Raw genomic sequence first — 144,179 nt, 5'->3', positions numbered from 1 at the left:
GGCCGCTGTGTTGCCGCGGATATTCAGGCGGATTCATGGCTCGGGCTCAGTATGACACGGAGCAAAGGGGGCGCCTGCATTCGGCCGAGTTTCGCCTCTATTTTAGTAAGTAGCTCCCTGAGGTAAACAGAAGAACCCGCTGCGGAGGCCCTGGGATTCCTTTGGAACGCGCCCGGAGGGTATTTCCCCTGGCTGATGACGCTTCTTGATGACGTTTAGGGACCCGCTCCAATGGAAGGGGCTTGAAGGCGGGCCTTTCCTTTGGTTGGCCGAGGCATAATATAAGCAGGTGCCTTGGAGGGGGGAAAAAAGTGCAAGTTTAGGTGGTTTCGGTCGTGTTTTTGGAGCGGTCTGACTCTGGACCGTCCTCCAGCTTTAGTGATCTGAATAATAAAGTTCCTTCTATGCGTGTCTTTGTTCTTCTGGTTGTGTGTGGGTGTAAAATAAGATGTCCGGGTTAACCTCTGTCTTTGCCTGGAGTTACATCAGGGGTCTCCAACCTTGGCAACTTTAAGCCTGGAGGACTTCAACTCCCAGAATTCCCCAGCCAGCTAGCTGGGGAATTCTGGGAGTTGAAGTCCGCCAGAAGTTGCCAAGGTTGGACACGCCTATGATCAAATTTCACATGTTCTCTTAGTCCGTGAAAGCTGTCACATGTCAGATTTCCCACGCAGCAGCTATATAACAATTTAGAGTGGGGTTTTATTTTTTTTTGAAATAAAAGTGAAGGCTAATAATATTTATGCATGCATAAATGTAGGCCTAGCTAAGGTTGAAAGGTGTCTGCACCAAGTGGTTACTCTTCCACAGATTCCATTAGCTGAATATGGGAGTGAATTCAGTTGCACCGTCCTGAACTTGATTGCATTTTCCTCTGTCCTGAAATGAAAGATAGAGCTGGGATATCCTTGGGAACAGTGTTGAGATACAGAGCAGATGGAAAGACAAGACTTTGGTGGAAATGTGTATTATCTCTGATAATAAGGGTGGTGCAGCCCTTTAGAATCTGCCTTGATCCACCAATTACGTTATCACTATCCATTCCTTGCTTACAATTTTGTAAGGATGACAGAAGACCAGTTTCAATGTATTCATGGTTTCATCTGAATATCTAGCACCAGTCCTGTCCCTAAGGCTGGAGTCTAGTTTGCTATTCTAGACAAGACAAGAAATCATGGTAAATTAAAGATATCCTTTCACGAGAAAAGTCTTGCATTCTTCTGTACACAATAGAATTCCTTATGCTACTAGACTCAAAATTCTCAGTTTGGATAACTTAGAACTGCGTCGCTTGTGGTCAGACCTAGGTATTGCATACAAAATTATACGTAGTAATTTTACCTGTAAATCATTTTTTTGTTTTAATTGCAATAATACGCGTGCTAACAACCGCTTTAAATCAATGTCAATTGTTCTAAACTTGACAGTAAAAAATACGATTTCTGTAATAAAGTTGTCAAAGTCTGGAATGCTCTACCTGGTTCAGTTGTTTCAGCTACAAATTTTCACAGTTTCAGTCACAAACCGACTTCCATCAATTGATTTTACATCATACTTAAGTGGTCAGTAGAGGGGGTGTGCATAAGTGCACTAACGTGCCTATCGGAGCTGTCACTGTATTTTTATTCTTTCTTTGTGTTCTCGTTTTTGTTTGACAAATTCAAACAAACAAACAAATAAATAATTATCCTGATTTGTTTCTGCCCAGAAGGAGTATGGGTAGAAGCTTGTTTTGTGTAATTCAGTAAAGCAGTGAGTGTTTGAACATGGTCAACGTGTATATTTTAGCTAAACAAATAGTTTCTGTAGTTAAGCACTACAAGTTCTTTTAAGATGAAAGCAGCTGAAATGCTCCAGTGTTTTTTTCTGTTTGCATATAATTTTATTTCCTCTTGCAGAGAACTCGAAGGGAAAATACATTTCCCCATTCCATGACATCCCTCTGTTTGCTGACCCACATGAGGTAATTAAATATGAAAGATTTCCTTTTGGTTGAAGTACTGACTCTGTTCAGCACCAAAAAACTCCAGGTGTGAATTAATCTCTGGACTTCTAGTTTTTTGTTACTACAATCATATAATTTTTAATTATAATTAAAGTTTGATTTCATCCACTTCTTAGGCTATTATTATATGGCAAAAATTGGGTTCTAAAATATATTCCCACATATATTTTATGAATATGAAAATGAAAATGTTAGAAATCAAATGTGCAAGTCTTCATTGCATGTCAGACTTTTATTTGCATTACAGCAAATTGATTTTCTTTCCTTTTGCTTATATCACTAAGTGAAATATTTGTTTTGAAAAACTAAATTTTGCTATGCTGTAGTCAAAACAGTGGAGGAAAGGCAATTTATATAACAAAATCAGTAGTCCTCAACTTTACTAACATGTGTGCTTCTCCAATCTTTCCAGAACTACTGATTAAGACAATGTGCCTTGCCAGAATTTATCATCTGCAGAAAAACATCTGTCAATCACAATTTCTCAAGACTCATTCCAAATTTAGTTCCCCATTTTGCCTGCATAAGTCTGATATTGAGGCAAAGAGGGAACAAGTTCTGACACTGCTTTGGTTTTGCCAATCAGCTTTCAATAAATTTTGCAGCCCCATCTAAATTGCTAGTGATCACAGTTTGAGAAATCTTGGTTTTATCATTAGGTGATTCTGAAAAGTTACTGTTTACAACAAATTTAATGTAAGCAAACCTTCCTTCGTTTTAGGTAAGAGTGTTGTAGAAATGCAGCCGCTGGGAATTATAGACCATAGTTCATAGCCTGATGTCATGTGTAAATCTAGTCATTGTTGAATATATTACTTACTAATATATACTAGATAAATTATGATTTGTGTGACTTGTAAAAAGGGTAGCAGACTTAATATTGTAGAGTTTGAATTTGGTAATTTATTTCATTTAGTATCATATTTAGATCTGCATATTTATGAATGAGCACTGCTTTTTTATTGCTTTCTTGCACAGGATGAGGAGGTTCCTGCAAAACGATCAAAGAACAATGGAAATGAGGTGCGATTGCAGACCATTTTTTAGATTATTTACAATGTGATTTGTGAGTAAGAAATTTAGATGATGATGATTTTTTATCAAAGCTGAGCTTCTATATTCTATAGCTTATTCCATTTCATGCATTAAAATATGTAAATCAGAGTCTTCTATGTTGAATTTGATGGAGTTATGATGATTATAGAAAGTTATATAGATTACAGGTTTAGATTTTTATGATTTTAGTTTCTGATTATTAAGTATTGTGCATCATCTTGGATCAATGGAAGTAAGTGGTAAACAAGACATTATAATCATTTCTTAATTCTGTAACTTGTTACAGGTTCTGTAGCGGTACCTATTGTTTGGAAGAATAATGGTGACTTCTCTAGTTTTATAGAAGAGATCTCTTGAGCATTTTGTGTGTTGTAGAAATGAAAAGAAACCTTTTCTGCCCATTCTTTGGTTCTTTTTTGAGAGGGATAGAATTCTAAGAGTATTCATCCTGTCATTGATCTATTGGAACACAAAGATCCAATTTTGCTGCCAGGGTAATCTGTGGTGAGATTGTGCTTAGTCCATATCAAGTACTTATGGTATGCATTTATCATACCCAATATGATCTAATGGCCCTCTTTTGTTCTCAGTATTTGTTTCCATAAAAAGATAAGTAGCTGAATTATTCAGAAAAATAAAGTCCATGAAACTAGGCATTGTTGTCTCTTACTGAACCCTGGACATTATATAATGCAATAGAATATTTAATATATAAACTACATGGAAGGACGATCCATTTTGGGACAGCTAAGTTTTTCTCTTTGGCTGTTGTATCCTTCTACCTTGCAAACTTAAGATGTGACTCAGAAAGAGAGAGAATCATTTGTCTTCTCTAGATCTGAAGCAGAAAACAGCTTTTGCTGGGTATTACATTTTATATGTTAACCTTTTTCCCCCCTACTAGGTTGTATTTAATATGATTGTAGAAGTGCCTCGTTGGACAAATGCTAAAATGGAGGTAATTTGAAAATTTTACTCTAGAAGACTGTAAAACAGTTTCCAAATAAAGGAAGTAAAAGTTGCAACAAAGCATTGTATGAGCAGCGATACAATTGTAGTGCCTTTCAAATATCAGATGTTTGCCTTTTTTAAAACTGGTGCTCTCTAAATGTCTTAATAGATGTTCTTATAAACTATGGTGTTTGGACTTGGAAAGTACCTAAAGTTGAATGAATAATATTCTTTACATTTGTATCCAGTGCTTGAATGGCATGTTCTACAGATTTGATTATTGTATATTTGAAAGATAAATCTTTCAAATATAAAGAACATAAATATATGTTCTTTATATAAATATAAAGAACAATCTGCGATTGTTTCTTCCTAGACATAGGAAGGCATCGCAGTTGGGGAATCTCTTTGATGTTTGATGTTGAGCACACAAATGGCAGATAGCTTTTGGATTCCCCTCTTGTCTGTTATGTGTAATGACTTCGCATGTACTGTTCAGTGGGACTTGAGAAACTTTATGGTATTGTTATTCCTATGCACAATTTTTTTTAAAAAAAGTGTTCTGGAACATGGAACCAATCTCACACAAAAAACTTTGTCAGGTTATTTTGAGTAGGTCATGTTCCAGTGGAACAAAACTTAAAATATTTCTACTGTCTCCTCAAAGAGAACAATGGAAATTCAAAATAAACTATGCACTTTCTAATCAAATGGCTGCAAATATAATGGAGTGGTAATCTGTGCTGAGTGCTATTTACCTGCAACCTATGGAAAATTATTTTTTAAAAACCCTTTAATATCAATGATAATTTCCCGTTTATAGATCCCATCCAGTTTCACACTGTCTGAATATTCCTCTGAATTCAGAAATTAACAATCTATTATTACTTCAAGTTTATCATGCTCAGTAAATCTTCTTCCAAATCTCACCGCAAAGTTCTCTTTAGCATTCTACTTTAATATTCTAGAATTCTAGAAACTAGAATAATGAGAAATTCCCATCTGCAGATCCATGTTTTTTTTCCTTATGTTACAAACATCATTTAAGTATTCCATTTTTATCTTCTGCTTTTAGAAATTAACTAAATTATAAATTGAAATATAAAGTCTGAACTGTGTTGAGTTTTTTCAATCTGGGAGTAAATAATTGAGCCATTTATTCACAATTTCTTCAGAATTTTTCTCCATTCTGTTTTATACTATCTTCAGATTGCCACTAAGGAGCCACTGAATCCTATTAAGCAAGATGTAAAGAAAGGCAAGCTGCGATATGTAGCAAACATTTTTCCCTATAAAGGCTACATTTGGAACTATGGGGCCCTCCCACAGGTAATCTTTTGGGATTTGTTCATTTAGGAAATTCATAAATTGGGAATGAGGGCATGTTCTGCAACACCACATTCAAAATAGAATTGAGTTCAAAGTGGAACATATACCTCAGTGTGCTGCTCTCTCATTATCAGAATGAGAAAGGAAAACTTCACGTATAAACTGGATTTAGTCCAAAGTATTTTTGCATTTGTAGTATAGGCCAATTTTTTGGCAGATAAAAAAATAATGTAAAAAAGAAAATGATATATTCTTTAGCCTCCTTGAGCTTCACTCCTAATTTTATTATTAGAATGACATAATAATTTGAGATTTAATTGGTATTTATATCTCAAAGTTGATAGGTCCCCTGTGTTGGCCCATTTTCAGATATATGCCCAGGGGTCTGCAGTTCTTGGAATTCCCAAATAGTGCAGAATTCTGGCAAATCTGATGTCCTTATGTATTCAGAGGATGCCAAGATTTGAGAAGACTATTCGAACTTCCAACTATACCTGGAACATAAAATCATTGGCCCTCTGGATATTTTGAAATACAATTTATAATAGCATAGAATTATGGAGATCCATAGAGGACATCAAGTCCAATCTTCTGGTCAGTGCAGGAAACCAGTTTAAAACATTTCTGATAGATGTCTGTCTTGTCTCTGCTTGATAGATTCAAGAGAAGAGAGCTCAGCATTTCACTTGATAACCTTTTTACTGTTTGGAATTTTTGTTAATATTTAACTGGAATCTGCCTTCCTATAACTTAAATCCGTTATCCATTTTGGTACACTTTGGCCTCAATTCTCTGGGTGACAACTTTTCAGATATTCATTCAAGTATTTGAAGAGCACGATTCCTCTCCTTGTCTTTTCTCAAATAAAGACATACCTAGTTCTATTAGATGCTTTTCACAAGACTTGATTATAGCTTCCCTAATCATTCTTAAGGGAACACGGTGGCTCAGTGGCTAAGACACTGAGCTTGTCTGTCAAAAAGTTGGCAGTTCAGCAGTTCGAATCCCTAGTGCCGCGTAACCGGGTGAGCTCCCGTTACTTGTCCCAGCTTCTGCCAACCTAGCAATTCGAAAGCACATAAAAATTGCAAGTAGAAAAATAGCGACCAGCTTTGGTAGGAAGGTAACAGCATTCTGTGCACCTTTGGCGTTTAGTCATGCCAGCCACATGACCATGGAGATGTCTTCGGACAGCGCTGGTTCTTCGGCTTTGAAACAGAGATGAACACTGCCCCCTAGAGTCGGGAACAACTAGCACATATGTGCGAGGGGAACCTTTACCTTTTAATCATTCTTGTTGCTATTTTCTGGATTTGTTTCAGTTTTTCTGATTTTTTAAAAAATGTTATGCCCAGTACTAACATATTACTTGAAGTACTGTTGGACCAATTTGAAATAAAGTGGAACTAGTCCTTTCTGAAAAGTGGAATCTGTACAGTATTGCATTCTAGTTTTTGCAGCTGTGTATTACATTGCTGCATCATGTTAGGTTCAATTACTATTCCATTTTTTTTTCTTACTAACACTCTATTTCTGTCATGTTCAAGCTGAAATTCTCTTCCTTAAACCAGCTTTAAACAAATGCCTGCTGGAACACCTTTATTTTTAAAAAAATATGACTGAGGTAAAATAACAAATGAATAGTTCTGAGTTGTTTTAGTTTTATAGCTCTTTAAAACAATAATTTGGCCATTGTTCAGTTATGCCAGGAATGGTAATTTAGAAACATCTGGAGAGCCACAGGGTTTTCACTATTGCATAAACTTATTATAATAGTGTATCATTTTCAAAGTACTTATGTGTGCTACATGAGTAACTTACATAAGTTACTCATGTAGCATACATAAAAAAACCGTGACCCTCCCTTTTCAGAATGTCAATAATGTGTACAAATGAATAAAGCAATAATAATCAACTATAAATGGTACACTTTGTTTCCTTTTTTCCTCCCCTACAGACTTGGGAAGATCCAAGGCATACAGATGATAATACAGGATGCTGTGGTGACAATGATCCCATTGATGTCTGTGAAATTGGTGCCCAGGTTTGTCTGAATTACCACAGAAGCGTACTTTAGTTGTTTCAACCCTTTGTTTCCTAACATAGCGATGAAGCTTATCTAGGAAAGTTGCTGGTTGTCTGGTTCCACAACTGGACACAAGGCTCCGGACAGTTAATTCTTTTGTTTCTCAACGAAACCTGACAGGAGAAGACTTGAAACAAGATGGCTAGATTAGAATATTACAGCTAGAATAAAGCCTCAAACTGATTGATTGCTCACCTGATCGCCCATTAAGGTGCAAAAAGTAAACAGCTTCTATGTATTTCTTAGGTTTGAAATGCCTGGCTATTTAGTGGGTCATTTGGTAGCTTGAAGCAGTTGAGATATCTTTATATAATGACCTTCTCTAGTCTCAGAGTGACAGCTTCAGCCTATGATTCAGCTGAAATATAAAATCTTGGTACAGCGTTACTGTAGAAAAATGCCGCCTGTAATGAAAACACACTGTATAGCCTTGATTCTAGAATGCTCTCTCCTTCAAGGTGTTAACCAACTATGTTTTCCTTCAGAATTTTCTTCCTCTCTCTTTTTGTTCCCCATCCTACCTCAACCTGTTTTCAGTTCTGTTGCAGCTGATTTTCCACCTTAAATAGCATCTTGGAAACAAACAAATTGTGCAGCATCTTCTATGTTTTAAGGTTCGGACACTTGGTGAAGTTGTTAAGGTGAAGGCCCTTGGAATTATCGGTCTTATTGATGAAGGAGAAACTGACTGGAAGGTCATAGCTATCAGTGTGGATGACCCACATGCTCAGAAAATCCATGGTATTTAATAATAATGAATACTAATAATCCATTTTGTTTGGTCTACAAACCCAACCTCTCTGGTTTCTTCTTTTAGGGGCTTTGGGATATGGCTTTCTGCAGGGTGCTAAAGATTGCTAACTAAGTGACCTCAGCTTCCCACCACCACTTTTAACTGCTTAATCCTTTTGGGCTATTTTTTCTGTTTCTTTCTCTGACTTTTAAACCACTGGGGGCTCCCAGGTTCTCTCTTGTCTGATTGTTTCTTAGGCAGCATCCCCTCCCTCTTATCCCAAAGTCATTCCCATTATAGTGAGGCCCATGGGCATCCCTTCCACATGGTGTCTACCATACCTGCAGCTCTATTTTATATTTTACTTCTTAAAAAATACATTTCAGTTTGAAAAATCAACTTTTAGTGACCATATTCTATAGGGAAGATACGCCCTTTGGAAGGGTTGACAGCTGCACATGGCCTTTAGGTTTAATTAAATGATTGTATGCCAAAAAGTAGGATAAGGAAATGGTTATGATGATGATCTGTAATTTTAACTTGAAATAATGATTACCTGTGACACAATGATTTAATCTCCATCACATATGCACTTAGTTTAGGAGTGGTGCAGTGGCCTAGAGGTGGAGCTCTCGCCTCACAATCAGGAGGCTATGAGTTCAATCCTACCCGTGTTTCCCCGAAAATACAACCTACTCAGAAAGTAAGTCCTAGCTTGATTTTTACATGTGCGCCCAATATAAGCCCTACCCCCAAAATAAGCCCTAATTAAGACCTCGCCCACTCCAGGGTGCACAGGTAAAAATTAAGCTAGGGTGAGGATGGGGATGGGGTGGAGCTGCCCTACTACTCACCTTTGGATAGTTGCAGCCAGGCCTTGCACACTTTGGCCCATTTTTTTCTGCAGCCGGCAAAACTTTCCCGAAGGCCTCTCTAGCCGATAACAGAGCTCTGGATCAATCTGGAGCTCTGTTATCGGCTGCAGAAGCCTTCAGGAAAGCCTTGCTGGCCTTGCCGGATGAAGAAGTTCCTAAAGGCCTCTGAGAGCAAAAAAGAGGCCGAGGGCGACGCGCACAAGTGAGGTGAGTCAGTGGACGAACCCCCTCCCCCCCGAAAATAAGACCTGGTGCCTTTTTTTGTGGCAAAGAAAATATAAGACAGAGTCTTATTTTCAGGGAAACAACATGGTAGGTAGAGGCAGATATTTCTCTCTCTGGGCACACTGAGAATATATCAGCTGAACAAAACTCTGCATTGGTGACAGGAAGGGCATCCAGCCATTAAAACACTCTGCTAGCTCCATTCAGTTGCCCAGACTCCACCCCGCAAGGGATTATGGGGTCATTAAAAGAAGATGATATATGCACTTGGTTTGAAGGCAAGTTTTGCAGAGGTTCTTGGGAGCTTGAAAACAACCAAAGAATTCAGTCTCTGTATATTGATCTGGGTTTTCTGAGTGATTTCTTGAATTATATAGAATGCATAGGGTAGATTAGTATACATTCCTTTGGTTGGAGAGATGCTTTACTGTTCTAAATCAGTATCATTAATTGGATTAACATACTAGAGTATACTTAAGCTCAGGGTGTTTTATGAACTATTGTGATTTTATTGCTTAATACACTTTGTTTATGTATCAGACCATGGTTAGCTCAGACCATTCCACAGACTATGGCTGAACAAAAGGTTGTTGCATTCTGTGTTTCAGAATAGATGATTTTTAGATGTTTTAGCTGCTCTGGAGCTTCTTAAATCCCTCGCCATGGAGACAAAAATAAATGGCTGTCTCTCCAATCACAATTTTAGAACACTGAGCTTTTTAAGAAAAAATTTGCATTACAAGGTGCTTAATCGGTAGCCAGGTTATCGAATTTTCCAGTCTGCTTCATCCAATCTATCTTCAATTTGTATAAGAGTCTGTGTGATTGTTTTTATAATCCAGTGAAGGCTAAATGCATTCAACAATTACCGAATTATATTCAAAGTTTTTGTATGGTATGTCTATAGGTAACGCTCTGTGTAAGCAAAGGATTAAATCTGCAACCCATGCACTTTGGTTTTCATGAGCTCACCCATTGAAATATTTATGACAGATTTATTGCCGTATTAGAATCTTGTACATGTATATTTAGAACGATGGATTTGGAAGAAGCTGTTATTTAACTTTTTTTAAAATGCATTTTTAACCTATTGCAGATATTGATGATGTCAGGAAGTTTTTCCCAGGTTACCTTGAAGCTACTGTTGACTGGTTCAGACTATATAAAGTCCCAGATGGGAAGCCAGAAAATAAGTTTGCTTTTAATGGCACATTTAAAGACAAGGTGAAAATTGCTTACTTTAAGATGATAAACTTACTTTATGAAATGTCTATTCTCTGGATTAATGCTCTGTAAAATCCTACAGAATCCCAATCAAGAATTTGTAAGGAAGCCAATACTGTAAAACATTTCATAGTAACTCAAAATATTTTCCTTCAATTCAAAATGTCATGAAGGCACAAACCATGCTGTTCTTTTGTCAAAATATCTCAACATGTTTTCTTCGTCTAGATTTTTTTGAAGCTCTGATAGCCCTATCAAATATGAACTTACTGTATTCTTCGGAGTATAAGACGGACCCTTTCCCCCCCCAAAAGAGGGTGAAAATCTGGTGCATCTTATACTCCGAATGTAGCCCTGTCCAGCTTCTCAAACGGAGGTTTCAGAGGCTGAAAAAAGCATCAGAAACAAAGCCGCAGAAAAGAAGCCCCCAAACAGAGCTTCAGAAAAAAAGCTCCCAAACAGCGCTTCAGAGGCTTTTTTTCTGAAGCTGTTTCGGAGGCTTTCAGAGGCAGGAAAAAGTTTTTTCTGAAACAGAGTTTCAGAAGTTTCAGAGGCAGAAAAAAAAGCAAAAAGAAAAGCCAGGCACAGAGCTCACAACCAATGAACCTGTTGCTAAAATTCACCTCTGGGAACAGCTGATTGGGGGTATTCGGGAGGCCGATCCACTCCCAATCAGCTTTTTTCTTATTTTCCTCCCCAAAAACTAAGGTGTGTCTTATACTCCAAAAAATATGGTAGTCTTCTCTAAAGGATCTTCAACTTTATTACAACAGGGATGGGCAATTTATAATCTGAATGCAGTTCTTGTAGCATCTGAAGTCTCACTGAAGGATATTCAGTGACAAAATGATCCAATTTCAGCAATGCTTTTTTTTTTTACTTAACCCCCACCCCACCCCCATAATATTGGAATACAAGACCTTCAGGAGTTAAAATCTTCCATTTTCTTAAAAGACTCTGAAAATACTTTTTAAAGGCCAAAATCAACCCATATAGAAACATCTTCAGATATTGGCTGGTTGGGAGATAAAGAGTTTTAGCTTCTGCATTAAAAAGAATATTCTGGAAATAATGAGGAATAACATAGCTCCCCCAGTTGCAGTAATTTTCTAAGACTGCCCAAGGAAGATCTGGTGATGTCCAATTTACAGTGCAACTTCAATACAAGTGAGTTTGAGGGTAAGGAGAACTCTGGTCTTCAGGTAGTTCCTCTACCCTCAAACCCACTTGGTAAGATATTTTCTGTGACTTTCCTTGAAAGTTTGTCCTTTATGATTATCTGTGTTCTTGACTGTGGTGGCACAGTGGTTAGAATGCTATGTTGCTAACTCTGCTCACAATCAGGAGTTCAAGCCTGACCAATTCAAGGTTGACTCAGCCTTCCATCCTTCCAAGGCTGGTAAAATGAGACCCAGATTATTGGGGACAATATGCTGACATTTATAAACCACTCAGAGAGGGCTTTTAAAGCACTGTAGTGCAATGTATACGTCTAAATGCTATTGCTATTTCCAACTATCCCTTATCCTGAATCCTTTGGGGGAAAAAAACCACTTCTGACTCCAGTCACGATTTGGCTCTTCTGTGACCTTATTTAGATATTTTCCAAGATTTCCAAGATATCAGCCAAAGAGCTGATATTTTTAACTTCAGCATATGCTGAGCATCTTTGCTTTAAACAAAGCCAAAACAAGAACATAATTCATGAGTTTTTGTTTCAGCGGTTTTTTCCAAAAGCAGTTTTTCAAGTCTGAAAAAACAGAGCTATTTTTTCCCAGATAACATGTAGCCCCCACCGATTTACTTAAAGCATCTTAATATGTTCTATTGTTATGGAATGCACATTGTATTTATTGAGATTTTCTTCCCCCTTTTCTATCTCATGATGGTGGGAAATGCCAGTTACTGATATCTGTGTTCTGACCCAGCCTTAGCAGAAACAAGAAACAGACTCCTTGTCACGAAAACCCCTCTTTATTTACTTCTTGTGAATTAATTGCATTCACCCACCAAAAAGTCCAGGCAATAGTCCTTCAAGGAGTTAACTGCAATAACAGATTTATCAGTTCCTTGCGATAATTGCAAGGACATGAGCTCCCAGCCGAAAGGCTGCAAATTAAGTTCTGGCAAGCAGTCTTTGTGGCACGAAACTCAATGAGCACAATCTTCAGAAATACAAACTCTTGTCTCCTACGACAACCACTCCCCTTTCCTTATATTTATTCTCCAGCCAGGGAGAGGCCATTCAGCGCCCACGTGTGCTTTGCTTCCTTAGTCGACTCCTTGTTCTCCGTTGCTTACCTCTTCTAATTGCTATGCATTTACGCACATCTGGAACAGGCCCCAGCTGTTCTTCCTCCTCACTCATATCAGCCTCCAAAGGCAGCTGCCTCTCCGGTGGCCCTGGCTCTATCTCTGCGTCCAACACAGAGCATCCAACAGAGCCTTCCCCAGACTCTAGCACTGGCCCAAGTTCCTCTCCAACCTCCTCATCATCCGAGTCTACCACCAGCTCTGCTGGCAGCTGGCAGGCCACAAAAATCTGAAAGCTTTGAAGTTTGAAGGTCAAGTAGGTATTAACATAAAAAAAACCCAGGAATGCTTAAACAAAATTTCAAGTTTCAGATTTAATCTTTATCTTGAGTATTCCTAAAGTTCTCTTTTTTACATTTTTTGGCAATTATAATATCTAGCCAACATTTTTTCTGTCTCTTCTCCTACTCTCAATGTTGTTTTAAATAGGCATTTGCTTTGGAAATAATCAAGTCCACCCATGAATGCTGGAAAGCTTTGATTAACAAAAAGGCTGATGGAGGAGCCATAAAATGGTATGCATCTATTGTTGTTTGGTCAAAATCCAATTTGAATTACAAGCAGTCCTCACTTAATTAAGGTAACATCATTACTAAGTGATGCAGTCATAAAGCATAATGTCACAAGATCATTCCAATGTACAATGGCAATTGTGGCAGTTACGGTTGCCTTCATTAAGCAAATCCTATGCAGTCAAGCCACAACATTATATGATCAACATTTGTGATCTTCTGCTGATTTCCTCACTGACTTTGCTTCTCTGCAGTGAAGGTTTCAAACAGCAATCACATGTCAATAGGACATTATGGCCATCTGTCAACTGCCCAGATCACAATCATGTGATCACAAGATGCTATGATGGCCACAAATTCAAAGAGAAGTCATGTTTTCTGTAACTTTGCATTGCCACTGAACAAGTGGTTGTTCAATCAGGACTAGCTGAAATACCAAATTGAACTGGGTGGCTTTTATAATGACAGTTGCTTCTTTATCATATATAAATATCACCTTTGGGGAGTTTACTTTTTTTTGTCCTTTCTTCATGAGCCCTGATTACTTGGTAAGTAAGCTATTCCCCAAAGGATTGGATTCTTATTATTTAATTGAAGATAATGTTAAATATTCTAGAAAAAGTCTTGGTATTTCATTTAGCGTTCTTTATTCCAAATCGGGTAATAAGAAATCATGGATGTGACTCAGGTCACTGGTTAAAGGTTAAAGGTTAGAGGAAAGGGAACAGCCTGTCCTGCATATGTCTCCAAAAAGGCCTTTTTTTCTTTCAGCTACCACTTAACCATAGTATTTAGGAATGGCTTGTCCTTATTGTACAATGGTAGTATTTGCCCAAGCTTCAATTAAAACATCAAGAAGAGAGCCTTAGGGATAAACATTTTCAGCTTTGAAAGTACAAGTAATCATAAATGATTACTGAACTTTCTGTGGAGTAACATTGGACTGGAATATATTGCTTTTGGACTTGAGTAAGAGCGGGATTTATTAAATTAAGACAAGATGCTTCATCGGGAAAAGGAGTGAGATTTCAAGAGAAATGGCGTTGATGTTTCAAAGCATTAGGGATACTATGGAAAATAATCACAGAGAGGTAAAGTACCTAATGCAAGGTATACATGGGAAAATAGAAAATATGCTACAACTGATGACTAACGAAGATCAAAGAAAAGAAAGAGACAATTGGAGGCCAGACCTCAGCATTGTATTCATTCAGGACAGCTTAGTCCAAGCATATGATTATTGATCGAAGTAGGTAATGTGTACGACTGCATTTTAAACTACTATTTATATACTTACTTGGCAATGTCTAATTGAAATCAGTTACACATTTGGACCTCCATTTAATGGTCTTTGGGTGTCACAGACCAATGAATCTTAAGATCTGTCCAGAATAATAGACAAAGTTAATCAGGATCAAAGTTTAATGGAAATTTATGGGAAGGTGCTAGTAAGATGGGGAATTGGGAGGGTCAGCAGGAAGACTGATGACAGCAGAAAGATATATTATGCTATAACAGTGCTTCTCAACCTTTTCTTCACCATGGATTCCCTTTAAATCCCTTTTGTGGCCATGGACCATGGCCACAGACCCCCAAGACGTAACTCAAGATTTAAATCATAACATTTCTTCAAGCCTTCGCAGTGATGACATCTGGCCCTCTCAGGTCTGTGGGCCACAGGTTGAGAACCACTGTGCTATGACATTGTGGGAGGATGTAGGCTTGGTGAAGAAAAGAAGGGGGTCAGACTGTCCTCCTTACAGTGGTCAGACTTCTAATGTAGCACTTGGAGGTGACAAAATAATACATAAGTTACCCACAGCTTGTGCTTTATAGCAAGCTGGTTTCTCACACATGTCCAAAGAACCTTTTAGATTTACGATAAATGGACCTCTTTTTCTGTCCGCAGGTCCACTATGTCAAATTTTATTATATTTAGTTTTGAATAGCATGCATAGAATTACTGTTTGGACCTTGACTCCATTCAGAACCATTGCAAGAAAACAAAATCTTCCTAATTATGATTTTTCAGATAGAAGATGAAGATCTGGGGAGGAAAAGGGCAGGACAGATGAGATTTTGAAATGTGCAAGCACAGTATATGTACCTCAGAAAATATTGTGGTTTGTGGCAGTGACCACAGAGTGTTAGTTCAGATGCCATTTCAGATTAGAGTTACCTCTTGCCTGGGACTTGATGCGGTAGGGTACAAAAATTGGCAACCCTGTTCTTGGTTAGATGTTTTGGTTGGAAGTCTCATCGGCTCCAGTCAACTGTTGTCTTGGGCTTTAGCCAAAACATCTGAAATAGCTCAAGCTGCCTACACTTGAGTTTGTGCAATTTCTCACTTGAAAAGCAAGTTCTGGTTTGATCTTCTACTTGGTTTTTAATAAGAGACTATGTAAACCACAAAGTATGTGCAGAGATATCCAGTTTAATCTATAAACTTTCCAAGTTAGATTGGAGAAAACATCTCAAATCCTGGATAGCATTTACTGGCTATTAGAGCACAGCTTATTTTGTCCTTTCCTTATTTGTGCTCTAAATAACAGCTGTTTCCCCCATTCTTCAAGTCTTAATAATTGTATTCTCTTTTCAGCACCAATCTTCTGGTGGGCACTAGCCCATATTGTTGCAACGAAGAAGACATCCAATCTATTGTGCAATCTGTAAGGGAATTTATACTTTTCCCCCCCCTTTCCAGTCCCCTTTTCAATATTGGCCATTGAATGGAAGCACAGGCAATTGAGAGTTAATGCTGTTATAATCTAAAATGCTAGCTTGGAAATTAAATAGCAGATGCAGGTTTCTCATGATCTTGGAGGCTGAGGTCAGTATGGAAAAGAAGGAAGCAGAGAGGAATATGTAATAAGCATTAACAATCTTTTTTTTTTTTTTTTTTTGGTGCAACGTGAAACACGTTTTCCTATTTTTATCAACCAGCGTTCAACAATATTAGATTCATCGTTATCTTTAAAAGTAAAACAAGAACTAAAATTACACAGGCCTGGTTATATCCTGAAACATTCCCACACATACACAACCAAAACTGCAAATGGTGATCTGTTTACAGTATGAATTACTTTGCATCAGTAAAGTTAAGTATTTTTCAAAAACATTCCCAGCTGTCTTGAAAAGCTGCCTTTTAACTGTTAATGAACTAAAACATCCATTTGATACACAGAGACATTTCAGTTGTGCAACTGGAAGAAATGTGACCTGAACTTTTTTATAAAAGAAAAAAATAGTTTTTTCCATTTGCCTTTTTTCACAAGAGCAAATGTTTAAAAATGGTTTCTGAAATGGCCTAAACTCGTTCTGTTTTCAGGGCCAATTTTCTAACTTTTTGAAGAATTATTAGTGTTCAACTTTAGGAGCCCACCCAATACTAGACACTGCAAACTACACATTCAGGATCCAAAATACATACAGCTGGTGTTTGTTTGTTTTACTGCACAGATAGGCTTTTGTCCTAATTATGTTAAACTGTAATTTCAAAAGTGAGATGAAGCTTCAAAGGAAGCAGATTTTAATATCATTCAAAGAAGACTATTTAAAGAAACAAGCCACAACAACAATATGAGTTTAAATTCCAAAAGGACCCGAGTTCTCTCTTACCAGATCATTTTTACGAGGCCATTTTTCAGGTCCATCCTGAAATTATTTCCAAAGCCTTTAACAGAAGGACTTAGTTCCTCTGTGATTAAACCCAACTACATATAAGGAAATTGATTGTGATATTTTCCTGCATTTATCTCCCTAACTTTTTTCTCTTTGCTGTATTGAATTTTGATCTGCAGATTTTAGAGTATATCGAATTTGATATTACTGTCTCTTTTTGTATTTTGTACAGCATTTTACAATATTGCATTTTACAATATAGCATTATACAAAATAATTTATTTTATTTTCTGTAGGCTCCACCACTTGTGGAAGAGCCTTCTGTTTCCAAAGAAGGTGAGAACTATTTTCAGATTATTTAAATGTGTCTTAACAAGTAGTTAAACAATTCATATTGAGTTTTAGATGATCTACAGAACAAATTCATTGCTATATAGAGTACTGTAATGTAGACACTGAAGTATGTGCATATCTGTGCATGTCTGTCCTGGGCTATATGAGCTCTCTGACCACTAGGTCCGTGGCCCCCAACCTTTTGGGCACCAGAGACTGGTTCCGTGGAGAGAGTTTTTTCTGTGGACCAGAAGGGGCGTGGGTTTGCATGCTGCCTGCATCCTGTGGATGGGGCTTTGCTTCTTTGTGCGGCCTGGTTTCTGGCATGCTGTGGCCCGGTGCCAGTCCGTGGATCAGGGTTTGGGGACCGCTGCTCTCAGCCAAAGCTATCCTATAGAGCTATTGAGTTGAAAGCAGAAGGGAGAGCTTAAGGTGCCTTCAGCAACTGGAAGACAGGAACAATATCATTCTATGGTTATTAAGAAGTAAATCACTGGGATTTCAGTGAGATTCTTAGTAGAACACAATCTCTTAAGTGTATCTAGCATGTAAATGTGGAAATCCAAAGGCATTTCTTAAGATTCTTTCTTTACAACTACCCATGGAATAGTTTAGCATTAGGGATGAAGAGAAGAATTCAAATTCTCACCCATCCATAAGGGTTTTTTTTTTTTGGTGTGAGATTGTTATTTATTCCAATTGATTGTGATATTTTCAGCAATTATTAATATAACCCTAGCATTAGAAATATAAAGTTAGCATTTAACAGGATCTGTGTATCTTTTTTTAATTGAATAGAGCTTTGTTGGAGTGAGTTAAAATATTCAGAGACTGTTTTGCTGATGGAATGTAGCCCTTTCAAGAATTAATGAGCGTTTACTAACTGAAGTTTCAAAAGTGATTTTCCTGCAGGCTTTTAAAACAATTATATCCCTTGTGATGTTGTTCTTTTTGTGTTATCAAGCATAGCTATATATAATTCTATGCACATGGTAGAAACTTCAGTGATTTTGATGGGATTTATTTTTTCAGTTGGGTAACTCTGTCAAACATGCTAAATGTCTGGAGTGCAGCACCCAGGAGCTGCAGAGCCTCAAATTTAATGCCTTATCTATATCCAGATGCCACCCAGATGTGTTCACTACCAATACACATCTGGAAAGTATTGACTTGAGAAAAATGGGATGAGCAGCATCTAAGTAGATAGATTATCAAAATGGAGAGTGATACCAGATCTCATTTTTGGAAACGTCACTTTGTATTCAATTTTGTTTTTGATACTGCTACAGTTGGAAATATGTACGTATCATTTTGAGGCATAAGTTTAAAGGCAAGTTATCAGCAACTAGACATATGTTATATAATGTCATAAGCTAGAATGGAGAAGAACAGTTTAGAAGATAAGACTCTAATGCTATCGCAAAAGATATAAAAGAGATATATATGTAACTTGGGAGTTAAATACCATGGTAGAGGAATAATTTTCAAATTTGTTCTTGTTTCCTGTTACTTGACTAAGCAAAGAAAATATAAAAAACAGTTGGTTTTTTTACATACCACATTCAAAATACCTCATGGACTTAATTATGCTACTATGTGTACATTCAGATCTAAAGAGATTTTTAAATACAGATATAGTGACTTCCTCCTTTAATGACCATTCATAGTTATTATGGTGATAAAAGGTAACTTTATGATAAATTCCCACATTTACAACATTTGCAGATCTGTAAAGCAAAGGAAAGCTGAAGTAAGATATTAAGCACAGTTACAGTTTCACTTAGTGACTGCATAATGACCGAGTTGCCACTCTCAATTGTGGTGCTAAACAAGGACTAGCTGTATGTGGTAAAAAATGTTTGAATATTCATTAGAGTGATATACAAAACAACATGAGATGACACTCTTTCTTGTGTTTACTCTATAGAACAGGGGTATCAAACTTATGTCGTCATGACAGCATCACATGACGTTTTAGGACTTTTTTCCCCTTTGCTAAACCAGGAGTGGGTGTGGCCAGCATGTGACACATCTGGCCTGCGGGTCGCGAGTTTGACAGCCCTGCTATAGCATAACAGTGATTTGGATTTTGAATTCTTATAATCCAAACTTCTTATAATTGTTAAGTGTTGATAATTATCATTTTTTATCTTAGTTGATAGATGGCATTTTCTTGGACAGTGAGCACTACTGTTGTCTGAAATCATGCTACAAGATTGTCTCTCAACGCCGTCTCTCTTTCCTGGATCTCCACCCCACTCTACCGTATACAATTTGGCACATGTGTGCACACACCTTGCTGAAGTTATGGAAATGAAGGCATCAATGACTGAAATCTATTGCACTGTAGATTTTCTTTCCTGTAAATAAAATGGATTTTTACAATTTTCCTCTGAATTGTACTCTATTATTAATGGAGACAACTCGGTAAGTGATAAGGACACAGTTTGTGGACCACTGTTTTAGATCTGGAGTATGAATAGCAGGATACTAATATAAATAAAGCTTTCTTAATCATGATTTATGAATAAAACACAATAGATTGTTGTTGCAAAGGGTTAATGAAACACTTCAAAATCCTTATGATTTGTATGAGAGTTAAGCAGCATCTTAAATCTTAATCACTTGAATAAGGGCTTCTTGTGAACTATTATTAGTATGACAGAGGTTGTTTTATAGCTTCAGTAGAAATGCAAACACAGAAAACTAAGTTTTGTAATTTTGTGTGGAGTTTTGTTTACATAGCCTAAAGTTCAAAAATGTATCCTTATATAGATTACAGGTTCAACTGAGACTTGCATGAGATTATATTTTTTTACTGTAAGAAAGGCCATGCCACCAAGAAACTGTTCTTCCCAATTATGAGTGGGTAGTCCTAAATTGAGAGAATATGTTCAACATTCACTCAACAATTAAATTTGGCAATAACTTAGTATTCTACACAGGGTAGTTATTTATAGAATCAAACATTAAACAGAGGAAAAACCTTCAAAGAAATGGTCCAGTGTCTTGTCTTATGAAGATGAATAACTAAGCTGAAGCAAAGAAATATACAGAGAAAAATGTAATACTAAGATATGACTTACTTGGGAGCAAACAAGGAGCTCTGGGTTCCCTCATCCCAGGACAATTCTTCCAGGCAAAGATCCCTAAGGGTTGTCGGATTTGGACAGCCCAAGTCAAACACAGGATTTCTGGAAATTGATTAAGTCTCTGATCAGAAATTAATTCATTTCATGATAGAAATGAGATTCTCAAAGAGACCTACAATTTTGGTTTTCAGATCCTTGAAGTGGTCAGCAACTTTATCAAACTGCATCTGGTGGTATTTTTGAACGTTTGCCATGACACAGAGACCTTAGGAACAAAAATGACCAGGGATGGGGATGTGGGGCAGGGAAAGATGAATGTTTTCAGTGTTTTTACTCAAATTGTCATGAAAATTTATGAAATTGTGAGCCTTTTTTAGCAAAAATAAATATATTTGGAGCAAATAAATATTTGTAGTTCTATTATCTATTGAACTCTCTTTGTCCTACTACATCAACTCATTCCACCTGGTCAAGCAGGAAAGGTACATTGTTGTGATGACTTCCCCAGATGCTTCCTGAGTTATCTCTCTGGATGTCAGCTTGGAGGAAGATGAACCAGTTCCAGGCATGTCTGGAGGGGAGTTGGTTAATGGCGCCAAACAGCCATCTGAGAGGGATTTGGCTCAAACACAACTGCAGCAGGCCAGAGGCTTCAGGTAGAGAAAGCATGCAGGTGGCACCAGTCAGTAATGAAGAGGAACTGCTGCTGCACCTGATCCAAGAACAGGTAGGTAGGCAGAGAAAAGGCAGGAGCAGAGAAGCTCATCCAGATTACTCGTGAGGTAAAAGCCTCACACTTCTTGATTGGCCACACCAGAAACTGGCTATTTAAATAGCACAGCAGAGAGAGGGAAGTGATGCTGGGAACAACAGGTTCATCTCCTAGCTATGTGTTTTCTGATTGTTGTGATTTTTGCCTTCCTTTGGATTGACACTGCCTTGACTTGGATCATGCCTTGTGAACTTTGGACTTTTCTTCCCTTGTGAGACTTCTTGAATTGTGGATTTAATTTTGCCTGGTGGATTTATTTTGACTGGGAAACTTCCAAGTGCCTTATGGATTCATTAGCCATTGCTTTCTGGACTAGCATTGGTCTGTTGTGGCTGGACTTAATTGGGACAGTTCTGGGTTTTTGATGAAGGGAATTGCTGGGGAATATTAATAAACCCACTAAACCAGAATTGTGTTTGTGTGTGAGAGAGAGACACACAGAGAAAGAGTTGTGATCTAGGCTTCCTGAGTCATTACAACACAGAGTAGTCACCAAAACCTTTTATTGCAACAGCTGTGAATTACATTCATTCACAGCTGAGTCCCAATTAGTTGCAAAAAGTCCTTCGGGAGAAGTCCTTAGGGATAATCACCAACCTTTATCTCCCTTGACATGCTGCCAAAGACCTACTTGACAAAGCCACATGGATTCCAGAATCAAACAGAGATGCCGACTGGGAACAGAATTAACAACGTTGCTTTCCTGCAAAGTGCCCACATGCCTTTGCTTCTCTTTTAAGCCTTATGGGGGGTGGCAATCATCTCCAGGCCTTACTCCCGAGTTGTCCCTTTCGTTTTAACTGCTTGTGCCTTCTGGCAGCTCTGCGCATGTGCGCACTAGGAACAGGCTCCTCCTGTTCCTCTGCCTCTCTGCTGTCCGACTCTGGAGGCTCCGGAGTCTGTGTATTACTCCCAGATGGTCCTGGCCCCATCTCTGCCTCTGATGCAGAGCCCTCGTCCGGGCCTTCCCCAGACTGCAGGACTGTTCCTCCCCAGCCTCCTCACTGTCCGACTCTGCTGCCAGCTCCGCAGGCTGCTGGCGGACCACAAGAAGAGTGGGTGGAACAGCACAATTGTGGACCATGTCACTTTCTGAGTCCAGGAAGAGAGCCTTCTCTGCCATTGTCCACACCCTGTAGAATATTCTCTCCTTAGAGGTGATAGGGCCCCCCACTATCTTGGTTAAAATGTGGTTCTATGGACTTACTTGGAGGTCGCAGAAGAGCATGTAGCCATAGGGCTGGTTACTGCCTTGAAAATCCTCCTCCCCACCATTTAATTAACTTAAATATTAATTTTTATCTTTTTAAATTGTAAATTGTATACACAGTTTTTATGTTTTTATATTTTTTTTACTTGTACACCACCCAGAGTCCTCTCAGATAGATGGACTTTTTTTAAAAAAAACCTGATTAAACAAACAATAAGTCTATGAATGGAAATGTCAAAACACCTTGGTTTTGGGTACTTTGTAGTTCTCTATTCAAGGTCAGGTATTGTCAATAGCCAGGCACTGAGGCAAATATTTTGTGCCTCAGGCAGTTCTTAGTTTTCAGCCTCTTCACAATCAAGAACTTCTACTCTTCTACTGAGGGGAGTTAAGTGTACCAATCTGGTGAACTCCACTTCCAAGCAGGCTAGTAAAGAACTCTAGGAGGCATCATTAGAACTTGGGAATGAAGTAATTTGCCACCTAACAGAGTCACTGCCAGGACAGCAAAGGTTTCTTTTGGAGGCAAATTCTCCATGTAGGACTTTTTGGTCCATAATGGCACTTCTGAAAAAACTGTCTTCATTATTACAAAACGAACTTGCCTCGACTGCCAATGATATAAAATGGTCATGGTGATTTCTGAGAGAATGGGATACCTTGGGGAGCCCAATTATAACTGCAGTAGGAAGAATTCGAAAATATAATTTTGGTTTCCTCCCTCGCCTTCATGTTGGCCCTTGAACAAGCAATGAGTCTGCTTCTTTCAGGTTCTCAGTGGAAAGAACATTAATGGCCTTTTTACTGGCTCATATCTGTGCCAGTTGAGATTCTGAGATATTTTTTCCCCCTCTGCTTTTACTAAAACAAATGGGTTGTACTTATTTAAAAGCTAACTTTTTCTATACTTATACTTCAAATGATCGCACTTGTATTCTTTGCTCCTTGAAATAACAAAAAGCAAAAGCAAAGCGATTGATTTATACTTTCTCTTTCACGGAAATTTAGAGCACAATGCAATCAGGAACAAGGGGAAAACATGGGCTCTTTGTTACAGGAGCAGTGATGTTTCAAATCATAAACTTCACAGTGTGATGACAGGATAGCACAAAACTATTGACAAGGATTGCAAAGTTTGCTATTCATTTAGAAGTCACTAGGAATGCCCTTTCTCTCCAGCTGCCAAAATAAAAGAGGATGCAGGATAAAGACTGATCGAATCAAGGAAATGCTAGAACAGGAACTGATATAGGAAGTAGCTTTCCATCGGAAGAAAACTAAAAAAAAAAAAAGAGAGCAAGCCCAACAAGAGTGAAGACCAGAAGTAACAGACGTAAAAATATTGTATAGTTTTGGAATTTCCAAGGCCTAACAGGAGAAAAAAAAACTAACTTATAACCTTATGGAAGAAAACAAGTCACTGCAGAACAGGAGACAGGAAAGTGAAGTATGGAGTATGCCATTAGCCAATAACGAGAATCAATTATGTGCCATACCTGTAAGACTTACACATTTCCATGCTGGAGGTGATAAGTGGACTAGGAGAAAGATCCAACTTCTACCCCATTATATTTTGGTTTTTAACCCATTTAATCTTTATTTTAGTATTTAATGTTATAAAATTGTGTACTTGCTTTTACAATGTTGTAAGTGGCTTGATAGTGAGATGGGTAACACGTAAATTTAATAAATAAAATAGTAAAGGTATCCATTATTAGTAAAACAGGTGGGTACAAATAAGCCTGGAATGGAAATGGAAAGAAGCTACTGTAACATCACTGACTTTGAAGCTCAAAAACCTGGAGCTTTCTTCTATCCTTTCACTATAATAAGGAACATTGGAAAGGCAAGTGAATGAGGATTTTCCTGTCATTCTCAATTATTTTTGACTTTTTTTCCTTGATAGACTTGGAAAGCTACCCACCACTTCACCTCCCACCCAAAAAGGAGATTTAAAATATATTGAAATCCAGAGACATCCTTGGCAGTAAAGCTGATGCTAAAGGGTTAATCTTTGCTTTGTATTTGGCTGAATATCTCTTAAAATATTTAAATGCTATAATTAAGTCAGGAGAACAAGAAACCTTATTTGGAGTGTGTCTGTTGATGACTTCTTTTCAGTGCCAAATTGCGACTATTGCTTCATTGACATGGCCTATGGAGGGTCATCTACATAACTCTCTTCTAGAGTTCTGAGAGCAATAACATCCTGGGAACTGGCATTTACATATTTAATTATGGTTGATTGGCAAGGGAGAAGATGGGAACAAGACACCTGAGAACTAAGCAAGCTGATTCACTGACACTGATTCACAGAATTTTACAACTTCAGAAATGTGCTCACGAATAAGAACACTGTGACCATTGTTACATTTTGTAATCACAAAGGATTTGGCATTTTTATCCTTGTGGTTTTTATGTGGTGGGCACATTTTTAAAAAATTGGCACAAAAGTTGCATCCCAAATCATTCCCTTTACACGCTTTATGTCCCTTTTGTTGAATCATTTTTGCAGAGGCAATGCCCCTCTGAAATTTAGGGGATAGCAATATTTCACTAGCTATCATTCCAGCCCTTTGCTCTTCATTTAAAGCAAGTCACCTCCTCCCTCATTTTGCTTAAGACTTTATGGATGAGTTTACTAAGCCAGAAATACCTATGTATAAAACTAAGCCATTGAAAATAAAGGACATATTTATCTAAAAAAAATTGATATGGTCAAAGTTTTCTTGCATCTCTTATAAGTTCTTTCTGTTCCAAATAATAACAGTGATGCTACTAAGCATCTTTAGTAGCCTTCTCAATGTCAGATTCTTTTAGATAGCATTATCATAATCTCCTTTTAACGACCCCATAATCCCTTTCAGGATGGAGTCTGGGCAACTAAATGGATCTGACTGGCCGGATGCCCTTCTTGTCACCAATGCAGAATTATATTCAGCAGATATATTCTCAACGTACCCAGAGAGAGAAATATCTGCCTCTACCTAGGATCAAACTCATAGCCTCCTGATTGTGAGGCGAGAGCTCCACCTCTAGGCCATCACACCACTCTCAGATTCTTTTAGATATGCGGTCTTCAAATTCCAGAAAGCTCTGCAACGGCCATGAATTTGGGAATTCCAAAACTGATATACCTGGAGGGAGTCCAATTTGACAAAGTCTATTCCATGGCTCCAATTGTTTCTGGTTCCTTGCACTTCCGAACATTGGGAAGCATTTCTTAATGAGACTAGAATGCTGGTAAACCTAGGACTGGGGTGTCTGTTATTGTAGGACACCAATAGCAAGCAACCACATTTGGGGTATCTCATTATGTTGCATGTTGCATTTCACTCACATAGCTCTTTTATTGTATTCAACAACCAACCTGCAACTCTGCAATTTCATGAAACATGTTCACTTTACCATGTGCTTCTCTAAATCAATCAATGTGAGAGGAAAAGCCTTCCTATCAATCATACAACTTCACTACTTTCCCTAGATTTGATTCATTGTTATTTCCTGTATCCTTTTGTTCAGAGTTCTGCCAGATACCTTCCTAGACACACCCCTAAACTCCCAGTAGTTTCTGCATTCCGTTTTGTCACATTTCCCATTGTATAAAGGAAGAACTAAAAGATTATTCTAATCATCTGGTACAGATGCATTCTCAGTACATATATTAAACAAACAATACAACCACTTCATACACCAGCAGCCCCCAACCTCTTGGGCACCAGGGACCGATTCTGTGGAGAGAGGTTTTTTGTGGCCTGGAGAGGGCATGGTTTTGCATGCTGCCTTCATCGCGTGAACGGGGCTTCACTTGTTTGCGTGGCCCGGTTTCTAGCATGCTGTGGCCCAGTGCTGGTCCACGAACTGGGGGTTAGGGACCCCCATCACAGACAAACTCTACTTTTGTATTTCTCTAGGCAGCATTGCTACTTTTACCATTGTCCTAACATTTATAACATTTACAACATTGTCCTAACATTTATAACATAAAAACTTTAATCTAAATTTAGTATCTTGGGTAGCATTTGTTTTGACTCTACTGCTTGATATAGCATTATCATTTCCATAAATCAGACTATGATGGTGTAACTCTTACTTCCTCATAAAAATCTATAATGTATTTCCAATGTTCCTTCAGAGCTGCGGTGGCACAGTGGTTAGTATGCAGTACTGCAGGCTACTTCTGCTGACTACCGGCTGCCTGCAATTTGGCAGTTCAAATCTCACCAGGCTCAAGGTTGACTCAGCCTTCCATCCTTCCAAGGTTGGTAAAACGAGGACCCAGATTGTTGGGGGAAATATGCTGACTCTGTAAACCGCTTAGAGAGGGCTGGAAAACACTGTGAAGAGGTATATAAGTCTAAGTGCTATTGCTATTTCAATTTCACCTCAAATTACTTCATTTTTAACCTCATTTACTTTGCTAGAAGCTTCCTATTTGATCGCCCCCTCCCCCCTCAACTTTGAAAACAGTATTTTATTTCCATCAAAATAGTTCTGAATTTTCCTGTCTCTTTTAACCTAAACAGTTCCTTGCTCCTTGACTATTTTTTTTTGCACATTATTCTGCCTTTACTGATTATACAAAATCTTTCTCATTCTCATTTTTTGCAGCAATCACTGTTGTAATATGCAATTTACTGATTCACAACCTCCACTGAGCTTGATTTTTCATACTTTGCACTAGTGTAACTCCACAAACTTTTGTTGCACTCTATAATTATTTTCATGCTGTTCCAAGAAGCTTCCACAGCCTCTTTTTTTTTTTTGTCTGTTTTCTATTTATCCTGTCTACCTACCTACCTACACTTTTCATACAGGACTTGTGTCTGTTATTACTAAAGTCATTCATGTTGCATCTTTCACACTTCATTTCTATGCTCCTTTTTTTCTTAAGGTCCACTTTGGTCACTATTAAAAAGCAGTCTGTCCCATCGTCTAAATTCTCACCAATCACATAAGTACTCTTCACTAGTTCTCAGAATTTTCCATTAGAAAAAAAAATAATTTTAAATTTACATTCATTGCGGTTTTGTGAATAGATTTACATGTAACCACGTATTTGAAGCAGTGCTGCTTTCCCCAAGCAGATGTCACCAGTGGTGGGATCCTGCCGGTTTAACAATTAGTTCAGTGATCACGTGTTTTGTGTGTACCCACGCCTGAAGTGCGCTGTGCGCGCATGTGCAGTTTTGACAAAACTTAATTTCCGCGTTACTTCTGGAGACTAACACAGCTGAGGCATGGCAATCTGCTCTGCCGCGCGAATCAGCTGAGAGGATAAAGGTAAGTAAAGCATGCAGGGGCAGGCGGGCAGGCCCACCTGATCATTGGAGCGAACCGGTTCACTCCCAGCTGATCATCACAGCTACCGGTGTGCCTGAACCGGCTGAATCCCACCCCTGGATGTCACTAATCAGTTACCATTCTCATTCAGCCTTTGGATCTTTGGAAGGCTCAAGCACTTTTTAAAATCTTCTAATTACTGAATAAGTGAAAGTAGAGAAGGATTCAATCTGCCAAGCATGTTCTCAGAGACAGAGTGCATTAAATAAATATAAATTTTATTAAAAACACCCACATTTCAGCATTATCAGGAATGATATAATAAAACAGCTTTTCAAATAACCTGCATTCATTACAATACTTACAATATTTATAACCATTCTCAGATTTTTAATGGACAAAATAAAATTTAAGTGAGAGTAAACCAAACAAATACCCAAACAGCAGAACATAAACTTAGAAATGCACACATAAAAAAGTCAATAATCTTAGTGTCAAACTGTTGGGAGTTTCTCTATAAAAGATAGCCACTATGTTTAACAGTGAACCTTAATGCTGCTGCACATTAATCAAGTTGAAGAAAACAATCATTCAAGTAGAGTTGACACCACTCAGAAACATTTCAAGTATGGCTATAATCAACCTGATAATCCTATACAAGCTACGCTGTATTTGCTTTGTCTTTCCGTCTCACTCTTATGCAAGTTTTCATTAGTATCACAATTTTCATTCACAGGATACATTTCTCCTCCTCACCCTGACATCTCATCCTCAATGAAGTTGTCTTCTGTTTGTAAGCAATTTGGCAAGGGAAGACACAAAGATGCCCTTGTAGATATCTTTGGGCATGCACAGGTTGCACTATACTTGGAGTTGACCACTGCATCCCGAAAATGATGCTAAATTACACAATGTGTTTCCACTTATGATGAACGTGAAATTATGTAGAATCTACCAGTGACAAGAGTACATAAATTGTTTTGCACAAGGTAGGAAAAATTGCAAAGCTGCCTATCATATAGAGGTGTGTCCTTGCTTACCAATGACAATTGGGTCTGGCAACTCTGTCTCTAAGCATTGCAGTCACTAAGAACCATGCTGCCATGCCAACTTAGAACCAAGTGAATAGTTGTAGTTGTTCAGAGAGACATCTTGTAATTGTGACTTGGCAACTTCACTTCCACATTCTCTGTAAATGCAGTGGTGGAAGTCAGTTGTGAAGCTCGCAAATGACAATCATGAGACTGTGGGATGCTGCAACAGTCAGAAATGCATGCTGGTTTTGAAGCACCTGAACAGCACCTATTGCATGGATGCTTCAATGGCTGTAAATGGGAGGATGTTTACCAATCATTGCAGTTTTGAATGATTGCTAAACAAAGCAGTTGATAACTAAAGGACTGCCTGTATTGTTTGGGTTTGTATTTTAATCAACATTGCTTTAAGTCAGATAGACCCATGTAAAAAATAATTAAAGTTCAATTAACTTGATAGACAAGTCTTCCAATCCATTATACATTTATACAACAGTGAAGAGAGAATTCTGGTTTATTCAAAGGAAGGAAGTTTCCTCATGGACATTATTTCAAAATGTAACAGCCCTTGCCCATACCAAGGCATCTACTGTACATGTACCTCAGAGCTTCAGTTTGGGGTGACTGTGTAAGATATAATTAATATATTTAAAGTGAGAGCAGTGGATTCATGTAGTTGTAGCACTGCATATGCTTGATCATGACATACTTGATTAAGAATTATAATTAGATAAAACTCAAAGAAAAAAACAAAGAGAAGGCATTGGTCCTGCAAAGGTTACTCTTGATGCAATTTGATAATTCCACTGATATCATTGGCAAATTAATTGTGTAAAACAAGGGTGAGGAACATCTCCAGATTTTGCTGCTCTACAACTGCTTTAGGTGGAAGCTCAGCAATATCCAAAGGGCACTGGGTTCCCTTAGGCATGCTGTAGCTGGGTTGCAAAAGTCTGGATGACAAAATAATTTACTGAATGGAAGCAAGGACAGGCAGAAAACCTCTTGCTGACATGTAGCGATTATTCTGATTTGTGCAGCCCAGATATGGTATGCCCATGTACCTTTGATAGTGAGTGAAAAAAATACGAGTAACTTGTTTCAGAATCAGGGCCTTTACATACAATTACATTCTTATGTATGTATATATATTGCACTGCCATACTTTAGAAATGCCTATGCCTAATGTAAGACCAACTGGGCTAGACTAAACGTTAACAAGTCCTGCATGCTTTTCTTACAGTAGCCAACAGGATGCAAAATATTGCATACAGAATACAAATACTATACTTCTTTCTCAAATGTTGTGTCTCAACAACTAATATTGAGAGATATGCTGCCTTCAATTCTAAAGATAGTCTACAATTGTCATGGCTGGTAGTCTTTTCTTGCAGTCTTTTCTCCATGAATCTCTCTGTTCTTTAAACTCTGGCTTGAAAGCCCATAAAATAAAACAGCAATCACAGGTGAAAACATATTTATAGAATTTGGGAAAGGCAAAACCTTCTTGCAAATGGTCAGCTGCCAAATACCTATTTTGTCCTCTTGTCAGCTCAGTGCAATCTATGACTTATTTTATATGTAACATGCAAAGAGCGAGGATGTAAAATAAGAAACCTCAAACAGAGTTTACAATATTAAAAATGCACTTCCATTGTCATAAAAAAGAAGAAATGGATTTACTCCGCAAAATTTGCCATCAATACATTTACAAGTAAAAGTTAGAAGCAGAATTAAAAAACAGTTAAGATTCTCAAAAATAAAGTACAATTTTAAAAAAGGGTTCAACAATAATATTTATCAATCTGTACAATAAAATTTTACATACACATACACAGATGATACATTGGCTTACTAAGGAAATTGTGAGAGGATATATCCCTGAATTTTTAGAACAAAACTATGTGTTAAAATTCAAGTTACACTTGCTATCAAGTAGTGAGAATTTCTTTTTCCCAAATATTAGCGAAGCAGAAAATCAGGGGAACATGATATCTAATATATCTCCATTTAAAATCCTACTGCCAAGTAAAGTTGAGGTATATGGCAAGTAGGAACATCATTCAAACATAATTTGAACATAGTTTTAGCACACTTTTTTTAGAGAACAGGCCAAGTAGCACCATGATGTGAATTCAGTTCCAAATCCATATATAGATATATATATATAGATATATAATATATATTTATATATTTATACATTATTAAAATACTAAAACATTGCTTTAAAATTGTTTACAAGTTACTATACATCTGTTTTGCTTATACTTTTATACAAACTACCAAATTAAAAACCATCACAGCAAGCCAGCTGCCTCTACTGTATTCTCCCCAAGCCCCTAACTTCCTACAGTACAACCCTGTATTTCTTTGTGTTGACTCTTCTCAACATTTCCTAGAAAATATGGGCACATTACACTGAGCAGTGCCATATACCATAACATAAATAATCCATGATTAAATAAAGCAGTAACCATCATCTGTAGAATGCTATGAATCCTTAAAAAATAGCTCAAAATCATGATGAAATGGTCAAGTTTAGCACGTTTTTGTCTGTGACATATATATATATTAAAAACTTAAAATGTGTACTATTTCAGGAAAGAGCTTCTCATTAAAATAGTTAAAATTAATATTTACAATATACCTGTGTGAGACGAGCACCAAAACACGAAGCTTGTATTTTTTAAAAATCCCGTTACCTCTGGTTGAACAGAGTAAATAAAAGATTTATTCTTTCTCTGTTCTTTTAGTGAGTGTTTGAGAAATGGTTTCAGTTTGTGTCTATAATTGGCTTTAAAACTTTCTCCTGCTGTTTGCAGTTACAAATATCTTCTCCCCTTTTCATCTTATATAAATTTGCCCCAAAGATCAAAAGATTTGAATAACAACAATAATAATTTTTTGAACGCTTGTAGAAGTTGAACATTTATGGAACAAGAAATCCGCTGTTATAACAATCTTGATTGGAGCCGTTGCAGCCCTATCTAAAGGATTTACTGAATATTTGGAAACCTTGAATTTATTGAACCTGAATATCTTAATTTTACAGAAAGCCACCTTGCTTGAAACTGGCTCCATCCTTAAGGTATTATCTTAATAATTCTTAAGTTCTTCATTAAGTCTTGAATTAATAAGTTTTCACCAATCTTAGACTATGATTCTAACTGCAGATTACTCTTAATAATCATTGTAACAATAAGTTATTAAATGTATGTGCTACCTGACTCCCAGTGATACTGGGTAATATTGAATTTAATATGTATATACTAAATACATTTATTCAAATAAGTTTCTTTTAATGTTACAGTAAATGTCTGGAAAGTTTTAGCACCCAGATAATAGTTTTCAGTGGCAACACCACACCACCACCTAAAGAGCTTTTCAAGCACCATTCACAAAATATTTTTCTATTGTTTGCTGCTCCTAATCAGATCTTTGCCAAATGAAATGAATTCTGGTGAGATCCAACAAAGCTTATTTAGCATGGAGAAGTAGCAGAATGAGAATTGAGGGCTGCAGCATGAAAGCCTTATTTGCATTTTCCTGATAATCAAGATAAAACGGTTATCTTCAATAGCTTTATCCAAACAAAAGAAGACCAGTTTCTTTTCTGATTTACAATTCTGTGGGGTATTAAGTCACCAGGAAAATATTTCTCAAAATGTTAGCCCAGAATGGGAAAGGATCTCTTTTTAAATAAGTAGCAGTCATTAGCATTATCTTGTTATGGTTACCAAGAGGCTTTGATTCATGTCCCAGCTGAATTAATCTTGAAAAAGAATATTATTTGCTAGTAATACTTGCTATATTAAAAAAAATCTTAATTGAGCTGGGAAAAATAGACCATGTACTCAGACACAAATTCTTACTGTGGTTGATCATTTGAAAGAATAAGGAAAATATGTAGACCTAGACTGGCGAGCTGATTAGTTGACTGACTAGGATAACTTGCCACAGGAAGACTAGAAGTATGTATTCAACATATTTAATCAGGGATAATTGCATTCCATTTTATGAAATTCTAGTGTGCCTAAAATATAGCTTTTCAACCCAGCTCATAAAATGTGGTCCAGTTCTGAGTTATTAGCAAATCATGGTTTAATGTAACTATGGTCTCCTATATTTAGACATGATAAACTAGAACTGATTTAACTAGAAGATAAAAAGACATGAAATTCTTCCAACCTCCTTGTGCTTATTTTCATTAATTCACATAAAACTAAATCAGAAACAGGCAAAATAAAGCTTGATCGTACCCAGACTTACTGTGTCATCTGAAGCTTTTTTGTTAAAGTTAATTAATTATGTTGCATTTTGTAAATAGATAAACATTCTATAGCACCTACAGAACATGGGATGCCAAACACATGATCCTAACATTTCAACTGTTCCTGTAGATAAACCAAAATGGATACATACCCCAGTACTAATCCATGGTTAAGCTTTGTTTGTTTGAAAGATACCCTTGGTTCCACTATTCAACCATTGAAGTGTGAGGATTAATTCTTTTGGGCCTGAATAGGCGAGGTTTTCTTAGTTTAAAAAGGTGCCTTTTTGCTTTCATTATTCTAGCTGGCACATTCTACCTGCAGTGCTTATATGATAGCTTTGTTGGATCTTGCCCTTGTTTCATCCAGATTTCCATGCTTTAAAACAAGGGTGTCCAACCCATAGCTTATTGGTTGGACACCCATGCTTTAAACAATGAGTTGTAGCTGATTTTTTAAAAAACCGGATGTCAACATAAATGTAAAGGTTTTGTTTATGGATTAAGGAGAGCAGGATCTATTTTTATCCTACCTAGTGCTAATAAAAGACATTAAAACTTGTCTAAATGCTGCAGTAGACACCATTTTTGTATATAGCACCATGTTTTAGAATAGCCAAAACAAATTCAGTGCTTTTGTTGTAAGCATAGCTATCCTGATTAATATTAATTTATATTAAAATTGTAGCCAAAACAAAAGCCAAACAAAAAACAAACAAAATGTTCCATGATAAAAACTACATTTCCAGTAAGCATTTCAGTATAGCATCAGTTGAGCACCTAGCAGAATCTTCAATTTTCTGCAGAAGAAATACTACAGAGTTTTTCACCATTAAAAACAAAAACTCTTTCTTGTTTCATCTGCTCTTGAGCAAAATGGTTACAGATGTTCATTTTTTAAAATTATGGTCTTTATTTTTACCAGTAGTAATAGCAGTATTTCAGTCCCAGTTGGTTGTTATGTCTTCTTAATTTTTGCATAGGATACTTTGGTTTTAGTTTCGAATTGTTACTTGTGACAGCTCTCCAAATATATGCAGTGGTAAAATTATTTATTTTGCTGGGATGGAGAAGATTTCCTCAAGGACAAGTGAAAAAAAATACTGTATCTTGCTCTGACTCTATCTAATCTAATCTAAGGGAATAATTATGAGGTAATAAACAAAGGTGACTTTTATATATATCTGTTATAAGGCCCTGTAACCCGTGTAAAGGCATATGGAGATGTAGTTACTGTGGAATTTGTGGTAAGAGACATCGTCCTTTGTGCAAGGGACCTGATAAATCTAAAATAGGTTGGTTCCAGGTTCTCGTTTAATTCAGCAGGCTCCCGTTTTACTTTTTTGCCATGTACTTTCTGAGGCACATAATCTGGACCATACTTCTCACAGTCCTCTTCTTTTTCTCTTGCCTTCTCAGCCATTTTTGCCTCCCACAAAGCCAGACCATGCTTTGGCTCATTCATACTTTTATGTTGGTAGAAGACAAGTGATATCCTTGTAGGGTGATTCCTGTTAGGATTTTTCAATGGGGTTGTAGCGTGGAGTTCACGTTTAGCACACTCTATGAGGATTGATCCATGGGATGGTGCCACTGCAACACCACCTATTTCTGGATCCAGAAAACTCTGCTCATTGTCTGACCAGACATCATCAGGATCCTCTGCATTGAGCACCTCTGTTTTATTTGCACCTACTTCGGAAGCAGTTCTGTTATGGTTAAAATCTGGAAAGAGGTTTGACAGCCCATTAGCTGCCTGACTATTCTTGTTCTGGAGATGGAGTGAATGAGAAGAGCCATTGAACATGCTATGATAGTCATGGGCAAGGTGTGCTGGGGGATACAGATGATCACCATTTTTATTCATGAAGTCCACACCTGGGTTATTTAGATTAGATTTCAGCCTGGAGGTGATGTCCATAAAAGGGTTATCAGTCTCATGCTGGGCGTAAGTTGGGAAAGAACCTGCATGATGAACATTTGGTCTAAAGGTGCATTTGTTGAAAGCATCTACTGGCACATTTTGGTTTCCATAATTCAAGTACCTGTGCCCAAAGTCCTGATTATTTGCAATCCTATGCTGATACAACGTATGTATTGGAGGTAGACTTAGTTTAGACAGAGAATCTTGGCTCTGATACCTAAACAAGTCCATATGCTGAGTCTGAGCAGAATAGGAATTGTAATAAGAACAATTGTCTATTGATAAGCTTCCATTGCATGGATAATGAGGATACTGGTTATTTTGACCTAAATGAATAGAATAGGGATTTATGAGATTGGAAGAATTCAAATAAGTTCCTGTAGGTTGTGATGAAGTTTGGTAGATATTCATTGGATTGGATCCTCCATAAGGATTGGAAGGAAGTGTAGAGTTTGAATATGGATTAGCTGGATTAGACAGACTCATATAGAGATTGGTAGGATCAGAAGCAGAGTATAAATTGCCATGATTTGACTGAGGTTTAGAAGGGAGAGCCTGGCATGGATGTTGGTAAAGTTGCTGTTGAGACACAGCTGATCCTGAAAGATGCAAAAGATCTGTGCACAAGAAAGAGAAGGAAAGAGCTTTAAGGTTGGAAAAAAAATATTTATCATTTGTATAGAATTAATTCAATTATGGAAAGATGTTGCCCAATCTAGTTTTTATGGAAGAGTTTGTACAATTGAATGATGCCACAAATATGAGATATGGGAAATTACTGTAGATCAGATATGAATGTTGCGGGCATCTTTCCTCTCTGGAAAAAAAAATAGCCTTGAAGAATCAGGCCAAGGCTCAAATATTGACACTATTTTGTTTCCCAGATATCTTAGGAGGGCTTGGAAGCAGGTGTGAAAAAATAACACAGGTACTCATCTGAAACATGTATTCAAAGCCCTTCTAGAGATGTGCAATAGTTGAATTCTGATGTAAGCAAAGGTGCTTCAAATCTGGCATTAGTATTGTCCTTGTACCTGTTGGAAATTTTTTAAAGAAGCCCTCTCTTTCCTTGGGTATATAGTCAAACAGGCTCAGAGAAAGGATAGAAGGAAGCAGTAGTAGAGTGCAATCAAACTTTTACACTCCCTTGTTCCCTCAACTCAACCATGTATTTTCTGGAGCCTGCACAATTACTTGGTGCTCTAAGAGCCCAGGTAAAAATTTGACTCCTTTAAGCTTCTGAAGGTACCAAATATCAGATCTGAAGCACCTTTGTACATTTTGTTCCAAGTATTGAACATTTCTACTTTTATCTTTAAAAGGCATCCAATGATCAGTCATCACTATGCCTAATGAATTCTGAATGGTTAACTGTACTAAAAAACATTTCTTTTGTTTATTGTAAACCCCATGCCAATCAGCTATATTAGATGAGCTCTGCCCCAGGAGCTTTGTGAAAGTTAACAAAACAAAATAAAAAAACCCCTCCTTTTCTACTTTCTCGGTGCCATATATATAATTTATACACATTGACATGTCCCCTTTCAATAACAACAAAAGGGTTTCAAATATTCTAGTCTTTTCTCATAAAAAAGTTCTTTGAATACCTTGATGGTTTTGATTGCTCCCTTCTGCATCTCCCCCCAAACATTATATACTTTTTCAGTTATGAGTGAAAAAACTTTCTTAAACTGTCTACTGTTGACGTCACCCCATTCCTAAGAGGTCTGTAAGGGGCGTGCATAAGTGCACCAGCGTGCCTACCATCCCTGTCCTAATATTCTTTTTTACTTACTCTTTTCATGTATTCAAATTATGTTTATACTTTTACTGTTATCTTATATATGCTTGACAAATAAACTTATGATTATGATTATAATCCCCAGCATAGATTCACACCCCCCCCAAAGCAGCTACATATTGTGTCAACATCTTCATTCAGCTATCACTTAACCCAGACAAGACACTCATGCCCTCACGGTTAGATTATTGCAACACGCTCTACATGGGGCTACCCTTGAAAAGTGTTTGGAGACTACAGTTGGTCCAGAACGCAGCCGCATGAGCTGTTGTGGTGCACCTAGATACACCCACATTACACCAATTCTCCATGAGCTGCACTGGCTCCCTATTGGTCTCTGGTCACAATTCAAAGTGTTGGTTATTACCTTTAAAGCCCTACATGGCTCAGGCCCAGGTTATCTTCGAGACCGCCTTTTGCCGCATAGCTCCCAGTGACCGGTAAGATCCCACAGAGTTGGTCTCCTTCGGGTCCCATCAGCTAAACAATGCCAGCTGGCAGGCCCGCGGGGGAGGGCCTTCTCTGGAACCAGTTACCTCCTGAGGTCCAGACCATCCCCACCCTATTGGCCTTCCGAAAAGTGGTGAAGACCTGGCTTTTCCGGCAGGCCTGGGGCCGTTGATCTCTCTCTTGTGATCTGGCGAGATCCAGCCATGAATGGCGTGAATGAGTTTTTAATGTTTTTAATTTTTCAATGTTTTTTTATAATTATTTTTAAAATGTATTGTGAGCCGCCCTGAGTCTTCGGAGAGGGGCGGCATATAAATTAAATTAAATTAAATTAATTAATTAAATCAACAGTGCTCCCAAAATCTTTTTTCTTGGTTAGTTGGGACCCCATCAATATATATGTTAAGTAAGATTTTTGTCAAAATATGCATTATTTGGCACCTCTTTAAATTGCATTTGTCATGTGTTTGTCCACCCAAAAGATATCCTTCTTAAGTTCTTTATAGACACTTTGTTGGAAACCCTAATTCCTCAGCATCTCATGAATATAGAAGGGATTGGCTGCAGAAAGAAAGTTAAGAATTTGCTTTCTGTCCCTTCTTTATCTTTTACATATACTATACTTAAAATGATTGCTGATCTAAGGAGTTATTTCTCTCCTCTCAGCCAGTTTTCCAATCATGGAGGAAATATGGATTCTCCTTTTGGTAGGATGTAGCTAGCTAGGTGATAGACTTTTCCTGTAAATAGATCTCCTTTCTGTTTTAGATATAAATCTTCTCTCGTTAATTATTGTTGAAATCAAATTCCTACTGTAAGGAAGATACATCCAACTCACTTTTGGGTTTTTTTAAAATCTTGAGTAGTTTAATACCATCAGCAAACTTGGCCACCTCACTGCTTATTTAAAAGAATCATTTAAAAGTTAAGAAGTGCCAGTTCCAACATATATCCCTGAGGGATTTCTACTTGTGTAGAAATTTGCTAACATTATTATACATAGAACATTGTTAAACACAATTGAGAAAAATAAGAAAACATTTTGGTTCATTACGAGAAGAACTGATTCCATGGACTCAACTAGATAAGTGCATTGGAACAAAAAATGCCACCAATGCATTCATGTGCATATTTTAAAATTGAAATAGCAACCACCCCATAGTTCAATTTGATCAGAACAGCAATTATTTAACCTTCTTCTTGTATAATGCTCTTGGACTAAAATCAACATTCCTCCTTCTCCAGTGTAAATGTACTGTTGCTTGCTCTGGAATGAAAGGCCCACTGATTCCAATGCAATTGACTTTATATCTAAACATCTGGTTCTAAATAAGCCTCTCATTTTGCCATAGATTCTGACATTTTCACATGCAAACAACAAAGTGAAAGCATTGTGATTCAACTCAAGTCAATGATTCTGTAGCAGGGTTTAAACCTAGACTGGTTGCTTAATCACATATTGGGGAATAAATGACATGCTAAGACATATATGCCATTTTCATACAATTTTATTTCAACGTGATCCTGTCTCATAAGTCTCATGTTCAAAGTACAAATAGCCCATATGGTACATGTGACAGAGCTGACATCATAGCTAATGCCTACTAAAAACATACCTGCTAATTGCTTGCTATGAGCTGATGCTTCTGCATTGACCTGCTTTTGACGTGCTGAGGCTGGTTTTTCTCTCTCATGTTTGTTAGTCCCATTTTCCATGGAGGCCAGCTTCTCTGTTGCTGCTTTCTTGGCTTCCAACTTTTTTTGCCGACAGGTTTTTACAGGTTCAGCCAGCATCCTTACTTTTCGTCGAAAAGAACTAAGAACCTGGATGCTACCATTTCGCTTTTTTTCTTCCTGACCTTCGGCGCTTCCAAACTCATCTACATTGGATATTTTATACAAGGGTAGCACATGCAATTGTTCATCTTCTGGTGTTTGGCCAATTTCACGATTGTCTTCTCTGGTTAGTGTGCAGACCTGTTAAAATAATATGACGGAAGACACATTTGGACCGACAAATGACGCAAGGTTAAATTTGGCCTACAAACAATTGTGATCATTCATGACCTTAAAGTCACAGTGTTAATTTTTCCTGAGAGGCAGCTTGTCAAATTAAATTATACCTGGATTATTTTTAACCATAAATATTCTATTTTTCAATAGTTTCTTCAGGGGTCAATAACCCATTAAAAACAACAACAACAAAACTCTTTAAAAATATAGCAATCTAAAATAATCTAGACCAGGTAAGAATGTTTTGTGGGATTTGTTCTCTAGAAAAGTCCATCATTTTCATTACTTTTCTCCTTTAAAAAAAAAAAAAAAACCCAAACATTTAGAGGTCACCGAGCGCCACCTAGGGGCATTATGGACTCCATTTTGTCATCTTTATATAAACATCTTTATTCACTACTATTTTAGTAGTAGTTTTAGTAGTAGTTTTATTTTACTTTATATAAACATCTGTATTCACTACTATTTGTACATTATGTATGTTTGTATAAAATGAAGGCTTTGGCATCTTTTTCATGTTAGGAGCACCTAATATTCCTGAGAAATAAAAGTTCCAGTGATAAAATTCATGAACTGATGACACAGCTTTGGGAAAATATTGGTGAGTAAATCCACAAGGAATGGATAAAAAGAAGAGAAATGGAGGATGCTGATATGGCCAGCCAAAGCCCAGATCTAAATTCCATTAATATGCTGTGAGGTGATTTGAAATGGGATGTGCATGCAAGAAGTCCCTCATAAATTGCACAATGGAAAAATTCCTGCATGGAGGAACAGAAATCATCTCGGCAGTTGATGTCATAAATTTTCATATATAAAAAACCTTGCAACTCGGGGTTGTTTCTTCCAAATATTAGAGCCAACTTAGTTTTTCTACAGAAGTGAATGGCATTATCTTTTTTATTTAATAAATAATTGCAAATAATTTAATGTAATAAATAATAAAGTCAATTTTTCATGTTTTTGTTCAGCTGTGCCACCTTTACTTTTATATGCTGCTTGAATGGAAGTAAAATATTGATATGTCCACATATGTTAAAATTGAAAAAAAAATTTTTTACATGAGGTGTACTTCTTTACATACACATTCACATCAGCATACAAGTTACTAATCATTGCTGAAGAGGGAATGGTCTTTTCAGTTTAATCCTATTAAACTTCTGTTAATACAAAACAAAAATTAAAATATGTCAATCAGTAAGGGAATGATTGATTGCAGGATTTCAAATTTGTTGATCAATCTAGAAGTAGCACTTTGGGAATATATCTAGCAACCAATGCTCAAGAGATCAGTATTGTATTCCTTTTACATTGCCTTGGGAAATGACTAATTTCACCTTAGCAAATGAATGGATTTCTCAGCTCTCTTCAGCCAGCCCACCTAAGAGAAGGAACTTAAAACAAAGCTGAAAGAAGAAAATGGCAAACCACTTCTATATGGCTTTCGAGAATAATATATGGAGAAATTTGGAAACCATATAATGAAATTGTCACGTCAGAAGAATTCCTTAATGGAAAGAATGAAGTTTCATGAGTAGGTTTAGAAATGACAACATGGCCATACCAAGGAAGTCTGTTTATCTCAAGTGCTAGAATGAGTTCCTCTTTTTAGAATGACACATACAACTGGAACATATAACAAAAGAAGTATTAACTGAGGAAATCTTACAGAATTGCCTAAGTGGAAATTAAGCATATCTAACTGGATATTTTAGAAATGTGAAACTTGTGGATCAGAATGGGTCTTATTAATACTTAAATAAATTTGTGTTTACTACAAACACAATGATAGAAGGCACTAAAAAATTCTGTATCAAATATAAAATATGTTAAATGCTGATACAATGCATATGATAATATGCTGGCTTATAAAGCAGTCCCTACATTAGAGACTGTAGTTTGCATGTAATGGAATGAGCAAGTTTGTGCTACAAATAGCATATTGGCCAAAACTGGTTAATTCTGTCCATTACCATTAGTAGAGAATGTTGTACAAGAAATAGATATGACTAAAATAACCTTGACTACACATTCTTTATTTAACTAAAAATGTTATGTGAAAGTTTTAATTAAGGATCAAATGACAGTGGAGAATCTATTATCCCAACAAATAATAACTATGGCATAGTTATATTGCATGTCTATAAAACTGCGAAAAAGAGGGAGGATGTAATTGAAGAAGAAAATTTGATTTTGTGGATCAAAGTTGATATATGCAGACAATGGAAACCATAGGCTTAACTAGGAATGAAAGGAAAAAAATGTATCAAAATGTAATTCATCTAGATTGTTGTGTCTATGGAAATATGAATCTATAGATTGGTGACAATAAATGATAGTAGTGGAAGAATCAAATATGGGTTTTGGGGAAAAAATGCAACATTTTGGATAAATAGATTCCAGAAGAAATTGGTGAGGAATAAATGGATAGTATAAGATAAGAAAGTATAGAAATAATATGGGTTATTCAGGGACTCAAAAATAAATAATAGTGTCTATTTGGTGACTATGAGCTTTTAAGGACATACATAGAAAAATGAATGTAAATCTAAAATGGTCATTGAGGTGATTGTTTATGATAAAAAGTTGAATGAGAGAAGGATATAAGACTGATAAAAGGTTCTGAATATGGGATGACTCATATGTTGATAATATCAAGAATAGATCATGGGACAAATAGGCATGGAAGAAAAAGAAGACATGAAATTAAAGTGAGAGTAGAATGACTTTAGGAAAAGAAAGTATGACATATAGTTAATATATCAGAAGATGAGTAGAGTAGAAGAGGGAAATATGTATATAAAAGAATGATTGCTGGAAAAATTAGGACAAAAGAAAGATGCTGAATAATATAGAAAAAAGATGAGAAGGTATGTCTGCTGGAATAAAAATTGGTGATAAAAAATGAACTACTTGAGACATGCAGATGATAACACTTTGTCAGCCCAAGTAAGAAAGATGCAGAAGAGTCCATGATAAAAGAAAAAGTAGAAAGTGAAATATCTGAGTTAATGTTAAATATCAGAAAAGCAAAAAATAGCGTCAACCAGAATGCTAAGTGAACTTACAGTTGATGGTGAAGAAGTGAAGATGGTAGATAGTTTTGTTTTCTTGGGTTCAAGAATAGATAAAGATGTACAGTGCAGTGAAGAAGTAAAGAGGATATTAATCCTAGGGAGGAAGGCAATTACAAATTTAGACAAGGTTATGAAGGATAAGGCTGTTTGTATGACAACAAAGATCAGAATAGCTAAAGGAATGGTCTAATATAATGTATGACTCTGAAAGATGAACAGTAAGAAGCAGCAAGAAAAATCCTTTGGATTATGGAGTTGGAGTACTTACTAAAATACAATAGATTGTAAGAACAAATCAGCTCTTGAGAATATATATTTTGATTACTCCTTTGAGGCAATAATCAGCAAACAGAAAGTCACAAATGCTAGGCATGAGATGTAAAGAGATGATGAATTAGCAAAAAAGGATTATGCGTGGCAAAGTTGGGGGGAAAATGGAAAGGAAAGGCAACAGATAAAACAGATTATTATTTTCTTCAGTCCCAGCACGTATCTTGGAGGTTGCCTGGATAAGTTCCTGCAGTTTTCTTAACAGGAATTTTCAGAAGTGGTTTTCCACTGCCTCCTTTCTAGGCTGAAAGTGATTAGCCTAATATCACTGAGCTGGCTTTGAGCCTAAAATGAAACTACAACTCACACTCTCCCAGTTTCTAGTCTGATGCCTTAACTGCCACATCATGCTGGATCTCCAAAGGGATGTATGAGAAATGAGATGAATACATGACTGTAGATAACATATTCTTTATGAGCACGTGGAACTTCTATCAAAGGGCTTCAATCTTGTAAGTCTGAAAAAAAAATGCACTAACTTGACAGCAAAATTTCTGTGGACTCCAATGCATACATTCTGCAATACACAAGCCAATCAAAATTATATATTTTAAAGTTTCCAATTTCACTTTATTTCATTGTACTAAAAAAAAGAACAAGAAGGCAAACAGGAGCAAGGAGTGTAAGAATTAACCTTGAGAATCTCATTTTTTTAAAAAAATTAAAAGCCTAGAGGATTTGCATTCATACTGATGCAATATTTCACAATTTTCCTTGGTAGCCATCATGTGCCAGCTTAATAGAAATAGAGATTATGAAAAATAAGGAACTTAATGCAAGAAGTTGGTTGTGCATGAGTAATGGCTTGGTGAATCGCTGACTTACCAATGTACTACCATTCTGCATATTGTGTAGGTCTCTATGAGCATGAGCGCAAAAATCCAGGCAGGCAGTGACCCCTGAGAATGGACGACCTTCTTTTAAACCCAGGCGACATTCAGGAGCTCTGTGTTCATATTCAATCTAGACACAAATATATTTATATAGATTAACTCCAAGGTTAATTTCAGACAACAATCAAGCAAACAATACCCCAATCAAGGAACTGCAAAAGAACCATCAGTAAACAGCCCAACCAAAGAATCTCTAAGACCACCCACACCCTCAAGCAAGTTACCAGAATATAAACTGACAGCAAACAGCACTCCTTACTGGCAATGATGATGTTATCTAGTTAGGATAATGAAACGTCTGCAAGAAAATAAGCAAACTCAGAGAGCACCAAGGACCTCTTGTATTTATATTATTTAATTCACCAACATTACATTAATTAATTCACCAACTTTAATTCACCACAGTCACTGCTTGTCAAAGTTCTTTCTTCCAGTCCTCTTCCTTTTAGTCGCCGCATTTATTTGGCTATGTTTCTGCCACTGGTTTTGGAGTCTCAATCTCTCTGCTCCCCCGTTCCACAATATAACTGTATCTCACTTTTTTTTGAGCCTCCTCTCGTACCAATGCGATCTGTTGATTCAATTTTCGCTTCCTACTCCTCAGCTGTCAGCGCTTTGGGCCAGCCAAAATGGCTGATTTTTTCCCCCGCCAGAATTAAGAGGTTTCTCCTGAACCTTCAGGACAATTGCTTTTCCCCCCAAGGTCCTTGGAGATTCCTCTTTTTTCTATCAATCTCTCCAGGATTGATAGTGCCTATTTAGGCTTCCTGGCTGGGAATATTTGAGCTACAAGAACGGAGCCCCGTTCTCTCCCTCCATGCATGCTGACGTCACCGCCGGAAATCTCTTCAGTTCAGAACTGTGAAAGGTCTTCACACTTTGTTATGCCCCAAGGAAGACCAATCCAATGTTCCTTTCTCTAGTTCCAATGATAGCAAACCAATCATGCAGTGTCAATTTGATACTAGGTGCTAAATCATAGAATCATAGGGTTGCATGTATGGATATTTCCAATTTGTTCATCCTGGAGGTTTGGGCTTATAGATCAGCTAAAACAATCATATACTTAGTTTTGATATAAACGCAGCCTTTGTGACTTGAAAATAATGGTTTTATTATATGTACAATATGCTACTGTGCTTCTTTAACAAGCCATGTTTCATCAATGTGGATTCCATGATAAAAGCTATAAAGAAACATAATTTTTACCTTTCTGATATAATTGTACACCATAGTAGCCAGAAACAAAACCAGTTAATTTTTGTTTATTTCTAATTGTTTCATCATCTTTATTTAATGACCCCATAATCCCTTGCGGGGTGGAGTCTGGGCAACTGAATAGAGATAGCAGTATTTTTACTGGCCAGATGCCCTTCCTGTCACCAATGCAGAGTTTTGTTCAGCAGATATATTCTCAGTGTGCCCAGGGAGAAAAATAACTGCTTGTACCTAGGATCGAACTCACAGCCACCTCTAGGCCACTGCAGCATTCCATTTCTAATTTTTTCATATTATTGTAAAATAATATTTATTTATTTATTTATTTATTTATTTATTTATTTATTTATTTATTTATTTATTTATTTATTTATTTGTCAACAAGTACAAGGAAACAAGTAACAGTATAGACATAGACATGGACACATAAAAAAAAATTGGCACAAATAAAAGGAAATAAATAAGCAAAACATAGCCATAAACACATATAAATATATATGTTCATAAGTACATATAAATGGGAACAGTAGGACAGGGATGGTAGACACGCTGGTGCGCTTATGCACGCTCCCTTTATGGACCTCTTAAAAAACATGAAAGGTCCACGGTAGACAGTTTAAGGTAAAAGGTATGGGGATTAGAGAGACTAACAACAGGCTCAGGTATAGTGTTCCAGACATTTACTACTCTATTGCAGAAGTTATATTTCCTACAATAAAGATTAGAGCGAATTACATTGAGTTTGAATCTATTGATAGCCCTTGTGTTATTGCGGTTGAAATTAAAGTACTCATTTACAGGTAGGACGTTTTGGTAAATAATCTTATGAATTAAGTTTAGGTTGGAATGTAGACGGCATAGTTCGAGGCTATCAAGGCCTAAAATTTCAAGCCTGGTGGTATAGGGAATTTTATTTTGAGCAGAGGATTTGAGTACTCTTCTAGTAAAAAAAATTCTGGACCCTCTCTAATGTATTGATGTCAGAAATACAGTGAGGGTTCCAGGCAGGTGAGCAGTATTCAAGTATAGGTCTGGCAAAAGTTTCGTAGTTTGAAGTATAGCGTTTTCAGAGAGAAAACTTCGTAAAACAAGATTCACAGCTCTTAATGTCTTTTTTGCAATGATGTTACAGTGAGCTCTGGGGTTTAGATCGTTTGAAACATGTAGCCTCATAAATGAATTCTACATTATAAGTGCTGTAGTTTCTTTCAAAGTCTTGGGAGACTTATACATTGGTAAAATAAAGCAACGAATCTTAGTATTGTTATCAAACATTTTGGTTTTTCTTTACTCACCTGGTTGTTATAGGCATCAGGTGCCAGTTTCTTGTAAGTGGGTGCCATCAGAGTTGACAAAGTTTGCAGATTGGATTCTAGTTTTTCTTCCTATTTTTTTTTTTTTAAAAAGAACTTCATTCATTAGCAGTTAATTACTACTTTTAGCTAATAGCTTTAATTCTGAAAACACTTATGGTTATTTCATTCAGTGTAATGTGATTCAACAGATCATAAAACTATTTCCCAAGAAGAGCATGGGGCAAAATGATAGCTGTTTTCAAATATCTGAAGGACTTTTGTGTAGATAATGAAAGCTGCAGTTGTCCTCTGTTGTTCTAAAAAGCAATAGAATCAGTGAATAAAAACTGCAAGAAACTAGATTCTGGCTTAAAATTAGAAGAAATGTTCAGCAATATGACAGATTATCTTGGGAAATAATGGGATATCCGCTAGGGATATTTAAAAGCAAGGTGTGAATCAACATCTGTCAAGAATGGAAAAACTGAAAATACCTACACTAGAGGTGGATTTGAATATATTTATTTGAATTCTAAATAATGTGATTCCATATTAAACCAAACTGATCCAATTTATGTATTGTTTCCGTTCTTGGAATTCTTTATATAGAAGAGCAATGTTTAAAACTTACAAATAAAAACAACAAAAAATGCAGAGTTGAAGCCGAATACCCAGACTAAAGAAAACAAAAATGGACTGTTGACATTGCCAGTCTTTTGGTACCAAATCTCATCACTATAACTTATCTCTTTCTTTTTCTGTCCCTCTCTGTCTCTCCCTGTTTCTCTCTCTCTCTCTCCTCCTCCCCCTCCCTCTCCTCCCACCCTTCCCCCATTTCTCTGCAGGAAAAATAATTGAAGGACAACCCTACCTCTTTTGGATCGTCACCTAATAGTTTAAACTTTCTTGGGATCTTGCTTCTGGCAAATTTGCAACCATTATAGTACATACTCCATGAACAACCAAAAGAAAAAGAAGCACCACAAGATTCAGGGTCTAATCCTTGGCATGCACAGGTTCGTCTAAGGGAAAAAAATATTAGCAAGAGTTATCAGTATACTGCCAATATACCATAGCTATTTTAAACTTTTTCTTTCTTTCTTTCTTTCTTTCTTTCTTTCTTTCTTTCTTTCTTTCTTTCTTTCTTTCTTTCTTTTTTCTTTCTTTCTTTCTTTCTTTCTTTCTTCTTTCTTTTTTTCTTCCTTCCTTCCTTCCTTCCTTCCTTCCTTCCTTCCTTCCTTCCTTCCTTCTTTCTTTCTTTCTTTCTTTCTTGGTTCGATTTATATGCCACCCTTCTCCAAAGACTCAGGGTGGCTTACAATGCGTTAAGTAATAGCCTTCATACTTTTGTATATACCTGCTTAGTAGGGCTTTCGCCCCCCCCCCAAAGCGGTGTTCTTTTTATACAAAGTCAGCTTATTGCCCCTACAAACTGGATCCTCATTTTACCTACCTCGGAAGGATGGAAGGCTGAGTCAACCTTGAGCCTGGTGAGATTTGAACTTGCAGTAATTGCAGGCAGCTGGCAACTAAGTGCTACTTAACAGCACTTTAGTCCGCTGCGCCACCCAGGCTCCTTGCATATATCATATATTTATCATAAATTACTTCTGATTACTACTGAAATGTAGCTATTTTAAATTAAATTAAGAGCCAGTGTAGTATAGTGATGAACAGGCTGTGCTAGGCATGGTGAGGCACAGATTCACTTCCACCTCAGTCATGGAAACTATCTGGGTAACTCTGCACCAGTCATTCTTTTTGCCCTAATGTATGTACAGTGGTATTGTTGTGGGGAAAATGGAAGGAGAAAGCACTATCAATGCCTGAACTAAAAGCAGGATATACTTCTAAATTAGAGGTGGGAAACTATGGCTCCTTATGACTTGTGGACTTCAACTCCCAGAATTCCTGTGCTGAACATGGCTGGCTCAGGAATTTTTGGATTTGAAATCCACAAGTCATAAAACAGCCATAGTTCCCCACCCCTAATCTAAACGAGCTAATAAATGAATGATTTTATACTTCTTCTAAATCAAATTTGACATTCCTATTAAAAAGTGGAATTGGTTGATGTTCATCCATTCTTTCTTTCCCCTCAAGATTTTCAGCTCTAAGATGTACAAAAAAGGGCCAGAGAACCATCTAGAATAGCATGGAGGGGAATACGCAGTATTGTGTCTCATTACAGGATACATTGAGAGATAATCTGAATAAAAGTGCTATTTAAATATATTAAAATTATGACATTAATCAGGACATACTTCTGAAAATACATGGAGGTGGATTTAGATGCAGCTTTACGTGCAATATATTGAAGGCATTTCCATAAGGGAAAATATAAAGCCTGAAAATAATTAAAGAAAATATGGAGAGAAAAGAAATAGCAGAAATACAGATATTCCACTGTGAAAGAACATTTAACTTTTTTCAACTAAACACTAAGAGCTACGTGTACCATGGACATGTCTGTTGACTGTTGCACAGTCAAAATGGGTATAATCCATTGCACTGCTGTTGAGATAAAACAGAATAGGATTGATCATGAAATGGATGAACAATGAATTATTTAAACAAGATGGCTTTTCTATTCACTGAATGCTTTGTAAAAGAATTGCAGCTTTTGTAAGGTTACAGGGAGGGCTACAGGTAATCCTCAATTTATGACTTTAATGAAAACTGCCTACTATGGTTGTAACTCATGATGGTCATAAAGCATTCATCACATGACTGATCCAATTTTATGATTATTTTTTTTTGCGACAATTGTTAAGTGAATCTATTGTGTGCCATGGACTATTTTTGCTGAAAATTAAATATTTGTTTTTTGCAAAAACATTGTTAATTGTGGTCATGTACTGTGAGACAAAAGCAAAAGAAGAAGCGAATGACAGAGAATGAGGTGGCTGGATGGAGTCACTGAAGCAGTTGGCATGATCTTAAATGGACTCCAGAGGATGGTAGAGGACAGGAAGGCCTGGAGGAACGTTGTCCATGGGGTCGCAATGGGTCAAAAACGACATCGCAACTAACAACAACTGTGAGACACTGCAAATGTCTATAAATGTGGACCAGTTGTCAAATGCCTGTCAGGAAGTCACGTGATTGCAGGGGGAGAAGCTGGCTATTGGAACTTTGGAACCAGGTTGTACATACATATTTTTTGGAGGGTCTGTTGTAAATTTGAACAGTCACTAAGTGACCAGTTGTAAGTTGAGCACTACACATGCCTACGTACCCTCCTTTTACAGCGAAAGGAGGTCCCAGATCTGTCTGCCAATCTGGCCATGCTTTTGGGAACATTAGGAGTTGCAGTTTGAACACATTTATTGTATGCTAGAACAGGGAAACTATGTTTATTACGATCTATGCCATAGATATTTAAACTATAGGAAAATTTTACTTCCTGGAGGTGAAGGAAGTACATACTTAACTTACTCTTCATTGAGTGCACACCGCCGATTTGTGAGTGTCCCGTACTTCATTAAAGTGTCAGACAATTCAGAGTACAGCTTGTCTGCTAGGCTCTGAGGTATTCCTTCCCACACCAAGATAAGTACAACTAACACAGCTGTTTCACAGTGGTGGCCTGCACGTTCTCGCACTAAACAAAGAAGTTTTTCTTCAGTTCCATTTCGACGAATCACCTGAAAGTATACCAAAAATATATTTTTTTCTGTAAAAAAATATTTACGTTCAAGGTTAGCAGGCCACATTATGGTTTTGTCTAGTTTTTGGTAAACCAGATTTCTCCGTATCTTTTGCATACCATAGTTCTTCGGTTCTGCTTGCAGTTTCTTTCCTTGTTTGGAATTTTCAAAGCAGGATTGGATAAGACTCTGCCTACAACTTGAAAGAGCTACTATGAGCTAAGAAAGACAACGGACCAGATGGATTAATTGCCCATCATTATATCTTCTACCCAATTATATATTCAAAGGTAAGAATGATAAAATGGTGGTATCAAAAGTTCATTAACTGTGGGACTTCATTCCAACTTTAGGTCTGTGAGCTGTGAGTTTCAAATTTTAATAACAGATTTGGAAAGGCAAGATAAAATAAACCAATAATTTTAAAAGATATAACATAGTGAGATTGCAGGTCCACAGATTTTTAAAGGATATGTACCTAAGACAATAATTTCATCCTGGTATACATTTTCTATAGAATTTCTAAGATAGAACTGTTATTAATCTGTCATATTTTATTTAAAATATATCCTGAATTAACTCCCATGATTTCTTTAAAAATAGATTTATTTTTAAATCTTAAAAATAAGATTTATTTTTGCCAACATGCACTAATTATATCTATCAAAGTGAACAATATCTTCTATAAGGTTGTAGAGATTATTCTTACCCATTTAGCTATAGGGCAGCCTTGAGCACTTCTGCCTTCTTTTCCTGTGTAGACAATTTTCTCTATTCTGATGGCTTTGCCTTTTTGTCCATATCTTTTTTTTTAAAAAAAATCAAATCATGAAATGAGTAAATATAAGAACATGCATTTCATATAAATATAAATAAAACCATATAGGAACACGGGAAACTTTTCCTTTAAATCCTTAAAATCCTTTCTTGTATTGAGGTTATTTACTATCCATAGCAGTGGTGAAATCCAAATTTTTTTTTTACTACTGGTTCTGTGGGCGTGGCTTGGTGGACATGGCAGGGGAAGGATACTGCAAAATCTCCATTCCCACCCCACTCCAGGAGAAGGATACTGCAAAATCCCCATTCCCTCCCCACTCCTGGGGGAAGGATATTGCAAAATCTCCATTCCCACCCCTCTCTGGGGCCAGTCAGAGGTGGTATTTGCCGGTTCCCCGAACTAGTCAAAATTTCAACTACCGGTTCTCCGAACTGCTCAAAATTTCCACTACTGATTCTCCAGAACCTGTCAGAACCTGCTGGATTTCACCCCGATCCATAGTATTTTAATTGGCTTAGTCCAGATTTTAAAGAAATAGCAAATCCAAACCAAATCAAAATGTTTCAAAAGCAAAAATGTTTTGAGTTTTTACTAAATATAGGAGCCTGGTTTAGCTCAACAGACAGAAGCACTGTAATTTAACACCAGCTGTCTGCAATTAAAATAAGATCGAATCTCACTAGGCTCAAGGTTGACTCAGCCTTCCATCCTTTCTAAGGTAGGTAAATTGAGGACCCAGTTTGTGGGGGCAATAAGCTGACTATGTATAAATATACAAAAGTATGAAGGCTATTGCTTAACGCACTGTAAGCCGCCCTGAGTCTCCGGAGAAGGGCGGCATATAAATCAAATTAAAAAAAAATATGCATTTATATTTTAAAAAGAACATTTACATTTTTGCTTCTTAAAGATCAATTGAGTTTATGTTTCAATGTGGCAAATGAAGCTTCCCCCAAAGCACAGAACATTTTATATTGAAGGAAAACAACAGCAAGGATTCAGAATTCATTTGAGCTTAACACAACATAGTCATTTTTCAGGCATGTAAAATTCAACTCCCAGAAATTTTACCAATGGCCACATTGGCTGGGGAACTGACAACTAAGTCATCATATACAGAGAGTGCACAAGTTGGAAAAGGCTGTGATAGATCAAACAGGTTTTATACAAGCACTCTCATTGTTACTTAATCATAGAATACTACTGGGTAAAGTGTGTGTTATTGATTAATGAGTTTTCAAATTGCACTGGAAATTTATATCCATAAGTCTTTAATTGATTAAGCTCATTTCTTTCTTTCTTACTTACTCTTCTTACTCTTCATTTACTTCTTCAAAGTAAATAGAAAAACCAGAGTTTGTATTTTGTTGTGATTCAAGAGAGAGATTTCTTAAAGTGCCTATGCTATGCATTCAAGACTGGCCACTGATTTCATTATCCAGCTGCTGCCCATCTTATTGGGCAGGCCAATGAGTGCCTGTTCGTGTAGGCATTTGCTGGCATCTATCTGGAGTGGGCAGCTTATGACAGCCAGAAGCAGAGCTGTCTAATATTGTGATTCTCCACTAAACAGACTCTGATCAGGATCAGTAATGCTAGAAGAGACAACCTAGCAATAATTATAATGGCTTGCAATGGTGGTGTTATTTATGCAGAGATTGGAAGAAATGCTGACATGCAAAAGTGGATAAATTTTAATCTCTGCATGCTTTTCTAATTCATTACCTTTCTTCCATTATTTCTCTAATAGCAGCAACATTAGGACCAGCTCCAAGGTGAGTATAGAAAGGGCCCTCGTCTTTTTCAATTATCTGTTCTGTTTAAAACAAAAAAGAAATGAAAAGATTAATCAGTATGTTTTAAAAGTTTTATACCACACAGCTTTGGTATAGTCTATACTGTATACCTAAACATTAAAGATGAATGGTGACAACAAATAAAATATCTGTAAGATTTAATAATAGTTTCTGTTCTACAGCATGATGTATCTTAACAACATAACTAAAAAATTACAAACTGGGGAAGCTTACCCTTTCTTAGGTAAAGGTAAAGGTTCCCCTCGCTCATATGTGCTAGTTGTTCCCGACTCTAGGGGGCGATGCTCATCTCTGTTTCAAAGCTGAAGAGCCAGCGCTGTCCGAAGACATTTCCGTAGTCATGTGGCCAGCATGACTAAATGCCAAAGGCACATGGAATGCTGTTACCTTCCCACCAAAGGTGGTCCCTATTTTTCTACTTGCATTTTTTACGTGCTTTCGAACTGCTAGGTTGGCAGAAGGTGGGACAAGTAATGGGAGCTCACCCTATTATGCAGCACTAGGGATTCAAGCCACTGAACTGCCAACCTTTCGATCGACAAGCTCAGCGTCTTAGCCACTGAGCGACCGTGTACCCTTTCTTAATAAACTATAAAAAATTGGCAGCATTTATATTATTTATTTTGTAAATAATAGTAATCAAAACTTACCCACACAGCTACATGAAGGAAAATCATACTGAGTTTTGACTGGTGTATCCAGCAAGTTTTTTAAAGGTGTATCTAGTAACGAAGAAGGTGATTCCAAGAAATTATTGAGGGCTGTTCCAGCACTTCTTTTGGTTGGTGTTCTTTCGTTAGAATGAATGGGTTGTTGTTCTAAAGAGACCGCATGGCTGTTGAAATCTGCACCATTAAAATTCCTTGTCAGAACTGTAATGGGTCCCGCAGCCTCAATTTTGACATGTTTGGGTGATTTGATAGTAAGAGACTTGTGATCAAAGGGTGTTTTGACCTGAATCTGTTTCAACTGCTGCTCCATGGTTTCAATGATACTCCTTTGTTGCATGTTCTCACATCCAAAGTGCTGAACCTCTTGTTTAATTGCTTTCTTCCATGGTTTGGTTTCCAACTGTCCAACCTGTGTAGGAAGGCAAGCATTCACCTTTGAGCCAGTTTCAGTTTTGATAGATTTGAAGCCCATAGCTTGACATGACTCAGATTTATTTTGGTTAGCTTGTTTATTCAAGATATGCCATCTAATAGCAGCATGCTTTTGAAAATCTTTGTGAGGTTGGGAGGGAGGACAGTGGCCATGACTCTGATCTGCTTGCTGATTGTAGGATGAGTAACTTTGCTGAATCTGATTAGCTTGTGAGCTATTCATGTTGGTAGTCATGTTACAGTATTCTTGTGTTTGCTGGAAGGGCAGCTGTAGAAATGAAGTTGGTGGAGATGGAGGGTTTTGTTCCTGAAAGCCCTGGGGCAGATCTTGTTTAGGAGTTATACTATTTGGATAATATTGCATGTGCTGCAAGTTGCGAGACATATTTTGAGTTAAGAGGTCTGTGTTTATGGGATCTTCCTTTTTCTCAGAAACCAAGTGCATGTTTGAGCAGGAATGCTTCATTACATCATTTGTCTGATTATAATGGGAGTTTTTGTTGACTGTATTTGAAATATGGTCCACTCTGGTCTGGGGAACTTGTACTGGGAACTCAACTGATTTGAAGTAATTACTTGCTTCTTCAAAGCACTCTTCTAATTTTAGGTGATTTAAGGATGTTCTTTCCCCTTGCTGTTCTTGGCTGTTGCTTGACCGGGGAAAGATTTGTGGCAATTTTGTGGTTTTTATTTGTTGTGTGGAGTTCATTGTTACTTGTGAATTCTGTGGTGGTTGTATTGGCTGTGTCTGGAGTATTGGAGGCAAAATTTGTGAATGTATGAATTGGTCATCTTCAAATGGAAGATCTAAGTGCTGAGGCTTTAACTGTGCCTCCAAAGTCTGTTCAAGGTGGAGTTGAGATTGTGGTTGAAGATTAAAGTGCCTTGAATTTTGCTGCTGATCATTCATCTTTTTGGATTGTGGTGAGTGTTTTTGGAATGGGATTTGCAAATCAGGAGTAAAATGATGAGATGGTTGTGCTCCTTCACTTTTGAATAGTGCTGGTACTTGCTCACCCTGTATAATGTTCTGGTAGCAAGATTGCCCTATGACTCCTTTTGATTCATTGGAACCTCTAATATATTGTTTTGGATGTGTCTGCTCAGGTGAATTTGCCTGGAGTTGAAGCATGGTCCTCAAAAGATTTTCATTTGATTTTGGGGAAGAATCACTGGGGTTAAAGGGAGGGGAACTCATTCTCATCCAAGAAGCTTGTGAGCGGATTTGTGACTGCTCTAAGTGATTTTTCACCAGATCTTTGTCATTATCAAGAGTAGTCTGCTGATTAATCTGGCTCAGAAGATGTGGAAAATGTTGCAGTTCTTTACTGGTTCTTAATCTTTGTGGATCCTGAATTTTAGACTCCAGTTTGGACTGAATTTCACTAGGATCTTGCTGCTTTATTCCCAATATCACTGTACTGAGATTGACATCTGTTTCACTCCCAGTTGCTTGTGAAACCTGAATCTTGTATTCATGACCCTGTTGAGAACTGGGAGTTTGTTGGCAAAAGCCAGAATTTTTTTTTGTATGTTCTCCCTGATGATGTGGTTGCCCTCTGTTATTTTTTTCTATTAGATTGTAAATATTTCTAGGATCTTCTGAAGCCTCACTGTTTATTTCCTGCCCAGGAGAAGATGCAATAGGGGGTAGATTAAAAGAATCATTCCTGAACATGGAATCTTGTTGGAAGGAAGCATCGGTTTCTTCTCCTGGTTGTGACAAAATCTCTGAGCTACTATCATGAGTCTTCAGATTGTTGAAAGGATTGAGTGAGAAATCCTGACTGGGGACCTGCCCTGTGTTTTCTGAAACTACACGGCTGTTTGTAGGTGGCTGGTAGGTATTTTCTGACTTTTGCTGCTCTGAGTTCATTACTTCTGGATGATGAAAATTGGAGCTTGCTTGTATGATGGATCCTTTAGTGGAGTTTTCTATACTGTGGACTTCAGTAGCTACAGAAGCTAGCACCTGAGGCAGCTCAGAGTTTGAGGTTTGAGCGGAACTTATCTGCCCTGAGGTATGCAGTAAATGTGATGTGCCACATGTCAACACATTAATAGCCCGAGTGTTTATGGCATTTGTAAAAGACGTAGTTGTCTGCGTTCCACTGAAAACATGTTCTGGATTATACTGAGACGACGTTTTTTCCAGGAATTTACCATGCATGTTTCCCATGGAAGAGGCAGAAACTATAGCACCGTTAGGCATTGGAGCTGCCTTGTTCTTATATGCCATGTCAATGTCCCTGTTGTGGCAGTTGCTATTTTCATCCCCTTGTTCATTCTGAATCTGGGGAGCTGGAGGAGTTTCTGAAGCACCAGAGTTGCATCTTAAAGACTGTATAAGAAATGAAGCTGTACTTTGTTCTGTTCCAAAACCCACAACACTCTTCTCACTGCACAAATTAGAAGCACCTGCTTGGTTGCTGACAGCGAATGAGCTATCTTGCCCTGTTTTTACTTCTTCATCTTGTTTAAGCTTCTTGTTCAGGTGAAGTCCGTACAAAGAAGGCTCACTAAAAGTGCGTTTTATCCCACCATTTGGCAAATACCGGCTGCAATGTTTCTTTTGCTGAAGAAGATCAGGGCTTATTCGATTACTCTCATTCCTTTTTGCAGGATGCTTCATTCCATAGCTGGCCTTCCCATGCAGCCACATAGGGTTACCATTCAGTTCATTGTAGATCTTTCCCGCTGTTGTGTTTCCATTATGCAGCTTCACTGACAAAGGCTCTGCTTGGCAAACACGAGAAGGATGTGGAATTAAAAAAGGATTTAAACTATTGCCTTCATCATGATTAGTTCTATCCTGTTCCATCTGGCTTACTCAAGGGCCATCCACAAGGTTATCCTCTTACTGGATCTGGAAAGAAGTGGGAGAGAAAGCCATGTTTATTTGGCTATCATAATATTACTTTATCACATCTACAGTATATAGCATGCAAACATGCATGCCTCAAATAGCCATCTAGTGTATATATGATTTTAATGGTTCTCTGCTTTGTATATCAAAAATTGCTTCAGAAATTACATTAGAGTGATAGGTAACTCATGAGCCCTGGAGGTACCCATGATTGTTCCTCTGCAATTTGACAACTAAGGTTATATGAATAAGAAACAAGAAAAATTGAGATCCCACTATTTTTTTAAGACAATGGTTTGATTTTATAATCTATCCGCCCATACAGCTGAGGAAATTAGGCCCATATATTTATGGGTGGCTAATGCTACGACACAGAAAGCTTTTGTGTACATGGTAGATTGTTCCTCCATAGGTGAAAAGCCAGATAACTCTTATTTTCCACTATGGCTGTCACAGAAAAATGAATTAAAAGGCTATTATTTGCTTATGAACCATAACATACTAGTGAAATCTTGAAATTATGTTTATAAAGAAGAGTGGATAATAGTTTTTATCAGTAATAAACAAATAGATAAATAAATGTAGCTAGAATTCCCTGTATATTTAACATGCACCTACTTAGGATTTTTTTTTTTTGTAATAGGATTTTATTGAATTTCATTATAATATAAAAATATAGAAGAAGTGAAAGTTAGAATAGAAAAAAGGAATGGGAAAAGAGAGAGGAAAGATAAAGACATCAATTTTTTGGGGGGTGTGATAGATTACATAATAGTACATCATTCTTTTATTTTACATTTCACAAGATTTCAAGCCATTTCTATAATTACAAAATCATTCTAATCATCCAAACTTAAAATGAAAATGCTTCATTTTTTTTAGTTTTTAGCAAAAAAAAAAAGTCTTTTGTTTCCAAAGAGAAACAAAGCTAGATATCTTTTAAAAAAATTAAAAGAGTCAATTTCATCATCTTTGCTAACTCTGTCACCTTTATCATCTACGATTTCACTGTGGAGATTATTGCATCTTTCACTCACCTACGTTTTAAAATATTTATACAATGAATGCATAGAGTACTTACTAGATCTTTTTTAAAAATTCTAGAAAATCTCTGGTTTATGTCTCCATATTCATGGAGATCTGAGATCATGGAAATCCAATCTAAGTATAGGATTTGATGAGGGAGAGAATAATTCTTGAGATAAGAGATTACTTTTGAGAAAGAGATATCTTTCTCAGTATTGAAATTAATACACAATTCTTTAAAGGTACTTAAAGTATGATTACATAAAAATCCTTGCTTTTTCTATTCAAGAAGAATCATCAGACAATGAGTAGTTCCTCTCAAATAGGTTTCCCAACATGATCAATAAATATGACTTGTTTTTCTTCTGAGTTTTCAGAAGAAGAACCTGTATGTGTTACATTTCTGATAGGCAATGTAACAGGAAAAAGGCAGATGCATATTCCACAAGATCAGATCAGACTGAAGATAATCTTCATGAGAAGGTTCCAAATTTGACAAGGTAGGATCAATCAGGACCTTGGACAGAGTATTGTGGCAAAACTGGCAGGAAAGGACAAAGGTCGTCTGCATTTTATAGACTTGCTAGGTTCACTCCCTTATGGTTTTGGTGACAAACAATGGTGGCTGTGCTCTGTATCCTAAAGTTTAGGAGAAATGAACTTTACCAATCCAAGAAATATGATTTGGCAACGTCTTCTGCTCCAAAAAGTTCTTAATATGGAGGATGGGCAAGGCGTAGAGATCTCCGGCCATGCAATTTGAAATAAAGAATATTCCTTTGGTATCTTGTAGCAGCGGAGTAAATAATTTTCTGAGAATATTGACAATATGTTGGAGAAATATCATTTGTAATTGGTGTGTTAATTTTTGACTGAGGATATATATAGAGAAGATACTGAGCAGGAAGCAGGGGTGCTATCTGTTCCATGAAGCATCTCTATGTTAGGAGAGAATATTTATTTATTAAATTTACATACTGCTTATCTCATCATCAATAGTGACTCTGGGCAACTATTCCTATTGGTTGGTCCCCATTATTTTGAAGGATGTGGTGGCAGATCTTTTTCTAGAAATGAAAATCCTAGATCTTCCTTAAAAAGTTGTTTTCCCCTTCCATGTTCCTTATAAGGTAAAGGTAAAGGTTCCCCTCGCACATATGTGCTAGTCGTTCCTGACTCTAGGGGGCAGTGCTAATATCCGTTGCAAAGCCGAAGAGCCAGCGCTGTCCGAAGACGTCTCCGTGGTCATGTGGCCAGCATACTAAACGCCAAAGGCGCACGGAACGCTGTTACCTTCCCACCAAAGGTGGTCCCTATTTTTCTACTTGCATTTTTTACATGCTTTCGAACTGCTAGGTTGGCAGAAGCTGGGACAAGTAACAGGAGCTCACCCCGTTACACAGCACTAGGGATTCGAACCACTGAACTGCCAACAGTTCAATGGTCTTGATCGACAAGCTCACCATCTTAGCCACTGAGCTACCGCGTCCCTAGTATGTTCCTTATCCCCTCAAGCAAAATACATGGGTAGAAAGCAGTGAACCAGTTATATCTTGATTCATTTCAGTTTGATTTTTTTTTCCTGGCTCAGTGTGTTTATGTTTCTCATAGTTGAGGGAAGAAGAATTCCCTTACAGAAGTAGGGAATTCACTGATTGAGTAATTAACTAATGGATGGGGTTTTACTTCTCTGCCAATATCTCTAATCAGCAGTCTTTGGAAAGAAGAAAGACAGTTGTGAGCTTTTAAACGGTCAGGAGGGCAGATACAAACAGGACTGTGCAGTGGCTGAGAACAGCACAAAACAAAAATAAAGGTGAGTTTAGAGATAGTGGGGGAAAAAACAAGGCACCAAAAATAGGATCATTTAAGACAAAAGAATACCAAGTTATGAATAATAAGTACTATTATTTCCAGGAAAGAATGATGTTTCCTAGTTTTTGCATAAGACCAGTAATTCTCAACCTTGACAGCTTTCTTATCTTTGGACTTCAACTCCCAGAACATCTGAACAATGGCTAGTCAGAGAATTCTGGGAGTCAAAGCACACAGATATGGAAAGGTGCAAAGAATGGCCTGCAATATGCAAATTATGACCATTGTATTTAACTGCCTTGATTTTCAACTTTATAACTAAGCATATATTTTTAGATTAATGTCTTTATGAAATACAAATGATCAAGTTAAAAAAAATCATTGGCACAAATAGAAACTTTGACTTCTAATTAGTACGGTATTGGCTTCACTTTTAACAATAGCTTGACTACATTTCCTGTATTAAAAGCTGCAAGATGTATTTTGAAAACATTCACTTGTTTTCATTCATTCAATTTTTCATTCATGTACATTTGATTATTATCTGCATGATAAGATAACATTTTGGAGTAATCCCATTCTGAAAATTTTCTTTGTAGGTGAACAAGGGGACTAATGCATTGGATCAACTTAATGGTAATCAAGTTTTTAAACCATCTGAGTTACTGCAAGAGGCATATGGACTGCAAAATAGCAATACACTTAAAAATAAATGTACTTTAAATAAAAATAAAATTGTATTGTTATGGTATATGGAGATTCTCAATCATCCAGGTCATGGTTGTCCCAAAGGAGCTTTTTCAAGAGGCAACTGGGCTTTCTGGTTTTTCTTTTTTTTGAAAAAGACATTTTGCTTCTCATCCAAGAAGCTTCTTCAGCTCTGAAGCTTCTTGGACGAAAAGTTAAATGTCTTCAAAGAAAAATCAGAAAGTCCAGTTGCCTCTTGAAAAAGCATCTTTGGGACATATTGTTAAGGTAAATATTACTTTCAATAACTTTTTCTTTTTCTGTTTATTAAATCAAGATAGATAGAATGATAATGAGATAGCATCTCTGTGCTAAATTAAGAGGACTTGACTATGAACAAGTTGATAGATATAGGGGGTATAATAGAAACTGAGATAATTAATAGAATACAGTCATTCTTGGATACAAATTATATGAGAATGACAAACATTGGTGGGGGGGGGGTTTATATCAAGGAGGGCATAAATTCTAGCAAACTTTGAAAGAATAGATTATTCCATAGAATTATTATCGGAGGCAATATTGCACACAAATGTAAATTACAACTTGTAAACATAGGACATTTTTAAATTGGGGAAAGAAATCAGAGAGGCATATTGTATTAAAATGCACCTTAGTCTGACCTAGCATGCTTTGATTATTTTAAATTTTAGTTGGCTGATTTAGTTTGCTGAACTTGCTTTAGAATGCTTATCAAAACATTATTTATAGATTTTGACAGATACCCTGAGTCTACTAGTAGAGATGAACTAAAGTTCTGGAAGCTACTGATGACCCATAGATGTTTGATGGAAACCCTGGATCTGGGGAAGGGACGACAGAGTTTGTGAGTTAGTTTGATATGGGAGGGGGAGAGAATGTGAATTGGACAGGCACTAACATTCTGGTAGTGATGGTAGAGGGAGATATTATTTGAAAGGTGTATTTGATATTTTACACAGCTATTACCTTCTAGCTATTACCTACCCCAATGCCTGCTCAATAAATCCACTGTAGGCCCTGGGCTTGGATTCCTGTTGTTTAATCCAGTGGTGGAATTCAATTTTTTTTTTTACTACTGGTTCTGTGGGCGTGGGTTTGTGGGCATGGTGTGGCTTGGTGGACATGGCAGGGGAAGGATACTGCAAAATCTCCATTCCCACCCCACTCTAGGGCCAGCCAGAGGTGGTATTTGCTGGTTTTCCAAACTACTCAAAATTTCCGCTACCAGTTCTCCAGAACCTGTCAGAACCTGCTGAATATCATCCCTGGTTTAATCCTAGGTCAGTTTATAATAAGGCTCTTCTTATCTGGAAATTTATTATGAATGAGAGAATTGAGTACCTCAATCCTTGAGACTTAAAGCAGCAGGGGTCTATCCCTCTTCAAGGAGCTATCACTAGTTGTAATGGTGTTGAAATATTTCTGATCCATTTCTAGCTTTTGCTCTTTGGAGATCATTTCCTGCTTTCCACAATTAATTCCTTTAAACAAATTACATCTTGAGGGTTTATATACTGTATAATGAAGTTACATTATTAAGTTACTTTAATAAAAAAAACCAAATAGTATTACAGTGGTAGTCCTCGATTTATAATCACAATTGAGCCCAAAATTAAACTAAGCAAGACATTTGTTAAGTGAGTAAATGAACTGTTGTAAATCAAGGACAACTGTACTAATCAAATATTTCAGTTGTAATATTTATGTTTTACTGCAAGCTCTATAAAGAATTCCTTTAAAAAACCTTAATAAATAAAGTTTTGAATAAAACTAGAGTTTAATACTTCCTTTTCCTTTAGGAAGATTCTGGAACTACTGAAAATAAAGTGTTAAGGAGGGGAATTCTAGGATGAATTCTAAAAGAAAAACAACAACAACAACAACAAAATCCTTACCTCTTGTCCTTTTCTTTTTGTATTTGATTAGTTTTGAAAAACTGTGGTATACCATACCTATGTAATGACTGCTAAGCAAAAAGAGAATTAGGTGGGAGAATGCCCCATTAACTACACTCAAAAGAAATAATAGCATTGACCGAGGGCCAAAAAGAAAAATGGATAACAATCGGGGGGAGGGGAATCCTATTTAATTCCCCTTCCTCCATAAACATGGTAATATACATTTATCTGTACAAATCTGGAAACAGTAAATGATAGAGTTGAAGGCAGTGCTGCATAATGAGGCCACAAATAATCCATATTGCATTGTGGTTCTTTTTTTTCTTTCATTGCGTAAATTGTATCTTTTCTAAGCTAGCTGTCTACTATTGCGATTCACTTTCCACTCTGTTCAGTAATTGTACTTGAGCTGAGACACTTAGCCACTTTACTATGGGTTTTTTTTTCCCCACCAGCCATTATGTATTAGAAATTCAAGGCACATGAGTAGCATCTGCGAAACAATTATTGCATCCAGGACCAACTCCGCAATCTAATCCATCATAATTATGACTGGCCTCCTTGAAGATGTCATGATGCATGACTTAGAACAGCACATTAGTATGCAAATGACCGAGAATCTTATTTGTCCAATATGCATTTTAAGAAATCTATTCCCCACCAACTGATGCTTTGACACGAGGAAATGCTGGTATAATATTTTTCATATGAGGCACAAACTGTAAATACCAAGAGAGGCACATATTTCTGCAGCTCTGCAAAAGAATCCTTTCATCCATCTTCCCTCACTCTTAAAAAAATGTCCTTTTACACCCTATAACAGGTGGGACATTAGCAAATATGCCAAGACTTCATACAAAAAGGTGAGCCATAAATTGTGGCTATCATTGTTTCATCTGACTTCCAGAAAAGTTTTTCTTTGAGGGGGGTCACCATTTTTTCTGAGAGAGAGAGCTAAAAGGACAAAATATTATGTCAATAAATACTACCTGACAAGATCCTAGCTATTAGCTAGAGGGTTTAAAAATAGGAAAGTTTGCTATCTATTTTCTCTGCTGTAAAACCAAATTACATAATACAGGGGTGTCAAACTCAAGGCCTGTGGGCTGGATCCGGCCCGGAGGGGGGGGGTGCTTAGATTTGGCCTGCGGGGCCGCCCTGGAAACAGTGAAGAAGTGATTTGCGGTGCCTCTGTCAGCGAAAATGGAGCTTGCAAGGGTTGCAGGAGGCTTCGCAGCTGAAAACGGGGGTGCAGTTGCCCCCCCCGACTTCTGTTTTCACTGGCAGAGGGTTGCAGGATGCCATCACAGTCGAAAACAGAGCTTGGGAGCCTGTTTTTGCTGGCAGAACACTTGGGCCTCCACAGGTACCCCTGACACGAGTGATGTTGAGCTGGCCAGGCTGCCCCCACACTCCCCCGAGGTCAAACACAACCCTGATGCAGCCCTCAATGAAATCGAGTTTGACACCCCTGATATGATGTGATCATATCAATTTTTATATTTATATTTATATTTATATTTATTGCTTTTTTGTTTTTTGTTTTTGTATTTTCAAATAGTTATATTGATATTAGGTGATGAGAAAGACCAAATCTTGTCATTGAAGTAGAGTTGCACACAAACAGCACCAAATAAGATCATTCTTAGATCAGACCAAATGTCAGGTTCCAATTAATCTACCCATCACTCCATCCACCTCTGCTCTCCTCCCTTCAGCTCCAAACTGGGTCAACCTGAATTCACGTGAGAATAACCCATGATAGAAACAACCCCACAGCCTAGTCAGCTTCAGATTTTGACACCAAAATCTTCTCTAGTACATACTCTTTGTCACTTAGTAGTTAAACACTTCCTTTGATAGGCACTTCCATCTGTCTCATTTTCAAATTATTTACAGTTTGTAAGAAGAATTTTTAAAGAACTGTGTTTTTTCACTTATGATCCAGATAGAATGAACTTTTATATTTTTCATAATTCTGATGCTCTTCATTTTTTCTTGAATACAGGTGTTATTTCTAAACTCCTTAAAATTATTCACACTATCATCCATGAATCTTAGATGCAGATGCCCTTGAGACCTTTTTGTTCTTCAGTACTTTCAGTATTTGTAAAAAATATATGTCACCAGAAACTACCATTTTCCATTTTAACCTGGAATTGCCTGAAATTTCAACTCCAATATCTGATATCAGTATCATGGTCCATAATCTCATTCATTCATCCCAATTTTTCCATTCTTAGCAGCACAGCCACAAGATTGGTGCATATAATTTTCTTGAAGTATTATATTCAAGTGTTTCTCATTTTCCTTCTAGTTTTTTATATCATCACTCATTTCTAAAAAGTATTAGAGAACATGAAAAATAATATGAATGTTATTAAAATAATGAAGCTTAGTAGTTCAGAAATCTGTTTTATCTGGTCATGCTATGGAAAGGTAAATAAACTGATTTGATTACTGTTTTTTAGTATAACAGTGTAAAAAATGAAAGAATAAGATGGAAATCCCTATGTCCATTCAAATTACATAAAATAATAGTATTATTGTAGGTACAAAATATATTTTGCAATTCTTTTGTTCTAACCATACTGAAAGTGTTCTGACTAGGAAATATTCTACATAGTTCTAAATATGATAGCTTTTCTTATTTTTGTACCATCTTTATTTTAAAATGATCCAGTTTGATGTCTTGCACATAGCAAGATTAAAGTGCAACTCAATGCATATTAAATTTCTTGGGGAATAGAATTGTAATGATGAAAAGAACAATTTAAATCAAGTTCTATCATTTGCTTAGTGAAAAAAATCTAAATCAAATTATCTCTGAGAAACAACCATCTAACCTCTGTTTGAAGACATCCAACAAGGAAGACCTCAATATCACTCTAAGAATTGATTTCACTGTCCAACCATTTTTTCATCAATAGGGAGGTGTATTTATTTTTTATTCTTTTTGAATATTTAATTAGAATCCTGTAACTTAAAGCCATAATTTCCTTCAATGTGTGTTCTTGTAATACTTTGTCATAATATGTAGTTATATTTCTTTATTGCGCCTCTAATTTCTTTGGCTTCCTATTTTTGTTCATTTTGCATAACACTGTTTATCTTGAAAGAAAATAGTGTGATGGGAATGCATGTATATATGCTTTTGAAAATTTCCCAAGAGACTTCATTGGGTATCATCAAAGCACAGAAAATGAATGCTGCCCATCTGACAGAAAAATATGGAAGATGATAGATAGATAGATAGTGTTGTGGTCCACCACCAGCCTGCGGAACTGGAAGCAGAGTTGGACAGTGAAGAGGCTGGGGAGGAATATGGGCCAGTACTGGAGTCTGGGGAAGGCTCGGACGAAGGCTCTGCATTGGAGGCAGAGAAAGGGCCATCTGGGAGGTACGTGCTGCCTCCGAAGCCTCCAGAGTCGGACCTCAGTGAGGCAGAGAGGGGGAGCCTGTTCCCAGTGCGCACATGCGCAGAGCTGCCAGAAGCTCTGAACAAGAACAGTTAAAACAAAAGGGACAACTCTGGAGTAAGGCTTGGAGATGATTGGCCCCTCCTATAAAACTTAAAAGGCACATGGGCCTTTACTGGAAGCAATGGTGTTAATTCTTTTCGGTTTAAAGTCTGAAGCTCTGTTTGATTCTGGACTCTGTGTGGCTTTGCCAGTTAGGTCTTTGGCAGCATGTCAAGGGAGACAAAGGTGGGTGATTATCAGCTTTATCCCGAAGGACTCTTTACAACTATTTGGGACTCATCTGTGAATGAACAGAATTCACAGCTGCTAAAATAAAACAGGTTTTTGGGACTACTCATGTGTTTTACTGACTCAGGAAGCCTAAGTCAGAACGGATAGATAGATAGATAGATAGATAGATAGATAGATAGATAGATAGATAGATAGAGTAGGTATTCAGAAAATTTGCTGATCTGATTTGTATCATAGAAAATAATAAGAAAGTAAATATCTCCATGGCCAATAGCAAGAAGAATAATTTATGGAGACACATCTTAACTATGTAATCGATCTAAGAATACTTGCAATAAGAGTAGTATTGTGGTGTATTATCTATCACTATTATTCAATTTAACAGAAGTTAAATTAAGAAACATAGTAGTTTAGGGGACTTCAGTTATACACTTGAAGATGTCCTCCTAGGAGACTCTCAGGATATCATATCCTGAATGTCAACTATGGTCTTATCCCATTGTATCTCATTGTACTCATTAATCAGGTCACATGATATGATTTGTTATGTTTCAAAAGACATGAACTAAGCATGTTTTAATTAGTAATGTATTTGCTGGAAAGGTAGAATATAAATCCAATACTGAGATGAAATTAATGGGAAAACATCTAAATTGTATTTTTTTCCATGCAATTTCCTTCTTGAATAGAATTGTTCCTTGCATTGTTTTTCATCAATGATGAGATGGTATCAGTAGCCATCAATTTCATTGGTATATGGTGATGTAGCACATACAACTTGTGGTTATAGCTAGAAAAAGAACAGTAGCCTTCTTGGAAATGTATTAACCACAAGGCCCAACTAATATACAACATTTATATGCAAAAGCAGGAACAGCTTTCTTTCTCCTTGATAGTCACTTGTAGAGGCAACAGCATTTACCAGAACACACAAAGGAATACAGAAAGAACAGGTGCCAATCTTTTTATGGGAATGTAGCATACCAAGCATAATTTTAGTAAAGCAGAGACACCATTCATAAATACATTCTTAAGACAAAGACCAGCATCAGATCTATGGAACCAGACATAAATGAACCAGTATTTTCTCAGAAAAAAGCAGACAAAACAAAACAAAAAGGCAAGATTGGAAACTCTATTTCCTTCTAAAACGCCATCCTGGAAATATTTACACAATTTTTATGATGGTTGTAAAGTTCATCACTGAAATCACAATAATAATTGTTTGCAGTTTACTTTAAAGCTTGCTTGCCCCTTGTTTACCAACTGTTTGCAGTAAAAGTGATGATTAAAAAGTAAGTTTATGGCCAATTCTCACATGCATGATCTTTCTAGGGCTGTAAAGCAAAGGAAAGCTGAAGAAAGATCATAAGTACACTTACAGTTTCACTTATCATGTTTCTCTGAAAATAAGACCCTGTCTTATTTTTTTTGAACCCCAGAATAAGCACTTGGCCTTATTTTCGGGGAGGTCTTATTATTTTTGAAGCACGTAGAGCACAGGTCTTCAAACTTGGCAGCTTTAAGACTTGTGGACTTCAACTCCCGGAATTCTATGCTGTGCTGGCTGGAGAATTCTGGGAGTTGAAGTCCCCAAGTCTTAAAGCTGCCAAGTTTGAAGACCTCTGATGTAGAGCAAGACGGGGCTCCTCTTGCTGTCTTACATGATTTCCAGCTCTGTCTCCCTAACCCTAACCAGAGGCAATGGCAGGGACTGGCTGTGCATGCATTTAAATATTTTCGGGGAGGGCTTATGTTTTTGGGGGCAGTTATTTTTGGGGGGAGGCTTATTTTAGCGCATGCACTCAAAAGCACAATTTGGCTTATTATCCGAGGAGGTCTTATTTTCAGGGAAACACGGTACCAGTCATTTTGCCTCATGACTGAGTTGCGTGTCCCAACTGTAGTTACTAAAAGAGAGCTATCTGTTTTGGCCTAGTGTCTTCAAGGAAAAACAGTCCTTTTTTTTGTTGCTGTTAATATTTGTATGCTTGATTGCACAATTTTGTATTGTGGCCATATAGTTCATATGGTGAATCAATGTATGATGCAATCTTTGATGTTTCTGCTGCAGCTCGCTTGTCATTGGGTTGAGAGACTGTGATTGACTGGCTGAATTTTGTATCTAACGGGAAACTGAGTTTCCTTGTTCCTAGTCCAGCCCCTTAACTACTATACCTGAGAGAGTGATGCATACCACAATATATGTAGGCAAAGGAGAGAATCCACATATCCACACTGCATTTGAATTAAAACAACATCGAAACAGGCAGATGACTTTTTGTTCCTAGTTACCACTTCCACAGTACATCAATTTAACAGTTCTGTGCGTTTGATGATGCAATTCATAAAAACCATATCCCTTTTAATGAAATGTATTAGTCAGAAAAGGCAAATTACTAATTAGTCAGAATTAGCAAACATCTTGTTTTTGGTCATCACTAAGTAAAGCTTGGAATAAGCATCATAAACATTTCCTTATTTCCCCATATTCCTTTTAAAATACTTTCAAAACTGCCTGACTATCCTCTGACAGGGCAGGAATTCACTGAAGTTGGTAATATTTCAGTTACATCAACTATGTAACTTTAGCTTGTTGAAGTAGCACTAAATTACTTCCTCCATTTTTATTATTATGGGCAATATATGAAAAGTTAATGAAAAAGGATCCAGTTGTCAGTTTTAACACAGAATCCCTTCACACACTGCCAACAGTCAATGTTATTTCACAGTTGGAAAACTTCTGCTTATAACACTCCTGTAATCATGGCTGTGCAATCGTATTCATGTGCTGAAAATGAGCTAATTTTTTTTAAAGGGGAGGTTGACTTTTTCTTTAACAATGAAGAAACCCCCTGTTGCACAAAATTATTTTTTTAAAGGTGGGTGGAGATTTAGGGCGGCAATTGTGAATGAAGGTTTTATAGAATAATAAGTCGATACAAATTCCTGATTTTTTTTTGTTAGAAAGTCACTCAACAGCTACTTCAAAATTATATGAAGCTGGGTTTTCAGAGGAAGAAATGGCAGACTGAAGACAGTTCTACAAAGAGCAAGTAGATTGGCTCTTTGTAATTTGCCTCCAGACAAGGAGAGGGCTTAAAACCTCCCATAAGTGCTCCAGAACTTGGGTCTCCAACCTTGGCAACTTTAAGACTTGTGTACTTCAGCTCCCAGAATTCCTCAGCCAGCAAGCTGAGTTGGGGTCCACAAATCTTAAAGTTGCCAAGGCTGGAGACCTCCTGCTCCAGAAAGTTGTTCCTTGCAAGGACAAAGGAATCTTGCTCAAACCACAGTTGGTGCCTTTGAGAGGTTCATATACATCCTTTTCTAATCATTTTCAGAAATTGTTAACTGCGTTTCAGCTGTTAGAAACCTTTGGATCAACAAATGTGACAGCACCAGGTGAGTTTTCTTCAATCCTTAGCAAAAACAAATTTTACCTATAAGTTTAAGAACTTTTTAAAAAAATGGTTTTGGAATAAATAGCAAAAAGATCATTAAAACTTTGACTTTACACATGGACTAATGGTCCAGATAAATTTGAAATAAAAAATTGGAATAAATTATAAAGAATGCTTTTCATGGGAAATACTTTTATTTTGAATTCTTTAAAAAAAGAATAAGATAGGACTTTACAAACTGTGGAGTCCTTGGTGTTTTCTGTGCATGGTTGCTTGCTTACAGACGTTTCATTATACAACTAGTGCTTATTTGGGAATTGGTTGCTGGAGAGGATGTGTTCTAGTCTTTTTGTTTCCTTCTTAGCTTTTTCAAACAATCAAGTAGAAAATAATATCCTAATTAAGGAACTACCAAGGAGAAAACTATATCTCCAGCAACACTAGCAGGGCAAGCTACTGTATATAAACAGGAAGCAAAGCCCACATTCACTAGCACCAATGATGTTACCTAGTTGGGTAATGAAATGACTGCTAACCAAGCTCAAAGAGCACCAGGGTTCCATAGTTCAGTCCTGAACTACATACATTCTCTAGCAATGAAAAAATGTACACTAGAGGGAACTAAAGATTACAATTAAAGGAGAACAACACATTAACTCAATTTACAATTTTAGAATGAGCAATGGATTCAGAAGTTAATTTTAATAATGCCAATAGAGGAGTATGTATCTATGAAGAAAGTGCTAAACAAAATGATGTTAAACTGGGCATACAAAAGCAACTGATGTCTTAATAATTAGAAACGATATACAAACAATAAACCAAGTGATTGACCTGAATAATTTTCTTATATTGGATTTATAAAGGAGGTTACTAAAATTTTGAAGAATCTTATGAGAAGGGGCAATAAAATAAAATAAAATAATGAAATGCAATCAGTTCTAAGACATTATTTGAATGGACTAAAGATTAGGATTAATATAAATCAAAGAAAGGAATATAAACTTGGTTTATTTGATCAAGGTTAAAATAGATGTTGCTATTTCTGGTAACCTTTAATGGCCTGACATGTTGATGATTTATGGATTTGTTTATAGATCAGAGAAAGGATATGGGAAAAAGAGATCATTTGTTGCATTTTAAGAGGGAGGTGATAAATTACTAAAATTGTTTATTGTTGTGATGAAGTTTATTGTTGTGATTCATTTCTTTATATATTTCTTTTTCCTATATTTTTCTTTTTTTCTGCATCCACTACTCCCTTTTATTCTTTTACTTTTTTAGTTTGTATTAGTGTTTACTGTTGTAATTGTAATCTTTAATAAAATTACTACCATGCAAACAATTAAGAAAGCCACTAATTGTATTCCTTAGTTTTTCGTCTTTTTCCTATATTTAATGAATTCATACTACTATCTTATTCCACTAGAATCTCTTATTTGATTGGGCAGGATCTTCCATCTTACAAACTATCTGATACCTCTCAGTTCATTTTTCAATTTTCAGAAGGTATTGATGGTACTGTGGCTGGCTTTTATTTCTTCATTTTTCTTTCTCAGGTTAACCAAGTGCCTATTGATCTGCTACGGGAAATTTTGTTTGGGACTCTCCCTTTAACTGTCCCACAAACGTCCTCTTGCTCATTTACTGAAAGTGAATCTAGTTTCACTTCTACAATGAACTTCTACAGCTTCTTTTTACTCAGCAGGAAGCTGTCAGCCACCAAAAACAGATTATCACTGACTGTCAGTTCCTTCCACTCATGTATCTTGATGTAGATGCTAAGGCTCTTTGGCATTAAATTTAACACCCTTAACTGACTCCTTTTTGGTGTTCCCAAAAGATATTGATCCTCCATTGATCCAGTCAAGTGTTGTAGAAGAAAGTCTAAAACACACACACACACACACACACACAAACACACAAACTTATTTATAGTTGTGTACTTCTAATTGTATCCTACATTCTTTTCCTGTTCTATATAATCTTCTCTAAGACATCTCACATCTTCTGAACAAAGAGACCTAATAGGAAATCCATTCCATCAGAACATACTCTACATCTACACGCACACGCGGTAAGTTTTAAATTTGGGGGTTCTCCATTAGACAGTTAAACAGTAAGAAACTGACTTTCAAAACTGACTTTTAAGTCTTCAATGCTCATAGAGTTTATCTATATGCTTAATTGACCATGCACACACACACATATACACACCATTTTTCATACAAACTTTTAGAAAGGGATACTAGGGTGAACCTAATAACAGATATATGAAATCTTCCCTACATGATTGTTGCTAATTTTCAATTGCCCATTTTAAATGTCAATGCAAAATATTCCAAAAGACACTAAATATTTCCAAGGTTGGATGGGTTTTTAAAAATAATTTAACCCAATACAAACATTTACTTAATGAAAGATTTTTAAAGTAAACAGTACTGGTGCTTTTTATTTCAACTGAATACTTTTACAACTATTATGCTTTGGTGACCAGCTTAACATTTTGGAAATCCAAGATATATACTTGCTTATATTCAGTTTTAACTTCCTGTAAAACAAGAGTATCCAGCTTTACCTAATCAGGGTTGCCACATATTTCTGCTGCTTCCAGTTCCTTGATTAAATTTTCCCTATTGCATTCAGTTAAGAGTAATTTACCTTTTTGTAACTTCTCCAACCTCTGAAGGAAACATTTTCTATAAGACAACTTCATTTGGCAAAGTTCATTTTCCAACAAATATCTGAATAATTGAAGCCCCCTAGCATTATTTTTTCATGCCTCTTTGAAAAATTTTGCAGTTTCACCCACATTTTCTCTTTCATTGGGGGGCACTATTAATGGTATTTTTATTTGTTCTAACAATACTTCTTTTATTAATTCTTCCTCTTATTTTAATCTAGATGTTTTACACAACAGAATTGTTATTAAAACAGGACATCGCTGCAAAACTTAATCAATGCAAAGATCAAAATTAAAGGATCCTTAACAAATGACTATCATTTTTTTTAATAACATAGTTTTGGATTTCCAGATTAGCCTAGAGCACTGACCATCATCAGTAAAATGAGGACCCAGATTTTTGAGGGCAATATGCTGACTCTATAAACTGCTTAGAGAGGGCTGTAAAGCACTATGAAGTGATATATAAGTCTAAGTGCTATTGCTAAGTGCTATAATGCTCCAAATAATTTGGCAGCGAAACATATCCACAAATCCAAGCCAATTTGCTTGTGTTAATTACAATATCCAATTTTGTCCATATATCCTCCCCTTCACTGAAAATAAACCTCTTTATATATTTGCTACAGACAAGTATGTTGTTATAATTATTTTAATAAAGAAAGAATAATGTTTATTTGGAAAACAAGCTAATCTATTGGAAGAGGAGAAAAAAGATAGGAAAGATTTTATGATCTGTAGCAATAAGAAAAAAAATTGGTTGGAAAAGAGCCCAGAGTTATTTTACAGAATAAGATGGGCAGCATATCAAAACAAACAAACAAACAACTTCATAAATTACAGCTGTTCCATTTACTATTACTATTGAAGACACATAGTATGTTGTGGTCCATCATTCTCCAAAAGTTTGATCTGGTAATCACATTTAGAATTTTGAGAACTTATTCTAGGCCTTTTTGCAAATTGGATGTAGGGATGGAAGTTGTTCCCTTTCTTACAAATAAATCCATGAGGGATAAAGGCATTAATGTTCCAAAATTTACTTATCATTTCTCCCTACTATGCCTGCTTAGTTTTATCCTCTTGTTATAGCCACTACCAAACTGATAGCAGGTGACCTGGAATTCATCTCCAAAGTGATGTGGAAGCTGGCATTTTACTTTACAGTATACCAACATTTTTAATTAAAATGTTTATTTAAATATAAAAGATCAGGTAGAATAGAAGGCACTTGGAAACTGCTCCATCCACCAGCACTTTAGTGCTCCTGAGCACATTAGGAACTCCAGACTTAGATGGATAATGGAAATTTACCTTGCAATGGATCATACTATACTAGCAACAATTCCTTTTAATGTTCCTTGAAAAATGGGAAAAGACAGAAATACAAAGTAGAATAAACATTTCAAAATTTTCTCCCTTGGAACTCAGAAGCATTTAAAAACCCTTACAAAGAATTTTGGTGATATTTCAGCACGATGAATGGTTTAGTTCTACACCAACTTAAACTGATTTATATAGTGTTATCTATTCATTTCCATTCTCTCTTTCACACTTTGGACTATAGCTGCATATTTTGCTTACAAAATAACTGGAATTTGCAATGCTCAACTGCAGAAAATTAAATAGAAGCTCCATTAAAAGAATCTTCCAATATTTCACAGCAGAATTGGGGGTTATTTGAAACTCTCAGGGATAACTAGATTGACTGAGGCTTACATGTAAGTACCATTCAATAAAATTTGAAAAAGAATCTTCCATCCATAGTTTCCATGTTTCTGGCAGTTAGCCAGCAATGTATATATGTCACTGAATGGAAAGAACTGTTTTCGTGAACAGCATACATAAACATCTTTGGGGGAATTCATCAAAAGCCCAGGTGCTGGATTAGTTTAAGCATAATAATTTTAAATGTAGTTTAATTATCCTGTTTCACACATCTAAAACAGGAACAATAAATGTGCTCAGTGAAAGAAGAGAATGAGATTGTGGAGAAGAGGCGTCATTCTGACCAATACACATTGAACCAATCATATGTATAGATTTAACACACGTGAGGAAGTGTGTTAACACAGTGCCTCTTTCAAGGTTGGAGGCTGGCAATTCAGAGAATGAAAGCATGTTATTTACTTTTAATCATATTCGGATGCTTATTGCTTTGATTATCTAGCTGGGATCATTCTTAGAAAGAACAGCATCTCCAAATAAGCATTAACAGTGGCAGGAAATCATGCTTGTAAGCAGAATAACCAAGCATTCAGAGCAGAACAGAACTGAGCAGCTAATGAATATTGATAAATATATGCAATACAAATAACTAAAAAATTTGTGATGATCAATATTTTTTATCATGCATCTAAATTGACCTCAATGAACTGAATCACTAGCTGCATAAATATGGCAGGTGGCTCCCCAAATAAATAGTTGATATGGAAATAGTGCAATAATGATAATAAAAGCAGAAATGAGAAACTGCATTCTGAGGAAAGGAACAAAGATACAGATAGTTTCCTAAACACTCTTATTTTAATTAGTATCTCTTCTGCTGGAAAGGTTCATTTAAAGGAATGACAAATGAACCTCTCCCAGCCAAAATGAATAATGGTATTCATGGTATCTGTTCTGTGGTCTTCTTTCTGAATAATAAAAAAAGCACAGCCCAATTGAAATACATAATATTCTCTAAATTAATTAATCCAAAATTCCAGTTTTCCAATTAAAACTCTAACTACATTTTACAATAGTCCCATGGGAGTTTTCAATGATACAGAATGTCATTTATTTATTTATTGAAGTTTATTAACTGCTCAACTCCAATGAACTCTGGGATGGTCTATGGGAGAAAAAGCTGAAGCTTGTTAATATTTAGGTACCCTATGCTCTTTGAAGCCTGGAAACCATAAATCTATTTTAATCAAGGTATTTTTCTTCCTAAGGTTATTCTGCTAAAAGAACAAAAGGAAAGAGGACAAGGAGCTTCTCCTCCTAATTCTCATTGGGCTTCAGAAAATCTGTCAGCTTTTGTGAACAAGTAATAACAACCACTGGCAAAAACTGCCTGCTATTTTGAGTTAAACTGTTACTGACTATCACAAACCTTTCCTTGTTTTCATGTTTTTGTTCTGTTTTCCAAACAGCATTTTGCCTCTGTAATAGCAAATATTATTGTTGCATTTGAGGGAGGGAGGGAAGGAATGAGGGAGGGGGAGAGAAGGACAGCATACTTATCTATAGAAGAAATACTGTCTAAAAGAGAAAGGGGTTTCATAACCTGTGCTGACCTTAGTAATTAAAATGTTAAAATGCAAATAATGTAAATAATGTTAAGAGTGTAACCTCCTGATCATGTAATATATATCTGCACTGACTAGAAGATTCAGCCTTACTTCTCCTCCTTTTCAGAAATATTGAGTTAAAAAGAATCAAACTTTAGGTTTTTTAGAAATAAGATAAACATGCATATCTTTTAAATTTAAATATTAAATGTTTAGTACTGAAGGAAATAAATTACATAGGTTCTCAGATCAATAATAAAGTTAGCAACTTCACTGAAAAGGAAGAGCCAAAATAACAACAACAACAACAAAACTGGGATACCAAATCTCAAGCCAACATGGTAAGATACATGGATGACTTAAAAATGTATGTGAAAAGCCCCACTGAACTTAAATCAATACTCAACCCAGTTCAACTGTTCAGCAGCAACATCAAAATGAACTTTGAACTTTAAATGTGCTATATTATCCATGCAGCAAGGAAAAAATAGAAGGAATAGAACTGGGAAATGGAAACATAGTAAAAGCATTAGCAAAGGATGATAGTGACAAATACCTAGGCATATTGGAAGCAGATAACATCTTGAATGGAAAAGTCAAAGAGTCAACGCAAAAGGAACACATCAGGAGGGTCCGCAAAATATTAAAATCAAAGCTGAATGCTGGAAACATAATTAAAGCCGTTAATAATCATCAACTGGACTTTGGATGAACTGGAAAACTTGGACTGGAAAACGCGCAAACTTTTAATATGTACCATGCTTTACATCCACGAAGTGACATCGATAGGTTGTACCTGCCAAGAAAAATAGGGGGCAGAGGACTATTGCAAATCCATCAAACTGTAGAAGAAAAACGAAGTTTGAATGATTATGTGAACCAAAGTACAGAAAAATTGCTGCAGGTTGTGAAAACGGAGAACATTATAAAAACAACAGAAACAAAGGCAGAATATAAGGAAAAACAGCTGATGACAGATTAAATAGATGGAAAACTAAACTTTGCATGGACAGCACTTGAAAAACATTGATGGAAAATGTGATGACAACTTTACATGGGCATGGCTTAAGATGGGAACTATCAAGAAAGAAACGGAAGGTTTAATACTCGCTGCTCAAGAACAAGCACTACAAACTAATGCCATCAGAGCAAAGATACAAAAATCCACCGACAATTGCAACAACAAAGTTGAAACTGTTTCACATTTAATATGTGAATGCAGCAAAATTGCACAAACTGATTACAAAGCTAGACATGACTGAGTTGCTAAATTAATCCACTGGTCATTATTTAAAAAATACGATTTACCTGTATCCAAAAAGTCATGGGAACATAAAGTGGAAAAAGTTATAGAAAATGAGAAGGTGAAGATTTTGTGGGACCTTCAAATACAGACAGATCGTCACTTGGAACACAATACGCCAGATATCACAATTGTCAAAAACCGAAACATACAATTTATTGACATCGTGGTACCAGGAGATGCCAGAGTTGAAGAAAAAGAACTGGAAAAAATCATGAATCATGAATCATAACCTGGCCATCGAAACTACATGGCTATGGATGAAACATGGTAACAGTGATACCCATTGTCATCGGGGCACTTGGTACCATGTCCAAGAATTTTATAAGATACTTCAACAAACTGCAGCTTCCTGCAATAATACCAGTGGAACTGCAAAAAACTGCACTACTTGGAACATCGTATATTTTAAGAAGATACTTGGTTGATACCTAGGACGCTGGCAGCAACCCGTATCAACCATTAGCACCAGTCAATTGTATTTTAAATGTTCAGTTGACTGAGTTTCATGTTTAATTAATAAAAGAGATGATAATAATAATAATAATAATAATAATAATAATAATAATAATAATAATAATAATTAGATACAGTGCTCTGAAGAGACCACAGGTTAGTGCTTGTCCACTCCCTTAAAAGATGAGAGTTCCAAATTACTATTACATCATACAGGAAGCAGAAATAATCTTGGCTGAAATGTTCTTTTCTCTTTCACTTACCTGGACTTCCCTCTGTTTACTGGAAATTCTAAACTTTAATCCATAGGTATAAGGAACAATGTTACCCTGTGTATTCAATGGAGTTCTGTCTTTTCTTGGGAAATATATATATATATTTCTATTGCTAGCAAAGGAAATGTGTTAAGTATTTGATTCCGTCTCTGGTACAAAGCGTTTTTCCCATATGGAGATATGTATTGTGACAGATCCTCTAGCTTGCAGTCTGGCAAGCAGATACATGCACAAGCAGTGGGTATGCCTATCATCGTATTTCTGAGCATTATCCTCCAAATCACGTCATGTTATCATTGCACAGGATACAGTGCTATGTTTAGCCAGATATACTTGTAAGTTTAGGAGTTATGCATGAATACACATTTTCAGGATAGTAATACAGTATAGTTATTATCCTACATTGGGCATGACCTTACAATTTAACTCAAATCGAATGGAATGCAATTTTTATTTGCAAAATTTTCTTGAGTAAATATTGTAAATGTAATGGGTGAGTTTTTGAAACCATGGATTGCATGAAGGATGCTTTATTGAAATTCTTTTGCATGCCAAAATCCCAATTAGGACAAAGAATTGGCAATTTAAAGGCAGGCTTAAGTATAGACCATTTTCTGACAAACTTCCAGGTCAATTAACTGCAAGGCACTCTGCATGGGTTAGTCCATTAAGATGAGTTTGATATTCCAGCTAGCTTTAGGATTTATCATCCGTGCTGCAGATCACAACACTGGTCATGAAAGAACAGCAATGGCTCTTGCTGTTGGTCTTCAGAGTTGAGTTTATGGCCCTTATCAGTTTGGACTCTCATACCTTTGGGGAATGCTTCTTCCAGTACAAAGATCATTGAGTTCAAGTCCCGTATTGACCATGAAAGCCAACTTTGACCCAGTCATTTCCTCTCATTCCAATTGGGTGGTTGTTGTGAAGAAAATAGAAGGAGGAAGGTATGTTGGATTTATTCACCATCTTGTTTGTAAAAATAATAAAGGTGGGATACACACAAATAATATAATAATAATAATAAATAAATACTGGCTAAAAATTAAGAGCTGGAAGAGTTTCCTCAGTTTCCCAGAGTTGGGAAAGACATTATACGAGAGTGGGTGGGCGGATAACAATAGTAACAGCATTTAGACTTATATACTCCTCTGTAATGCTGTATAGCACTCTCTGGGTGGTTTACAATCAGGGGTGAACTTCAGCAGGTTCTGACAGATTCTGGAGAACCGGTAGCGGAAATTTTGAGTAGTTCGGAGAACCAGCAAATACCACCTCTGGCTGGCCCCAGAGTGGGGTGGGAATGGAGATTTTGCAGTATCCTTCCCCTGCGACACCCACCAGGCCACGCCCACCAAACCACACCATGCCCACCAAGCCACACCAACAGAACTGGTAGTAAAATAAAATTGAATTCCACCACTGTTTACAATGTCAGCATTATTTGCTTATTGGCTCCAAGAATCTGGGTCCTCATTTTACCAACCGCAGAACGATAGAAAGCTGAGAGAACCTGAAGTCCTGTCAGCATTGAACTCTAGACTGTGAGCAGAGTTTGCCTACAATAAGGCACTTTAACTACAGAGCTACCAGGGCTCTGGCTTGGCTAATTTTCTATTCTCATATCCTGGCTTTGCAATATTATTCCTCTGGATGCTAGGCTGGTGCTGACATTATGTATTTTAGCATTAAGTGAAGACCTAGTATTTTGCTTGTACATTCAAGATTTTGTGTTTATAACCTCACTGTGATTTCTTTATCCCTTAAGTGCCTCTCCATCAGTATTATTGTGGTGTGATTTTAAAGAATTGTTTATTGTACTTGGGTTTGTTTATTTTGCTTATTCTAAGATGCTTATTCTGAGATGTAGCCCACCACAAGAACCTCTGGATAGTGGATAACATATAAAGACACACACAAATAAATTTACTGAACTATGATACAACCTGTTAAATTTAAGGGAAAAAGAGAATCTATATGAACCAAACATGAGAAATTTGAGAAAGAAATGTTTTATTTTGTTTGATATGTGTATGTGTGCTTGCAAAAGATGCAATTTTTGCTTTGAATTAGCTTGACATTCCCCTGCAGAGATTTTATATTCCTTGAAGTTTGCTTTCTAAGTAAGATGTCAATCAAGAGCCATTGACCAAAAGTATGTCCTGAAATAAACATGTAACAAGGAAACTGGAAAATAAGTATTGTCTGGCCATTAGCTGTGTTTTGGGATATCTAGTCTTTATGTGTTAGCATTATGCATAGATACTTGCCTGCTCTCCTGCTTTAGAAAATGCACACGCAAGAGCCTTTCTACTCTAGCTGTAGAAAGGCAGCAGAGTTCTTAGTTTGAGCACCTTTCTATCCCTTACTAAATAAAAAAGTAAAGATGATAACCATGATATTTGACTGTCCCTCCCTGCTTAGGAAGCCCTCCAATAACCTCTAGGCTTGGGCTCCCTGCTTTTAAAAACAAATGAAAACAGAACAGAAGTTGGGACAACAATGTCATCCTATGACGACATAAGGCCAACTCTGCTGGTATGGACATATCCAAAGAACAGCACCTTCTACCATGGCCGAGACTGCCTACCAACTAGAAGTCAATGGCCAGCAACCTTGTGGGTGTCCAAGAGATGGCAAGATACCATCAACAAAGATATGGAAGCCATGGGCCTGCGTCCTGGAGAAGCAGCTGACTGTGCAAAATGAGGTTCAATAATCCGAACAGCAGACCCTGCACCTGTGGGAATACACTAGGAAGAAGGAGGTGGAGGAGGAGGAGGAGGAGCAGGATGAGGAGGAGGAGGGGGAGGGGGAGGGAGAGGAGGGGGAGGGAGAGGAGGAGGAGGTCGTCATCCTATGTTCTACCAGATTGACCTAAAAGGATGAAGTTAAAGTGAGAAACAAATTGTGTGTGTGAGTGTGGGGATAGATAGCTAGATAATAAGACAGACAGACAGACAGGCAGACAGACAGGCAGACAGACAGAGACAGACAGAGACAGACAGACAGTTGGAGAATACAAATAAAACCATAGGTAGACTACAATCCTTTTCATATTTTATTAAGCAAAGTAATTTGAATTCACAGATAACTCCATGGGAATCTCTAGCCTTTTGTAGCATGACAAAATACAAGTAGAGTTCTGTTAATACACTACTACATGTGAGAGAATCCCACATTAGTCCTATCCCTGACAATGTTGCTCAGATCATGCCAGCAACCTGTAGTCAATTGTTCATTCAGCATGACTATTTACAGGAAGAACGCTTCATGCCTACACAGGAGTTGGCTTCCATGTGTGCCAAGAGTCTGCATGACTGAGCAACATCAGTGGAAGGGAGAGGGTTTTTCAGAGAACAAACTGGTGAGCAGACATAAAACAGTGATGCATGAAGCAGTGATGCATAAACAGAGCTTATGTTTACTGAAATAGTAGTTTACAATTACAGCCTCCAGAATATAGTTGCTCAGCACCCATAAGAATGAGGCTATATGAATTAAAACCTAAGCAGGAAAATCATTTTAAAACAGCAGTAATGTACTATAGAGAAAAGTAGCATAAGAACATTAGTTTGAGGACAAATATGGCAACAACAACAACAACAACAACAACAATAATAATAATAATACACTAACTGTAATTGATGCATGCATTTGTTCAAAACCAGATTGCAGCCTAACTGCAGGGTGATTTATTAAACAGAAGTCTGGAAAAAAGCCTACCAAGTTCACATAAGGACAGAGGATAGTATGCATCATGACCAAACATGATAAATGAGTTCATGTGCTATCAACTGGAAGGTCAGCAGTAACTTAAATAACCTCTCTGAACACAAGAGGCTTGTGTTGCAGCCCTCAAGTCCTTTCTAAGAAATGCATTTAGTACGAGGTCTTAGGAAGCTGTCTTACATGACGAACGGTACAGGCATCTAGTTAACAGAACAGAAGTTCTGTTAAGACTTTAGGCAGAGTGTTTTCCATTCTGTATTTTAACCAGAGGTGTCACAAAATGTGTGTCTACCGCATTCTGCATTTAAAGTATGTCATCTACCTAATGTGGTCCCCACAAAGGTAACTTCCACAATCAAAATAAATATTTATGCTGAAAACAGAAGTAGAGAGACATCTGAGTTCTTAGTAGGGAACCCATTTTTAATCACCTTGAGTTCCTATGAATCTGCCTATAACTTTAGGACCAAGCAACAGATTAAAAACAGTGAACACAATTGTGTATGTTTTGGCATTCAGAAAAGGGTCCAGAAATATACAGTATATGATGAGACATTTATGAGCCAGTTCATCTTTGAAATCATGTCTAAGTGCAAATCATCCAAAAGTGCTTGTTTCAAGTACCATTTAGTTAGTGGATAATTCTGATTTCTGTAAAGTCAATTAAACTGGTCAGAGTGCTTTATCTTAATTCCAGAAGAACATGCTGATCTGATCTGTATTACTCAATCTTCATAGGATGAAGAAGTAGTCCTTGATTTATGACCATAATTGAGACTGGCAATTACGGTTGTGGTCAAAAAGCAGGCCAACCTATCTGATCTTATGACCTTTTTTCTGACAGTCGTTAAATCACAGAAGTCGTTAAGCAAATGCTGTAGTCATCAAGTAAACCCATTATTCACAATGGGTTTTTATTTTTGCCAGAAACAGGAAGTAAATGCCAATTTCTGGCAAAATCATCATGTAACACTCCCATGTAACACCTCTCCTGCACGAGCTGCATTGGCTCCCGGTGGTCTTCCGGGTGCGCTTCAAGGTTTTGATTACCACCTTTAGAGCGCTCCATGGCTTAGGGCCTGGTTATTTACGGGACCGTCTGCTACCGCAAACGGCCTCCCACCAGCTGGTACACTCTCACAGAGAGGGACTCCTCCAGGTGCTGGCGGCCAAACAATGTCGGCTGGCGGCCCCCAGGGGGAGAGCTTTCTCTGTGGGGGCACCTACTATCTGGAATGAGCTCCCCCCGGAGATACAGAGGATCCCGGATCTACGCACCTTCCGCTGCGCTCTCAAGACCTTTTTATTTCACCAGGCTGGTCTGGCCTAACCTCTCCCGTTCTCTTTTTAATGTAAATTTTAATGTAAATTTTAATTTGTTCTTAACCTGAGGTTTTAAATTTGTCTTGGGCTAAATTGATTTAATTCAATTTTACTTCTGCTCTTAAATTTTTGTATTCTATGTGTTTTATCTTGTGCCTGTTCACCGTCCTGAGTCCTTCAGGAGTAGGGCGGTATATAAATAAAAAAAAAATGAAAAAAAATGAAAATGTAACTGTGGGATCCCGCTGATAGCCGTAAATATGAGCCAGTTGCTGAGTGCCCAAAAGGCAGGGGCTGGAAAGGGATACAGCTGTCAGAACTTTGGAACCAAGTCATATAGTGGGTGGGACCACTATATGACCAGTTATACGTTGAGGACTACCTGTATTGAATATATCTAGAAAAACAGCAGTCTTGTACTATAGGGAAGCAGTCTCCTTCAACAAGTACCAGGTCCAGTTATAAATGTGAGCATTCAGTGACTATATTGGTGGTGAAATGTAGTCTTGATTCCCAGGAGAAAGGGTTGCATTCCAGCGGGAAAAGAAACAGCAAAACATGGAAAGTTTGGTCAGAAGAGAGGCAAGAAGGTTCTCTAAGTATACCTATAGTGATGAAAATAGTTGCTTTAGGTTGGCAAAATTTCTGTCTATAGGAACAAAAAAGGAAAGAGCTCAGAAGTAATTCCACATGTCTTTCTTGGTTTTGCAGCCTTGACAATATTCTATGTTGAGATGTAGATATAATTGATATATATGATATCTTCTCACTATCAAACTGTTTCTTTATCCTATCAAGAAAGAAGATTAAAGCAATTTTTCCCCCTTGTCTTTTGGAACTTTCCAGCTGGTTTAATTAATAGAATAGACTAACAAGAGTTGGAAGGGATCTTGGGAGGTCTTCTAGTCCAACCCCCTGCTTAGGCAGGACACCTACACCACTTCAGACAGATGGTTATCCAACATCTTCTTAAAAACTTCCAGTGTTGGAGCATTCACAACTTTTGGAGGCAAGTTGTTCCACTGATTAATTGTTCTAACTGTCAGGAAATTTCTCCTTAGTTCTAAATTGCTTCTCTCCTTGATTAGTTTCCACCCATTGCTTCTTGTCCTACCCTCAAGTGCTTTGGAGAATAGCTTGACTCCTTCTTCTTTGTGGCAGCCCCTGAGCTATTGGAACACTGCTATCACGTCTCCCCTAGTCCTTCTTTTCATTAAATAGACATACCCAGTTCTTGTAACCGTTATTCATATGTTTTAGCTTCCAGTCCCCTAATCATCTTTGTTGCTCTTCTCTGCACTTTTTCTAGAGTCTCAACATCTTTTTTACATTGTGGATGTAAAAACTGGATGCAGTATTCCAAGTGTGGCCTTACCAAGGCATTATAAAGTGGTATTAACACTTCATGTGATCTTGATCTTAATGATTTTGATGTAGCCTAAATGCTACCTTGGAAGGACACAAGGTCTAGGTTCTCAATACTATTAAACACAAATGTTTGCAATTCACCTACATTCCACTGGTCTTATTCTATGGTAGTAAAGATATCTTATTCCACTCTTAACCACTGAACCAAATGGAGCTTTTATGGAAGACAGAAAGAGTTTTTTTTGGAATAGAACCTCAAAAAAAAAAAAGGAGGGTGCTTTTCAAATAAATTTGTTTGCATTTATATCATTGTGACAGTGAAACAGAGGTGAATATGACAAAACTACTATTGCAAGAAAAGGTGGCCTGGCCTGCCTTATAAAGTCACAATGCTTTTATTAAAGAAGCCTAATTTAAATCAAATGGTTTTAAAAATGTTGTTACTGTAAAGTAACATCTTAATTCTAGGTGAAGTTAGATGATGCTGATAATCTAGGTTTGGAACTGATTTTCAGATGAAAGCAATATAGGATGGAGAAAATTAACTGCTTCTCAACTCACTTACAACATTTTTCCAGAATTAAATGCAGTGACACTGCGATACTATTCAACAATATTGGCTAAGGTGGCAGCAAAACAAAGATGGATACAATTTTTGGATGGACAAGGAGTAACTCTGCTGGGCCTGGTGGCTCAGCAGACTAATAGCATTGTGATTAACACCAGCTGTCTGCAATTACTATAAGTTCGAATCTCACCAGGCTCAAGGTTGACTCAGCCTTCCATCCTTTCTAAGGTAGGTAAATTGAGGACCCAGTTTGTGGGGGCAATAAGCTGACTTTGTATAAATTACAAAAGTATGAAGGCTATTGCTTAATGCATTGTAAGCCGCCCTGAGTCTCCGGAGAAGGGCGGCATATAAATCAAATTTTTAAAAAAAACAAAAAAAAAAACAAAAAACAACCCTGTAGTTTAATTTACACAAGGCCGCCATTTTGCATATTTGGCAATCTCCTGAATTGACAAAAAAATTGTTAGTACTGTTCTTTTGACATCTGCAACACAAGGTCTTCCCACCTGACTACAAAATGGTTATACTGGCAAGTATAAGTGAGAGATCACTTTATACATAATTGCCCTGGACTTTAGGATTGAATAGTGGGACTCCCTTCAGATCTTAAAACAAAACAAAGTGGAAAGCCTGCCATTCGTGCTGCCTTTTTCTTATTTGTTGACTACTGTTTTTATCTGTAACTGTTCTTAGCTGAACATTACTGAGGTACACTCCTTCCCCCAAAAAACTTTCAGGTAGCAAAATGCCTATTGGTGGTGGTGGGAGTGTACATGAAGACCTAATCTAATGGTAAATATATGTCACCATCCAAGCATACCCAATCTCTCACCAAGAACATGATGAAAGTTCATCCTTTAAGACATTTTAAGAAAACATGGCTTATTGAACACTGGTAAAGAGCGGATAAAGGGAAGCGTGTTCTGCTCTTCTTTAAGTGAATTTTTTAACAGAGCTGCATTTTCTTACCATGTTCTGTGTTTCCTTTAAAACGTCTTTCCTTGGCTGGTTCTGCTTTTGTAAGCATCAAATCTCAGCCATTTTATTCTTCTCCTCTTTCTAAAATATTAAACATAGGTAAAGATTTTATTCTTTGTAATTGGAATAGAGATTCATGAATCATTTTTTCCATTCAAAACAAAATCTGCAATCTTATGAATATCTATTAGCAGTCCCTAAAGGAATACAGGGCAAGAAAAACCAGATGAGAGTTACTTGCAAAATCATATCTAGAATTTCAGTTCTATCAAGCAAGTTGCTATATTACTCCAGAAACAGGCTGCCAAAATAAAAGTCCCAAACAGACATCAAAATGTTCTTAATTTCTTGCTCTGAAAAGACAATAACGGCTATTCTTTTATTTTTGATATTGCAAAAGCTTATGATATATTTGTGTGCCTTGGTGATACTATCAATAGCATTCTGTCCAAGAGTTTAAGCCAGCCAGCCAGCCAGTTAGTCAGCCTGTCCCAAGTAAAATTGACTTGTGTAATCGACATACAGTTACACCATGAGACCAAACAATACTTTTCTATCAAAGCAACCTGGTTGGGTAGACCATGTTGCTTCAATAGAAAAGCCATTTAATCTCCCCTGGTACAAGCTGACAAAGCGAGGAAAACCTGTGGCTTAGAGGTTAATACATATGCCTAATATGCAAGCAAGCCCAGGTTCGAATCCCAGAAGGGTATGGCTAGCTGATGAGAGCTAAATAGCTTGAAATGCAAGTCGAAAAATAGGGACCACCTTTGGTGGAAAGGTAACAGCATTCTGTGCGCCTTTGGTGTTTAGTCATGCCGGCCACATGACCACGGAGACGTCTTCGGACAGCGCTGGCTCTTTGGCTTTGAAACAGAAATGAGCACCGCCCCCTAGAGTCGGGAACGACTACACTTATGTGCAAGGCGAACCTTTATCTTTATATACACACATACACACATACATAGTCCTCGACTTATGCAAAATTTGTTGTAAAGTGAGACATTTGTTAAGTGAGTTTTGCCCCATTTTACAACCTTTCTTGCCACAGTTATTAAGTGAATCATGGCAGTTGATAAAAGTTACTATCCTGATGGTTAAATATATCTGGCTACTCCACTGACTTTGCTGGTCAGGTGGTCACAAGAGGTGATCACGTGACTCTGGGTCATGGCAACCATCATAAATATGAACCAGTTGCCAAGTATCTGAATCTTGATCTATGATCAGGGGATGCTGCAAAGGTCATAACAATTCTGAATGACAGTCATAAGTCACTTTTTTTCAGGGCTGTTGTAACTTTGAACTGTCACTAAATTACCTGTTGTAAGTCTGTAAGTCTATCTGTAATTTCTCTTCTGAAAATGTGTTAAGACTGCCAGAATCCTGACTGCTTCATGAAAAGAATGAGCTTTATGCTTCTGAGTATAACTACACAGTGTATAACTACACTCTACACAGAGTTCTTATTACAATATTCAGGCTGTGAAGCTGGCATGATGGTTAACAGGTCTGAATCTGGGGGGAGAGGAAAGAATCCCTTCTCATGCGACAGAAGTTTGTCATAAGTGGCAATGACCACTGCTTTGATCTAAAGATTAAGACACCACCAGAGTTCCACCAGAGTGCAAAGTGAGAAAGCCACATTAGCCAAAGGAGGCTCAACACATCACATACACTGAGTTTTTTTTGTGGTCACAAGGGATACTATAATTAGCCTATTCTTTTACCACAGACTTTTACCACTATTTTTTTTATTATTATTGAAAGTAAGGACAGACAAGCTCTTCCCCCCTCCCCCACAGTCAAATTAAATTACTGTGAATGAAACACAGTCAAGTCTACAAACTCTCATCTTTGGGGTACTTCAGATTCAATACTCTCACTCCTCCCCTTTGTTCAACAACTACATGAATCTGCTGAGGATACTCATCCAGAGTCTGGTATCAGTGATATATTGATGGTAGCCAACTATACAACTTAACCCTGTGCAACTTATATGCACACTACATACTCCTAATGCATGGAGGTTGTGCAAGTCTGGATGGGAGATGCATCTCCACATTCAAGAACACATTTGGGCAGCTGTGATCATAAGACCCTTTCTACAGATCTCTCTAGCATGCCAATTGTGCCCATTCCTGGATCAGAAGGCCCTTTGGACAGTCACTGCTCTATCACTGTAAGTATGGACTACAGCAATGTGGTATACTTTAGGCTGGGGTGTCAAACTCAAGGCCTGCAGGATGGATCCAGGCCACAGGGTGCTTAGATCTGGCCCGCGGGGCCACCCTGGAAACAGCGAAGGACCAGCCCAGGGTGCCTCTGCCAGCGAAAATGGAGCTTGGGAGGGCCGCGGCAGAGGGTTGCAGGAAGCCGTCACAGCCGAAAACGGAACTCGGGAGCCCGTTTTCACTGGCAGAGCACTTGGGCCACCACAGGCGCCAACACGAGTGATGTTGAGCTGGCCACACCCACACTGGTCCCCAGCCCCCCGAGGTCAAACGCAACCCTAATTCAGCCCTCAATGAAATCGAGTTTGACACCCTGCTTTAGGTGTCATAGGTGGTTCAGAATGCAGTGGTACAATAATAAGCATGTCACAGTAGACCAGTGTGACACTTGGAGCTGTGTTGGTTGCCATTAGCCTTCTGAATGAAATTCAAGATGATGGCTATTACATATAAAGCCTTTTATGGCATCATGACTGATTATTTGAGGGACTACCTATTCCTGAATAGTTGTACTTCAGGCTCTCTCAGTTAAACAGTATAATCTAGTGATAAAGTATACCTTCATTTTTGTAACACCTGTCTTCTGCACCTACCCCCAAATATGGTACCAAGTGAAAGGATGTTAAAGAAGGATGTTGAAAAGCTGGTTAATTGTTTTGTATGAGTTAAGGTGTGGGGTATCCTTTTGTTTGGGAAGCACATCTCAGTTTTTTTTTTCATTTTATTGGTCTAGCTTTATCACAGTAATCCTCAGTTTATGGCCACAATTGGGACCAGAACTTCTGTCATTAAGTGAGGTGAGTTAAGTGAGTCATATTCAATTTTATGACCTCTTGCCACAATTCCTAAGCAAAACACTGGCTTATTAAATCAGGGTTGGGCAAATGTGGCCCTTTTATAACCTGTGGACTTCAACTCCCAGAATTCCTGAGACAGCCAAGCTGTCTCAGGAATTCTGGGAGTTGAAGTCCACAGGTTGTAAAAGGGCCACATTTGCCCATCCCTGTATTAAATGCATCATGCCGTAATTACATCAATCTGGCTTCATTGACTTTGCTTGTCGGAAGTCAGCTTGGAAACGTTGATCATGTGACCCTAGCATGCTGCAACCCTTGTAAATGCATTCTGGCTGCCAAGCACACAAATTTTGATCATGTGACCATAGGGATGCTGCGATGGTTGTGTGAGTCATAGTCACTTTTTTCATCAGGATCATAAGTTCAAATGGTCATTAAATGAATGGTTTTAAGTCAAGGACTACCTGTAGAGCGAGGATACAGTGCTCGGAGTGAAGCAATTTTAAACTTAAGTAAATATTGGAGAATCAGTTTGGTATAGCATTTAAGGCATCAGCTAGAAACTGCCTTAGGCACAAAGAAAGTTGGGTGACCCATGATGACGAACCTATGGCATGCGTGCCAGAGGTGGCATGCAGAGCCCTCTCTTCTGGCACGCGTGCCATTGCCCCAGGTCAGATTTCCATGGTGTTTCTTTCGTGAGCTTGTTTTCCTGCAAACAATGAAATGGAAGCTCACGAAAGAAAAAGATCTTACCTCTTGCTGCGCTGCCGATGTTGGGATGCCCCGCCTCCCACTGGCCAGCTGGTGTTCGGGTCTCTGCTGCACATGTCCACGCATGTGCACATGTCCACGTATGCACATGCGCATGTCCGTGTGTTTGCACATGCTCATGCATGTCTGCATCTTTCAGTTTGGGCATGCACGCGTGCACAGTTTGGGCACTCAGTGCCTAAAAGGTTCGCCATCATTGCCCTAGGCCAGCCACTCTCTCTCAGCCCTAGGAGGAAGGCAAGGGAAAACCACTTCTAAAATCTTGCCAAGAAAACTGCAGGGACTGGTCCAGGCAATCACCTGGAGTCAACACTAATTCAAAGGCAGAAAAAAAATCCATGTTTGCTGTAAAGACTATCATTATTTTGTGCCTTTAATAAGCAGTACCGAACCAAATTATTGCTTATCACGAAGACATCTTAAGCTCAGTCTTTTGGATCCAGACTATCTCAGCCTTAGTATTTCACTTCAGCTGAAAGTTACTGAGCTTCTTTCCCTTTGGGTTGTCAATGATGATTTAAGTGAGGATTTCAGGTATTGATTGATAACTTCTAAATCAGTGTTTCTCAATTTTGAAAGCTTGAAGTTGGGTGGACTTCAACTCCCTGCTGGCTGGGGGATAATGGGAGTTGAAGTCCACCCATCTTCAAGCTACCAAGGTTGAGAAACACTGTTCTACATGAACAAGAGCTTCTCACATCGAGTTGTGACTGGTTCTGCATTTTTTAATCACAAAAATACAACAGGAGGTTCTGATGCATTGCTTCCTCCTTTCCTTTCTCTCCCTGAATAGTATCTATGCAGAATTATCCCAGCAGCACCATATCATACAGCAGCAGCTGAACTGAGCTATTTTTAGAATATATCTTCACTCTCATTTTATGTAGAGTCAAGGAAAACCCGAGCAAAAGCTCAGAAATATCAAGGGTCCAGTTCAAGTGCATTCCACTTAAAATAAAGAGACTACCCACATGACCATATTACCATTATATTCCGTCTTATGCTACTACTCCAAGTGTTTGCTTCAAGAGCATTTCAGCTATTTAGCAAGGAGACAGTCATTATACTAACCACTGCATTCAGAGTGCAGTTCCTATAGCAACCATCTTATTAAAGCAGCCATCTGCTTTAAATATTAAACTTTGCAAGCCCATCACTGCTGGCTTTAAAATAATATCACATGTTCATGAAATATTAAAATGGGAAACAAAGGAGAGCATGCAAGAATATCTTCCTTGAATATTTTTAACATCTCCTGGAATTTCCTGGAACTTGTTTCAACTCTTCAGAAATGTAAGAATGTAGTAGACCTTTACACAATACCTTCAATAATCACATCTTTTATATTCACAGAGCTGATTTAAGCAATCAAGTGGACAAATTTCAAACTGTTTCCCAATGATCTACCTTACTTATGTAGCAACTCTTTGTATTATTCATTGAGGTGTTTTTTCCTGTTTAAAATGTGGCAATTTTATTCTTGACATTTCATATCTTTTGATTATTAAAGGATACTGTGCATCTTTTCTTACAATTCTAGGAAATTTTATGTTCCAAACCTCAGAAATCAAAGCCCAGGACAAGGATTCTGCTTTTATATTTTCAGTCCATTCTACTCCCGTCACTCCTTTGCCCATTTCTCTGAAACAAGGTTATCTAAGTCTAGATGTTCTTTTCAAAAAGTCTGAAATAAGCTTACTCAAGGACTATTGCAGAGAGAATGAACTATGCAGAACTTTCAGAAAAAGAGGTTTATATCCCAGACTGTTAGTTTCTAACTACTGAAATATCATCTGTCTGAAGATGGTCCTTTTATTTATAGTTCAGGAACTCAGCAGCCCATGTATGAAAAGTCATCCTCCAAAGCCTTCTAGTGTGCCTTCAATTCTTTCCTACAGAAAGAAAATTGTTGCATAAAATTGGCTTCTAAACCTAATCCTTCAATACCCAGGGCTCACTTCTGTTACAAAAGGACGGATCGTTCAAACTTAAGGTGTGGCTTTGCTAAACCTGCTGGACAAGATTTCTTTCTTCCCTTTTGCTGTTTAGAAGACAAACCCATGACAGCATCTGTATTTATTCTGAGTCATTAATCTAAATCTGACACACACAGCAATTGCTTTTTGCAAAACTAAAATGATGTATTTTTTCCCCTCTGAATATTGCCTGTATCCCCTACGCTGCCTTCGGTATGACCTAAGCATAGCTCATAAAATCATCTGCTACAATATCCTACCTGTCAATGACTGCTTCAGCTTCAACCACAACAATACACGAGCACACAATAGATACAAACTTAAAGTGAACCGCTCTAGTCTCGATGGCAGAAAATATGACTTCAGTAACAGAGTTGTTAAAGCCTGGGATGCACTACCTGACTCTGTAGTCTCATCCCAAAAACCCCAAAACTTTATCCTAAAACTGTCTACTGTTGACCTCACCCCATTCCTAAGAGGTCTGTAAGGGGCATGCATAAGAGCACCAGCTTTTACAATTTATACAATTTATGAATTGTATTCATAAAATGAATACAATTAAAGGGAACATTAGGACCGTCCCTGTCCTAATGTTCCCTTTAATTGTATTCATTTTATGTATTCAATTCATGCTTATATTTATATATATTATCTAATATGTACTCGACAAAATAAAATAAATAAAAAATAAAATAATTGTTGTATTTAGTAGATTATTAATACTACTAGAATATGACTTCCAAAAATATGGATCACTTCTACATGGGAGCAAGGGCTTAGATTGCTATGTCAGGTTATTGTAATGTGGTCCTTGTCAGCCCTGATACATTAGCCCCAGTTTACATTCTCTGAAGTATTTCCTTCTGAGAATGTAAAGTAGGGCTACTGTAAGGGGTAGAATCCTCAGAAAAATTATTTCCTTATAGATGCACTGTGATGCTACTCAGACTTTCAAACAATGAAGTTATCAGACCAGATATAGAATGTATGACCTTGACAGTTTCTTGCACATACTGAATAAATAAAAGCCTACATACAGAAATACCCTTCTCTTACTAATCTATTTTTGTACTTAAAGTGAATATCTTTCCAATGTAGAAATATTCAAATTAAAAATCCCCACTTTCAATCTCAAGTGACTCAATAAAACACACACAAAAATAGACATCTTGCATCTGCTTCTTATTAAAAAACATGGGCCTACATGTATCCCTAAATAGCATAACTTTTAAATTTTTTAATGATCTTTAGAGACAATTTATACCTTCACCAAAATTGCTGAAATTGTTGAAATGATGAATATCATTTTAAACACTGTCTCTTTGGAAATCTTGATCTACTAAAACAGCAGCACAAGGAAAAAAGAGTTGAATCCATGGTATATCCCAGACTAAGATCTGTTAACTTCAAAAGTACAGAGAAAAACTTGCAAATATGTTTTGATGCTACAAAAGAAATTATATCATACCTCAAAAACAATGAATTGTACATCAGTGACATTTGGCCATAATTATTCTAAATGTATGTTTTACAGAGTTGCTTTTATTACAGCAGCTTGACTGTGAAAAGAATAACAGATTATTCTATCTGCACTGAATTTTAGAGGGTAAAAAAGTTGCACTATATTATTGCACAGTTGATGAATTTTAATACCCTGCTTTTACTGAAATAGTAATTGTTTTGTTTTCTATTTATCAAGTTGCAGCTATGTTGTTTTAAAATAGTACATTACTTCAAAGGCTCTTGAGGTCAGAAGAATGATGTAAAATACTTCCAGTATTACATGTCTAGCCAGAAATAAGTCTCATTAAGCTCAGTGAAGCTTCCTTCAAGGTTCACAATTATAGCCTTCAAACATTTAATTCTGTGCAAAGGATTTTGCTTTTATTATTTCTCCTCCTGAATCTTAAGGGACTTTGTACTGTTGTACTATATCTTCCAAACTATTTGATTATGATAGCAAATTAATGCTTTAAAATATAGTCTTTTGCAGCAGGGCTCATAACATTTAAAAATAGATAAATACCATGAGATGTCAGCAATGTATATGCCATTGGTTACCTCATTCATTTGAACAACAGTTGAAACAGTCAAGTTACTTTAGCAAATAATCTAATGTGATTAGCATTAATTCATCTCCACTGTTTGAATATATTTAGGGACACTGAACTCAACAAATCTGGGGAAAGGAAAGAGATGATAGAGATATTAATTATTGAAAAGTATGTAAATGACAAGAATATTTCATGTTCTGAACTTATCATTGATTTTGCCCTTGAACCTTTCCAGTTTAATATACAATTTAATATACAATTTCATAAACTTTTGATAACAGAGGTGCCAACTTCTAACATTTTATTTTGTTTCTGAATGTTTCCGTTTAAAGTAAGAGTAAAGTGAGTTGCTGATTTTCCTTTAATATATATTCTGAAGCAACTAAAATGAGATACAAGGATGTAATAGAATTGCAAATCATCTACAATCTGTGAATTCATCTGAACGAACACCCAACATGAAGCTTCCTCTGTCTCTCTCAGCTGTAACACTAAGCTATAATGATTAAATTCATTTATGGTATCGGTGACATTCTACCTTCAGAACTTCTAAATTAATGTGTAACTATACCACATTCCTAACAAAACATCATATAATAATGCTTTACGCACACTTTAAATGAGATACTATATGGATGTTGGATTATTTAATGGTTTAACATCAGGGCTTGCAAATCCTTTGAAAAAGGTATTTTGCCAAGGGCAGAAGTCTATACAAAGAACATTTCTTCAAATTAATAAAGCAGCCATGCCTTTTTAAAAGCATGCCCAGCTGTTTCATAAGCTGCTCCTTGGTTTCTGAATGAGTGTGTATGTACATCTCTTTTGCTCTTTAAAGGATCCACACTGTCATATTCAGCTTATATATTTGATTAATATAATGATGATTGTTCACTCAGCATATGATAAGCCATGGTGGGCAACATTTGCATCAGTCATTTATACTTCCCCCTGAATTGTTTTTAATCTAATATCATAATAGCTAATACTTGTATAGCTAATACTTGTATTTGAAAATCAGTATTAATTAAAACACTACATTTAAGGTTACATCTGCGATGAGCTACAAAACATTTCTAATATTTACTTTTACAATTTAGAAATGGCAGGAAACAATATGAATTATGATGGTATAAAAATAACACTGAAAACGTAAAATTGATTCCAGGAGTGAAAACAAGAATAATATATTATGACAACATATTGTTTTTAATATGCTATACGAAGAGAAAAATATATCCCTGAAAATCTGTTATGACTATATTTATAAATACAACAAACCAGCTTTTCCTATGATTAGCATGGCATTCACAATAAACTTTTAGGATTTTCACAGCATGTATATATGGCAAATGAGTTGATTAACATCCTCTGGCTTCATTATTACCACAGGTTGTGTAAATACTGCATGATTTCCAGTGAGATTTCTAATAACTACATATGATCTTTCACAATATTCAGCATTCTGCACGCAGAGCAAGCCTGTTGCAGATGAAGTCCTTTACATAGCTCATAGCTTGGGCAAATATTTGCATTTGCAAGCAGTTCTTCCAGTCTTTCTTTTCAAAATACAATTTAAATGTCAAATACATTTTAATAACTAAGAAGATCCTTGAGAAAGAGATCTTTGTTGCTATGTTCACAATATATTCTAAATCACAAAAGCTTACAGTATAATACAGAGTATCATTGCATTTATTCTATATTCCTGACGCTTTTTTGCTCATGATACCGAAAATAGCTGCAAAAGGAACGTTATCTGCTCAGGTATATCTAATGTGCAGTTTTTCCCAGGCTCTGCTTTTTTCCCCTCATCCAACGGTTTCGCTGAGGCTACACCGACATCTGCGATCCAGGTCATTTAGTCAGTCTGATACTGTACTTGCTGGCTGTTACATAACCACCCTCAGGAATTCTGGGATCATGTTTGTAAACATTATAGCCATGTGCGCGCGAACACGTTGTGAGATGACAAAATGACCTGTAGCTGTAGCTCTGGAGGTACTCTGACGTGACATAGTTTATGCATCTAAGCTGTCTTTGTCGTACAGAATAATGGGAGGTTCTTTTGAGGTCAATGAGTTCTCTTGTCATTGCTGATAAAATGCTGTCAAAAATTTGCCTTAAAAACAATTTAACTTTATTTCTAATTCTAAAATGTCCCTAAGTTCAAGGAAAGGCTAAGGTCTCTGCTTTCTTCCACTACAATTAACTTTTAAAAACAATTTGCACTTACAGAAAGAAAATTTATCCAAGGAAAAACATTCAGCCTTATTTAGCAATTAATATAGAAAATATTTTAACTATTTCTGGTCAATTTTAATGTAGCTAATTATAGTCAGTTTGTTGTACATACAAATGGTCCATTGCTAAATCTCACCTTTTAAGAAAAAAGTAACTATTTAAAAAAAAAAAGAACTATAATCTGTACAAATATTTTATTAATGGCAAACAAACCTGGCAAAATTTCTTTAACAAGTACAGCAACAAAAGGAACCCTAATTTTTAAATCAACTCAAACATTAGACACTACCTTTTTTTTTCTTGTATTCTATTTACTAAATGGAAGTGTTTTCAACATCTGATTAAAGTTTACATATCCACTATTTATAATAGATTAGTGAGGTTATCAATTAGGATTATTTTATTTCAACTGTTCCACAGGTCTACCAATGGTATAGTAAAATCTATCTATCTAACTATTGGGCAACCTTATCAATTCTCTCTCTCTCTCTTTCATCTACTATTTACTTTTGTCTCATTCCATTGGTTTGAAATCTTATAACAAGCTAATACATATGTGATTATGCATTGTTACTTTGGTTTTATATATATTAAAAATATTGTTTTTATGGTTATATATGTATGCTACCTAGTCATAAATTCTGAATTGGGCAATCCTTATAAATATTCTCTCTCTCTCTCTCTCTCTCTCTCTCTCTCCATCTCTCTCTCCATCCATCCATCTATCTACCGTGTTTTCCTGAAAATAAGACCCTGTCTTATATTTTTTTGAACCCTGAAATAAGTGCTTGGCCTTATTGCCATGCGCTCAAAATCCTGATTGGGCTTATTATCATGGAATATCTTATTTTGGGGGAAAGAGAGTATCCATCCATCCATCCATCCATCCATCCAAATTAAATCTACTGAGCCTGAGTAATTTACACCAATGGTTCCCAATCTTTGCAGCTTGGCAGCCTGGCCAAGCCTGGTGAGGAGGAGATGGCAACTGGGCCTACTTTCTCAAGTTGAGCAGTGCACATGCCTGTGTGTGCTGGCCCATTACTTATGTGGCCTGGTTGTAAATAGGCCACTTGGGAGTGGGCCATGGCCCAGAGATTAGGGGCCCCTGATTTAGACTATTTAAATCTGGAACAAGGAAAATCTATAGCCTTCCTATCAAGCCAAGTCAAAGACGGGACCTTTGAAATTATAAGATATTTGAAGTCTGCAGTATTTTATTTATATATTTATCAAATTTAAAGACTGCCCCTCTCACTCACAGAGCAACAGTGAACATGTGTTATGATAACAGAGTATAACAAATTAAAAAGGATATTTTAAACAGTGGTCATTCAATAAAGTTACTTAAAGTGCAGAAAATATAGTAAGATATTGCAAAATTTATTACAAACCTATGTTTGTTTAAATAAATACTTTAAAGAACAATTAAAACTATTACCTTTGGCATATTGTTTCAAAATCAAGTCCTGCTGAAAAAAGGAGGGTTTTTGAAAATTAAATATATTTATGTGCTTTCGTGACGGTTGGTACTAATAGTTCTCTGGGCCCGCCACATAAAACATGTATGGCAAATTGGTTCAAAATTATTATAATTTGTGCCTTGCTGTTTAAATAGGAGAAAGCGCTCTCTGCTTTAATAACTGTGAATTGGTATTATCCTGTCCGTCTTACTGGCCTTAATGCACTCAAGGTTCTAGCTAAAGAGAATCCCAAAATAATGATAATAAAAACAACAACAATAATACAGGCTTTTTAATAAGACATAGCTTAGATTACATTCCCGCTTTCCCATATCCATTCTGTTCGCTTGATTTATAGCATCCAAATATATTGCAGCTCTGGTTAATAATATATGCCGATTGGATTGTGCCATACTTTTTACAGTCCCCCGAACTAGAACTTACTTATCCTGACTTACATGTGTTTGTAACCGCAGACTTTTTATTAGCCTTTTTGGCAAGCCGAAATGAATATTTATTCACTATGTCACACAATCTCTAGCTCGCACTGGCCAGTTCGCTGTCAAGTAGTGACACTTCTATTTTTGGCTCACCACAGATGACCTTATTGTACGCTACAGAGCTGGGTGTCACCAAAACAAGTTTTGTTTTGTTTTTTTTAAAAAAGGAAGGCAACTTCCCCATCCCGCATGAATATATCATCCAGCCTGCATTAAATATGTGCTGGTTGTGGGCAGTAGGAAACAATGTAGTAGAAACTGTGGGACTTGTGCAGGCTAATGCTGTTAACTAGTGATACGTTGCGCTTGCTTGGCTATTACACACAGCATTTGAGGATTCTGGGAGGGTGTTTGTAAACAGTGTAGCCATGTGCGCAAAGTCCACGTGGTGTCTTTACTCTGCCTGGATCTGAAGAAACGCTGAATAGGGAAAAACAAATACTCAGTCCATGGTAGAACAGAGGCAATACATCTTGCAATTTTTTTTTTACAGGAAGATCAATCCTGGAACATATTTGAATTCTGGAAGGAGGACAAACATTTTCAATACTAGTTTTGCTGTCCTCACTCTGAAACAAGACCAAACTGAGTACTTCAATGATTACTAAAAGGGTTATATGAAGACAGACTACAATGCAAATATATTTAATACCAGAATAGATAAAAAACATGCAAAGTGCATTGAGGTGGTGGTGGGGGAGTCAAAATTATCGGTTGAAACAAAAAGTCTGGAATTTATTTTGCAAGTTTAAAATTTAAAATTAAAGATGCCGTTTGATTATTGAACATTTATTACCCTCAATCTAATCTCACTGAAGTAACCTTGTAGGCAATTTCCTTTTATTTCCACTGTACTTTTGTTTGGGGATATGTAGGTTTATATAGTAGCAGTTTGTGAAGATGGAAATATAAAACTCCTAACTAAGGCATATTGTCTCTCCAGCCCAAAGAAATGATTGGAAAATAGTCTAAAATGTGCTAATGTTGATGCAAGTTCATATTCATTGGACAATTATACAGTTAAAGTGATTTATGCAACATGCTAAATCAGCATTATGGGTTCATGTTAATATGATACAGATAGATTAAATATGAATTCATTTATGAAAATGTGTGTACGTATTTGGCATGTGATTTGGCCTCAGTGCATACATTTTATACCACAAATTCTGATCAATTATTTGTTGAAGTGACCTGCTACAACCCTATGCCCTTACTTCATATCATGGAAACGTTCTTGTTTAAAATAACATAGCAATGTTTATACCCAACAACAGAAATAGCCTAAAGGATTTTTAAAAATTAGTTTGGTATGTTTTCTTATATACCCTTCCAAGTTCTGGACTGAGAAAAGAGAAAACAGCTTTCTATTGGTTTCCTAGGAAGTTTTTTCACTCCAACATCTGGGGTGGGGTTTTAAAAGGGACTAGCAGAGCTTTCAAATTCTATGGATTGCATATATCTGACTGGTTCTCACAATTAGATCCCTTGAATGTTACCACAACTACTACTTGTACTATGCCCCAAGCCATTTAATGGAAAGCTAAAAAGTTGCCAGCCAATTTCCTAACTGAACAATATTCTTTTATTGTCTAGAATAAGATATTAAAGATTTCCACTCAACCTATGTCTGATTGAATTCTCATTATCATCATTTTCTTTAACAATCCAAAAGATTAATCTCTACAGCAACAGAAAATTTGTGCAGAAAATATACTAAGTAAATGTAATTATTACATTAAATGACAGGCAGCAACATTAGAAAAATTTCACAACTCTTCTGGAAATCACCACTGGACTATCAGTTAAGAGGAAAGGAATATTCTTTTTAAAATTCAATTTACAGTATACCATTGAGTTGAACAAAAAAGGAATAAGTAGATGAAATACTTTTTCATTAAAATATGAATTTGGAAGACCTAAAATTTCTAAATTCAATGTCATTACATGTGTTATTTTAACTTTGATATGAGATTTAATATTTTTGGACATTCATATTCTTTCGAGCTCTTTCTTGTATTTCTCCTGCATGGAAATTTATTAATGGACAATAGAAATGGATTCTTTACTCTCTTTACCAAATGATTAGTTAACCTGCCCTGGCTCCAAGTCGTGCTATTTAGGCATGTTTTTGAGGCCAGGCACATGTGTGTAAGATGCGTGAGCGAGCAAAATGCATGCACGGAAGGCCAGGTGCATGTGCAGACAGCATAGGGTGAACCGGTGGTAAAGGTAAGTTAAACCCACCCCTGATAACAATGATAGCAAAACTTTGAAACTAGTGAGACTAAAAGCTCTCTCCTGTGAGTCAGGCATAAAACATGGGCAGGGTAATTAGCAGTTGAATTCAATAGATCCTACTCCCTGATAACTAAAATAAGACTAAAGTTTTATTTTCCCAAGCACTGAGTTGTTCAAACAGATGTCTACAGTAGGACTTCACCAACTGAAGAACATTCAGACTCAGCTATAGAGTTTATATTTATTTGGGAATGTTTGCTTTCAACAAACTTTATTCTGAATTGGGATAATTCCTCATGGGGAGAGGTTTTTTTTGTTTAAAGCCACTATTCCTTACAGATTGTCTTGGAGATTCAACCACAACTGAGCCTAGATTTCTATTGTTAAGCAAGGCAGTTTTTGTCCCATTTTGCAATCTTCTTTTATCACAGCTGTTAAATTAATCACTGCAATTGTTAAATGAATCATTTGGTCATTAAGCAAATCTGGCTTCTCCCATTGGTTTTGCATATTGGAAGCCAGCTGGGAAGATTACAAATAGGGATCGCATGATCCCAGGATAGTGCAATTGTCACAAACACATGCCAGTTGCCAAGTGCCCAAATTTTGATCATGTGATCACAGGGATGCCACAATGGTTGTGAGTGTGAAAGTTATGTGTTACTTTTTCAGTGCTGTCGTAACTTTGGTCACTAAATGAATAGCTATAATTCGAGGGTTACCTTTATTTTCTTCACTGCTGTGAAACTAAATGTTCGAAGATTCCTACTTTTCTTTTCTACCCTCAAGTATTTTCAGGTTCAGTACTCTGGAGAAGAGCTCATATAACAAATGATTTATATTTATTTCCCATATATGCTGCCTGTATATTTTCCATGTTCCAGTTCAACTGAAGCATTGACTACACACATATTTTCAATGAGTTCTGTTCCCTTCCAACATAAGATCTTTTTGGAGTTATCTGTAAAGCATGGAAAATATAGGCATGAAAATAGAATGATTACTAATCTACCACTTCTATCCAAACCTCTGTTTATTATTAACCATTCTTTATTTAATGTCATTGAAAAATGAAGTTTCAAAGTATGTTTTCTGCTCAAGGTTCAGACAAAAGTCTTCAAAGTTCAATCAGAAAGAGTCTGAAAGCTACTCTAGTCCATATCAATATAGGATAAAAGAATACATTCAAGAGAATCATTATATATAGCTATAGCCACAATGCCTTTCATCCATATTTTGCAGCTTGCTTGGCAGCTTACTCCCTAATGTATTGTATTAGACCTAAATATAACTCTCCAATATACTGTATTAGATCTAAATATCACCTAAATATCCCAATTCTGGTACATTGTTTCCTTAAATACCTCAAGAAAATGAACAAAACAATTACCTCAGTTGTAATTATACCAGTGGCAAAGTAGTGTATAATATACATTACTGCTGTATTATTACTGACAATAATCATAATATAGACACACAAAAGGCATACACTCTGTCAAGACATCTAATCAATTTATTAATGCTTTTCAGGCCACCATCTGTTGAAAAGCAAGACTTAATTTCCTTCTAATGGAGATTCATTCAAACATGGGCAGTGAGATATACTAAGTATTGTAAATGAGTCCATCAGCCTTGTGATTCTATAAAGATGTGCAGAAGATCCATTGGCTATCAAGTTCCATCCTCCATATTTTTTATGTCATACAAATTAAGTTATTTCACAACTGTTCTGATACTACAGGATTACTACAATGAGATAACCTAAAGGAAAACTGTTTATGCTACCTGAACCAAAGTGTATGATAATGAAGAAACTTAGCAGTATAATAGAAAGCCCTGGTTTTGCAGAACTTTGCAAATTATATCTTGACATGCCACGATAGGAGAGTCTCTTGCTTATAAATCCCTATCCATCAGTGGTAGATAATCTCCACCTTAGCCATCTAATACTATACTGGATATTCCTAATGATCTAATTCCTTATCAAGTAGCTTTCTGTATAATAGGAGAATATGGAGCTCAATAGAAAATAGTTTGCCTAAGGCCACAGTTCGTAAGTTCATTGGTGTATAAAAGGAAGAATCAAATTGGATAGCTCTTCTTTAATATTTCAAATTCTTAGTAACTAATATAGATCAGGACTGACAGATGCTGGTGCTTATCATTCAGGCAGCTAAGTTCTGGAAGTGGAAAATAGCATCTCCGCTCCAATGCAGAGAAGATACTTTTCAATTCTGTACAATACACAACATAGAATCAGTAATATCAGCACCATTTAAACTAATTAAATTAATTAATTCTTAACTAAGTTTCTATAGGTCAAGTATTGTATATGTGCTGTTACCTGCAAGTCTTAGTAACAGTAGATATACATATGCAAAAACAGTAGATATACATAGCCTTTTAGTTTCTATCTAGTCATATGATTATTGTATTTCTGATTCAGACTGCAGTCAATGTTTTATGATTCATAATGCATCCCACTGTGTTTCAGAAGCATATCAAGCAAATTGCCTTTTTGAATGATGTCACAGCATTAAGAATTGGCAAAATGCCTTTGCAGCAATCAGGAAACAGAAATAAATCAATAATTTTATCTTGTTAGACAAATTAATTTGTGACCATAGCCTCATGTTTCTTAGATAGTTAGCAAGTCTTTTTAAAACTGACCACCTAAAAATGTCTTAAAAGTGTTTAAAAAAACCAAGAGACAAACACAGAGTAGAGATATGATAGCACTATTCAAATATATTAAAGAGATACACAGTTGGTCATAAATTATTCTCTATTATCCCAGAATGGAGGACAAGGAATAAGGAATTTTATATAGGAAATCAAATTACACTTAGATGTGATGAAAACCTTCCTAATACCATAAAAGTCAGACAGCTGAACATGCCACCTGGAAAAGAAGCATTTATTTCACCAGGTGCATTTAAGCTGAAGTTGGACAGCCATCCATTGTGAAGCTTTAATTGGGATTTTTGAATTAACCAGAGAGATGGCCTTCAAGGCCTCTATGACCCTTTCTATGATTATGTAAATACAGATGGAAATGCTGTAACTTAGAATTGGCCAGTAATAGCCCATATTAAAGTGAGAAAGCTATGCTATAACAATGGAAATCCTGGGGGAAAAATTGCTGAAGCTGTAGCAGCTGAGTGAGGTCATCTAGAGTAATTACAGATATAATAAAACTAGGCTATTTTCACTCACAAAAACATAACTACTAATTTTTGATAGGCCAAAGAATATTTGGCAGTTACTTTTGAGAAATTTACAGCATTTTGTCATACTTATTATCAACAAGATTTGGAAGTAGTGTTATATTGTTCAATATAATGGTATATATTTAACGGTAGGGGTAATATAGCAGTTGGTATAGCAATAGCACTTAGACTTATATACCACTTCATAGTGATTTACAGCCCTCTCTAAATGGTTTACAGAGTCAGCATATTGCCCCCAACAATCTGGGTCCTCATTTTACCAATCTGGGAAGGATGGAAGGCTGAGTTAAGATGCTTAAGATGCTCAGGATCAAACTCCTGGCAGTGGGGGCAGAGTTAGCCTGCAATACTGCTTTCTAACCACTGTGCCATCACAACTCTTCAATATACTTACTTTCATGAAGTAATCTAATTTTCTAATTCCAGGGCCCATTCTCACCTATGTATTCCAACATTTAGGTGTAACGTGAAGGTTAAGAAGGTAACATACTTGAACATAGGATTTTAACAGAATAAAACATGAAATAAATATCAAGAATCTCTATGGTTTTGCTGGGATTGGCATTTTCATGGACATAATGGATTTTGTGTGTGTAGTTTGTTATCTTTATGAGCTTCCTGTTGTTGGGTTATTTATAATAGTTTAAGGAAAGTAGGATATTTAATAATAGCTAAACCATAAGGGACAGACCAGTCAACAAATCTATTAATTGCATATAGAGATTTATTTGTAAAAGAATAAGGTTGCAAAGCTGTTCTTACTGAATTCTGAATATGGTTGCCATATAAAAATTCTCCTTAAAATAACAGCAATAATATTTAGTATAAAACTTTTTCCCAAAATTAATTTCAACAACTTGTTATGCCTATTTGAATGTCAAATGGGCAACCTACTAAGTTTACATTTCTTCTATGGTATTTATGCCAAGACAACAATTACTCAGACTTTCAGAAGTAATTCTGAATAAAGTAACCTCATGAAGACTCTGTAATCATAAAGTAGAAAAGGACTGCAGTCAGAAATTAAAGGCTAGGTATACAGTAAAGATAAACTTTAATCAAGTTGTAGTTTGTGCAGTTTGAAATATTCATTTTATTCAATAAAACACACATAACTGAATAAGATGTGAATTTTAAGAGGACTTTTTTAATGCAATGTGTAATCATTGTTTTCAATGGAATCCTAGTGGTAAAAATGTTTTTGACAACAAGAATAAAGCTATTACAGTGTAGGAGTTAAGGTGTTGGACAAGAATTGGGGAGACCCAACTCCCTGCAGCTCATTGCACGACTTTCGGCCAGTCACTCCCACTTGGACTTACCTCATAGGATTATTGTTGCTGTGAAGAAAATGGAAGATTTCTTGAACAATATGTGGGCTATAAATCTAATAGAAGTAAATGAATGAGTAAGTGGGTAAGTGAGTGGGTAGGTGGGTGGGTGAGTCAGTGAGTGAATAATATCAGTAAGCCCAAATCACATTTATTTGCCAAAACCATGTTGTATAGATATTCTGAATGTCACTTTTCCAATAAATTTGGATTGATGTCAGCTTCAGGATCATTAAAAATTGAAAAGAAAGCTTCACTGACTGCAGCTAGAATTTGCTTAAATCATTATTACCAATGTTAAAATTATTGTTTACAATAATAGTTCATGAAATGCAACATTGTTGGCCAGAAGATCAAGTCAATAATAGTTGCACATTGTTCTTGAACAAGAACAGTCCCGTTATCTTATGCTTAGTGAAAAAAGATCACTATTTTTAACCTACCTAGTGAAAAAATATTAACATTTTCAAAGAATGTATTCCTTCCTTCCCCCAACACATATAATCTCTCTCACTCTGTAAAACATACTGTAAATTAAATATCCTCAAAAGCTCTGTAAGATGCTTCATACCATGATAAAGCCTTTTCCTTTAAAGAAATGCTTTCAATGGTATTCTGTGATAAGAAGGAAATATTTAAATTTCTTACCTTGATATATACTGTATACACTAACTGTATTGAGGCTTATAAACACTTTTGTTATTGTTTGGAACTTCAGGAACAGTAGACTCAACCATTTCAGATGGAACACACATCTGTCTATTTCTGAACAGCCAAGGGCTATGTAGATAGTCCCAAGGTGCTAATTGAAAATTAGAAGTGTTTGAGGGAGGAGAAGTCTTCAAGGATGCCATCAATTATTAGTTTTGGTGGAAAGGCAGCAAAAAGTTATCTCCAAATTAAGAAAAAATAACATTCTCTTAAGATTACAAACAGAGGCTCTTCTAATTCTGTCAATCAACAGAGGACAACCAATTGCGCTAAACCTCAAAAGAAACATGAACATTTAGAGGAAGCTTGGGAGGAAATAAACATGAAAAAGCAACTAAGAATTGGTGAGCATGTTCTGCCTGAACCCCATTAACCTGAGATCTTAGATCGGACACAGGTTCCCGTTAGTTTAACTTCAGGTTAAAGCAGAAAACACTGTGAGCTGGAAGTAATTAGTTACTTATTTTACTATATGTACATTGGTACTACTATCCAGACATATCTCTATGCATCCATGCATGTGAAATCTACAACAGTAATTGAGGACATGAACTGTATTGTAATGCACTGGATAATTGTGTATATACTGGGTTCAAGTATGATCATATGCTGGATTTTCTAACTAAAAAAAGGCAGTATGTGTGCAGAAGCATTCAAGATCCAAATATTTAAAGATTTTAATAGGTAAGTTTCATAAAAGCTTGATACATACATTTAACAGCATTATGATCAATTCAGTCATTGATAGAGCAGCTTAGTGTACCAAGGGACCATCAACAGAATAGCTTTCTTCAAAATAAAAGCCTGAACACTTATCCAAAATGTACATAATTCAATAAATCTAGCAACTTCTACTGCCGGTTTTGAGAAAGAAGGGGGAAATGCTAATTCTTAAGTTCACAGAATAATGGCCAGTGTATTGTAACTGAAACAGTCCAATGAGTTTTATCTCAGCCATTCAGGGTGTACTCTAAAAAGTCTGCAGCTTGTTAACTTCAAGGAGGATGGCAAAATTGAGAAAGGTGACTTTCAGCACATAAGGGTTGTTTTGGGGATATCTGGTAATGTGAATTTCTTTTGCCTTTTATCAGCCCTATAACTGAGACTTTTGTGTGTGTGTGTGATCCTTGACCATTAACATCTATCTGCTGAATTTGTTTAACAAATAAGCCCTGTAATATGTCCCCTTCTTCACTGCCATCACAAAATACACATTCAATTAAGCAAATGAATTTACAAGCTACCACTATTCTGTCTTCCCACCCCCTTTCCAATGTTAGCTGGCTATTAAAATGCAAATACAATGGGCTCATTAGCTGACAAACAACAGCCCTGCCTTTCTCTAACACAGAGAGATTTCTCTCCATTTTAAAAATATGAAACAAATCTCTCTCTTACATCACTTGCCATGTTGTAGTATCAGATTTTGCATCTGCATATGCTCACTGTGGAAGAGGGAGGGAGGAAACACTCAAAATGAGATCATTAAGAGTGAATGTGTCTGTAAGCCTCAGTTCAGTTCCCTTCCTTCCTTATCTCCAACCCCCATAAACAGTCACAAAAAGAATACTGTACCCATGATAGAGAGCTGAATCCACATTTTCCCCCCCTCTTCACAAAGCTGACCTGCACATAAATTAGCTTTGGAGAAAACTTAGCTCGATTGAAACAATGTTATAAAGGCTTCCATTACAGGTCCGAAGTATCACTGAAGAGGCGGCTGGGATTCTTTTTCAGTGCTAAAATGAAGCATTTTTGAATGGAGCATTCCTTGCCAATATTATTTATGATCCTGGAGGTTGCCAGGAGGCGATCATTATTGAGGGATGTGTGTTTCTCCGTGTTTTTTTTTCTGAAGCTCCACACGGAAACAGGCCAGCAGTTATTATGACAGAATAGTAATAGCCATAATATAGATAATGGGGACGATTACTGTTCAGCGGAGGGGAGGGGCACGCTAATGTTTCCAATTCTTTCCAATTCTCTTCTTCTCTGCTAGGAAGGATGGCACCTCAGTTTCCTCAAGCGCGCTGACCTTCTATCTAGTCCTCAAAACTACACAACCCCCCCCCTCTTTTCTTCCCTTCGGCCACCTCCCCCCCCCTCCTTGTACTGCGCCTGTCTTTGTGTCTGCTTGTCACTCACCGGTAAATCAAAATGAAGGTGCAGTCAGGAAAAATACAAACCCAGGAGAAACGTTTGTATATATAATAATATTAATTTTTAAAAAAAATTCGCCCAGCCAACCCGCTTTCTGCCCCAGCAAACAGAACGCTCGAGATACTTTCTCTCAGAAAGAGTTCGCCTTCTGCTGAAAGATCACACACCCGCCACTTCAAAAAAAACAAAACAAAACAAAAAACATCCCGATAAATTCTGAAAAGTTTTGTCCAGCTCACCCAGCCATTGATTTCTCTGCCCCCGTCCCGTCCGTCCGTCAGTCCGTCCGTCCCGTCCCCCCGGTTTCTTTTAAGCTACCATCCACAGTGCTCCTACACACACCCCACTTAGGAGACGCTTCCCAGAATAAAGCCGAGAAGTCCGCACGTGTGAACGAGAAACGTATATTTAAAGGGCGGAGGAAAGGAAAGAAGGCAGAAAGAAAGGAGAAGCGCCAACTTAAATAAAAAAAAACCCCCCAAGAACTTTCTTAAAATGACAAGAGTGACTTCACTGGAAACGGACGGGAATAATCAGCTACCCCCTCCGGGTTTGCAGGAACAAGGGCTCCGGAGCAAAGTTCTCCAGGCGACGGGCGGCGCGTCCAGAAAAAAGGGGGAAGAGAAACGCGCGAGCGAGCGAGGAACCTCTTTTTAAACCTTCGCTTTAAAAAAAACCCTATTTGACAGCCATGTTCCTATTTGACACCAATAATTTTCTCTCCTCTCCTCTCGCCCCCTCCCACCTTTGTACTTTAGTACTGCAAGGCTCGGAGAGTTGAGTGGGGGGCTTCCCACTCAACTCCTCCCCCCCAAAAAAACAGTCTTTAAGTCATGCCACAAAGCTCGACGGATAACGCTGGGAAGGGAAAGGCTGGAGAAGGCAGGATGAATGAGAGAGAGAGAGGGAGAGAGAGGGAAAGAAAGAACGCGAGAAGGACTCTGACCTCCTTCGGCAGTCCCTCCGCCTCGCCGACTCCAGCCAAAGCAATCTGGTCTGCCTTCGATCCAATCCTAAAGGGCAGCCATCTTGCTTCCTTCTGCTCCTTTGCGAAAGCAGCCTTGCCTCCGCATCAATATTCATAAGGCCGTTTTGACGTCTGTTCTCTCATCACTCGATGAAGCCCCAGCGACGCTCCCACTGCCGGACGTGACTGCCATGCGAACGAGTTCCCAGACCCACCGGCGAGAGGAGGGAGAGGTGGAAGGGGACGATCCGCCGCTTCTGCCGGCTCCGGGGCGGGCGATAGGCCGGCCTCCGCAACTGTCCCCCTTGGGTGGGTGGAGTGTGTGTGTGGGGGGGGGGGACGAGTCCCTTCTGATGCGTTTGCCCAAGGAAATCCAAGAACTACTTCCCGGGAAATCTTTTTAATGGGGATGGGAATTATTTCACACACTTGTCCCGTCCAGGGTTAGGGTGCACAGTAGACTCTCTAGTGTTGTCTGTGTAGGTGGAAGTGGGGTGTGTGTGTGAAGGTTGCCGTAAAGCTGCGGAGTTTGCAAAGTTTAGGGCGGAGAAATAGCTTGGAAAAGGGAGATACGGCCAGAGGGGAGACCGGTCTTCCGAAAACGAGTGCTGGATGAGCTTTCAGCAGCGGGAGACAGTTGCAAACAAAGGGCTCAAAACAAGGAGCTGTCATTCCTAACAGATGTTGTTTCCTGGTGGGCGGGAGGGGTGCGGGCGTGTGTGGGTGTGTGGGAAACACGCATCCTCGCTCCCTTTAAGCAGAAGGAAGCTTTCACAATGGCTCGCTGCCGAGCGTCATCCCACTCGCAAGCCCCGCCCTTCAAATTTCCATAGTCGGCGCTCATTGGTGGCGAGAATCTCCGGGAGAACTGGGGGGTCTCTTTTCAAAGGTTGCCTCGGAACTTCCCCAAAGTTGATGAGGTCTCGCTTAGCGTAGTTCCTTGCGACTTAGCTGCGCCGGTTGAATGGCACACGCGTCCTTTTGTGCCACTTCCCTAATCTCTATACATTCCCCTCCCTCTCGCTCGCCCCTACTACCCCTGAGTGGAAAGGACACCCCCGTCGCAAAACTTTCTTTCCAAAACGGTTTCATCGGAAACCCAGCGTGCATTTTGCTGGGTTTCCCAGCCAAATTCGCCAAAATGCATTTCAGAATGCATTTTGGCGAATTTAACATTCTAAAACCCGGAAAAATAGATTTGGGGCGTGAGGGGGTGGGGGGGGGAAGAGAGGTTTAACTATTGTCTTTCATTGAGCAGAAAGTCCAATGTCGGTGCAGAGAATGACAAGCTGGCAAAAAGGGTATATAGGGTAAAAAGTTTGGGGTTCCTGTTGCCAGCAATCCTTGTTTAGAACTGCAAGTTGATATTAACAATTTCTTAGCAGTAACATACAGTCGATTATAACTTTAAGAAGATAAAGAAAATGAAATAATAGATTTCGGTCCAAATGGTCCACAAAATGTTCCGGTGTTTTGTATTAGAATGCTTCTGTGGTTTATTTTTAATTGTCTATCAAACCTGAGCAGAGAAGTGGTATGGTGTAGAGATCTTTCCACTATAACAATTATTAACTTTGTATAGACATAGTAGCATTGAAACACAATAATGGAGATAAACATTGTAACAGGAATGACTACTATTTTATAAATTGTTGGTAAGTGTTCTTTTGAGATTTAATAGATTTACAGCACAATCTCACAGCTACATGTCTGGGAATACACCAAACTTTTTTCTGAATATATCGATCTAAGGTGTGCTATTGATACTTTGCTACAGAAAATTACAAGTAATGCTGTTGTAATAAAATTACAACGGATTATGTATTATTCTGCAAAGATGGAAAACAGTGGTAGACAACATCCCATTTTGGACAGTCACACAATCTTTTGTAAAGACAAAAATTTCTGGAAAGAGAGCACCACGCTGCCTATTCTTCAACTAACGTTTGGATATGGTGAGTTTAAAAAGTCAAATCCACGAAAGTTGTTCCAGGCTATATAACTTCATATTTCTAGGAGTAAGTTTTAATGAACTCTGTAGGATTTACTTTTGACTGACATAAATAGAAAAGGGTAAACATTCACTGCCTAGAAGCAGTCCTAACAATAACCACAACATGTTGTCCTATAGTAATGTTATGTGCCTATAGATTTTTCAAAAAGTGATTGCTATGAGATGCAGAATTTCCTCTATTCTGTGTTTCAGAAATAGTTTGAATCTTGATGACTTCAGGAATAGATCCATACAAATTTATTGGCAATAATATAGTAGTAGGTTTATTTTTATTTTTTTTTACTTCTCAGGCTAATCTAGAGCAAGGGTGTCAAACTCAAAACAACATATTGTTGTCACATGATGTATTGCAACTTTCCCCCCCCCTTTGCTAAAATGGGGGTGGGGGTGGCCAGCATGTGACACATCTGGCCCATGGGCAGTGAGTTTGACACCCCTGATCTAGAGCCCAATGAGTCCCACAAGGTCTTCCCTGCAAGTATTAATCAGGTGTAACCCTCCTTAGCTTCCAGCCGCAGACAAGGCTGGCCAGGGCTGCTGTCCACTAAACCATCCTGATTTATAAAAACCTTGAAATTAACATGGCTTGCAATTTCCTAGGACAATTTAGGCCACTGCATATATTTTATGATTAGGAAGGTAATTATAGAACATCCTTGTAAACATGTACAAATAATTCTGTGTCTGAATCTGCCATTGTTATGTTTTTCACAGACTTTAATAATCCCAGGTTTAAAATTCAGCATTATTGTTCAGGTTTTATTTTCAAAAGGCTGCATATGCTGCAACTCAATGAAAAGTATAGGAATGCCATTTGACAGCACAATTCATTATCATTATCATCATCCTGAATCAATCCCCTTCAGGATGAGGTTTCTTTACTAAATATTGTATACTATAATCTATTAACATAGTCCAGGGCAAACTGGGAGGTAGATGCTTTATTTCTTCCCAGTCTATGGCTGAGAAACAGCAACTGACCCAATATCACCCAGTCTCACCTGTATGTCTTGGTTTTCTTGTTCCTATCTAGAGTTTTCCCCTTTATATCACACTGACTTTCACAACTGAAGTATGATTAGAAAGATTTTTTTAAAAGCACTAACTTATTTTAGCGAACTTGCTACAATAATCCCCTGTCCAAGATAGGAGACCTTATTGTATTCTGGATAAATGGCTGTCTAATCTTTTCTTGAAGACCTCCAGTGATGGAGCACTCAAAACTCCAGCAGGCAAGCTGTTCCAATGTTTAATTGTACTGTCAGGAAATTTATTCTTCGTTCCAGATTGGATCTCTCTTTAGTGAGCTTCCACTCATTGCTTCTTATGCTGCCTTCAGGTGCTTTGGACAGTAAGTTGATCCCCTTCTCTTTGTAACAGTCCCTCAAATACTGGAAGAAAATGAAGTCACTCCTAACCATTCTTTTCTCTTTGCTTTCTGTATTTGTGTTTATTACGTTTACTAAAATGATCAGTAGAATCACCTCTTCCTCATGTTCGAAGTCTCTGCCAGCCCTGATCTCTAACAGGTGGTTCTTGTCTGTCTGGAATCTTCTTTGGCTTTCTTCCAACTTGGAAAGGAGCCTATTCTCCTTTCTTTGCCAATGTTTCTCCATCTATGCCATGACATCTGCTGATCCTTTTTGTGCCTTCCCCCCTCCCATCCACAAAGAAGCAGCTGCTGATCTGTGTAGCCTGCAGTTCATTTTTTTAAAAAACCACATACTTCCTATAAAACATGATAGAGTTTTGTTTTGCTATATAATGAAAGAAAATGCAAACGTTCACCTATTTTCTCTTTACTTTTGAAAAGCAGAACATGACTGCATTCTTGAAATGCTTATTCTATAGGTGTGGCCTGGTTATTTTTGAGAAGGTTTTCTGGTTAGAAAAGCAACAAATCTTACTGCTTAAGAGTTGATAAAGCTACATTAGCCCGACTAGCAGAATATTATCTCACAACACACATTAATCTTTGAATACAAAGTGTATGCCTTATGCTTTCCTGAAGTAGTTTGATTCCAAGCTGATTTCACATATTTTGATCAATATATCTACATTTCCTTCTCACCACATCCTTAAGGACCCAGAAATATTATAGGTAAAGTATTTCATTTTTGCTGAAGCTTATTCAGACCCTCACATTAAGTGTTCAATGAAAAGTCTTCCCTGCTTACTTCCAAACAGCAGTACGCCACAGAACTACTTTGAGTGTAGAGTAGCCTTAGATAGCTTACAAACTAAGCTCTTTTGTTAACACATTATATCATGCATAGAAGTATGTCACAGCAGAATGTAAACCTTGACCAATCATATCCTTCCACGTTTGAATCATTCAGAAATGCTGACTAATAAGTGAAGATATTCAGCATATTTTAAATATTGCACCACAAATTAAGCTGAAATGATGCCAATGTATGTTGTTAAACACATTTACCCTTCAAAATTTAAATGTATTTCCATTTTTTAAAAATCACTGCCAAGAATGTTTTCATTAGACAGTTGTTAAATATGTCTGTCAATATCTAGTCATGAATCTACTTAGAAGGTTCTAATGAGTTCATGAGGACTGACCTCCAAGAAGGGATGTGTAGAATCTCAGCCTAAACTACTGTAATAAAAATTAATAATTCTGGAATTGACATCCATAGAAGCTTGCATAGGACTATATTTTAAATTATGTCATTTTGCTTATATGCAGACAAATTATTTGCTATTGAATTAACAGTCAGGCTACACAATAAAATTAATCAATAGAATTAATAATATTAATACTTTACAAATACATATTACATGTTCTCTTTTTTTAAAGTTTGATTTATATGCCGCCCTTCTCCAGAGACTCAGGGCGGCTTACAATGCGTTAAGCAATAGCCTTCATACTTTTGTATATTTATACAAAGTCAGCTTATTGACCCCACAATCTGGGTCCTCATTTTACCTACCTTAGAAAGGCTGGAAGGCTGAGTCAACTTTGAGCCTGGTGAGATTTGAACTTACAGTAATTGCACACAGCTTGATGTTAATAACAGTGCTTTAGTCTGCTGCGCCACCAGGCTCCCTCAGCCTAATTCTTTTGGGAGAATGAGAGTTTCATGATCTGAAATTTTGTTATGTATTTGTAAAATGCTAATATTAATTCAATTGAATAATTTGATTGTGTAACCTGACTGTTAATTCAATAGCAAATAATTGGTCTGCATATAAACAAAATGACATAATTTAAGATATAAGATTTAAAACAAGATGGATTGACAACATCAGTAAGTATTGCAAGCCCAATTGGCAAAAAAAAAAAAAAAAAAAAAAGCTCAGGACCATATTGATTGAAAACATGCAGAAGAGGCCTTCATCCTGCAGTGTATAAACAACGGCTAAAATGAAACATTCACATCTAATGAATACCAAAAGTATTTGGTCTGTCATTGGCTGAGCAGAATCACAATTTGCCATATACTGTATACTTATGGGGGGGGGGAAATCTAACTCTTCCTTTGCAGCAATTTTTAAATACTTTCTGACCTTTTAAATGATGCTGAACAACAATTTCTAGTGTTCTTCATCCCTGATCGTATTTTTCAACAATCAATGGGTGGCCCTAAGTTTGTAAGTCAAATAATAATGATAATAATAAAACAAAATTGGAGTATCTCATCACTTGTTCTTTGCTTAATTTTTCATCTTTCCCTATCCAATAACATTTATATGTGTTGGAAGACATCATCTCCAGTTAAGATGCTGATTGGGGAATTGTAACACAAGGTATTTGCTATATTCCATTTATGAATTGATAAATAATACTGGTAATATATGTATGTATGTATGTGTTTGTGCATGCATTGTGTGCATGCGTATGTATGTATCAGTGGTGAAATGTAAAATTTGTTACTACCAGTTCTGTGGGCGTGGCTTGGTGGTGGGGTAATGTGACTGGGTGGGCGTGGGCAACTTTTTTTTTTTACTTTTAAAAGCATTTTTTCTACAACCTTAAGAGGTTGCAGGAAAAAATGCTTTTAAAAGTTAAAAAAAAACAGCCTCTGATGATTGCGCGGCTCAACTGGGCATTGGGAGGGGGCAGGGATTTTTGCTACCGGTTCTCTCAACCACCTGCCTCCATCGCTACTGGATCGGGCGATCCTGTCCGAACCAGGAGCATTTCACCCCTGGTATGTATGTATGTATATATGTATGTATGTATGTATGTATGTATGTATGTATGTATGTATGTATGTAATTGTTTTATTATTCCCTCTTGGCACTAGCAAGATGTTAAAATAATTAAATTTAGTAGCTGGAGCAGTGAGCCAGAACACAGAGTTATTGATTGGTTGGAGAGTGCTGGCTCCTGCGTGAGGCAATCAGCACTGTGATTGGTTGCTTTGGGTGTGGTAGGGGAGGTTCCCCTTTTTCCCGCCTTTTTCTTCTATGTGCCCTGTATGCTCTGTGATTTACCTCATGATGCTCCTGTTTGCCTGAATATCTAGTTTGCTATATATATATATAGATGTAAAATATATTTATTTATATGAAACTACAAGTTCATGTCAGCATATCTGGATCCATTTGGACACCTGCTGCACAATTCCTTGTCATATGATATATAAGTGCCAGAAAAAAAATTGAGAGGTAGTGGTTAAAATAAATGTAAAAAAAGATAAAACTTAATCTACTTTTTTCAGGACTAACCCAACAAGGTGTGTTTTGTTTTATGTTACTGAATACAGTTTTTAAAGATGCCTCGATTAGCTTCCTGACAATTTTTGTTTATTCATTATGTTTTCATGTTCTTGTTCACCTCAGTATTCTATTAAGATAGGCAAAAGTATAAGTTTGTTTCATAAATAATTACCGTATTTTTTGGAGTGTAAGATGCACCTTTTTCCCCCTAAAAAGAGGGCGAAAATCTGGGTGCGTCTTATACATCGAATGTAGCCCTGTCCACCTGCAGACCCCCACCCTTTGGCCTCTGCCTCCTAACAGTTTACCTCCTTGCAGCAAATAGCAAACAAAAATCAGCCCATTTCAGCTTCAGCACAGCCTGATTAGCACAAGCAGCTGATTTGGTTGGATTGGCCTCCCGACCCTCAGCTGTTTCAGGCTGGAGGGATTGCCATTGCCTATTGTCACGTGGGCCTCCACTGTTTGCTGCAAGGAGGCAAATTGCTGGGAGGCAGATTTTTTTTTTCCTTGTGCTAATCAGGCTATGCTGAAAATGAAACTAAAGCAGGCTTTTTGCTGTTTCCTGCAAAGAGGCAAATTGCTGGGAGGCAGATTTTTTTTTCTTGTTTTCCTCCCCCCAAAAGGTAGGTGCATCTTATAGTCCAGAACGTCTTATACTCCAAAAAATATGGTAAACTAATTAATGCAGAATCTTCACATTGAACCTGAGCTGATTGAAAATGTTTTTCATCCATATACTCACTTAGAAAAGCCTGGAAAAATCTATAAAATTTTGGATGGTTTCTATTTATACCATGAATAAATAAATACATCATGTCAATTTGATAGTGATTGAAGAGAAAGAGTATCATGAAATAAAGCAACCAAAGTTTAAGTAGAAACACATCGTTCTTAGTAAAGGTCAAACAGGAAATAACATTCATCCTATATTTTGATGCTGCATAATTTTCAAAAATAAAATAGTGGCATGCTATTTTAAAAAGTGAACACTTATTTTCTGGACCATAGTCCCTACATTTCATTTGCAGAAAGGAATCTTTGAATCTCTTACCTAACTTCGTTTGTGAATACCAGTTTTTCTCATCCCGTATCAGGTTATCTTCAACAATATATCATTTATTTTAGCACATCTGTCTGCCCATCTGTCTTCTCCTAAACTAACCTGCTGGCATGAATAAAAGAGGTTCATTATAATAGGAAAAGCTATGGGTGGGGGTGGGGGGAGAGAGACTGAGAAAAAGCCTAAATGAATTCTGCATGGCATTATCATTACTCTTCTAAAATGCAGCCTTTCCTTTTGAAAACTCAAAGACACTAGCATCCTTGTCATATTTTGAAGGCACCCATTGCTTGGAGCATTATCAGCAAGTATACTAATATGCATTCATGTTTCAGTCCCATTTGAATGCAGGAGAAAATGCCCTTTGATTGACCATACCAAGGTCATACAACTGCCTGAGACACATAATTCTGGCAGCTTCTGAACTGAGTATCCATGCCAATGGTAATACTTCCAGAAGACAGCTGATGCTGCTTTCTAAATGCTTTGCACTGGATACAATAAAGTCTGTGATAACTGGAAATCTCTTTAGAATTATAGCAAGAGTAATAAGCCATCCAAGAACAAGATGTCATATTGAACAGTTTCCCCCTGACGTTTCTACCAGTTCTTAAATGTGAGTCAAAAGTAAACAAAAAGGACTTAACGTAATTCTTCCTGGTGTAGGGCATTTCATATTGCAGGTAAGATATTTAATATTCATGATATATTTTTGCTATATGATTTTATTAACTATAACAAACCCTGAGGTTTTTGCTTCAGGCAGCAAAAGACATTTGTAGACTTATTTGGTTTACAGCAAACTAAGCAAACCATTGAATGACAAGAATCACGCCCTGGTGTTCCATTTGTTATCCTGTTATAGGTAGTCCTAAATGGTTGCTTAGCAACCATTTGAAGTTATGGTGGAACCGCTCCCTCCCCCCAAAGTATGTACAACCTGGTTCTGAACTTCCAACAGCTATTCTTCTTGTAATGAAACCGCAGTTTGGGTGCTCGGCAACTAGCCTGCATTTGTGGCCATTTGCACCATCCTATAGACACATGATCATGGTTTATGATGTTTTTGCCAAAACTTGGCATTTATTTCTGGTTTTGCCCCATGTTCAATTCCCCATATTGAACAATGCATTCATTTAATGACTTCCATTGTTACTTAATGACTACTGCAAAAAGATAATAAAATCGGGTACTTTCTTATGTAATTTGACATTTTATAATGAAGTTTAGCTCTACTGAGCCTGGGAATCAGCCAAGAGAATTATCTTATTTATAAAAGAAAAGTTTTAGAGGAGAGGACTCAAGAGATATGTTTTCTTTTAAACACATTTTTGAAATGACTTTCAATGACCCTAAATGTAATAACTTATTAATAGGTTATTAATGTAATAACTATTAATAGCTATTAATAGCTCTATGTTAGTACTCCTTTCTGGAAATTCTGCTATGTGAATCTTCTCCCTTTTTTCAAATGTTCATAATAATGTTTTAATTATGTAGTTGTTGCTGCTTTTATCTTTGTTAATTTCACTTATAATATCTTTTAAAATCAAAACCTTTGTATAAAGAATGAAGTGTTATATTATAATGTTATAATTTGTTTTAATAATGCTAGTTTATGGATGTCTTTCATATGTTGTATCCCATAGATGTGATTGTTATTACTATTGTTGAAATGGTTATAATCCTAACTGCTTTGATAATATCTTGGAATAAATCTTGTTGCCTACCTTGTAGAGTTATATTGTTACAACTCTTAAAAAAAAACAAACCCCAAACTCCAAGCTCCTAATGTACTACAAAGATATTAACATGTTGCAATATGCAGTGGCTCCATTTCTAGGCTTATGACTATAATATTTTTTATGTGGAGTCCAAGATTTGTCAAAAATTGTTTTTGCCATCTTTTGTTTTATTCATTTAATTTAACAGAGCAAAGAAAAAAGAACAAAGAGAACAAACGAAAGGAAATAGAGAGAGAGAGAGAGAGAAACAATATAGATTTATAGTTATTCATGACTTATGAATGTGTTGTTTATAGTAGATCGTTTTATATATGTAAAATTACAATGAAATACAGTCATTCTTGAAAATTTTACATACCTATTTGAGAAATACCTCCCACACACAATTTTTATTGTTGTTTCACTCTGTAGCAGAGGGTGGCAACTTTGTAGCGATCCAACTCATCCTCTTCCCCCTGCAGCCATGGCTGGCTTGTCTATGGCCAAGGAGCACAGCAGCCATTGGATGGTTTGGCCCACCCACAAAGAGAGCTGATAGTACACACTCAGGGGGAGTAAAATTGAGAATGCTAGTTTGGAATAAAAAGAGAATTTAAATATAATAAAAATCCTGAGAACTGTTTAAGATGATCCATTGTGTAAAATGGTGCACCAAGTTTCTAAAAGGTCACTACTGAATAATTTGGCCAGCCACTTCAAAGAATTCATCATTCTATGTATCTTTTTTCCTCTTTATTTGCATCGCTTTCAGACTTCATCTCTGTTCCTTCACCTCTTTTCCTGCAGCTTTCTCCCCATTGTTGCTCATTCTACTTAATTCTTTCTTTTTCACTTTCAATTAATGAAAGCAGAGTACCATTGTATAGCATCAGCCTGGTGGTTTTTTCACCCTAAACATGCTAGATAGGCCTGCTAAGCAGGTTTTGGGAAATAAAAATTGTGACATAGCTACAGGCTAGTCTTTTGGAAGTGTGATCTCTCTGTCCAAAATAGAATCAACTAATGACAGCACTGAGGGCAGCATTAGAGGTTTGGCATGTCTTCTGGTAAATGGTAGCCATCAACCTAACGAGTCCTTTAAAAGAGTGTTTAATGCCCTTGGTCTGTTGCCTCCTCACCCCTGCCATTCACTCCCTAGGCCATTCTCTTTTGATTTTCTCTCTAGAACTCATCTCTTCCTCTTCCTCCTAATCTTGCTCCATTTCTGGATAGGAACTAATAGCCAGTAGGTGCCAAAGATCTCAGTGTCTGCCTGAACATCTATGGCATTAAGTGCAACTCATGAGTGATTTTACATAGTGAAAAATTAACTGTTAAATGTGGGTGAAGCATTGCAATCCTTAGATTGCTAAGCAATTTAGCTTATTGCTTGTATTCCACAATAATGAATGATCTTTTTAATAATTAGATGCCTAATTTTTTGTCATAAACACACTGCCAAACCTGGGATGTGTGAGAGGGAACAAATTTAAAACGTGAAATTAAACTTAACATTAAAGCCAGAGGTGGTATTCAGCAGGTTCTGACCAGTTCTGGAGAACCGGTAGCTGAAAGTTTGAGCAGTTTGGAGAACCGGTAAATACCACCTCTGACTGGCCCCAACCTCATCTATTCTCTGCCTCCCGAGTCCCAGCTGATCAGGAGGAAATGGGGATTCTGCAGTAACCTTTCCCTGGAGTGGGGAGGGAATGGAGATTTTACAGTATCCTTCCCCTGCCACACCAAGTCATGCCCACCAAGCCACGCCCACAGAACCGGTAGTAAAAAAATTTGAATCCCACCACTGATTAAAGCTGACTTCTTTTACAGAATGTTAACAAATAACCATGCTCCTTTTTAAGTTTGGAACATACCCTTTTTTTTTCTTTACCATATCTGCAAACATCCCTGATGTTCCTGTCCAGGTGGGTCCAGGTAGGCAGCAGCACTTAGCTGTCCTTAGTTAATATAGAAACTAAGTTGATTGGCCTGAATGGAGGACCATTTGAGTTGAGGAACCCTCTGAGATGTCCAGGACTGTAGGCTAAACTGGAATGATCAAGAAATATCCTGGAAGAAGGCAGTAAGAAATCATGATCGATCAGACAATTTAAATCACAAGGAGGGGATCTTTGTGTGAAGGTAACTTGATAGAATTGTGCTCTAAGGAACCAAGAAGGTAGTGTTGTGGGCAAAGTAATATTTCATATGTTTGGAAGCTTCTCTCAGAATTATCTCACAATAGAAATTCACAGTTTATTTACTCCTTCCTGGGTTAAAGGCTATTTTCATCTACATGTCGTAATTATAAACATGATCTTGGCAAGTCTTCATCTAGTTTTTTGTGGCCAAAGACCTGTTACTATGATTCCTCAACATAGAGTCATTTACAATCCTCACTTTCATTTATGTATACAGCTCAAAAAAAAAAAAACAACTTTTCAGTGTTTGCAGACTGTTTGGATCCTTAAACAATACAGCTTTCCCCTCTCCTAAGCAAATATTTCATTTTCTCAAACATTGCATATAGCCATAGCTATTGGATTATTTACCTACAAGTGATAACTTGCAAAAAAAAGTCTAGTTTTTTTGTCTTGATTGCTTGAAATACTTTCTATTTGTTTCTCTTCTTGCCTTTCATTTTTTGATAACTGATGCAATTCACACTTGAACCTCAATTCCTCACACTTTCCATTCATGTAGCAGTCTCTTCACACAGACGCCATTCACACATTCAGTTTACTAGTTGAATTACCTCACTGTTACAGTGTTGCTTTGTCTCTTTTGTGCATCTTTTGCATCAGTTAACTTTATCTGAATATCTATGTTTACAGATCTTTTCTATCCTTCTCAGCAGTTGGAAAGTTAATAAACATTCCATTAGAACTCAGCAGGCTGAGCCAATAGCCTAGAGGGGTCTGATTTCAATATATAGAAACCAGAAATTTTATAGCTAGCAATTAGCAATAGAGTTTTCAAAATCTGCAGCTTATGTTCACCTGAGGAATAGTGAAGGAGATATTATTTCTGTTTAATTTAGGAGATAAAAACACTGTATCTCAATAAACAGATTATTTAAACTGAGCTTAGTTTTGCAAGCAGAATTTTAATATTAAAACATTAATATTACATTAATATCAAATGAAATATCACTGGTAACTGATCATTCAACATTTCCTAGTAAACAATAACGAAGTGTCTTAGTGGTTTTAAAATCTAAAGTAGATTGAGTTCCTATTATTTCATATTTTTGTGTAACATTATGTATATATTTAGAATTGCAACAGTCCCCCTCCCCCCCAAAAAAAGATTACAAGGGCTCATTAAGAGATATAAGAATAGTAGTAGGCCTGGTCAGTTTAACACCTATTCTGAGGAAAAAAAGAAAACTGCTATTTAAAGATTTAAAAACATTTGGAGAAACAGATCTTGCTTAAGGATAACCAGTAGGACTTCACTAAGGGAAGATCCTGTCCTAATAAACTTCTAGAGTTTTTTGAGACTGTTAATAAACATGTGGATTGTGGTGGAATGTAGTCTGAATTCCCAGCAGGGAGGGGCTGCACTCCAGAAGGTAAATGTCAGGTTTCAATGTCGTCTCAAATAAAATAAATTGCATTTCCAAACAATCTTTGAAGAAATCTTTCATTTTATTAAGCACGACAACCTGTCCCCAATTGTGGCGTAGCCAACACTGACTTCCTGACCCCAAACCTTCCCTTTCTGTTCTCCAATTCTCAGCATCTCATTGGCCCTCTTCCAAATCACTCTCCCCATATCTAGTACTTCAGCTCCCAGGAATGTCCCCCCTCCCATCTCATCTCCTAGGGGACATTATCTTTAGGGAAAATAAGTAGGTGAGAAGTCAAGCGTCCTCTTGCCAGCTGCCCCCTCTTCTCCTTTTTATGTCAGCACTAGAGTAAATGCAGGTTGAAGTGCTGACAGTAAACAAATAATGAAGCTTAGATAGTTTGGTTGGGAGAAAGAGAATTTAAAAGGCTCCCCCCTAGCAATTCTTAAATTGTGTCTTTAACGAAACAAATAGCTGCTTTTGTTGACAAGATTTTTATATATTGCCAAGGAACACTAAAGGAAACTACTCAGAAATAAACTACATATCGTACTATCATATGTGGTGGACATGTCCAGAAGTGAGAAATTATTGGGCAAGAATTTGAACATGATTACAGAAAATGACACAGCAACATATTGATTTAAAGCCGAAGCTGTTTCTGTTGGGTATCTTATCGGAGAAATTTGGTAAAGAAAACATATATTTGATCATACATTTAATAACTGCAGTGAGAATTATATTTGCACAAAATTGGAAAGCAGAAAAAATTCCTATAAAGGGTGAGGTAATTAAGAAAATATTAGAATGTGCAGAAATGAATAGACTAACAATGGCAGTTAAAGGGAAGGAAGAATCAGAATATTACAATATATGGGAGAAATTTTACCAATGGATAGAGATTGAATATAGACAATAAGCAGTATAAAATTTAAGAAATCTGGAAAGAACATGTTGTAATAAATTAAATTAAAATGTAAAAGCAAAGATATATTAAGAAAATGGTGGTAAATGTTGAATATGATGACACACAAATTTTGTACTCAGATGACACACTGATTGACTAACAATGTACCGCTTGTTTAAAAATAAAAATAAAAAACTTTTTTTAAAAAAGAAACTACATGTTTTTCTTGGTTCTTGCACCTGTCAGACTAAAGGCAAGCCAGTAGATACTATTTCAGGGATGTCAAACTCGTGGCCCATGGGCTAGATGTGTCACATGATGGCTACGCCCACCCCTGGTTTAGCGAAAAAAGTCCCAATATGTCACGTGATGACGTGACACCCCTGACTTAGATTTTCAAAAAACAACCTTTGAAAAAGACACTCTATTCTGACCTGGCCTTCCCAGAAGCAAGAAACAGACTCCCCACAAAGAAAACTCCTCTTTATTTACACATTGGGAATTAACTGCATTCCCCAACAGAAAATCCAGGCAAGAGTCCTGCAAGAAGTTAACTGAAACAATAGTCTTTATCAGCTTATTATGATAAATGCAAGGCTGTGAGCTCCCAGCCAGGAGGCTGCAAATTAAGTCAGTTCAAACAGAGAAATAGACAAACCTCAGTTCTGGCAAGGCAGTCTTTGTCACACGAAACACACAAGGAGCAAACTTTCCAGAAATGCGAATGGTTGTCTGCGACAGTCAAATCAATCCCCTTTCCTCCTATTTATTCCTCAGCCAGGGAGGGCCAGTCAGTGTCCACATTTGTTTTGCTTCCTGAGCCAGCTCATTGTCCTCTGTTGTTCACCTCTCCTATCTGCTCTGCGCATACACACATCTGGAACAGGCCCCAGCTGTTCCTCCTCCTCACTCATCTCTGACTCCAAAGGCAGCTGCCTCTCTGGCAAGAAAATCTCGGACGGCCCTGGATCTATCTCTGTGTCTGATGTTGAGCATCCATCAGAGCTCCAGAACTGGCCCAAGTTCTTCCCCAACCTCCTCATTGTCCGAGTCTGCCTCCAGCTCCTCTGGCAGCTGGTGAGCCACAGCACTCTCATCAAAGATTTCTAAGTAACTTAACAGCCATGGAATAAAAGGGCAAATTCTTTTGTGACTATGCAACTGGCTAAAGAAACAAAGAATAGAAATTAATGGACATTTTTTACCATGTTGGGATGGTCTAGGGCAATGGTCCCCAATCTTTATGGGTCTATGGAGCAGTAGCGGCAGGAGGAAGAGGGGACGGTTTTGCATGTGTGCTTGGTGCTTGCACAAATGTAACTTTGTGTGCTCACCTGCTACTTGGGCGGCCCAGTTCCCAATGTGCCATGGACCAGTGCCATAGACTGGGCATTGGGACCCCTGCTCTAGGGTTTTGTCCTAGGACCAGTGCCTTTTACCACATTTATAAATGATCTGTAATTGAATGTGGTTAGTGGAAGTTTGCTGATGACATAACAATGTTCAGAATGGTAAAAACACTCTGCACATTGGGTGGGAGTGTCAAAATGCAGATGCTATTCGACGTGTACAAGTGTAAACTAAAGCACATTGGTTCCAAAAATCCTAACTACTCATGCAACCTAATAGGACGAGCAATCAGTAAGTGATGAGATAAGAGATCTTGGACTAATGATGAATAATTTAATGAAGTAGTACATACAAAAATGGTTTTGAAAATAGCAATGCCAATATGATAATACCCATTATACATCAGTGGTGCAGCTACATCTGGAACATTGTGTGCAATTCTGTTTCTTTTTTACATTCTGTTCACTCCTGTCCAATTCTTGAAGACTGAATAAGTTCCTGCAGTTTTCTTGGCAAAGTTTTACAGAAGTGGCTTGCAATTATTTCCTTTCTAGGGCTGAGAGAAAGTGACTGGCCCAAGCTGATTTGTACCTAAGGCACAATTTTTTAGACCAAGTTGGCTCTTACAGTCTTGGTTATTGCAGCTCAAAAATGATGTAGTAGAAGTTTTAGAGGAAAGCAATTAAAGTGATGAAGGGGTTGGAGCAGCTTCCCTATGATAAAAAACTTGTGACTTTGGTTTTTTTGTTTGTTTTTTTAATCTAGCAAAGAGGCAAATGAGAAGGGGACATATTGAGAACAAAATTATGCATAGTGCAAGTAAAGTGGAAAAAGAGAAACTATTTTCTTCTTCCCAAAATTCAAGAACCAAAAATCACACAATGAAATTCAATCATGGAAGAATCAAGACAGACAAAAAGTCTCCGCCCCCCACAATATGTAATTCACTTTTGGGGTTTGCTACCATAATATGTAGTATTGGTTTCCAGCTTAAAAAAAAAAGGGGGGGGGAGAATTGAAACATTCATGGGGATGAGGGATGGATTAGCAGTGTGACTATCTCTAAAGGTTGTCTGCTTGGAGACCAGTGGGCTTTGTTGTGCAGTTGATTGGTCACTCTGAGATCAGATCAATGTCCTTATAGTGAGACATTTGATAAAAGTTTTCTGGATTGCTGAACAGTCACCTCCCTGTTTACAATAAATACTCAGAAAAAGAAAAATATCTCTTATTTATTGTACAGGATTATGAATGTTACACTGTGATTGAAGGATGCATCTTTACATTCAATACTGAATTGATCAATATATGGATAGTAAGTAGCTAGAATGATCCACACAATACGGAATAAACACTTTTTGGGGTGCATGAATAATTTTACAAACTTTCAGTTTACTCCAAGCATGCTCACTCTGACTTTCTTGTGAAATTATTAGATGTGATGACTAATGCCCAGAGTTACATCAAATTACTGAATAAAATGAAATCCATTTGAAATGTGCATGGGGAAGAAGGAAGGAAGGAAGGAAGGAAGGAAGGAAGGAAGGGAGGGAGGGAGGGAGGGAGGGAGGGAGGAAGGAAGGAAGGAAGGAAGGAAGGAAGGAAGGAAGGAAGGAAGGAAGGAATAAAACTCCAATCTAAATGGCACTTACTGTATATTACTTACTTTACAAGAAATGATTTCAAGATTAAAAGGGCACATATGGCTCCATAGAGTTTATACAACATTTATGACTCTTCTACTTCACAACAGTTTTGCTACTATGAGCAATCTCTTGTCTGCTTTCTTCTAACTTTTACTGTTAAAGCCATTAGTCAGTCTTATTAATTTACAACACATAAATTGGGTTAGTATCACCAGGAAAACATATGATAAATATAAAATATGGCAACTTTTTTTTTTATCTCACTCTAATAACTCTACAAGGAACACACAAGTGACTTGTTTGGAGAGAAATAAAATGTTCTAGTTCCATTATTTTGAAATCACTGAATAAATTGTATAGAATAAATGGCATAGGGATTCTCTGTTTTGAATTATGCCTTCCTTAAATATATATTAATGTACTTTTAAAAATAGATTCAAATAAAGGGTTAATAGACTAACTGCTTTTTATTTTTATTGCTTTACCAGTTAAAGCTATTTATGAATGCTTGATTCTTCTCTCTCTTTTTTTGCTGTGCCAAATATTTAAGACTAGAGATAATGCAGATACTGTGTTTTCCAAAACAATATTTTACACAAAGAGGATCAAAAACTTGATCTTATCTCACACACTTTCCTGTTTTGCCCATCCCTGTTTCATACATTCAATTTGAATATGGTTATGATACTCACTTCAAGCCCAGGATATGCCAGGAATGCTATAATAGGCCTGATCTGCTTTTAGAATATAAGGGTGCAGATTAGTCAAAACAAGGTCAGAAAAGATAGAGTTGTTTGTCAGTGATACATCTGGTTCTATCCTGGTTTCAGTCTTTGCTCTAGACATCTACATGATACCCCACTGTTCCCAAAGGTAAAGGTCAATGATTTGGGGGTCCTCTTTGCTCCTACAAGAGCTACAAATGAAGAGTGATGCAGGGATTTTGCCTAGTTTTGGCTGATGGATCAGTTTTGTACTTATGTGGATCAGGAAGTCTTGATATGTCTTATCACCTTACATCTAGATGACTGCAACATACTCTACATGGGGCAAAATTTCTTTGAAGAAATTTTTGTTGGCACAAAGTGCAGTAGCCTGGAGTCCAGTGGTGGGTTTCAAAATTTTTTACTACCAGTTCTGTGGGTGTGGCTTGGTGGGCATGGCATGGCTTGGTGGGCATGGCAGGGGAAAGGCACTGTAAAATCTCCATTGCCACCCCACTCCAGGGGAAGGTTACTGCAAAATCCTCATTTCCTCCCGATCAGCTGGGACTCGGGATGCAGAGAATAGATGGGGGCAAGGCCAGTCAGAGGTGGTATTTACCAGTTCTCCGAACTACTCAAAATTTCCACCACCGGTTCTCCAGAACTGGTCAGAACCTGCTGAAACCTACCTCTGATACAGTCATCTAACCAATGTTGTGGCTCCTACACTGGTTACTGAACTGCTTCTGGGTCCCATTCAGAATACTGATAATAACTTTAAAGTGCTGAATGACTTGGCTCTTAGATACTTGAAACATTCTCTTTCTTTTTTAAAGGTCAGAATACATAAAGTATCACACTTGGATTGGATAACAATCCATTAACAATTTTCTCTGATTTTCACTTGAAAGGGAGTCTTTCTGCCTATCAGTGCCAGCAGAAATCAGCACAAATAATTGTTAACTCATTAGCAAAGACTGTGAATGCCAGTTATCCTAATATTAAGCCTTCTGCCACTCTCCCTGGAATTGTTTGACTTGATTGCTTGCCTCCCTGTTACACTGACAATCTGTTTTCTGTTATCAGCAGATAGGCTGGCAGCCATTTAAATTCTCATTTAGAAAAATCCACCCCAGAAGGATGAATCACCAAAACCAATGATTTACACAGCATAAAAAGGGAGGAAGGGCAGGGAGGTGCTGAGGTTTACCAGCCAAAGAGCAGCCAGCTGTGGGAGTAGGGTATTTGTTCATTAAAGAACAGGAGACAGATTATTTTATATCTTTCCATGGGGGAACGATGCAATCAGCTCTCTTTCTATCATATTTCTGTTGTCTCATTACAGCATAGTTGAAAGATCTTAATAAATGTAAACTCTCTTGCCTTCCTTCTCCTAAGCCTCTAATGTTTGCCACTATCAGATACATGGACATGGATTGTTCAATGGTTTGGTCAGATCTGAAGATTCACTGGGCAAGGGGCTTTCTAGTGCCCCTTCAAATGTACTATACTGCTCTGCCTATTCCATTGCTGCAGCTCAAACTTCCTCTTCCTCTGGCTCCATCATTTTTTCCCATCTTAAGGTCACCTCCAAGCCTCACTCTACCAGCTGCCACATTTTGTGAGATTCCTTTGAAATGCACATTCCTTATTTCTCCACAGTGTCTAAAAGGAGCATAGAAAAATAGTGCAACTGGCTCTGTACTGTATTCATGGTAAACACAGCAAGAGATTTCACTCTTTCTCCAAGTATGTCCTTTTTTTAGGGCTCTCACAACCAATTAACAAGCTTGACAACTTGACTAATGGCACAATGCTTAAGTAAACCCTCAGTGGGGTCCAACATCATATTCAATGGATGCTTCAATTAAATGGTGAGAGGCTTTGAGAGGGGCCCAGAAAGTTTGGTGCTGTGAACCATGTTTTCAGCATTTTAATTAATTATATGAAGGACAAGGTGGCGACAATGACTTCAATTTTGCAAGATGACACAATGTTATGTAGGATACCCTAAAAGACACAAAACAAATTCAAATGTAACACCTCTCCTGCGCGAGCTGCACTGGCTCCCGGTGGTCTTCCGGGTGCGCTTCAAGGTTTTGGTTACCACCTTTAAAGCGCTCCATGGCTTAGGACCTGGTTATCTACGGGACCGCCTACTACCACCAATAGCCTCCCACCGGCCAGTACGCTCTCATAGAGAGGGGCTCCTCCGGGTGCCATCAGCCAAACAATGTCGACTGGCGGCCCCTAGGGGGAGAGCCTTCTCTGTGGGGGCACCTACCATCTGGAATGAGCTCCCCCCGGAGATAGGGAGGATCCCGGATCTGCGCACCTTCCGCCGCGCTGTGAAGACCTTTTTATTCCATCAGGCGGGCTTGGCCTAATCTCTTCCCTTTTTTAAATATGTAAATTTTAATCTGTTTTTAAATTATTGGGGTGTTTTAATCTGTCTGGGCCAAAATGATTTAATTTGATTTTATCTGGTTTTTAAATTTTTTGTATCTATGTATTTTATTGTTTGGCTGTTCACCGCCCTGAGTCCTTCGGGAGTAGGGCAGTATACAAATCAAATAAACTAAACTAAACTAAACTAAATGATTGAATTGGGGGCTGAAAAAAAACATGATGATATTTAACAAAAGCCAAGGTTTTTACTTAGGAAAGAAAATCAAAACCAAGGTACAGGATGAAGCATACATAGCTTGATACACATATGAAAAGGAACTAACAATTACTCTGATCATAGACTATGTATCAGCAGTGTCATGTGGCTGCAGAAAAAGCAAATAACATTTTAGGCTGCCCAAAGAGTAGTATAAATTCAAAAACATAGAAAGCAATAATACTATACTATGATCTTTAACTATACTATGACTTTGGTAAGATCTTTACCAAGTCTAGATACAGAATCCAGTCAAACAGTCTCAGAAAAGGGCAGGGAAGATGTAGACGGAAATTATTAAGAGAAATTGAGGGAACTTGGAGTTTTAAGACTTGAAAAATGCAGATAGAAGAGAATTAAAACAACAATAATCAAATACTTCAATGCAATAGAGAATAGAATAGAATAGAATAGAATAGAATAGAATAGAATAGAATAGAATAGAATAGAATAGAATATTTTATTGGCCAAGTGTGATTGGACACAGAAGGAATTTGTCTTGTTGCATACGCTCTCAACGTACATAAAAGAAAAGATGCATTCGTCAAGAATCATAAGGTGCAACATTTAATGATAGTCATAGGGAACAAATAAGCAATCAAATCACATTAGGAAACAGTCAATATAAATCTTAAGGATATCAGCAGCAAGGTTACAGCAGGGGTGAAATGCTCCCGGTTCGGACCAGATCGGGTGATCCAGTAGCGATTGTGGCAGGTGGTTCGGAGAACCGGTAGTGATGGTGGCGTGAGGCTCCGCCCACCCACCCGGGTGTCATTACTTCCTGGTCAACCAGGAAGTAATGTGTTTTTTACCCTCTGTGCATGCTCAGAAGGTTTTGCACATGTGTAGAGGGTCTGCGCATGCATGTGACACACATTGGTGTGCGTGGCATGTGCACTTCCAAACCGGTAAGGAAGGTAAATAGATTTCACCCCTGGGTTACAGTCATACAATCATAAGTGGGAGGAGGTAGGTGATAGGAACGATGAGAAGATTAATAGTAGTGCAGACTTAGTAAATAGTTTGACAGTGTTGAGGGAATTATTTGTTTAGCAGAGTAATGGTGTTTGGGAAAAAACTGTTCTTGTGTCTAGTTGTTCTGGTGTGAAGGGCTCTATAGCGTAGTTTTGAGGGTAGGAGTTGAAACAGAACCCTTATTCTAGAATGCAAGACAGGGAAGAGTAATTTAGAAAGGCAGATTCTAAATGAGTGTTAGGAGAAATAGTAAAAAGAGACCACTACTAGCATCTATTACTCCAGAGTTAGTATTTTTAATTCACAGGCTATGTTTAGGATGTGGCTAAGCAGGAAATACTGTAATTTGGATTCCAAGGCTAAGCAAGGGGTTGCACTCAAATGAACTTTATGAGCCCTTCCAATCCTATGATCTCATTTCCATTTGTTGTTTTCTCTACCATTAGCCATGCTCAATGAGTATTTAAATAATTCTTAAACTGTTCCTGATGAGAACATTTGTTCCTATTTTTATTACTTCTAGAAAGTACCAGCTAATCCCTTCCTCTTCTTACTGTTTAAGTTACAAAGCGGTTCACCCTTGGACAATAAATACATTATTAGTATTGTTTTATGGCTCTAGTCAAATGGTGACACCCTATCCAGCCTTGGCTCATCTCAATAATCTCAGCTTTGTTTAATATTTCAACAGTATAGGAGACTACTGGAAATAGCAGGGCCATAAGAAAGACTGTGAAGTAGAAAAACGTCTTTGGAGAAATCAGAATCACAGAATCAGAACCACAGAAGAAATTATGTGCATTTAGTATACTTAGACTTTAGCAAGGCATTTGATAAAGTAAACCCCAGACTACTTCTTGGTAAGCTAGAACAATGTTGGATAGACAGTAACATCACCAGATGAATTTGCTGACCAACCACATTCAGCATGCAATCCTCAATGGAACTACATCTACATGGAAGCATGTAGCGGAGTACAAGAAAGTTGTATCTTGGGTCCAATGCTCTTCATAAATGACTTAGATAATGGGATTGAAGGGTCCCTCATCAAATTTACAGATGACGCCAAGTTTGAGGGAATTGCTAACACTTTGGAAGACAAGCTCAAGAGTCAGAAGGACCTTGACAGATTTGAGCACTGGACCTTGTCTGAAAAGCAGTTCAGTGCTGAGAAAAATATTTTTTTCTTTTTGCATAAACACAGATGCAAAGAAGGCATAAAGCTTTCTCCCTTGTGTATGTCATCTTCTTTTCATCTTCTCCCATTAATAGACCACCTATTTTCTTAACTTGCTCCTTAAACATTGAAATAATCTTTTTGGTGCTGTTTTTGCCATTTTATTGCAAGTCTTATTCTGAACCATAGACTTCCTGATTCTATCCTTCCAGATTTGGGCTATTTGCTGATAGTTTGTTCTAGTTATATGCCCCTTTAGGATAGCAATACTAGGATAAATGCCCAGTGGTGAACTTGAAAGTGTGAACACTTAAATCCACTTTCCTAACAGGTAACTATAATTTACACAATGAAAATGTTACAAAATTTCATTGGATAACAGGTAAATTTACATAAATAACATCAATATAGGAAGACTTCTACAAAGAAAAATCAAATATATAAGTTATACAGGTACTCTTCAACTTACAGTTCATTTAGTGACTGCTCAAAGTTACAATGGCACTGAAAAAAGTGACTTATGACCATTTTTAACAGTTATAATCTTTGCAGCATCCCCATGATCATATGACCAAAATTCAGATGCTTGGCAACTGGTTCATATTTATTACTGTTGCAGTATCCCAAGGTCATGTGATCATTTTTTGCAACCTTTTGACAAGCAAAGTCAATGGGGTAGCCAGATTCACCCAACAACCAGGTTAGTAATTTATCAACTGCAGTGATTTACTTAATAGCTGTGGCAAGAAAGGTTGTAAAATGGGCCAAAACTCATTTAGCAAATGTCTCACTTAATAACAGAAATTTTGGGCTCAGTTGTGCTCATGAGTTGAGGACTACCTGTGTTCAGCTTACTGACATTGATTAGATATTTAAACGCTTTGAAACAAGGATAATTGAGCCATATTTCTGGAATTTTAAATGTAAGATAAACAAAGATACTGGAATATACCCTAAAGTCCTAATCTTATATATTTTAACAGTTACTGTGACTTATTGGAATCAAATTTTATTTATTCCACATTATAATGTCACCTCCAAGGTTCCTTCCAGATTCTATTCTATTCTATTCTATTCTATTCTATTCTATTCTATTCTATTCTATTCTATTCTATTCTATTCTATTCTATTCTATTCTATTCTATTCTATTCTATTCTATTCTCCTCAAATGGTGATTAAGCATTTGCAATCAAATTGCCAAGCTCAGAGCTCAAACCAACAGCCTAACTACTAACCCGAGCTACTAATATTCAAACATATTTCAATCATTCCATTCCATTCCAAATAAAACAATTTGAAACTATTTATAAAACATGAAATATTATCAGCAAAATAAAACTGGATAAAGTGCTTTCTACTATAATTCCATTGCTATTTTAAAAAATTGTGACAATTCAAGCAAAGCATTCTAAAGCTAAATTAAAAAAGAAAAGATGAGACAATTTTTGATAGGTGAGATATAGCCTTAACAAAGGTGAAGGTGCACTATTGTTAATCACTTGTTATTAGAAGCTGAATAAGTCACATTCAATCCACAACACAACTTTTTGTGTAAAACAAAAATAAGTCAAAATCGATTGGAATATATACATACATTTCCTTCTCCACATATAGAAGTGACTTCTGGCTAGATAGCTTCTTGTTTTTTAATATCTAAAGTTAAAGCATACAGTACAAATGCTATTCTAAATTCAGACCATGCTTCTGAAATTCACTGATTTATCTGATGATAATTTAAATACTTTGAATGTATTTTTGCTGAAAGATAAAGATTTTGTTAATCAAGTGTAACAGGAAACGATACTTCAAATTAATGGACTTGCTTACATTGCTGTTTTTTGTATGCAACACCACCCAAATTATAGCATATGCTTCAACTAAAAGAAGCAACAGTTAGTTAAGTTTAAATTGTTAGAGGAGAAAAAGAATTATTTTAGAATTATTTGTGCATCTTATCCATCTTTCGATTGATAGAAAACATTGATCTCTGCTAAATGTGAATTTCACAAACTTTGTTTCTAAAAAAGAATTTTTATTCCATTAGTCTCTCTGTCTGTCTGTCTACATCTATCTATCTATCTATCTATCTATCTATCTATCTATCTATCTATCTATCTATCATCTATCTATCTATCTATCTATCTATCTACCTATCTATCTATCTATCTATCTATCTATCTATCATCTATATCTATCTATCTATCTATCTATCTATCTATCTATCTATCTATCTATCTATCTATCTATCTATCTATCATCTATGTTAGGTTAGGTTAGGTTATGATATATCGTATCCCATTTAGCCTTCTGGAAGACTGTGAAGAGCTGATTCTTCCCCTAGACGGAAGGTTCCCCTAGGCTAGGTGAGATTGTCAGGGTTAGTGTTATCGATGGTTGGGGTAGAAAGATTTGATGTGATTTATGCCGTTTTTATGGGCTACCATGAGCTGCTTAGGATTAGTGTGCAGAATAGGTGACCATATAAGCTCTTTAAATAAATAAATAAATTCATATTTTGTAAAGGGAATGATAGTGAGAAATAATAATAAATGAGCAAATAAATTATTTGTTTCTAGACAAAAACAAAGTAATATTGTACCATCTATTCATGATATAAATGGGAAGATTTATACAGGGAAAAATAACCAGGCCTTCTCCAGAGCTTATCTGAGACTACTCGCAAACCAAGAATAGTTACAAATGTCCAGCACAAAAAGAACAAATAGTATTAGAGAATAATAGAGCTGGAGGCCTTCTAGTGTCAGGCAGGAGACAGTATACCATTTCAGACACTATAACAAAGGAATACAATTTACATCATCTTCCAAATTTAAAATCAGGTATTCTAATAAGTAACTATCTCCACTGTTCCCTGGATGGATACTCTGTTCCTGAATCTCCAATTCCAGATTACTGGGAAGTGGACCTTAAGTTTACCTAGTTTGGCACCGACACAAGAAGAGATGATTCAGTTCTTTTTGTGGAAAAAAAAAAAGAGAGCCAAAAACAAGACAAATCTGAGCTGTTCCAGTCTTTTATTTAAAACTCCTAAAGAGAAAACCCTTTCAATTCCTTTAGTAATTAATTTTCCTAGGCTTTGGTTGTTCACTACCTAGACTAACAAGTTAGTTTTAATTGGCATATAGATGAGTTTTAAGTTTTCCTTTAACTCTTCTGTATCTGAACATTTGGTGCTGAATTGCTCCTCCCCCCACATTTTCTTCAATGCTCAATAATATATTGAAAATTCATCACATAAGGCAGGTTTTCATAAAACCAAACATCTTTCTATATTATTGTCTTCTCCACCCCCTCCACCCCCAACAAAAATATAATGCAGGGTTTATTCTTTGTTCAGGATATTTGCCTTTCTTTCATCCATCATAGAAAATTGGAGAAACTTCACAATAATTAAGCTTAAGTATGCAAAAAGTGATAGCAAAAGAGAAGTTGCTATTCTATTAAAAATCTTCTAAAAAGATTAATATTCCATGTATTAGTGCTTCTGTAAGGGGAACAGATTGACCGCTCCCATCTTGTTCTTAAATTCCCACCATGTGAAAATTGGACCAACAAGACAGAGATTTAGGTACTGTACATGCCTTTGTCCTAAAGCTCCTATTAGACTTCATTAAATCAGTTTAAGATGGATCAACAAACTTGTCATGATCTTCCAGTTGAGATAGTCTGTTTTTCACCATATCCAATCTGGTGGTTATGGCGATAACAGTAGATTTAATATCTTTTATAACTCTCCGTGATCCCTTTAAGGAAGACACATCTATCTAAGTCTACACAGCTGTTGCCTTCAGGGGAAAGGAGAAGCAGAACTTTCTTGGGTGCCATCCAAGCAATCAACAAACAGACCCTCTTTGATAATAAAACTGGAGTTAATCACCTGTTTCTCCTTCCAACAGTAACATTTAAACAATTGTCAGGATAATAAAACTGCAGGGAATGCCAGAGTATGTTGATGCCTGTCTGACTACTGTGCCATTTCAACTGGAAGCTCTTTAAAGGATTAATCTTGCTTGGGTTATTGTTTGTTAGAATTATAGCCTGCTTTTCTTCCAGATGAAATACACAACCTTACAGCCTCCATTTTGCCTTCAGAATAACCACATTGTGAAACAGAATGGGTTGAGAGATAATGAATGGATTGAATTAACCCCATAAACATCAATGACATAGGTAGACTGTTTTCACCGTCTATTTTTATTTTTTATTTTTTTTTAAAAATACAAAAGTTCCCCCCAAAAAAGAAAAGACACAGAACAAGACATTGAAAAAAGTGCATAAAAAAGAAAACTAACACCTATACATATATTATGCAGCCAACTTGACTCTAAGTCTGCACAGTCCATATTTCTTTCCAATGAATCTTCTGCTTTCAAATCACATTCTTTTGTGAATCTAATTTATTCAGTTACATGCATCTGAATATTTTCCACAGGCATTATCATTTGATCAAACTTTTTAAAAAAGCTTTTAACGAAGGATTGCATATTACCAAATGGCCTTTTTTCCAAATATCAGACACATTTGCTTACCTGTAATATGATGCCTTCTTGCTCTGTGTAACTTAATAATGCTCTTTCTTGCTCTGTGCAGTTTAACAATGATAAATAAGAGAATACAAGGAACAAAGAATGCTGAAGCAAAGTGAAGAAATAGATAAAGAAACAGGGAAGATATTTTTGGGATATTTTGATCCAAAGGTAAAAGAATTTTTTAAAAAAGCTCCAGATAATTTGCAAATTAATAAAATGCAAAAACCCTGTCGTGAGATCCCAAACCACTAATTATCCAGGAACATGCCATCTTTCCTTATGGAAAAATAAAAGTTATTCAAAGTAACACCAGAAAGGGGGGTGGACAGGAGAACAGATAAAGCCCAGCTGGGGGTTAAAATGAATCCGCATTCAGCCAGCTGGTCAACTTTTAAAGATAAAAAGCAAAGTGAAACAAAAAATTCAAAAGATGAAGTTAAAATCCAATCATACTTAAGAAAATTAACTGCCAAGAGGAAGTTGGATGGCCAGTGACTTTCTTACTCCTCCCAAAGGAACTGAAATCTTCAAGACTCCCCTTCCCAAATGGATCCCTAGTTGTTTGAAACACAACTTGGGTCATTCCTAAGTGTTCCCATTCAAATCCAGGGAATAGCACTGCCAGAGAACCAGCTTTTGGTAGAAAATTCAACAGATCATTGGTAAGAAAAAGAAAAATTCCTACCATTCAGCAGTCATCTTGGGGAGGAGTCCCAGCTTAGGGTAGACTAGAACCAAAGGGCTCTATTCAGTGGTGAAATTCAATTTTTTTTACTACCGGTTCTGTGGGCGTGGCTTGGTGGGCGTGGTGTGGCTTGGTGGGCATGGCAGGGGAAGGATACTACAAAATCTCCATTCCCACCCCACTCCAGGGGAAGAATACTGCAAAATCTCCATTCCCACCCCTGGTTCTATTAACATCTTAACCATCATACCAAACTATCCTTTGAAAAGCCTGATCCCATGATGCAGTATTTCTCAGACCTGGGAACTTTAAGATGTGTGGACCACAACTCCCACAATTCTCCAGCCAGCCATCCTTCAATTTCACAGTTCTTAAAGTTCCCAAGGTTGAAAAACATTGCCATATAGAATTGTGTCACATAAGCCAACTGATTTGAAAAGGATCAAGTTACTGATGAAAAGTACTTTACAAATGGGCAAAAAAAATTCTTGCTTGAAAGGATATGTTTCCATTTTGGCTTGTGATATTGTCTCTTTTTACAGAAATCTTAATTTGTAATTGAAATCTGACTGCTTTATATATTATATAAATATATATTATTTTATATATTATCCCATTAAAGCAAGGTTGCTATTAGCTTCCCAAAGAAGAAAGCATGCAATTGAGATCAACAGGCTATCTGCAATTTTAACCAGTTTAAAAAGGGCCTGGTGGCTCAGCAGACTAAAAGCATTGTGATTAACACCAGCTGAGTGCAATTACTATAAGTTCGAATCTCACCAGGCTCAAGGTTGACTCAGCCTTCCATCCTTTCTAAGGTAGGTTAAATGAGGATCCAGTTTGTGGGGGCAATAAGCTGACTTTGTATAAATATACCAAAGTATGACGGCTATTACTTAACGCATTGTAAGCCGCCCTGAGTCTCTGGAGAAGGGCGGCATATAAATCAAATTTAAAAACAAAAACAAAAACAAAACCAATGACCTCTGAATGGGGTAGCCCTTTAGAGTTCGATTCACTCTGGTTTCCCAGAGGTGGTGCTAACTGAATTTAAATTCCTTTCTTTGAGAAACTAAATTCCTTTCTTTGAGAAACTAAGAAAATTATCTTTGTGTTACTTGCGGTTGTTAAATATTAGCAAGTGAAGGGAAAGATTAGACAGATATGTTGTCCAACTGATCAGAACCACTCAAAAGTTAAATTAACTAAGCCATTTCGGTCTCTGCATAACAGTTTATAGGGCATCTCTTTTGCACCTTCTGCATAAAAGAGTGCAGAAAGAGTCAAATAAAATTATTTCATTGGCTCTAGCAGGGGTAGGTCCTACTTACCTTTACTACCAGTTCTCAATGGGGTCGCACACACTCTTCTGTGCATGTGCAGAAGCCTCTGTGCAAGCGCAGAAGCGTTCTGATGAGGTCGGGGTCAGTGGGCGGAGCTTCCCGACAGTTTTACTACCAGTTCTATAGAACTGGTGTGAACCGGGGGCAACCCACCACTGGGTTCTAGCCTCTGGCAAGTAATCTTTGATTTCTTTGTCACTTGTTTTCTATATGTTTCTATATGCTGCTACTTCAGAGGTGTCAAACCCGATCACATTGTGGATCGTATTGTGATGTATCGGGATTTATTTTTTTTTTGCCCTTGTGGAGGCTAGGATGGGCATGGCCTGTGCAGTCCAGATCTGGCCCTCGGGCTGCGTATTTGACATGCCTGAGCTATTGTGCTGGAGCCTGGTTTTATAAATGTATACATTTGTGTCTGTATAGGAGGCTATTCTAATCTGAGTTGAATTTATTTGACTTCTGAAATTTTGGTGCATAATCCAGTTTGATGATGGAAAAATGAGATGGAACTTTAATTACATGAAACTTTGCAACCAAACTCTATGAAATTATGTATCCCACTGTTGCTCCTTCAAGGTAAATCAGACTAGGAAACCAAAGTCATGCAGACCAATATTATTTAAAGATATATTAACATGTGCATATTCTTTCTAGCCAGGTTTTACCTACGTAAGCTACGATGTTATACAGCCCTGGTTCTGTGAAATCTCATTCACAAGTTTCTGGGATTTTTGTTTCTTGCTGACAGACAGCAGACTCTGTGCTGCCCTTTGGGAGACTTAACATATATCCCCCCCATCCTTTAACTTCATGACAACTAGGGAGGGTTTGGTCTGAGACATTATCTCAGATTACCATTCTACCCTTTCAGACTTGCCAGACTGATGTTAGCCCTTTGAGGTAGTCCAGATAAGAAGCACACCAATGAATACCAATTCTGTCTTTATTGTAGGATTGTATCAACAGAATCTTGCAAGTCTGAAAGTATCTCTTCTTTTCTTCCATTTTTTTCTGCTCAGAAAATTAGGGAGGGTCCCTTCTGAAATGCTTTCCATGGCCGCATTCCTTCTGTGGGCTGAGATGTCTCTTATCTGATTTCTGAATAGTCTGTGGTTCTTCTGTCTCCCATTATACTGTTAACATCTGTAGATTCCACATTCCTTGCTGACAAAAGATTTCTTCCATTGTTTTTGAAAAGAAGCAGGAAAAGGACAGATCTCTGAGGCACCTCATAAAGTAAAGGTCTTCTCTCTTACTATCCCAATATATATTAAGAAATGTGGAAAGTAGGATAACTTTAACAGCATTGGTCGCGTTGGTTGATGATCTCTGGAGGGCTCGGGACAGGGGTTGTTCCTCTGTTCTGGTCCTGTTAGACCTCTCAGCGGCTTTTGATACCATCGACCATGGTATCATGCTGCACCGGCTGGAAGAGTTGGGGGTGGGAGGCACCGTGTTGCGGTGGTTCTCCTCCTTTCTCTCCGACCGGTCGCAGTTTGTGTTGGCAGGGGGGCAGAGGTCGACCTCGAGGCCTCTCATTTGTGGAGTGCCGCAGGGATCGGTCCTCTCGCCTCTCCTGTTCAACATTTATGTGAAGCCGCTGGGTGAGATCATCCGTGGCTTTGGGGTGAGATACCACCAGTACGCTGATGACACCCAGCTGTACATCTCCACCCCAGGCCACCCCAACGATGCCCTTGAAGTGATGTCCCAGTGCCTGGAGGCTGTACGGATCTGGATGGGGAGGAACAGGCTCAAGCTCAACCCTTCCAAGACTGAGTGGCTGTGGCTCCCGGCATCCCGATATAGTCAGTTGACTCCATCACTGACTATTGGGAGTGAGTCATTGGCCCCCACAGAGAGGGCTCGCAATCTGGGAGTCCTCCTGGATATGCAGCTGTCCTTGGAGGAACATCTGACGGCTGTAACCAGGGGGACCTTTTGTCAGGTTCGCCTGATTCGCCAGTTGCGGCCCTTTCTTGATCGGGATTCCCTGTGCACAGTCACTCACGCCCTCGTCACCTCTCGCCTTGACTATTGCAACGCTCTCTACATGGGGCTCCCCTTGAGGAGCACCCGGAGGCTCCAGCTGGTCCAGAACGCAGCAGCGCGGGTAGTGACGGGAGCAGCATGGCGCTCCCATGTAACACCGCTCCTGCGCGAGCTGCACTGGCTCCCAGTTGTCTTCCGGGTGCGCTTCAAGGTGTTGGTTATCACCTTTAAAGCGCTCCATGGCATAGGGCCTAGCTATCTTCGAGACCGCCTGCTGCTACCAACGACCTCCCATCGACCCGTGCGCTCCCACAGAGAGGGCCTCCTCGGGGTGCCATCAGCCAGACAATGTAGGCTGGTGACCCCCAGGGGGAGAGCCTTCTCTGTGGGGGCACCTACCCTCTGGAATCAGCTCCCCCCAGAGATAAGGAGAATCCAAGACCTCAGTGCCTTCCGTCGCGCCCTTAAAACCCATTTATTTAAACAAGCCGGGCTGGCTTAAGATGAAATTTTTAACTGTTTTTAAATGTTTTAAACGTTTTTAATTGGTAAATGAGTTTTAATTGGGCCAAATTTATATATCTTTTAATTGTTTTTAATATTTGTTCTGCATGTTTTTTAATCTGGCTGTACACTGCCCTGAGTCCTCAGGGAGAAGGGCGGTATAGAAATCCAATATAAAAAAAAAACAAAAAAAAAACATAGTATCATTAATGAATAATGAGAAGGAGAGAGAGGAAATGAGAGTTTAATTATTTCAAATAATAATTGCATTTTAGATAGTGTGTGTTAGGCGAGAGAAATTATGCAATTAAAGAATAAAAATTAATAAATTGCTAGGCTTAGACAGCAAGCTGATGCAGTTTACAAAGGCTGTTATACAATTCTCCAATGAGACAAAACCACTTGTAACACAAGATCTTCAGCCACCAGGATCTCTGCACCCTCCAGTGGTGGCCTGACAGCAAGTATCATTAGATTTGAAATCACTGACTGCTCCCTACTATGGTGTTTTAAACAATAACCACATATAGTTTCAACATCCAGATGACCACTGTAATTAATTACTAGACAATTCATGTCTTGGGTCATTGTTTCAGAAATATTTCCTTACCAAGTTCTTCAGTGCTTTCAACAATGACAGAGTTTATAATGTGAGTGGGATAATAGAAGTTCTTAAAAATTCAGGGAGATATTCAGAGATGTATCTGCTTCAAAAGTAGCTCATGCTGAATTGTGTAGCATAGTCAAAGATCAGGAGTTGACCACAGGAAATGTTTTCTGACATTTTGTATTGTGTCATAAAATCTATCTATCTATCTATCTATCTATCTATCTATCTATCTATCTATCTATCTATCTATCTATAAGCTAAAATCACTCATGCTGCAATCATGAAATCTCCAGAACCGTAAAGCCTACAAACTTGAAATTTGGCACATATGTTCCTCTTGGCTTCTAGGTGCTCACTAAAAAAGGATTTTTCAAAATGGCCATCAGATCATTAGTATTTCTTATATTATTAACACGCTCTGATGCTAATAAGTTAGACGTTCTACTCTCCCTCCCAACCTGAAAATAACTCTGGAGAAAACGGGATAGGAGAGGAAGGCTTCTGTGGGGCAAGCCTAAGGGAGGGAAGGGGATAGGATAGGAGAGACTTCTGTGGGGCAAGGCTGAGGGAGAGAAGGGGAGAGGAGAGGCTGATCGTAACTACTCATTAATTTTCAAGCTGTAAAGTGTCGATTTATCAAGCCCAATCACATAGTTTTGTAACGGAGTACAGGTATTCAGCTAGTATTTCATAACAGCAGCAATAGCACTTAGACTTATATACTGCTTTACAGTGCTTTACAGCCCTCTCTAAGCGGTTTACAGAGTCAGCATATTGCCCCCAACAATCTGGGTCCTTATTTTACCCACCTCGGAAGGATGGAAGGCTGAGTCAACTTTGAGCTGGTGAGAATTGAACTGCTGAACTACAGCCAGCAGTCAGCATAGCTTGCAGTACTTCTTTCTAACCACTGTGCCACCAAGGCTCATTATGATCATTTTTATGTCATAAAATGTTTTATAAAATTTTAATTTCACAGGAGTCATGGATCCTGAATCTTGGAAGCATTCTGTAAGTTAGCCCTTTTTAGGTGTTTTGGTTGACAAAGTTTTGTCCTTTGTTAAAGATTACAGACATTAGAGTTTTAGTAGTATAGTAATTAATTATCTGTATATTTGCTCTCTAGGGTTACCTAGAGTTTTACAGCCATATGTGGAAGTTCTAGATGCCACACTAAATTGTCCCAGACTGGGACAATGATTCTGTGGAGGTCCAGGATTAAAATAGAACAGTTCTTGAACTTCTTGAGAGAAATTAAAACCTGGCTCTTCTCTACACTGTGCTGCTTCAGAATCTGGCCAAATCTGGCACATATCCTTGAAAGAAATACATATAATTGTTCACTACACTAGAGATTTTTGGAAGCTATCCTTTTCAGTTACTACATGCCTATGCACATAACAGCTTCTTCACAGAAAAAAACGCAGAGAATGGCTATGCATGAATATTCATGTAGTGACAGCTGGGAGCAGCTTCCAGAGTAGCTGAGCTGGCCTGGAAAATGACATGGCTGCTTTAACAATTCAAGATGTCCTTTGTAGATATTGCTGCATATTTTAGAAAGCTTTTTCCCCTCCAAGGATTTCCACAGACCTATTTTCCACTGGCTGATATGATTTGCATTTATTTAAAGAAAGAAGGGAAAATGAAAATCTAATTTGACCTAAGTCCCCTGAAACACTTATCAGTGACCTTGCACAGAATTGCAGAATTGAAGTATGGGTTACATAACAAATGAATAGAAAAAACTATTCTAGAATATATAAATGTCTTTTAAATATATTAGAAATATGCACAGCATTTTATCATGCTTAGCGGACATGTAAAAAAGCTAAAAAAATTGGATTCATAAATATACATTTATACAGAGGATTTTAAAGATTAATATATAGGTGAAGCCAGAACTTTTACTTTTAGGACTGAAGGTTAAGCAGTTGGAAAAAGGCCATGGAAGTTTATTTCAATATACAGTATGATTACCACTGCATGATTTCTATATGCACAAAGATGGAAAGATTTGACATTCTCTGTGAGGAAGAATGACTTGCTCAGATGGACAAACAGACATCTTTGATTAGAGAAAGAATATCTACATTTATTGGTGACTGGAAATTCCTTATGGACTTTTTTTTTTTTTTGCAAAAAAGTTAAAAAATGAACTTGTAAATTATGGTTTTGATGATTAGATGATTAGGGATTGATTATCAAAAGAGTCATTATGTAAATTTAGAGAGAAAAGCTAAAATATAATTGTACTTATAACCACTCTGAAGAATATCAGAAGCTACTTCTTTATACCTTTATATTTTTGTTTATATTTTTCTGTTTTTATACTTATTTCTAATATTTTTCTTATTTCACTTTCAGCTTGTTCTATTTTTTCCTCCTTTTTATTGTCTCTGTTCTATTTTAGTTTGCATTAGTTTGCTATAAAACTTTCAATAATATACAAATTACAGTATAGTGTGTAAATATGTGTGTGTGTACTATACTGATTGTATATATGAAGCTTTGTATTTTATTAATGTTATGTTTTATACTAAACTATTTTAAAAGTATTACTTTAATTTAGTTTTTTAATATATAATTTTTAAGATTTTGTACTTAAACATGTTTAATTCTAAAAAAATCCACTTGTAACAGAGAGTTGAGAAAATATTGCAACACTCCATTACTCCAAATATCTTTTTTAACAGATGTGCCCTCCCATTAGATACTCTTTCTTAGTTTGCAGATGCTTTTCTTTTTCTCTATCAAAATGGGATTGTCACAAAAGCCTGTGTTCTTTTCTTAATTGAATGTGTTTGAAAAGTGTGAAGGTGCAATCTATTGTAATTAATGCTAATTAATTATTACATGGTCAAATGAATAAGCAAAGCACAGCCAGATTCTGAAAAGTTAATTATATGAAAATTGGATAATCAATTGCATGTTTGAACGCATGCTTGTGTGAGTGAATGGCTGCTTGGCACTGCTCTTCATTTCCCTTTTTCTTTTAAAAGAAGTTGGAGCAGTATTTTGGGGGAAAAGTTGCTGAAAACTGAACCATTCCCTAAATGTTTCCTGACTGGGAGAAAAAGTAAAGAATCAATCATGCCTTGAGAAAGTAAAAATTACGTTCCAGGAAGTATTTATTTAAAAGGAAGGTATTAGCTAAAGTTTAGTTTTAAAATTTTTACTTAACTTTCTGAACAACTGAAATGTTAAAATATGTCTTTGTATATTTACGGTAGATTTCTTACAATATCTAGTGCAGTGTTGGTGGTTTCTGGTGCACCGGCCAGTTGGTCTTAGCGCGCGCATGCGTGCCAGAAACCGTAACACTAGGTGGACAGTGCGCATGTGTGCACCAGAAACCGGAAGATCATCTTCCCGGAGCGCACCTGGCGGCTGCCTTTCTGTTTCCCAGTGCTCCTGCACATGTGAAGACCAACTGGCAGGCACGCCGGAACCTGGAAGGGCAACAGGAACAGCTCACATGCCCAGAGAGATAGCTCTGCATGCCACTTCTGGCAGGTGTGCCATAGGTTCGCATCATGGATCTAGTGTGTTTTGTGGTTTGTGTGTGTGTTGTAGGCTAATTATTGTGAATAAAATTTTCAGTCAAAAAAAGAAAAAGTAAAATTTAATTTCACAAGCCTTCAACTATATGGGTTTACTTAGTACAATAAAGAAAATAACCTAATTCTTCCATCTTTCTTTGGAACTGAGAGTTTTAAGAAGTGTCAAAAAACCCTATTCCACATAGGTGGATATGTACTGAATCTACGTTTCATCTTGGAACTGCTGGAGCAGGAAATAAAGGTAGAATCTATCTCCACAAAGGCTATCAGTCCTTTGTGGAGGTCAAATCACTTTCTGGTCAGCTTGAGATCAGCTGTTTTTGCTGATTTCTGCAAGGGTGATGGACTAATAGATGTTTGGGGAATTTCTCAGCCATACAGTGGGAGTTCTATGGTCAGCCAAATTGCCCTCTGGAATTTGTAGGCAGCTAAAGCTTTGGACAGGATTTCTTCCTTGTGGCCTCTTTTCTGACTCCTGATTGGTCCCAGGATTTTCTTGGATTACTAAGGAGCTCCAGAAAATGAAGAAACAACATTATGGTAGGACATTTCTAACCAATCTTCAATTTTTCTTTTTAGAGAAGATTGTGGGAAAAGGAGTAGGCTATCAGCAGCAAAGATCCCAGATGAGGTGAACTATCTAGATCACTTTCATTCAGGATTCATACTGGACAGAGCAGAAATGGCAGTGGTCACTTTGTTGGTATCTGTGTTGTGGAAGTTCAACTCTTCTAGTCCTGTAGAATTCCCAGAAACTTTTGATTCCACTTACTATGGCATTCTTCTTCACATCCAATGAAAACTAGAAGTTGGGGAGGTGCTCTATTACAGGGAATAGTATTAATTCATGGTACGTGGGAATGGGAAGTCCAGCCATTGGTTTCTACTCTTTAGAATACTACAGAGTTCAATGCCCTCCCCCATGCTATTCAATTTCTATGTGAAACTGCTATGGAAAATTATCCATTGGTTTGAACTAAGCACATACCACAAATTAAAACAAAAACAGGCAGAACATCAACCATACCTTAGTGGCTCCTATCTTTTAACTAAGCCTCCTTGAACAGTTGTTCGAAGAT

At 37.2% G+C, this 144,179-nt stretch overlaps 2 protein-coding genes across 2 annotated transcripts in view; one reads left to right on the top strand and one right to left on the bottom strand.

The window, feature by feature from the left end:
• PPA2 (inorganic pyrophosphatase 2) overlaps positions 1–20,761 on the top strand; it is a 21,051-nt gene extending 290 nt beyond the window's left edge. The window contains exons 1-12 of the mRNA XM_034442221.3: positions 1–105; positions 1,899–1,963; positions 2,984–3,028; positions 3,966–4,019; positions 5,222–5,341; positions 7,299–7,385; positions 8,042–8,168; positions 10,357–10,484; positions 13,227–13,312; positions 15,909–15,978; positions 17,227–17,266; positions 19,419–20,761. The exon at positions 1–105 is cut by the window's left edge and continues 290 nt beyond it. Coding sequence (XP_034298112.2) covers positions 1–105; positions 1,899–1,963; positions 2,984–3,028; positions 3,966–4,019; positions 5,222–5,341; positions 7,299–7,385; positions 8,042–8,168; positions 10,357–10,484; positions 13,227–13,312; positions 15,909–15,978; positions 17,227–17,266; positions 19,419–19,447 — 956 coding nt within the window. The 3' untranslated portion in view covers positions 19,448–20,761. The remainder of the gene's footprint in view (positions 106–1,898; positions 1,964–2,983; positions 3,029–3,965; positions 4,020–5,221; positions 5,342–7,298; positions 7,386–8,041; positions 8,169–10,356; positions 10,485–13,226; positions 13,313–15,908; positions 15,979–17,226; positions 17,267–19,418) is intronic.
• A 13,214-nt stretch (positions 20,762–33,975) lies between these two features.
• On the bottom strand, positions 33,976–108,151 carry TET2 (tet methylcytosine dioxygenase 2). The gene is made up of 10 exons (XM_034442219.3): positions 107,353–108,151; positions 52,824–56,142; positions 52,082–52,172; positions 50,285–50,378; positions 49,364–49,572; positions 46,797–46,947; positions 45,926–46,015; positions 43,345–43,482; positions 38,716–39,076; positions 33,976–35,465 (listed from the first exon to the last, which is right to left on the bottom strand). The coding sequence occupies exons 2-10, from the start codon at positions 56,095–56,097 to the stop codon at positions 34,099–34,101; spliced, it is 5,775 nt and encodes a 1,924-aa protein (XP_034298110.1). The 5' UTR covers positions 56,098–56,142; positions 107,353–108,151; the 3' UTR covers positions 33,976–34,098.
• Between the last annotated feature and the right edge of the window lie 36,028 nt (positions 108,152–144,179).

Source organism: Pantherophis guttatus, chromosome 8 (assembly GCF_059756535.1).
Source record: "Pantherophis guttatus breed Tessera chromosome 8, ASM5975653v1, whole genome shotgun sequence".
Classification (NCBI taxonomy): domain Eukaryota; kingdom Metazoa; phylum Chordata; class Lepidosauria; order Squamata; family Colubridae; genus Pantherophis; species Pantherophis guttatus.
Note: the sequence above shows the minus strand (reverse complement) of the source record. Positions and strands in the feature narration are given on the sequence as shown.

Coding starts and splice junctions, on each gene's coding strand:
- TET2 (XM_034442219.3), bottom strand. CDS start 56,097: ATGGAACAGGATAGAACTAATCATGATGAAGGCAATAGTTTAAATCCT. Junction 52,173..52,823: donor TCCTTCATGTAGCTGTGTGG/GTAAGTTTTGAT, acceptor TGTTTTAAACAG/AACAGATAATTGAAAAAGAC. Junction 46,948..49,363: donor CGGTGTGCACTCAATGAAGA/GTAAGTTAAGTA, acceptor TTTTTCCCTTAG/ACGAACCTGTGCATGCCAAG.